At 40.4% G+C, this 121,896-nt stretch overlaps 1 protein-coding gene across 1 annotated transcript; it reads left to right on the top strand.

Annotated features, from left to right (window-relative positions):
- Positions 1-3,243: 3,243 nt before the first annotated feature.
- TMEM200A (transmembrane protein 200A) lies at positions 3,244-59,730 on the top strand. The gene is made up of 2 exons (XM_086632081.1): positions 3,244-3,329; positions 58,239-59,730. Exon 2 carries the CDS (start codon positions 58,255-58,257, stop codon positions 59,728-59,730), a length of 1,476 nt encoding a protein of 491 aa, XP_086488207.1. The 5' UTR covers positions 3,244-3,329; positions 58,239-58,254.
- Positions 59,731-121,896: the final 62,166 nt, after the last annotated feature.

Raw genomic sequence — 121,896 nt, 5'->3', positions numbered from 1 at the left:
TTTCAGCATTTTTCTGTCTTTTTGGGAGATGCATTAGGTAGATTCATGGTAAGTCACAAAAAAGACATTAGCAACGTTGAAGTACCATCAGTTTTTGACAATGAAATAAAATCAGCTACCAACTCAAAACAAGTGCAGATTTTTTTCCCCAAAAAGATACATTCAAGCTCCCATGCAGGCTGGAGTCTCCCTCTCTCCCAAGCCCATCTGCTTGATTACCTCGCCCGACGGGAAGGTGCGAGCACCAGGTAGCTCAATTCTGCCGTCCCTGGCTGGACACGAGGCGTGGGCGGGCGGTCACAAAAAAACACCCAAAAATAATAAAAAAAAAAACCCAAACCCAAAAGAGCTTAATCATAAAAGCGTAATTGGCTCTGAGGTAAAAACTCCCACATTTCGGTGAATGACTCCGCGCTCCCACAGTTCCCATCCGGCTCTCACACGGGAGCGGATGGCCCCCGCCGCCCCTGCCCCGCGGGGAACGGCGGCTCCTCGGTCGCGAAGCCCCCGCCGCGCCCCCGCCCCCGCCCCCGGCGCGCCCCGCGCTGCCCGCCCCCGCCGGCTCCCCCCGGCCGCCCCCGCCGCTGACTCCTCCCTCGCGGCCGCGGCCCCTCAGCCCGCCGGGGCGGAACCGGGCGCCCTACAAATCCGCCGCTCCGGCGGGGCCAGCGGCAGAGCGGCGCGGGGAAGGCGGTGGTTCTCCGCGCTCTTCCCCCGGGGAGAGGGGACACTTCCCCGGCAGGCGGGAGGTAGGGAAGGAGCCGCGCCCCCGTCCTGCGGCTCCGCCTGCTCCTTGCCCCGGCCGCTGTCCTGTCCCGCCGCGGGACGCCTGCTTGGAGCCGCCGGGCTCGTTCCGGCCGCCTCTGCGGGGCTCCGGCTGCCGCTTCCGTAGCTGCCCCGCAGGTGAGGGGCCGCCCCGACTCCTGCCCTCCGCCTCCTCTCGGCCGTGTCCCGTGGGGAGCGGCGGGAAATGGGGGGGTCGTTTCCATGGAGATGGAGCCGCAGCCGGGAGGTTTCGGAGTGAAACTTTGCCGACCGGCGGCACTGAGGGGAGCGGGCGGGCCGGTGGCGCGGCCGTGAGGGAGGGTGTCCCGCCAGGGGCGAGCGGCGCCCGGGCACCTCGCTGAGGAACCGGGAAAGTTTTGCGCCGCAGAGCCGCCCACGCCCCCCCTCAGCGGCCGCCTGACGGCCGTTCCCCCTCCGCAGCTCCCGGCGCCCCGCGGAGCCTGCTGCTATGGCACCCGCCCGTCGCCGCGGGGCGAGCAGGGGGCGGCCGCCTCCGGCTGTCCGTGCGGCGGCAGCGACGGGGGGGCTCGCAGCCCCCGCTCGGCGGGCGTCCTCCTCCGGCCGGCAGTGACCGCCCCGGTCCCGCTCCCTGCCTGCTCGCCATGCCTCCCCCCGCCCGCGTCTCGCCGAGGACGGTGCCGGGGAAGGGCGAGGGGAGCCTCCGCCTCGGCGCTCCCTGAGCCAGCCGCCGCCTCACCGGAGAAGCCCCATGTCCTCCGGGCGCCGCGCAGCCCCGCAGCTCGCTGCGCCGTGAGGGCGGAGGACAGCTCGCACCTCCCGGCAGGTAAGCGGCGGGGCGGGGGTGTGTGTGCGTGTGGCGGGGGTCTCCCCCTCGCCCCCAAACTTCAACCTTCCCGCAGCCGTTTCCCCTCCCCGGGGGCGGCCGGGCCGTGGCCGTTCCTGGCGGCGGGAGGAACGGGGAGGCGCGCCCTTGCCCTCGGCGGCGAGGGGCAGCGTGGGAGCGAGGAGGGGTAGGTGGGTTTTTCCCTGCCAGAAATGGACTTTCCGCTTCCCGAGCGGAGCGGGCTGGCGTGCGGGCGGCTGCCGCGCTCCGTGCAGCTGCTACACACCCTCTTTTGTCTGCTCCCCGGTCCGAAAGACTTTACGTGCTGCCAGCGCCTGCCCCTCCGGTCGGCAGCCGTGTCCTTCCTAGCGGCTGCCCCGGGGGCTGCGGGGCGAAGCCGCTCCCGCCCCCGGCAAGTTTGTCTTTTGCCTTTATTTTCGCAGAAGTTGGGTTTTTCCTTAACCTTTGTTTGAGGGGAAAATGGTGGTGCGCTGGTTATCTGGAAGGATGAGAGGCAGATGGGAGCGACAGGGGGGTTGCCCTGTTCCCTTGCGTGCAAACATAACTCGCTGATAAATAAATCGCTCATCGTGTGGACAGTAAGCTCACTGGTGAGGTAGACGCTTTGAAACAAAAGTACTGCAAGCAGCTTGGGTGCGCGCTGGATACTCCTCATCTTGTGAACGTAACCATTGTTGGTGCTTGCGCTTGGATTCAGTGCATGTGCAGCTGTTCTGCAGATCCGGAATTGCAACAGCGGTGTCTACTTGACACTTAAGATTAATTGTCATTAAGCACTGCTAGTCTATTTTATGGCTATGAAGAATAAAACGGATTTTACCGTTTAAAGGCAAAAGTATTCCTGTAGTGTAGCGTTCTGTGTAACTGGAACTACAAAATAACCTGTAGCAATGTAGAGGACTCGCACTTCATAATGCTTTTAGGACATGAGGATTATATTGTTCAACAAAACTCTGTCAGCAAAGGTCTTGTCTTCTCTGGCTTGCCCTGGTTCTAGACTAATGCTCTAGCAACTATTAAATCATTTTTCTATTAGGAGATGATGCTTCCACTCTGTGATGGAAACCAAGTAATTGTCCAGATAGAAAGAAACAGTGGATTTTTTTCCTGTAGTTGTTTCTGTGCTGCTTTGTAGGAAGTGGTGGGGAAAAAAGCCCATTTAAAACAGAAAATTATATTTCCATTGAATGTAATTTAAATTACTTGATAATGAAGTGAAAGAGTCTTTCAAGTTTGGAACATTTTAACGTACTTCTCGTGTTGCCAGTAAATGTACTTCTAGCAAAATACTTGTTAGAAGACAATTATAAGACAATTTTTAGTAATTTGAAGCATGAGTTACAATTAGATTTTTGTTCAGAGCACAGAAAAACACCCTTATGGAAAAAGATACGTGGTAGTTAAATGTAATTTTGAAAATAAAATAATATATAATTTATATTTTGTTGGCATAGAAACGTATTTTATTTGTTGCTCCTCTGTTGGATTGTAACAATGATCCAAATGAAAGTTGGAAAAGGAGTCCTGATGTGAGAGTTCAGCATACTAGAATTATTTTATTCCATGTATAGAAATGGTTTTGCCCAATACAACCTCGCTGGAATTGAAACAGAGCTTCATTTTCATGGAAGCTCTGTAATCAGATTATAAAAGGTGGACTGTCTGAATTCAATCTTGTGAAGTATGGACTAAGCAAGTCCTGCTCTGACAAAGCACTGAAAAGTGTGCTGACCCTCAAGCTGGTGTAGTTCCAACCTCCATACCTAATTATCATCTATAGTGCGAGTTCATTGCATGTAGCAATAGGTCCAGTAACTCCAATGGAACTGTTCAGTGGTGTAACTGCATTGCTGGACCTTTTCCTGGACTAAGCCCTCTTTCAACATGTTCTGCTTCCGTTTCCTTGAATGCTGCTCATATGACAGGAAATAACCAGGGCCACACACAGGTGCTCACATCAGCCACATCTCCCAGGTTGTATATTCTTGATGGACTGTACCTCTCTGGAGGTGAAAGGGGAAAGTGAAAATTGGTTAAGGAGTAAAGTACATGTATGGAACAGCTGGAGGAGACTGCTGCTCCTTGTCTCTTGTTCAGTACATTTTTAGGAGCCAAAAATCTGAAATGCTGAAAATCAGTGAGAACTCCCACTAAAATTACTCAAACCAGGCAAAGTTATGATATAAAAAATATGAAACATAAAAGTTTCTGTCATGAGTAGTTTCTCATTGGTGTGGTTTGTTTTTTTGTTTCCGTACAGTCTTCTCTATGATAGTGGTAGAGAATGTAGTGGAAATAAGATGAACTTGATATCCTTTCTAATGATGATGCCTCCATTTGATTTGGTGCCATTAAGTTTTATAAACAGATCAATTACCTGTAGTCTACATGTGTTTGATCTCGTGATACTGGAACAAAGGGGAAACTGAATAATTTCCTAGTGTGCAAGACTAGAGACTAAAAGTAGGATTAATTTGTGAAAACATGGACATCTTGTGCCGGTTTAGATATACAAAGGGGAATGTGTCTAAGGAGAACCTGAACACTTCCAGAAAGGCAGCTGAAAGCCAGGTATGATATCCTAGGAGACAATGTTTGTGCTACAGTTCTACATCAAAGCCTTTAAGTAGACTTGAATCTATTCTCTGAAAACCTTGTCGTTAAGATTGCTGATGCTGTGGTGTGATTGATGTGGGAAGACATCTCAAATATGATCTTACTAGGAGGATTTAGGGAGGTCCCTTCTCAATGCCCATTTACCATCAGAATCTTTGTATTGCTTCCTGTGCTGCTAACTGGTCACTGCCTTTTACTCAAAGATACTAATCAATAGTTTGAGGATTAGAAATCTTCTCTAAGAAGTTTGATGCATATTTTGAAACAGTAGAAATAAAAAGAAATTGCAGACAGGGCTTGAGTTAGTGCTTTAGTTTTAACATAAAAATTCTGTAAGGAAAAGTTTCTAGTTGTCTTTACTGAGTGACACATCACCCACAATCGCTGGGTAATTAGGTTGCATGGAAAGGTGAGATGCCGACATAAGTCATCAGAATTAACCTAATGAATGGATGTTTTCCACAGCTGTTATCCTACCAGCTAGTTTTACTAGCTACTTGGTGTCAACCTTTTTTGAAGTTTGTAAGAATAAGCACTGTTCTGGACTTCCATACTGGTACCTAAACATCGTAATTTTGCCTGAGTGCCTTTTCTGAAAAAAAATCATATTTTTTTTGCACAGTAGGCAAATGAGATGGATATCCTGTAGCACAGAGCTACTTGAAACATTGTTTATATCAGCAGAACGTGTTTATATCACTCAGTATTCTTATTTTGGTCTTTTAGTGACAGAAATATCACAAAGAGCATTTGGTGGTTTTTGGAAAATAATTCAATGGCTGGAAGACCTGAGAAAGAAGGATGTTTTTCCTTAGTTTTCACCTCTGTTCTTCTGTGTTTCATGTTGGACAAGGTTATTGTTTGTTTTCTCCATGTTTCAGTACCAAAAAAGAGTGACAGGGAGGTGCAGGGTGACTTAACCAAAACAAGGCATCTGAGGAACATTAGGAATGAGCTGTAACGATGTAGCAGAGATTTCAGGAAAGGTAGTACCAAAACAGAATTGTGGAAAATAAAGCAATAAACCACCCTCTTGTGTAAAAAGTCTTATGAGGACTGTAAGACAGTTGTCACTTCACTCTCTTGTGTCCATTTATATCAACTTCTCGTTATTATTTATATCCTCCTGGAATTTTAGTCAATTGTTCCTTTTGTTGGAAGTGGGACCATTTTCCTCCAATTAAAATAAGTAGAAACAAAGGACATATTTGTCTACATTGTTTTTTAATTCTACCCTACTGAGCTAAATGATGAAACTCTTACTGCATGAGAGAAACTAGGATTTTGGATTTTGTTGCTTCAACAAAATACACTTCAGATATGCGCATTGACCAAACAGATTTTTAAAATCATGAGAGATGTAAAATAGTGTAGATTACTTACTATAGCAGCTAGTTTAAAGACAAAGACTAGAGAAGAAGGGAAAAATCTTTTTGTATGAATTTTTTTCGTCTTTGCTGATTCACAAGAACAGTTGGACCAATAATCCCAGTGCTATGGTTTTAAACCCCATCAATAAAAAGTGCTAAAATTTGAGCCTGTTGAAAGTGCATATTTTCGTTATTCACTTGATGTAAAATGAGAAGGACATTTTCAACAAAGTGTTTATACAGTTGGGCACTAATAGCCTGAGTCCTGGCAGTTGGTTAGTGGCACTTAATTCTTTAACTCGAAGTAGTAGAGGTTTGTGCTTTGCCTGTGACCTATGCTGGAATCTGTAGCGTAAGCTCAGAATGGGGATATGAAATCACAGCAAGTGTGTGGTTTTTTTTTAGAGCTTTCCAATGATAGTCACACTAGTTTCTTCCAATAAAGGAGGGAATTCTGGAAGTAATTTAAATTTTTGTCAATTTAAACCACCATCAAGGCAGATTAATTAGGAGGCATTTAAAAAACTTCGCTTTATTGAATTTGATGTGATAGTGGTAATAGTAATAGAAATGATTTTTTTTACATTCTCCATCTGAATATGTCTCAATAAGTGGCTCTGATTATCTGTAATCAGTTACCTATTGTGGAAGAACAAGTTTGTATCTAATTAATTTTATCACTTAAGTTTTGCTATGTATTAAATTAAAAAATGTGCCATTACTTATACCATAATTCGTCCATCCACCTATTTGCATGTGTAAAATTGCAGCTCAGAGCACTGGAGTTTTCCCTCTCCTTTGTGTAATTCAAAGTAACGAAGGCATATCACATACTAAAATACAGAGGAAATATATGGAAAGGTATATTGTAATTAAAAATAGTTGTAGTTACTCAATTTTTGTTTGCTGTTACTGAAAAGCTTCTGCTTATGATTTATTAGGACTCGGTGTGTGAGAAACTATAGATGAATTAATAGCTCTTGGAGTGGTTAGGATATTACACGGTTTTCCTGTGTAGTGGAAAACTCATAATCAAGAATTATATTGTATTGGTAGTGCTTGCCCTTCTTCATATGTGTTGGCAGGATTGTCAAGAAAGCATGCTCTAGCCTAGCAGTTGTTTTGATCCCATTACCTGTGGTTTTAGGATGTTCCTCTCTCTGCATGGGTTTATGTACAGACACTATTTCTCTTGCTCAGATAGGAAATTTGGCATGTATTGACATTATAATGAGATGTATAGTTAACATATTCCTTCATGAAAAGGGATGAGAGCACCACTGTGTCTTGGGGCAGCATTTTGCTGCAGCCAACAAGCTTTCCTAAGGAAGTGTTCCTTGGGGCATGCAAGGTGTACACAGCTGCTACAGCTTCTTTTGCATGATCTTGTGCTAGGCATACTTGGTGTATAAGGTACGAGGCAGCCTGCTGGACACAAAAAAAATGATGCACCGTGGAACTATGATGTTCTGGAGACATGGATGTCACAGAAGGGTTGTTGGAGGTCAGCTAAATAAAACTGATGCAGTATATGAGAGTTGGCAGATGTGTGCTTCTTGCTATAAATTACTGTATATTTAACAGTTGACTTGTTTCACCTGAGGTGTGACTATATTTCTGTAGGAAGGAGTGGTTAAATGACAGATAATAGACAAAAAAGTGCAAGGAAGAAAGCAAGGGAGAAGGGAAGGTGGAAAAAAGAGCAAATGACAAAAGAGATAATGAAGATAAAAAGAAGACAAAGGCAGAAAAAGAATGAGATATAGGAAGTTGCATTTTTAAAGATGAGTGATGCTTCATTCAGTGTTAAAAATGGAAATAAACAGTGAATAGAATAGAAAGACTGAAAGATATGGTGGTGTTTCTTTTTTGAAGCATTCCTGCTTTTTGACTCTGGAAAATGGAGATTAATTCTTGTCTACCTAAGATGCATTTAAAGTGATTTATCTTTGTTGTATATCAAAGTACTATGCTCTGCAGTTAAATACTGCTTACAGAAGCAAATCAGTTCCAACAGGCATCTGAAGGAGAGGGAGCTATGGAGTACAACTTGCTTGCAAAGCTAGATGCTGCGTTTTCAAGTATTTGCAAGTTGGGTGAACTGTTGTTTCCGTTGGCAAACAGACTCATACACTGAACCCAAAGGTTACCACCATGCAGATCCATGTAATTTGTCATTGTGTCACTGAAGACTACTGGGAACAATAAGCACAATGGGGACTTCCTTCAAAATGATGGCTACTCACACAGGTTTTTCTTTCTGATGTTTTTGCTATGTCTGTGTTAGGAAACTTGTGGGGCAAAGGGCGGCTCTCTGGCCGTGAGGCCAGCCGGAGTGGTCTGGCTTTGTGCAGGTGTTAAACTGTCTTTGAGACATCCAGACTGCCTGGTCAGAGGGAGCTTCTGGACTGAACTAGCTCAATGCATGAGTGGGTGCTAGCTGACCTTGGCCACAAATGCTCCCAGCATCCTGCTGGTAATATGAAGGAGACACAGTGGAGTCCCACTGCCTGGGCCTGTGCCTGAGCACAGCAGCTGGTCCTGGGCACTGGATCCATGACTTGTTAAAATCTTTTTCCATCTCGGCCCAGACAATCTTGTTACAACAATCCTAATACACATAATAGATTTGAAATACAAGTAAGATATTAAAAATTATATTTGGAGGCCATTGTCTTCTCTAATTAGAAGAAATCTGATGTCAGCTTGTTATTACAGTAGTAACTTCAGTATTAAGGAAACTGGAATTTGGAACATTATGTTTAGATACATAAAATATGTGGAATTGGTGGAACGCACTGGGACATTGTACTTCCAAATGGATTGCAGGAAACTTACCAAACAAGCACAGACTTGCACACGAAACAATTTTCTAGCTGACAGTTCATAAATGTCACAATTATTAGCCTGGTAATAACAGCCTGGTACAAAAATGGCTAGCAAATATTAGCAATAAACGTCCAGAGGCCTAGCAGACTCTTCTTGGGAAGTAATGGCTTGGCTATTAATACAGTTAATAGATTTTAGAGCAGTAGAATCACTTAGCATTAATTCAGTGCCAATGTGCTTTCCCCAAACCTTCTTATGACCCCTACAAAGTACTTGCTTTGCTCTTTGCTAGGAAGAAATTTCATTTCATTTCAAGTTACTTTGCAGACGCCTATTCTGAGTTGATTGCCATTCTTTTTCTAATTCAATTGTATTCTCCTAGGACATGGCCTCATTAACTGGTGCCTGTGGTGGAATATCTACAAGGTCTTACATATGTTGCTGGAACATAGTCAATAGGCTATGTTATATTAGAAAGACACAAGTCACTGTTTTCCAAACCAAGCTTGCAAACAATGTGCATACCAACAAAATTACACACAGAAGCATTTACTGGTTAGAGACAAACAACGTTGTGTTTTGCAGAACTCTGGTTTGTAATTTTGTGTTGTCCTGTTGGCTGTAGAGTTGAAACGGGAATAGGAAATAGCTTATATAGCTCAGACGGTGTTCTTTCTTTAGTCCTTAATGTTGTAGTTTTTTCATTCAGTTGCTTTTTTTTTTTTTTGCAGTGGAATTTGGAGATTATGACTAGCTGGCATGGTATGCATTATATAATTCCTGTAAAAGAGGTAAGCTTATCACAGAGTCAGAATTGGACTATGAGAGGCTGTGCCCAGATGAAGTAGTATAGGTTTCTGTTAACATTTTCTAGTTAATTTTACTAATGTATTCTTGTACTGCCTTCATAGCATACAAATGCGTTATTGTGCGTTGTGACATGACTTCACGACATAGAATCATAGAATGATTAGGGTTGGAAGGGCTGCTCTCAATCCATTCTCTGCCTAGCCTGTCATGTGAAGTTCATTGTTTTTCCTACTGTCTCCAAAGATTTTTGAGAATACTTAATCCTTGCTTTTACGACTGTTTCTGTCAGTGTGCATGTTACTAGGTATTTACCGTGTGTTGGGGAAGACAAAGTCCAAAGGGAGGACCTGGAACAGAAAATGGTCTGTGGTGTTCTTAGTTTCTCCAGTCCTTCCTTCCAGACTTTAGATCTAGTCCCAGGAAAAACTCTTAATCTCTTGTACAGAATATTCTAGTTATTACTAGACATGGTTTCATTTTGAGTAAGACTTGTCATCTGTGGTTTTCAGGTTTGAGCTTAGGAGGTAATTTTCAGCCCAGAATATTGAGTGCTTTGGAAACAGGTCTAACACATTACTTAATACTCATTGAGAAGCCAATATCAGCATCACCCTCAGGTTAAATATGCTTTTGTTAAACCTTGTGGCTGAAGAGATGGACTTCAGCATTCAGTTCCAAGCTTTCATTCCCAATTTAGCTATTCTAACTTTACCATTGAGGAAGCACCTACTGGGGAAAATGGGAAGGAAAAAGAAAAAAAAGTATGGTGCACTGCAGCATGCTATGAAGTCAGATGGGGAGAGAGAGGCAGGCTGGTTAAACCAGTCTGGAACAGAGATGGCCCTTGGAGACGGTGCTGATGTTATGGAAATTGAGATAGGAAGATTCTTCTGATGAGTTGTTTGCTCTGGAATTAGTTGAGGATTTTGCCCTTCATCAGTGAGACTGTGGCTGGCAGTACCTATATTTTCATGAGCATGTGGCTGAAATTCTTCTAGTACTTAGGGGCTTGGGGCTTCTTAGGTTAGACCTGGTGCTTGGAGGTCTGGGTATTTATTGTGTGGATTCTTCTGTTGCTTTATAGTAGTGATCTTGTTGATGTGTTGTGCCTAACTGCCTGCATTTGATTGAGTTGCACATGTTTGATAGCTCTGTGCTCTATAGAAAACCCACAGAAACCCTAACAGTCTACTACACTTTATTAAAAAATTGTAGACAAACACAGTTCACTCTTGACAACTGCAGGACTGAATATAATGATATTACGAGGCCAAATGTAGATAGAGAGGAAGATGGGTCAGTAGTATAGCAGCAACCACAGGCACCAAATATTCTGTAGGAGCAAGATTGTTTTTCTGAGTAGTGTCTTAGAGGGAGACTCTTACCTGAATAACTGGAAGTATAAGAAGTGGTTCTAATCGTGTAGTGTGACTAGAAGTATAGGTGACATCAATATCCCAACACTATTTTCCTTCTCGTCTTTCAGTAAATCCACAAGGAACGATGAGGCAAGGTGTGGGCATTTGCCATGGTTAGCAAGTCAAAGAAGACATGGTAGGGGTGACACTCAGGTCTTCAGCAGTGATAGCAGAGTCTTTGACATACAGCAGTAAATGGGCCTTCCGCCAGAAGTTTGTGGATTTTGAACTCTTTGCAAACATTCAACTTAAAAGCTTCTCTAGGAACAACTGCATTGCATGGAAAGATTGCCCTTAGCGTGGTCACACGAATGTTTGTACTGCTTCTGTCTGCCTTTTAGACAGTGATGTTCTTGGTGATGTGCTGTGGATAGCATGTCCTGGGAGTATGTTCCAGCCTGGCGGTTCACAACATGGAAGGCAGACAGAGGAAGAAGGGGTATTCATAGAGGTTGCTGAGATGAGCACTAAGTTCAAGTTTTCAAGATTTTTCTTGAAGATCTTGAGGCAGTTTGTTTTCAAAAGCTGAGACTGAGCATGTTAATCACATGGACCTTGACGTTAAGGTGCTGGGCAGATTTCTACAGTTCCTGTGCCTAAGATCGCATCTTGATAGGAAATTATCTTCTCAGACAAACATCAATGAGATGAATGAGACAGGAAATGTCTACAGATCCTACTTTATACATTTCTTACTATTTTAGATGCAGTGAGGTTTTTTTCTGAAAAAAAAACAGAATTTGAGTTTTAGTCAAAACAATTGAAATAGTTTAAAAAGCATTTTCAATCACTTTCACATACATGACATGTAAAACCATGTGGCTGTGATTAAACAAGCTCATTGTGTGCAAAAGCTAGAGGATGACTGTTGCTGAGTATAACTTGCTTTACACAGATTTTTCAGAAGAACATAATGTCATAATGACATAAGTCATAATGATCAAACTGTAAAAACAGAAAATATGAGCCACAGCAGAGATCTGAAAAACAGCCAGAGAAACCATCCTGGGTTTCATAAAAAAAAAAAAAAATTATATGACTTCATGTCATGGCTTTAGGAGAATGATAAAATCGAAGCTGATGAATTGCTTGCGTTAATCATTTTATATTTGGCTTGTGTTTTAGTTTTCAGGATACTTTATTGTCAAACTTTTTTATTGCTCATTCTCAGTATGAATTTTGTTCAGTATGAATTTTGTTTTTTTTTACTGTGACACACTCTGCGTATTTATAGTACAGCAACTCTCTCCATTCTGCCTGGATAGTTCATGAACAAGAAGCATGAAAAAATCATGACTATGTAGCCAAGCTAGTGTTGCATTATTTGAATGTTTATCTGAATCTCCTATGGCATTTCTGGCTAATCTGACAGTAATGTCTGTTTTTCTCAAGAAAACCTGTCTTTTCCGTGTGTGTGTGTATGTAATCTCGGGAGGTGAGTGGGGAATTTGGGGAACTATTTCCCCTCTTCTTGAGGAAAAAAAAAAGCATGTGTGGCAAATCCACTACCTGGAAGCTTATAGGTGTAGAAGCACCTTAATACTGTAGCCCTACTTTATACAGCACAGGGGTGGCTTGAATTCACATCATAGATACAGAGAAAATACCAGAGCGTATTATAACATGTAAGAATCTTGTGGATATATTATGTGAAAGGTTTGATAACAGCTGACTTATTCCATTCTTCTCAAGTAGAGAAGTAAATCCTTCAGGTTTTTTATGTGTCTGCAATGCTCTGCTCTCTTTATTTATGTTGTAGGAGGTCCATCCTCTCCTCCTTTGCTTCGCTTCCCCCTTTTTGCTTTTATCCTACATCAGAGAAGAAAATGCTTCAGAAAGCAGATGGTATTTAGATTTGCTTATATCTAGGGTGCACACAGCCAGGAACTCCATGCCGGACCACTGAATGACTCCTGCAAAGTTCATTTCTAGAGTTGTATAAATTACACAGGTCAGCAAAGACAAGAATTTGGATTTTTCTGCTATCATTGCTGATACTTTACATCAATATAAATCCTTGATTTTAATGGAAGTTTTACTATCTGTCACAAAACAGGTAGAGGGTTAGATCTTATAGACTGAGAATTGGATGTGATACAAGTAAAAAATTATTTTCCTGCTGTGATCTCGAGTGTTGTCAAGAGATCTTGTTTGCTTACTGTTGCTCTGGTAGTGTGATGAGATCCTGACCACGTGAAATTGAAGGCAGAATTCCTGTGTATTTCAACAACGTTAGGATTTCATTCAGTATGTTAGCTAGTCATGGACCTAGTGCTGGCTCTTACATGGCCCAGAAATGTCAAAGATGTTTTCTGTGACTCATACCTTTGTTACACAAGCAAGTCAAAACACTTCTCAGGAACTACAAGGGTTTTAGTTCAAAGTCATGACAATCCATTTCAGCTAATAAGATGCCATCCTGGAAACCCCTAAAGCCTTCCAGAATGTGTTTTCTGCAAGGAAGACTTTCTAGTTTATCTAAGCCATGTTAAGGTGGCATTTTTATTGTTGTTTTAATATCCCTAAACATATGCTTTTATGGGCTGGAAATGCCTGTCTTCTAAATTTCTAAATGATATCTCTAACATGCCTAAGTAGAATGAACTTTGGAAGTAGGAGATAATTTTTTCCATGTAATGTCTTTTATTATAATAGAATATTAGGAAAGCATATCGTAGGTTAATTAAGTTAATCAAGATATGGAATAGACGTTCAGTTTTCATATTAGGGATATTTAAACTGTTAATGGAAATATAATGGGCAAGATGTCCCTTCCAGGCCAGGATAAATACTTTTCAGAGAACTTTTAGAAATGCCTTAACACAGGTACAAATGACTTTGAGGCCAGTAAATCTCAGGCAGATGTTCCTTCTGCAAAAAGCTGGCCATTCATGGAAGCTCACATCCCTCTCTTCAAAAATAGCAGTAAAATCTCAGTAACCTTTATGTCCCAGTGTGCTTGAGCAATAAGCTTGGAGATGTAGAAAAGGTTATATAAATGTGCTGAGATTTTATTTTCTTCCAGTTCTGCAATCCTGTCTGCTGGGATGGGAAACTGTAAATTTCTGCCCCTTACCTGCTGCTTCATTATGACGTAAGGCTGAGTAAGAGCTCCGTGCCTAATAAGGCTCCTCTCACAATACGCTCTGATAGCCATGAGCTGCATTTTGGGGAAAACCTTTTAAGTTCTTTCATCTTTTCAGTAGTGTTCATTGATTCAGAAAAAACCCTTCCTCTTGGGTTCATATGTGAAAAGAAGTAACTGAGTGTGCACACTTCCATTGACACAGCGTCACTGGGGACTGAACTGGGCTGAGACCTTCATCGGCTCTGCCCTAGGTCAGAGTTTCAGCAGCTGTCGGGGCCAATTTGGGCTTGCTGTGGATATTGGTGTTTGTGGTTCGGTAGGCTTAAAGCGTCTTGTTGTATGAAACGGGGTAAGAACAGCCGGTTGCTTAAGCAGTGTAAAAACTGTTGCATTCCTGTGCTGGACAGTTTGTACCATTAATGTAATTGCAACATCAGTATTAAATTAGTGGTGCGTTTGTGAGCTGGTTTAGATGCAGAGTTGTACACCTAAACCTTATACAACAATATCTAGAAATAATGTATTCAAATCTTAATGGTCTTGCTATAGAAGCATAGGCATAGAATCATAGAATGGTTAGGGCTGGAAGGGACCTTCAAAGGTCATCTAGTCCATCCCCCCTGCAAGGAACAGGGATATCTCCAACTAGATCAGGTTGCTCAGGGCCTTGTCCAACCTGGCCTTGAACGTCTCCAGGGATGGAGCATCCACCACCTCTCTGGGCAACCTGTTCCAGTGTTCTACAACTCTCATGGTAAAAAATTTTTTCCTAATATCCAATCTGAATCTACCTCCCTCTATTTTAAAACCATTACCCCTTGTCCTATCACAACAGGCCCTTCTGAACAGCCTCTCCCCATCTTTCTTGTAGGCCCCCTTGAGGTACTGGAAGACTGCTATAAGGTCACCCCGGAGCCTCCTCTTCTCCAGGCTGAACAGTCCCAACTCTTTCAGCCTGTCCTCATAAGAAAGGTGCTCCAGCCCTCTTATCATCTTCGTGGACCCTCTCCAACTGGTCCATGTCCTTCTTATGTTGGGGGCTCCAGAACTGGACGCAGTACTCCAGGTGAGGTCTCATGAGGGCAGAGTAGAGGGGGAGACCTGCTGGCCACGCTCCTCTTGATGCAGCCCAGGACGCGGTTGGCCTTCTGGGCCGCAAGAGCACATTGCCGGCTCATATTGAGCTTCTCGTACACCAGTACTCCCAAGCCCTTCTCCTCAGGGCTGCTCTCGATCCATTCACCACCCAGTCTGTATTTGCACCTGGGATTGCCACGACCCAGATGTAGGACCTTGCACTTGGCCTGGTTAAACTTCATGAGGTTGGTACGGGCCCACCTCTCCAGCCTGTCGAGGTCCCTCTGGATGGCATCCCTCCCTTCCAGCGTGTCGACGGCACCACACAGCTTGGTGTCATCGGCGAACTTGCTGAGGGTGCACTCCATGCCACTGTCCACGTCACTGACAAAGATGTTGAAGAGGGCCAGGCCCAACATGGACCCCTGAGGGACGTCACTTGTGACCGATCTCCACTTGGACATCGAGCCGTTGACCACCACTCTCTGAGTGCGGGCATTGAGCCAACTCCTTATCCACCGAGTGGTCCATCCATCAAACCCATGCCTCTCTAGTTTAGAGAGAAGAATGTCATGCGGGACAGTGTCAAAAGCTTTGCACAAGTCCAGGTAGATTATATATCCGTTGGTCGACCTTTGTCCACCGATGCTGTCACCCCATCATAAAAGGCCACCAAGTTGGTCAGGCACGATCTGCCTTTGGTGAAGCCATGTTGGCTGTCACCCACCACCTCCTTGCTCTCCATGTGCCTTAGCATGGTTCCCAGGAGAATCTGCTCCATGACCTTGCCAGGCATAGGAATCTGGAGATGAGTGTTTTGTTCTTGGCTTTGCCAGGAGTATTTTGTGACTTCAGAGAGCTTGCCTGGCTCTGCCTTCTCAGAAATGCATAGCCACCTTGTTCGCATGTTATCTTCATCCCTTTGGGGAATGTGATCTTTAGTGTCTTTTCCTTCGGTTTGCCTATCTGCAAAATGGGGATATTTCTATAAGAGGCTTAACGCTCATAAATACTCTTGAGGGCTTTTTGAGGTATTTGAATGAAAGGTGCTATGCCAAATCAAATCAGTATTGTGTACTCTGAGTGAAAAGAGCTCTGAATGCTGGTGCTTGAGCACAATCATTAATGGTAGGAGGCATCTTACTGCACCAAAATGTATTGGAAATTAAAATACTGAAACTGAAAATAAAATAACAATAGAAAGTGGAAAGATTTCTAACAGTCAGAAGAATTAATTCTTAAAGTACCTTCTAAGACCTGAGTCGTGTCTCTCAAAATCAAGACTATCTTTCTGAAATATGTAACTCAAGGAGCAGTTACAAGCTTGACATAGAAATCAGAAGTGAATTTCCTTGATTATGTATGTAGCATGCGGATGACAACTATATTGTCTGACCTAAAATGTTCATGCATATATGTATATATTTTGGTGGAACAGTCATATGTTTGTGGCCAAATAATGCTTTTCTCTAGAGGGATTTAAATTCCATCAATGCTATTACTTTGAAATGTATAATGTAATCTTGTTTAGATGAACACAATGGCCTAGATGTTTATTTTGGGCAACTCTCTCCAGCTGTGTTGGTAAATAGATGTGGAAGAGTTTTGATGTGGCTCTTCAGCTCACAGTTCCTTGGATAAAGTTTAGATTGCAGATGCTCAGTGTAGTGAATGGGCCAAACGTGTCTAAGTAAGAGTAAAATTCTGCAGGCACGCTGTGCCTTTAATGCGTTATTTGCGTGTGGCAGAAGTAGGCTGATATTGGTGAGTCTGGCTAACAAAATTCTGCACCTTGTGGTGATGTGTGAGCCAGTATGGCAACCAGACACGGAATGGCTGTTATGTGTGTGCTCCAGATGAGCTGATATGATGTCTACATGTAGAACTGAGTAATTTACACAAACCCTGTGAGTTCAGGAGCAGTTGTCAAGTTATGAATTGTAACGAGCAAGGTTTAAAGTATGATACTGCACGCAAGCAGTTTGGTAATATTTCTGATGGCTTGAACAAAGACTTGAATTGTCTTATACGGCACACAACTAGATCATTTCAGCAATTTCTGAACTGTTTCTCAGTTGAAATAAGTCATTCTTTTTGTCTTCCTTTTGCAGCCTGTAGGAAAATTGTCATGAATTGTGTATATATAGAGATATATATATATAGTTGGAGCCATTCCAGATGTGGAGGAGCCTATAAATACCCTTACTGACTGTGGAGATGAGGTCTGCTGTCTGTATCACACTTCTGTAAAGGTTATGACTTCTGCCATGTGGAATCCCCTCTCTGAGTTCTTGGTTATGTGTTTGCTCAGTCTTTCATGAGGAAAGCCTAAGCCTTACTTCTCCTGGGAACTGAAGGAACAATAGCCCAAAGGTGGGCACTGCTTTTGTGTCTTAAAACCTCTTTTTAGTGGATTTTTTTTTTTAATGCCCTGTGTTACCTAATATTGCAAGAAGTCCATCAGGGCTACCTTTCCCATAGGTTTTTTTTGGTAGATGGAGCATCATGTGTGGTCTTTGTATTAATTTCATATCCTGGCTTGACTTCTGAATATCAAGAGACATCTGCCAGTAAGAGGCAATAGCTAACTGCTTGTCTTGTTTAGAAAACAGTACTGGTCAGAAAAACAGTTGGTTACTGGTGCTGGGGCCATTGCATGACTAACTGCCAGGCTATTTATGAAATAAATCTGTGATTAAATATTTAAGAGTATATTTTATTGTCACAATACCAAGTGTCAGATTTTGGGTGATGAGGTCCTGTATTTTTGTGAAATACTGTGGACAAGTCCGACTGGGGAGACACCTTGTCTGCTCTAGGGCCGGATGGGAAGTTTGCCCCAGTGGGGAGGATAGCATGTGCAGGCCAGTCGGTGAGGAGGCTCTTTCCTTCCCTGGGGAAATGGCCCTCTGAGCTGGCTGGCACCCTTGAGAGCTCTGTGCCTGGAAGGGCACCTGAAAGGAGCCTGGCTTTCCTCCTGCCTGTGCTTCTTACAGACAGCTTCTCTTGGCTGAGTCGCGGTTGGCTTTGTCTCTAGGTAAGCCTGGGATTTGGAGATCCTGTCCAAGGCGCAGATGAGGATGGATCACATTTTTGGAAGAAGGGCATTATGACATTTGTGATTTGTTCTTGGTGAGGTGTTGGACTATTACCATCAGTAGAATTGGGAGAAGGAAGGCTAGATATCCTAGTTTTTCCCAAGCAGAAACAAATTAAATGACGATGTGGTCTGGGTAACTGTGAATGAAGTATTAATTTTAAACATACTTTATCCCTCTAGTATCTCATGCAAATACTATCTCAAATACTTAGTTTAAGGAGAAATATGTACTTTCCTAAGTGAAACAACGCTCTAGCTATTTTAACAAAGAATGTGAAAAGTACAAGCCACAGTGTTTGTGGAGAAAATGGTTTAGCATGTTTATGGGATAAATAAACAGTTGGTAAAGTTTGTGGTGAGTACCTGCTGTTAGTACTAGGGAGGAGAATTTCTGTGTTGCTTGCATGTTTGCAAGGGTAGACCAAAGTGTGGGTAATCTCTCATCATGTCACAAAGCAACACGTGATATGGTGGTCTCAAAGACTCATTGAGAGTTTGCCTGTTAATTCCAGTGGGACCAGAATTTCATATTCATAATTAAATAGCATAAATGATTTCTTCATTCTAAAATTCTCATTTGCTGCCTAAAACTCTCGGACTTCACCAAAGCCTTTGTATTTGCCAAGAATTTGCTGGGCCCTAAGTCTGATTTTTATGATTTAACATGAGAAAACTTTGTTATTGTTCAGATTCATAGCTCAATATGTTTGAACAATTATTCTTCTGACGTATCTTTTTTGGAAGAAAAATCATTTTTATGAGAAAGGTTGACAGAATGTTATGTGAAACATTCAAAATTATCCCTATACTTGTTTAGGTGGGTTGGTTAATAATGTTAGTCTTCAAAATCTGTATTGTATAAACAAAGGTTTTGTCATCTTTTTTCTTTAAAAGGTATTTTACAATTTGGGGCAGAGCAGATCGTTATTCTTTTTTGTATGTGTATCCTGTACTTTCATGTTCTTGCTAAGTCTTAACAAAAATTATCACAGAACTGATATCCCAGTTATATTGTACCAACAGTCTGCATAGAATTTACATGTATGCAAGGAGGTTCAGACTTTCAAATAATCAGGTAAAAATATGAATATCACCATTGCTATATATTTTTCCCTAATCTCATTTAGAAGTCAAGCAACCAGTTTTTGGTGAAGCTTTCACAAAAATATTTGATGCAGGACTGCCCTGTACCATAAAAGCCCTAAGCTAGTAAATTCTGGCAGAACTACAAACAAGAATTTACAAAGAAAATAACCAGGCAGCTGGTTAACTTGGCAGCATTTTAAATGGACTTTGGAAAAGGAAACCATTTCCTTCACAATGATACAAATATATTATATCACAGAAAATCAGACAGGGAGGGCCATTGAGAATGGTCATTTTTTAATTTCTTGTGGTCCATGGCAAAATCATCTGGAACTGCTGGACCAGATACTGTCAAGCCATCATGTTTCATTCTCATATTGGTTGAAAGACCAGTGCGGTTTTAAGCATTATAAATTGCAGGCTCAAGATTATCTTTTAAAGCAAAACACTTGAAAATAATTTAGATCTACAGCTACCTAGTTAGTTCTAAATTTCATCTTTTCTGCAAACCAAAGGTGTCAGTGCAGATTGAGGTACAAGGGAAGCACTGAGGAAGCACAACATCTTTGGTGGATAATATTGCAAAATGTCAGCAGGGAGAAGACAAGAATTGCCAAAGAATGACAGATTTTCATAACTTTCTTCATTCTAATGCTCAGGGAAAGGAAGGCGAGTCATACTCTGTATGCATTTTTCTTCAGTGAACTATGGGAGGTTTCGTTATGCTCAGTTTGACTTTAACTGCAAAGGCTCTCATCTGGAGTATATCTAACTAGGGATCGTTAGCAATGGCAATGTTTTAAGTTGAAATGCTGATAGCAGAGAAAGGAGATTTTACGGAGAGGACATCAAGCAGCCTTAATATGGAGACTTCCAAACTTTTCATAATAATTTAAAATTATGCGTTCGAGGTCTACTTTTATGTAGGTTTCCTGAAAATTTAAGAATTTGTTTAAATATTTAAACAAATTTTTAAATATTTTGACAATTGTATGCTCTAGTCCTTCATTTATCTGTTAGTGAATTACAAGGCTTTGTAGTCAGAGATACTTTGATTTAATGCGCTTGCCCAAAATCTAAGTTAATGTCAAATCATTACAAAATAATTAAGTGGCCTGCAGTGGACCTTGCATAAAGATCTTCCCCTAAAACTGTTAATTTTGTATTCAACTTGATCATATGTGTTTAGAAGGAATTAGCCTCTGTCAATCACACAGAGCCATGCTAAGATAACTCCCTTGGATGAATGTGGAGGAGGAGAAGCTCTGGCTCTCAAAATGCGAGGACAGACGTAAAGACCGATTTTTTTTTCTCTTGCATTTCTTTAGGATGCAAATGGCAAACCTTGATACCAGTGCATGAAGGACAGGGCTATTAGTTTTCATGACAGCCTTTCAGCTAATAGCTAGCTGTTCAAAACAAAGCTGGTTGTGACTACACATTGCAATGTCAGAAACTGTTACCTGCGTAACCAGCATCATGCCATATGGAGAAAGCGGCACCTCTGCAAAAGGAAATAGAAAAGTGATGTTGCATCCATGCAGTAGGATTCACTTCTCTGCTTTCAAGGCCCAGGCTGGCATTGTTGCTTTGGATTTTGTTAGCTGTAGCTCGGAGTTCAGTGTTGCTGCACTTTATTGCATGGTATAAGTATGCCTGGTAGCTGCAATTCTGGCTGATAATGAAAGCAGGAAAGAATTTATGGTCTGTGCAAAAGATCCTGCATCTCTATTCAAAGGCTGGACAGCAATGAGTATCGGATGATTGTTGTAAAATTGCTGTTTATATTGTAAAACCAAACATACTGTAATATGTTAGCTTTATCTGCAAACTTTCTGTGTTTATCTGAAAGTAATAATTTAGTCACTACTTCTTATTTATTGAGATCTTCACATTCACTGAATATTAGTACATTTGTGCTAAGGTACATATACCATAAACTACATTTTATTTATTTCCACTTCTGTAAAAGCTATACCACTGTGCACTTATAGCATGCTTTAATGCAGTATAGCTCCTTTATGATTTAAAGGTACTAATGACTATGATTTATCTTTACTAAAAAAATCTGTCCAGTGCTGTGCTGAGTAAAACTCTTAAGGTCTTGGAACAAATGAGTGAGTCATGAAGTAAAAGACAAAGAGAAGCAGGAAGAGCTAAAGGAGAACAATGAGAATCCAAAGTGAGCTAATATTTTCATGAAGTCCGTGTTCTCCCTGTAATGTAATCTCCTTTTACTTAGTCTTGGTTTTTTTTATGTGGTCTCCTTTAAACTGCACACACACGTAATGGACTTCAGTGGTTGCTTTGTCTTAAGGTTGCTTTGGATGAGGCCTTTATTGTCACTCTGGAACAGAAAGTGTTTCTGAGGGAAGATGAGGCAGTGGTAGGTGTTCACTAGAAATGTCAGAATTTCATTCTAATAGTCAGCATTTTAGAGTGACTTTGATAAAAACTAGCACATGAGTTTTCCTGGTTCCTCTATAGAAACAAGGAGCTAACCAGCCTTATTTCCAGGATCTCAATGTGTATGCTAACACATGACAAGTAATGTACCAAAGAGAGACCAGGCTTTGTTTCAAGAGAAGGCTGGGAGCAAGCCAAAATAAGGCTTTTAGTGCACAGAAGCATATGACAAGCTTAGATTAAAAAGATATTCAGAAAAAAATTTTTTCTCTGTGATCATACTGTACTTAACTGCAGTCACCTTGCAGAGCATGAAAATACACTGCTGAATGCCTCTTTCAATTAATTTTAATATGAGGAAGAACTTAGCAGGATAGCTGATGCGCTGTAAGAGACAGTGAAAATCTAGGGGGAGTTCAGGGGAGCTACAGTAATATCACATTTGGTGGAAGCATATATGCAGATGTGCCTTTAGGAGGGAAGGGGCTTGTTCTCTGTGGTCACCAGTTAGGTGAGGTAAAGGCAATGGGGGAGAGGTTATCATCGTCCCTTTTTTTTTAATTGAACTGATTAGGAAAATAAAGAGTATAAAGAGGTGAGGAAAATGAATGCATTTAAGGTGTCGGAAACAAATACTTCCCTTTGAGATGTGGACTACTGTGTTTTATTTTTGCAGCATGTGGTGCTAAAAGGTGCTAAAAGGTCCTGGTTGGTGAAGGAGCTTGTAGGTGCTGCTGTTACTGTGTATGACCTGCTGCTAATAACTTAAGAGCTGAACTATTTTCATAAGTTAAATATGGAAAAACTTTCCACAGCAGAACTACTTTTAAAAATAGCTTTTCAACTTTTTCGCCATGTGTCTCCTATTAATTCATTCTGACTGGTCAAAGTGTCAATCCTGCAAATAAACCAAAATACAAGCTTAGAAAAATCATATACCTCATGTGTCTCATTGATAAGAAAAAAAGTGTGAAATTACACATATTATTAGCTCTGCAAATTTCTGTGAAATGACAGAATTTTTCCCCACCTGCCAAACAGCAAAATTAAAAGCTGTAGCACTCTGGCCTTAGCTTTACAAATTCTTGCTAGTTCTAGCAGTCGTTAGTCACATGAAAAATTGCATTGATTTTAATGGAGGGAGTTCCAGGATTTAGGTGCACTAAAGGCATTTTCTTTCTGGACAAATTCTGCCTCCAACTTGTAAGATTGCAATGTTGTTTTGCATGCAAAGTGCAATAACTCTGAAGAATTTACTGTGAAAGTTTCGTGACCTTAAAATGAAGAACAAAGTTAGTGCAGGTAAGCAGACATTTACAAATCAGGCTCTCTGTAGAAGTTTATGCTAAATTTTTAAACATAAAGCACAATTTTTCACTACAAAAATAATAATTTAAGCTCCCATAATTCTTGTGAGTACATTAAAATAAGTCTTACTTTCTAGACTTATGAAAAGATCAGTGTTTTTAAGTTCCACAGTAATTATCATCAGACTGTTTATTAAGCCAATATAATGCTGAAGCATGAATGTTTAAGAATGAATAACAAGATCAGATCTCTTAAGATTTGAGATGGACAGCCTCCAAAGACTCCTAAGGATATAAATAATAAACCATAGTAGCAATTATCTTGAAAAGGCTGCAAGGCGCACAGCAAGAATTACTGAGAAGGAAAAAATATAATTCTGAATCACACACAACATTTTGATCCCATTTAAACTGATGGCAACCTCCTGTTGCTTGAACTCAGGATTTAACCTTTTGTCCTGTGATGCACTTTCAAAGCACATATGTGGACTTTCAGATATCTAATTGATAAGACAAAAGACTTGAAAATTATGCAAAGCATGAGGAAACATAGATGAAGGGTAGACAGAAAACCTGGAGAAGAAAGTGAACTCTAGAATTTGCTAGCTTCCATACCTCTTCCACTCTAAACGTTTTTCTCAGCTAAAGATCAATGCATATAAGTCCTGTAACTAGATGGCTAAACAAAGTGTGATCTTATCTTCTTCTTTATGGCATACCTTTACTCACCGCTGTCTTTCTGTTGGGATGGATAAAATGGGTTGCTTTTGTGTTCTATTCCCAAATCCTTAGCAGTCTTTGAGGAGCAGTGAGCTAAGACCTACCAGAATGAATCAATTTTATTTTTTTTTTTAATGGGAGGCTGTAGTATGGGACATGTAAAGAAGACCTTGCTGTTTGTTTAAGAAATGTTGATATGACTGTAGGATTGAAGGCCATTGTTGCCTCCAGCATCTCCAGAGCCTGGCAATTCCTCCTGTGTGGCTGCTGGAGCCTGGCCTGGGTTGCCCTGGAACCTAGAGGTCTCCATCCCAGACGGATGGATGCAGCTGCTGCTTTCCCATTACAGGCTCACCCAGTAGCAAGGCTGAGCGTGCACCCAGAGGCTGATGCACAGAGAGGACATGTGCACAGCTGGCTATGCAGACTGCCATAGGCAAGGCGCTTCTTTCAACAGCACTCACGTATAACGCTTCCAGGAGTGACCTAACAGCCAAGTCCCCTTCCTCCTCTGGCTGGTAAGGATCAACATTCACTAGTGAAAGCACACCGTTCCTGGATTCTCCAAGCACCATGTGGTCCCTCTGTCCACCCAGTACCCTTGCTTGGATCCCAGGCCCCCTTACCCACCCTGTGGGTCCCCCACTTGCCAGCTGGTCCAGCTCTGTCCTTGCTGCAAACAGAAGACACATGCACTCACACACTTGATCCACAGACAATATTGTCCCCTCAAATACCAGCATGAACTCTCTGCCCACCTGGTACACTAGCCAGGTCCTGAAGCCTGTTACTGGCTAGTTCACCCTGAGGACTGTGAGTGAATACACAGGCAAACCCCAGGCATGCCTGGTCAGTTTCTTAATGGCCCATCAATCAGTAACTGGAGGTCTTTGGCATTGTCTCTTTTTATCCCTTGTCTATCAGTTTGTGTCTCTGTGCTTTGATTTATTCCTTCTTTGCTTATTATTCCCTTTTGTATTGAAAAGGTCCTTGACTGGATAAAGTTAATGAGGCAGATGTTCTCACCTTCCACACATCTGTACACAAACAGGCTTTGGCGTTAGTAGGGATGACAACTCAAGCTCTGTAACCTGTACTCAACCTACCCAAGGGCTGTGTGGGCATCTGGCTGGTTAGACAATGCTTCCAGCCTCTGAACCTTGTTCAGTGGCAGGTTTAGCTGCGGTGGCTTAAGATGTTACCCCAGCAACTGTCCATCCCTGTGGTTATCAAAGGCTTCCTCCATTGCTGAGCAGCAGGTGTGAACACATGACAACTCCTTAGTTGCTACAGTTCATATTTTAGCCTATTACCATGAATCATTAATGATGATTAACAAAATGTTCTTATATTCCGTCGCAACTTGCAGTAACTTTGGCCCTGGCACATCGGATTCTGCTGTTCCACAAGGGCACTGCCAGACTGATCTGAGAAGTTCTGGGGTTGCATGCAGCAGGCAAAGCACTTAATCCACTGGACTTTGTGCACCAGGGCGCTTTCCCTTGCAGCAACACCAAACCCTGCTGAGCTGAAGCTGGTCTGGCTTAACTGGTAAGAGCTCCAGTCACTGTTCTAGTAGCCTTGTGAACATACCCTATCGTCATTATAGTTTTATCTTGCTAAATTTGGGGTGGTCTTTAATGTTTTTATTCTGTTTCCTGGATTGCCCCTTGCCTATTGTATGATCAGAGTGTGGGAAACATTACAGTAGGTTGAAGAGCTGGTCGGTGCCAGCTCCTAGCTTTTTTGGCATAACAGATCTCTATCTCGGATCTTACAATCCTTCCAGTAAAATTGATGTCTGGAATGGTTCATCTCCTAAATAGGAAATAAATGAGGAAGATTGAATAAATGAATGAAGAAAGCATTTAGTGCAGATAAGATGAGGAAGAGATAGGGGCACACAGACTGAAGTACAGAGAGTTATGTGGTAAGAGGAGATGCGTAGAGCCCCAGCTCTCCTGCAACGAAGCCTGACCATATGATTTGAGGGATACTTGGTGACCAAGTGTGAGATAGTCAGATCCTGCCTGAGGAAGGAGGGAAGTGTTGGCAGGACCTAATGAGAAACCTGCACATAGGAAAGTTTAGGACTGGGAGTGGAATAGGGAGATGCTGCCTTCTACAGAAGCACCAAAAGGCATCCAAAGGGAACATTGGAAGCATGCTAGTTGTATGACCTGTTCTTAAGCCTTCTCAGGGATTTTATAATCTACATTATACTATGTGTTAGAAAATGCATTTTGCTTAAGAAATGTAAAGGCTCAGCTCTTGCGTCTTAAATAAAGTCTTACTCAAATGAGTAGCCCCAGTCAGTTCCACTTAAACTGTTTGTAATAGAAGTAAGGTGCTACTTGGCATCTTTAAGGGCCCTGGAATGATTTCTGTGAGCTACTGTAATACTCCTACGTTGAACAGACTGTAGATCACAGCAGGATTTCTCCTGTGGCGTGGTGATATCCTGGATGAGTCACAGCAAGAGCATCTAGCCCCAGCCAGCAAAGTACTGACTGTGGCAAGAAAGGCAAATCTCTATCCTGTGTTCAAGAATATGGCCAAACTTCAGCTCTATGTTGATGCCTTGTCTGTATTAACATCTTTATTACAAGGGAAAGTTTTCCTTAGCCCTTCTTCCTTTGTTGGGTTAGGATTCTCCAGGATTCAGCAGGTATCCTGAGAGAATGTATGTCATCTGTAATGCAGCTCTGGATTTTTGTGACAACAGGGCAGCAGATGTTCTGTATTTGAATTCATCTTCAGATGTTACTACTTTGATAAACAGCATTCAGGGACTTTTTACTTTGTTGCTGAAGTGTTTTTCCATTTGTCATTTGTGGAGTGAAATGTTGAGTTCTGAGACTATTGAAAATGGTATATCAGTTATGGCTTAATCACTAACACAGATGAATTGAATAATAAGTGACCAAAGTGAACATTTGTATAAAAGTAATTGTGTATTTGTATATTTTGAAAATTCCTTGAACACCAGGAAACTAATCTTTTTAGAATGAATCAGACATTATTTCATTTTTTTCCTAGTTCTTAGGGCTAACCCAAGGCTAATGTATGGATGCTTTCTTCCTATGAGTAAAAGCTGCATACTAGGCTTCTTGTTTCTTCTGATTTCTTCTAATTCCATCTTTTCATTTCTTCTGATCAGGTAACTTCTTATATTGCAGAGATCTTACTTAATTTGTCGTAGCACTCCCCACATTTACATGTGTATGAAACACCTTCTGGCTGAAGGAAATCAGCTATCTCAGCAACTGCCAAGGGTTTCCTAGCAGGGAGTGTAGGGAGCCCATGATTCAGTCAGTATGGAGGACATGGACCCATCTGTGTGGAAGATCTGCTTTGTAGCACAAGTGTGGCTACTTAAGACATCTGGCTGCTAAAATAACAGTTTGCCCCAAAGATTTAAGGAGCTACTTGGTGGAGACATAACGGGCATGGAGAGAGATTTTATCACTCCCCAGTTCATAGATTTCATGGATTTTCTAGGTTGGAAAAGACCTTAGACATCATCCAGTCCAATCGTCCCTAATATCCCATTAAACCATACCCCTAAGTAGTTCATCCACCCTTTTTTTAAACACATCCAGGGATGGGGACTCAACCACCTCCCTGGGCAGCCTATTCCAGTGGCTGACAACCCTTTCAGAGAAGAAATTCTTTCTAACATCCAACCTGAATCTCCCCTGACTAAGCTTATACCCATTTCCTCTTGTCCTATCACCCATCACTAATGTAAAGAGCCCTTCCCCCACCTCCCCACCATCTCTTCTCAAGTATTTGTAGGCTGTAATCAGGTCTCCCCTCAGCCTCCTCTTCTCCAGGCCAAACAGCCCCAAATCCCTCAGCTGCTCCCCATAAGTTTTATTTTCCAGCCCCTTCACCAGTTTAGTCGCCCTTTTGTGGACTTGCTCCAGGAGCTCAATATCTCTCTTAAAGCGAGGGGCCCAAAACTGGACACAATATTCCAGGTGCAGCCTCACCAGTGCCGAGTACAGGGGCAGGATCACTTCCCTGTTCCTGCTGGTCACACTATTCTTGATACACGCCAGTATCCCATTGGCCTTTTTGGCCACCTGGGCACACTGCTGGCTCATATCAAGCCGGTAGTCAACCAACACCCCCAGGTCCTTCTCCGCCAGGCAGCTCTCCAGCCACTCTTCCCTGAGCCTATAGCGATGCTTGGGGTTTTTTACACCCCAAGTGAAGGACTCTGCACTTGGCCTTATTAAAGCTCATGCCATTGGCCTCAGCCCAACGATCCAGTTCTGCCATCTTGAAGTCTAATCAACATAAGACTTGTCCATTGACTTTCAGTAGCAGTCCATTAAGGTCCTAAGAGATTTGGAGATCTGAATTTACCATGGGATGAGGGCACTAGAGGCCTTGAAGTTAGTTAAGAAGTTTGCTACAATATCCAGACATCTCTATGGAATCTTTGACGTACATAAAATTTCTTGTTTGTCAGAAAGATTCTTTATCCTTCTGACATTAAAAAAAAAAGAAATTTTGTGTATGTGTGTTGGTTTGTTTTGTTTTTTCCCCTTGTAATTTTTCCTCACTAGCTTGTCTTCTAAAATGATGTTTATTTTTCATTTTAAAAGATGATTCTTTTGGCTGCTGAATTTCTAATTGTGGTTTTCAGTGTTTAATCTCTGGACTCCGTGGACAGTGGAAGGGTTGGGTCTGTGAACAACTGAGATGCTTATGGAAAATGACTGAGAAAAAAAAGTTCATATATATTCTACAGGAGGTTGCACTGGAAGTTTTTAGGTGTCTACAAACATCAGAAGTTTGAAAATCACTGAGCTATAATACAAATATTTTACTAGCTATTTTACAGCTAGCTGTTTTACTGGTGCGAAGGCTTGCCCTCTTTTTTGCTTTTAGTCTTTCCTAGGCATTTTGGTTCTGGAAACTGGAATTTGGTATTTGCTTTTTGGCTGGTGGCATCATGCAGTTATCTTGAAGTCTTTTCCAGGAAGACATACACATTTTATTTTCCATTGCCAGTTTTATGGCTGGGTGTTAAGACCAGTGCAAATAATTCTCAAGTACTTATAAGTATGTATTATCTGTGTATAAAAGAATATTAAAGGAGACAAAATGCATTAGAGATCTATACCCAATGTAAGTTTCAGATGCTAGACTTTTGAGTGCTCCTGAAAATGTTAACACTTTTTATTTTCTATATTGCCATGTAAAAAACTCTTACAAACAATGGTCTAAATGACTACATAAATGTCATGGTTTGATGTGGAGGGGGGGGGGGGGGTGGTTCTGGTGGCAGGAGAGGGGTTTTGGTCCCTGTGACCTCCCCGGTCTTGGAACTGGGTTAGGCTTAGTTCTGGCCACCAGATCAGACTGCCATCCCCCTCGGGGTTGAGCCAATAGGGCGCCTCTGCGAATTGCCCTATTTAAGTCAGGACAAGGGAACCGGAAAAGGTGCTTTGCCCAGGATCGAGCAGAGAAGGGAGGAGGGCACTGCCCCCGCTCCCTGGCTCCCGGCCGGGCAGCTGCCTGCGTCGGGCCAGCGCCGCCCACGGAGAATGGCGGCGGCGGAGCCAGCTGGGGAACTCGGGGGCACCCCACTCCCGGGGTGCCCACTGGGCTGAGTTCACCTGGAGAGGACTGAGATCTGAGAGAAACAGCTGCATCGACAGCAGGTCAGTGAGGATGGAGCAGGAGGAGGTGTGCCGGAGCCGAGTTTCCCCTGCGGCTGGTGGTGAGATGGCAGGCGGCCCCCCTGCAACCAGGACGGCCTCGGTGGAGCAGCGACCCACTCGCAGCCCGTGGGGAGAAGATGCCTGAGCCTGAGGATGGTCGTGTTGGGGTGCACGGCAAGGCGGAGAGCCATCTGGAGTCTGAGTGACGACCCACGCCGGAGCGAGTGGCTACAGCTCCCTAAGTACCCGAGACTGTGGTAAAGCCCACACCGGAGCAATCTGTGGGGAAGGATTGTTTCCAGTGGGCTGGACTCACGCTGGAGAAGTTTGTGGATTTTTCCTCGTGGGTAGGGGATCCACTGGAGCAGGGGAAAAGGGTGTAAGGACTCCTCCTCCTTTAAGAAAGAGGCAGCAGTAACAGCACGAAATGAACTGACCTGCACCCCCCAGTCCCTGCCCCCTGTGCTGCTGGGGGGAGGAGGTAGAGCCAGGAGGAAAAGGAAAGGGGGGGGGAAGGTGTTGGTTTTAAGATCTGGTTTTGTTTCTTTCTGTCCTCTCAAGTAATCAGTTTTTGTTTCCCTTTGTCCTTCTAAGTAATCATTAATAAACTGTTTTGCTTTGAGAAAAGCTCTGCCTGTTTTGCCCAGGACCATGGTTGGTGGGTGCTCCCTCTCTTCTTGTCTCAACCCTCAGTCCCTTTGGTTTTTTTTTCTCTCCTCTCTACTTTACTGGAGAAGGAGAGACTGTGTGAGTTTTAGTTGCTGGATCAGCTTAAAACCACTACAATAAAATAGAGAAACTCGCTATGCAAACAATATTGGCAGATACACAAAATTAAGGAAAGGTAAAACATGTCCTTTTTCTAGTTGCTCTCAATTTTTACTGCAAAAGTAAAACAAGCAGCAGAAAATATTTGAAGTTTGTTTTTATTTTAATTAGCTATGTTTAACTTTTAAGTGTGGAGTCAAGGCCTCTTCGAGGCATTGTCCTTGTTCTGAGTTGGAAGGTTGCTGTGCGGGTCTGAGGATGTGGTGTAATTGGCTCCCTCTCCTGATGGTGTGTCTCAGGCTGAACATTTACTTCAGAGAACTTAGAGCCAGAGTGCTCAATGCCATGCAGTTTTGATTCCTTTCAACTTATAGTCTGATCCTGCACCAAAGATTACAGTAATCTTGCTAGTGCATTCTATTGGAGGTCATATAAGGGCCTTACCAGTGAATAATACAATTCTAAATGATATTTTATGTGTTAATATTTATCCAGTGCCAGCTGTATGCAGTTATACACATGATATTTTATGTGAATTGAATACAAGTAATTTTAATGTTGAAGTTAATGATGAAGCTGAACATAGTAACCAGTGTCAAAGCTGGGAAATGGGACTGCGTGGAAGTTAGCAGTTACAGCTGAGGTGGGTACAGAGGACTACTGCCAGTGCCAAAGGGTATTTGTGACAATACGTGGGGCGAGGGGACTGGGGGAAAGATGGGAGTTGTGGGATTGAGAATTTAACGATGGCCTTTCACCTGTTTCGAGAGGTGGCATCTGTTGCCACCATCTGTTCTACTTCTCTGCTTATCTTCCCACCTATGATACCAGGCTGGGAGCCCAAAAAAGGGGATAAAGGGGACACTTAAATGAAAGTTTGATGAATGTTGCTCTGAAATCCCCAGGCAGCAGTCGGAACTTCTGTTGGTACATGAGGTCTCTTGTCTGGCAGAGAGGAAGATGCAACAGGGCTGCCACAAGTGTGATTAATATCCTGCAAGGAAGTTTTTCTGGCTGAGCTTCTATCTAGAATAAGTAGTATATTGTCTAACAAAAAACTGTAGTGAAAATAAAGTTCAGAAAGTCAATCACCCTTAGAGAATATCAATTCGGTGGAGCTTCCTGGTTTAAAGTGGCTCTGCTGCTACTGTTTAAAAGTCCATTCTTCAGAAAACCCAGCAAACAGCAATGTGTGAAAACTTTGGCAACCAAGGGTAGCTTTCAGTGAGAGAACAATGGGATACATTAAGGGAAAATAACTGGTCATTGCCATAAACATCTTCAGCTCTTCTAAAAAATCTACTGTATTTGGGCAGCAACTTTTCAGCTCTTGGCAAGCTTGTAGGATGTTCCATAGCAAAGACAAGAATTTGGAAAACCTCAAGGGGCAAGCCTGGCTGCAATCTGGGACAGCTGGTAATGTATGAATCAGAAAATGGTGTGTGTATTGTATAAAAGTTTCTTATGAGCAGCATGGTTTGTGGAGATCAAAATCACATTTCATAAAAACAGATAATTTTTTTTAACCAGATGAATGTCAGTTGTATGCAAAGTGTTTCTTCTGACAGAAGTTGTGTGATTTATAAAATGACTCATTCTGTACATGCAATATTTCGGTTAAAAAAAAAAGGCTTTTATGTGTGAAACGTTTCACTCCAACTCAGTGTTGACAATAATATGAAAGAGCTGCTGTAAAGTTCTCTTCATCATCTTTTTTATTTAATTGTTGGCAAAACTTTGAAATAGGGTAGAGCTAAAACTGAGGATACACTACATGTATATCAGAGCAGCTTTTTTGCTAATTAATCTGTTTGCCAAAAATGCAGTATAGATTAAAAAACCCAAACCATGTATGGGCATCAATACTACATTCAGCATGTGATTTTGGCTTAAAATAATAACAATTGAAAATAAAAGTTGAAGCAGTCAAAATATTTTTTGAGTGTTTTGAAAGTGAAACCTATTTTTTTCCTCTCAAAAGGATGTTTTTAGTCAAAATTCACTTTAAAAATAACGATATTTTTAAACTGATGATGACACACAGAAAAAACTGTTGTTTGACCCAGAAATAGTTTTGCTTGGTTAAGATTTTGCTAAGAAAGCTAAAAGCTATTTATGTTCCCGTCCAAACAGTTTTCCATATCATTCCATTTTTAGTATCACTGCAGGGGTACTGGGCCTAAGATTTCCCAGCATATGGGCAACTAAAAATTCAGAATGCTGTGTTGGTGCATATGTTACTGAACATCCTCTAGAAATAATTATATTATGTTTTTGAAAAACTAGCCCTGTTACAAAATATTCATTCTTGCATGCTATGTTTTTTCATTTCCTGTGTGGTGTTGCCCACATTTGTGTAGCTTCCAAATTATGCTAGTGTGTGTGAATGGAATGCTTCGGAATATCTACAGAATAAACTTCTAATTCACAAGTGAAGGTCTATCCTTAAGTTTAAGTCAATGCAAATTTTGCAGCTGATGATGATAATTAGGATTTCACCAAGTAGTGTCATGGCCATCTTGGATCTTGGGACTCAGTCATTGTATCTGATTTATTATTTTTAAATATATCTCGGAATTCAAGGCTTCATTCTGCAAATGGCAATGATGTGAGAAGTTTCTGAATGCTGTTTAAAACACTTAGAAATTGAACTAAAACACCTACATTTGCTCTACATTGAGAGGGCAGATTAGTAAATTTGTGTCCTCAAAATTTAAGAGATCTCATCACCAGTGGCTTTTGATCACAGTGTATTTATTTTGTATTCATCATACTATTTGGTGTTAGAGGAACGACTTAGTATCCTTGAATATTATTTTTTTATTCCTTGCACTTTCCAAGCTTCCATAAATGCCAACCATAATTTTATATGTGCTTACAAAAGTAGGACCAGGCCTCTAATTGTAGATGATTTTTTTCTAATTTAGTTTAAATTATACTAAGCGTAATCATAGAATCATAGAATGGTTAGGGTTGGAAGGGACCTCAAAGATCATCTAGTTCCAACCCCCCTGCCATGGGCAGGGAAACCCTCCACTACACCAGGTTGCCCAAAGCCTCATCTAACCTGGCCTTCAACACCTCCAGGGATATGGGGCATCCACAACTTCTCTGGGCAACCTGTTTCACTGCCTCACCACCCTCTGAGTGAAAAATTCCTTCCTTATATCTAATCTAAATCTCCCCTCTTTCAATTGAAAGCCATTTCCCCCTGTCCTATCACTACACACCCTTGTAAAAAGTCCCTCTCCAGCTTTCCTGTAGGCTCCCTTTAGGTACTGGAAAGCTGCAATAAGATCACCCCGGAGCCTTCTCTTCTCCAGGCTGAACAGCCCCAACTCTCACAGCCTGTCTTCATAGCAGAGGTGTTCCAGTCCTTGGATCATTTTTGTGGCCCTCCTCTGGACCTGCTCCAGCAGCTCCATGTCCTTCTTGTGCTGGGGACTCCAGAGCTGAACACAGTATTCCAGGTGGGGTCTCACGAGAGCAGAGTAGAGGGGCAGAATCACTTCCTTGACCTGCTGGCCACACTTCTTTGAATGCAGCCCAGGATACGGTTGGTTTTCTGGGCTGTCAGCGCACATTGCTGGCTCATGTTGAGCTTCTAATCCTAAGAGACATTTCCAGATCAAATTTTACTTGCCTTACCAATGCGAAGTTCCTGTTGAGAATTGGGTACCAATAAGAGTAGCATTTGCTTAACCATAAATCTTTGAAGAAGTCTTATGATACACAGCAGGTAATTTCAGAGATAGAGAAAAAGAGAGAGAAAAATTGTATCTATTACTTTGCCTTCTACTTGGAGATAATTAAGTTCAAAGGTTCTGAAGCAACATTGGCTGTGTTACAGGATGTCCCCCACACCAGAAAATGAAATTAATCAGTCATTGCCATATTAACTGGAAACGAGTTAGTTATAGACAAAACACTGTACTTTCATTAGTCATGTCAAGATGCAAATGCAGATATATATCTTCACATAAATGTTCACAGATAAACATAATAATTAAATTCACTGTTGAAACAAAATAATTAAATCCACTGTTATGCAGCATGTATTCTCTTAAGTATATGATATTTGGTTTATGAGAGTACACAGTAGGTTCTTTATCTGTATTTTGTCTATGATGATAGGAGAATTTAATTTGTGTTAATCTGGGGTGCCTGGGTTCAGGCAGTGACTCAAGAAAACATCTGTGTTTATGCTTCGTACAAACAGTCCATCCAAATCTCACTGGCTGCAAGTTTATCTTTGTTTTAATAACGTTCCCCTGAGCAGTATAGTACACAATCTGATCTCACGATTTTGCCAGTGTCTGTCAGGATGGTTCCAAAGAGATCACTTTTGTCCAGTGACTAGAACTGAAACAAAAGTTTTACTTCATGTATTTTCAAAGGATTTAACTAATTAGTGGCAAAGCAAACTTCATTCTGAGCATTTGCTTTAATTTCTGGAATGTTTCTGGCAACACAAAACCACCTCAAAATCACCTGTTAATTCAAAATGGTTCAAAATTTAATTGACTTAGGTTTTTTGCTGTTGACTTGAGGAAATGCAAAGTGAGAAGGAATGCCCTGCCACATATGAGTGGTAGTGATGTACACAGCCTGCTGTGCATAGTTATGAACTCCTGCACAGTGTGGAAAATAACAAATAATTATGTTCAGTGTGTCTACCCTGTAGAGTTTACAGTCTACTATGTACATGTTCAGCTGCTCTTCATTCATGCTGATGGATGGCAGCTGGGAGTGAAAGACTGTAGAAGACCATGAGAAAGGATTTAGAATAGCAGTGGGAGTGTTTTCATAAGACCTGTTCTCATAAACGGCAAAATTCTTTGAAGAAAATAGGCTTAAAGGATTGGACCTCAGATCAGGGACATATAATGGAAGACAAGGTGAAGGTGTACAAATCAATGAGTACAACAAATGGAGGTGTTTCCTCTTCACCCTTGTGAGAACTGGGCTGCGTTCAAAAAAATAACAAAACTAATGAAAGGAAACAAGACATCACACTTCATATTTGAAATCAAAAGCTCTGTAAGCTTTCAAAGATTAAATACTTACTGAGAATATGTCTGACAATAATGATAATTAAAACAAAGTCACTTTTTGTTATAAGAAAAGTAATTAGGGAGGCATTTGTTTTCTGTGGTTGGCACGCCTTGCAACTGGCAATGCAGGGCTGCTTACATGTGTTACCAGACACAGAGAAGCTGCCAAGTTAGGTGCTCCAGTGCTGCAATTCACCTGTATGGTTTTTACAAATAAAGTTTAGGGAAATGATAAAGATTCTGTCTGCCTTGTAGCAAAGTTGGGTAGTTACTACTGGCTTCATTGTTATAACTGGATACTTGTTCTGATGTTGGATTTTGAAAGTCTTTTCATACAGTGAATATATATGCTTTCATCATGTTGTAATCCACTGGTAGACTGGAATATAAAATGTTGCGTATTCTTTGTTACTAAGAAATAGATCTTTTTATAGTTAGAAAAAGACTTGAAGCCCTTCAGTGTTTGCTGAAGACATCAGTATATTTTCCCCCCAACTTATGTTAGCTGTGTCTTCAGGCTTTGGAAGCAACAATCTAAATTATTATGTTTTTATATTTTCTTCACAGTTGTCAAACATGTTAGTTTTGAACAGTTCAAGAAAATCAATAGAGGTGACAGTGAAGAAAACAGAGCAGCATGGAAAAAAAATATAATCCAACTCTCAAACAACCCAGAAGCAAGCAAAGAGAAAAAAAAGTATGAAAAACATAACCCCTCTTCAACTGTATGTTGCAGGATCAATAACTGTAATGTGCACAAATGTCTTTATATGGATTAAAGTCACCTGTGAGTAAAAAAGTAAATTTCAGATCCTTCTGAAACAGATAATGAGTCAAAAGACAATAACAGTGCTTAACCTGCAGAAATTTTAGAGCCTACAGTCCAGTTGAAAGGACCACTCTGATTCAGCAGCACTTGTGTGAGCTCCTCAGCATCTCTGTGTGAATCTTTTACGTAAAGATTTCAGTAGGATTACAGCTCAGGAAAAAACTACAGGAACAGGAAGTTGTTGGGACCTAACTGTGCAACTGGAAAACATCCACCATTTTGTAACACTGAGTGTTTGATCCTGCGTTTGTCAGAACTTCAGTTCAGTTTCCATGTTTCCTTGCAGCGGTTGATGGCACCGAAGGCTACATCCCACCTCCCTCGCTCTGATTATTTCAGAAAGAGGGAAGCCTACGGTTAGGATGTGGGAAAGCCCGAGAAGGAAGAGAGCGCGTGATACTTGAATGTTTGTGTTGCGTTGCATGAGAGTGCAAATAGTTTAATACTTAAGGTCTGTGCTGTAGAATAGGGCATTTTTCAGTATGTAATGTATGATAATATATCACAAATAATATTTTTATGTTTATTGCTTGTAATAAACAAGCTTAAAAATTGCTTGATTTGAAACATTTTAGCTACTTTATGGAGAGAAACTCTTGATATCAGGTGAAGTACTTTTTTCTTTTATAATTTCTGTTTCATCAAATATATGTGAGTATGATATAGATTGTTAGAGTAGTCTTAATAGGTATGATTTTACAGAATTAATATATGTTAAAAGTGAACAACAAACCCCCAAAATATTTTACCTTAAGTTATTCTTTCTTGATGCACAAGCTTGTCCTCGCTGCATCTGCTCTTGTGCCTGTTCTGTGTATTGGCTACCTCAGGTCCTGATCTGCTCCCTTGGCCCCAGGGTGCAACTTGGAGCCTGTTGCTTCAACCCACCAATTCATAGAGCATTTTAGCTTAAATATGAAGCACGCTTGTAATGCTGTCAAGGTCAGCTGCAATATTCATATTCTTGAATTTAAATGTATTGAGTAAAACAAGTGCTGAGAATCTAAAAGGTGGTGAACCTGTCCTGCTTAATACTACTGGGAATTCTGAAGTTACTGTAGCAAATTATTTAATCAGAGAGAGAAATAGCAATGGGTTGTGTCAACAGCAGAGATGCAGGTTAACTTGAAAATATGGTTGACTTCAACTGTCTCAAAGTGTGGCACAAAAACAAATGAGTGTAAAACGAGCATAATCCAGGAATAAAATGGAGCTGGAAGTGAGAAGAATAATGCTAGACATTGGGATAAAGTGATCCCAGTGGGAGAGTGGGCACAAATACTTCACTATTAAATTGGAGGGTTATAACCTTGAAAGAGATTATAAATGGGTTTTGATTGTACAGTAATGAACCAGACATGTTTTCCAGTCTTGTATTTTTAAAACAATACCTAGTGCTATCTTTGCCATTGGTAAAGAGTCAAACAGTTTTTCTTCCTAGAATTTAGTTTGGCTTTAAGAGCGGCATCGAAGAGACAGTATTTAGAAATTTATTCAAAGAAACATTTTTACCTAATTGGCAAGAGTTTGTATTTGTAGAAGTCATTCTGAATGTTAAGGTGCTCTAGTTGACATGGTACAAAGCATGGGTTTCTTTTTAATTTTGTGTGGAGAGAGAACATAGAATCATAGAATGGTTAGGGTTGGAAGGGACTGAGTAGCTGAATATTAAATGTAAAATGTAAAGTGATCCTTATGAAGAAGACTGTGTCTAGGGGCCAGCTTCAATGTTTCAGCAAGGCTGCCTGTATAGAGAAGAATAAACAAAGCCTTATATAATTTGTTTATTCTGTTAATATGCTTATTTTCTGTTAGTGTAAACAAATCAAATTTGAATGTGTGATATATTCGGTAATGTAGCCCTTGTGTAATCATTCGTATGACAATAGAAAGATGCACAATCTTGAATTCACACATATTTCAGCATTCTTATTACTAAGCATGTTAATAATCATAGAATCATAGAATGGTTAGGGTTGGAAGGGACCTCAAAGATCATCTAGTTCCAACCCCCCTGCCATGGGCAGGGAAACCCTCCACTACACCAGGTTGCCCAAAGCCTCATCCAACCTGGCCTTGAACACTTCCAGAGATGGGGCATCTACAGCTTCTCTGGGCAACCTGTTCCAGTGCCTCACCACCCTCTGAGTGAAAAATTTCTTCCTTATATCTAATCTAAATCTGCCCTCTTTCAGTTGAAATCATTGCCCCTTGTCCTATCACTACATGCTCTTGTAAAAAGTCCCTCTCCAATAATAATACCGATGCTAAGTCCCTGGGTTAAATACTGAAGTGGCAGAGAGCTTTTGGAGAAACTGTTGCTGCTGCCCATATGTTCTAGTAATATTTTATAATAATGTTTTCCATGTATGTTTATGATATATTATTTTTTTCCCCTTCCCCTGTAACTTTCTACAGGAGAGCTCTTCAGAAGTTCACAGTTGGACTGTGAACAAGAAATCATGTTTTTAAAAAGCCAAATTGCAAGACTTTATAATTAGAAAAATCCTTTTAGCAAGAGAGTGGTAAATCTTTGATAGGAACTTTGCTAACGCCTTCTGTATTGACAAGGGTTTTTTATACATACAAACGCACCTCCTATATTTTGTTGCTATAGAAAGCCTACTATAATTTAAAGGAAGAATTACTAAATTTGGTCATTATTAAAGTATTTTAAATCTGCTTTTTGTGTGCAATTCAAAACGCCAAGCAGACTGGACTGCTGAAATACGAGAGTAAAAAATGCAAATATTTTGTCCCAAAACTATGACAGCCATCACCTTATAAATGCATTAGTAAAGCATACAATATAGCCTGTGTATTCTTGTATAAAATGATTTTCCTCCTTTTCCCTTTAACAGAAACCATTAGACACTACAGCTCTGCAGGTCTACAAACAGCAAGGTGTGAATTCATCAGTTGAAAGCTTCCCTGGAGTCTTAAAACTGAATTCTTTATAAGGTGGACATATGTGGAGAATAGGGCAAGAATGAGGAAGGAATAGCTGTCAAGGGAAACAGTTATAACTTAATTACTTGGTAGGTAGTAAATAGGAATTTGGAGAAGGTGTTTAGGGTCAGGGCAAAAGAGCCATGGCCCAGTTAATAGATGGAAATGGGAAGCTCTAATGTTCAAATGCTTAAAGCTAAACCTTTCCATAATTGCAGGTTCAGATCCTAAGGGTTAAAAGTGTCAAAAACTTGTAAGTACTTTGGGAACTCAATTTCCATTTTGAATGAAGATTCCCAGGTAACTCTGAAAGAGGTTCCCAATTGCTCTTTAAAAGTTTGCCCTAAACTTTCTTATGCATTAGTTCTTCCATGAAGAGGAAAAGGATATTAAAGTTTTTGAAGTGTTTTAAATTCTACTCGTGACAATCTCCTGATGACATAATTTTTATAGCTGTATTCTGGGCATCCTGGGACACGACTTTATTGTGATATTGACTAAGAGTAGGTTCCAGTATGCTGGAGCCTGGTTACGTTTTTAGAGGTAAGAAACATGAATCAGGACTTCTTATCTTGGAACAGCATCTCTTTGTTACCCCTTCCATGAGCCAGGAAACAAGTGTTTGTCATTATTCATGGCTAACATTGGTCCTCAAGAGTTGGCACAGGGTCGGTGTAATCTACTTACATTATCAGTGAGATAAAGGTTCTTAAATATTGAGCTGTCGTACAACCACATATGCTGTCAAAAGGAAAGGATAGGAATAAAGATATAGATTAATAAAGATGTTCTGAATAGTATATGCCTCTTGCAGCCTATACAAATATAAATCTGTGAATCCCTCCCCAAAACACATGTTGAGTTGCTATCTGTCTGTCCTTTGTGCTCTTTCTAGCCTTGTTCTTTTAAAGCAATAGGTTTCTGTGATAACTGTTCCAACGAAGTACAAGAAGCTGATATGGGGCATGTAGTTAATCAGTGCTGAATCAGGGATGCAAATAGTGGACAGCATTCATTGTGAAGGAATGGGAAAGGATAAATGTAGCCTGCACTGCAGAAAAATCAGGACAGGATTGGATTAATCAGCACAATGTGTATTAGGAGGAGGCCAGGGCAAGCCCAATTCGATTGAATTTCAGCATGTCACAGCTCTCCAAGCCAGAGTGTCTGTAATTAAATTCAAAATCAATGTTAATGCTCAGCTAGGTCACATAGCTCAAATCAGAAGATAATCAGGAAGTGCTGGAAAACTGAAGGTTTCATAGAAATATTATGTTGGCTGTACAGCACTTCATTGATGTTCTTCAGTAATGCTTTTTCAGAACAAGTACTACATGGTGGTGTAATGCTATTAGGACTGTATGACACCCACCAAGGACAGGTGTCACTATGCTTATTTATGAGTCTAAGAACAGTAGAATAGAATAGGGGAGGAGTCGAGTGCTGCATCATGCAAGGATTGTGAGTTTCCAAGCTAGAAAAAGATGGCAAGTTGGTATCTCAGCTTTTGGCCACCTCTCAGAGCTCGCAGGACTTGAGGCTTTTAGAGTGACTAAACTTTAGTGACATGAATATCCCAGCAGTTCTGAAAGCAGTTTAGGTGACACTGTGGTCCTGCTTTAGGAATTGTGTGATCTGTATCATACCTCAGATGGAATGAAAATTAGAATCTCCTTACAGATGCCGATCCTCTGTGAGAAGGATCACATGGGATGATATTTATGGCACTAGAGGGTGATGATGTCATTAACACTAGCACTCCTTACTGACATTTCTGTAATGATTTTAGTGTGAGAATATCTCATCAAGAAAGGTTCTGTATGTAGACTGCATGCAAAGGAGTCTTGTTTGACAAGACCTATGAGCTGGAGAAGCAATAATTCCTTCCAGGCTAATTTAGGGATTGTTTAGGAATCTGTCCCACTGGTCCTAAAGCAGGCTGACTCATCTGGGTTTTTCTTGTTTCACAATCCACTAAGGTTCTGCCCTGGCTTCAAATCATGTACACATGCAAGCTTCCTGTAAAATGGGTCGGTTTTTTTCTTCTCAAATGTGGAGTTTTCAGGCAAGATTCGTGTATCTACATGTGGATTATGAACTGAAAAGTTGGGAAAAGAGTGCACAGCTGGGTTTCTGTTTGCAGATTTAAGTCAGCTTAAGTAAAGCAGGCAAATATTGAGCACTGAGATCCTAGTACTGTGTCTCTGGTTTCTGCATGTCTGGCAGTGATAAGCTGACTGTTGTGCTCCTGTTATGGCAAAGGTGTGTGATAACAGCCCTTGGGAAACCATCAGGTTCAGTATTGTCACTGAGTGTTCCTGGGTACGTGGAAGGCTCCTTCTGTCTAAGTGGCACAGAAAGGCTGCCTCATGTTATCAGAAAGCAAGTAATAGAGGACTACTATACAAGCATCTTTCCATGGCTTTCAAAATGTGACTTGAAACTGTATGGAGGTGGACTGTCCAAGTGGAAAATCTAAACACAGCTTTCAGCCAATATGAAATGCTGAGGATATTCATGGTTACAATCTGTAGCTGGCCAGAAGTCCTTCAAAGATCCTGAATAAAACATTGACAACAAATAGAAATTTGCCAACAAGAACAACAACAAAAATACCAACATGTTCTATCCTGTTTTCTGATAATACAGAAATTGCATTTCTAATGATGTAGTAGGCATCCTATCTTTGGATCTTTCTCTACTGAATTTAGCTTTTGAGGGTTGCAGCAGAGATGCTGCAAGTGTCCTCTGTTCTGACCCATTCTTTCACCCACTCAGCAACTCAGCCGTGAAAAATTGCAGGAGGCTTATGTTAAACCTTTTCTCAAGTTCACAGCTATTTGAAAGGCAGAAGCATCAGAGTTGGCTGGAATTTGGAACGCTCTTGGTCAGGATGTGCCTCACTTAGAACCACACCCTGGGATGTCAAGGCAGCGTGAGAAGCCACATGCATGTACCAGGGCAACGCAGGGTCTCTCCAAAGGAGCCAGCTGGCATAAGTGTTTGAAGCTTAGGTGCTTATGAACCGCTCAGAGAACTGAGTACTTCCCTCTGATGGTGACTGTGCTAGGTGGTTATAATAAATCAGCAGAGCAGTCCATGACTTCTGTGAGGACTGTAGCAAGTTTTCATGTTTATTGTTTGTCTTAGCAATGTTCTAGGATGATGAAAACTGAAGAATAAATGAAAAGCCTAAACAAAGCACCTGTGAAGTGGTCATTTCAGCCTCTGGGCAGGTGATGGTTGATCCTTTCTGTAGATGAAAAACAGTAGTGTGATGTGGAAGGAAAAGGACGTTCTTGTTCCGTAAAATCTTGTCCTCCACCTGAACCTGGAGGATGTGATCAGCCTCCAGATCTGCCAGCAGCTGCAAGTGTATCTGACTGGTTAACTCCCACAGACCCTATACCTTTCCTATAAAACAAACAGTTCTCATAACCAGATGCTTCTTTTACCTTCCCTTTTGGTTTCATTCTCATCTGTCATGGTTTTTCATTGCTTTTGTAGGTCTCTGTTGATTTGATTTTTCCTTGCCTCCTAGTCTGTTTTCATTTGTTATCTTTATTTTTTTTTTTTGGCATTTGCATTGGTTAAATTACATTCTATCTCTGACATTCCAGGCTGTTTGCACATAGTTGCATGATCTGGTTCATTTCTCTGTATGCTCCTCTACCTCTTTATTCACTCTGGGTGGTCCTCAATGTTTGCAGCTCTATCAGCCACTATTTCAAATGTCAAGCTCAGTTCATGCTGTACAGAACTTTTTCCTTCTGATATTTGCTCTGCTAATTCTTGGGCACATTTTTAGAAAAAATAACAGTTGTCCTTTTACTTTCTCATGTATCTGACCTACTGTGGCCTCGCAGCAGTACTTTCATTGCCTTGAACAAGCAGTAGTTACTTTCTTCACATGTTCATCCCATAATGAACTGGAACTCGTGTATATGTACTAATTCAACTGCCTAAGCCATTTACTTTACCTGTAGTTTTCTGGGAAGCACCTTTTCTGCAGAATCAAAACCCTCAAGGCTTCCACAAGGAAGTGAAAGAACTAACTTAGTACATGTCTTCGGAAATGACTCGTGTTGGGACAGTATCTCACAAAACTGGAGACTGGTTACACTTCAGACATGCTCTGGTCGTTAACTGCTCTAATCTGGATAGTCCCAACTGTTTCGTTACATCTGTTGTATTTTAATGTTTGTTGCCTCCTACTCTGTACTTACATTGGCATTGCTGCTGTCTTTCCACTGGGAGGAACAAGCATTGAATGGTGACCTTTAAACACAACTGTGAGACAAGAGGAATCATAAATAAATATTTGTTAAAAAGTACTCTGTATATTTTCAGTGAATTTTTGTGAATGCCCTCAATTATGCTTGGGTAATTTTAGTTTTGTTTTTCCTTGTTGCTTTAGCTGTCTAAATAAATTTATTTCAGTTTATTTGGTAACACACTGCTAGCCTTCTATTGAAGAAATAATTACCTGGTGACATTGTATTTCACCCTTTCACCTACACTCTGAACTGAAAACTTCATGGTGATCTGCTGGCAGCTTCCTGCTGCTCAACCTCTAACTACATTTTCAACTTACCTCCCTCTCCCTACTTCTTCATCCTGCTTTTCTTACATAGAGCTGGTAATTTTGCAGTAATTTCTTAAAAGGAAAAAAAGTAACCCATACTGTATCTGTTGGTACTTGGTAGTCTGCTGAGAGAGTTTTACTGACCTTTACTTTCTTCTCTCCTCAGCAATGCACTCAGAAATTGGGCTAAAGATTTAGATATACCAGACTGACTGATATCTACAAATGCTTTGTGATGGGCTGAGAAGACCCTAAAGCAATAAATATTTTACAGTAATGGGAAAAATTTGGCTCTATATTTTCTCTCTCCTTGTCTTTTAACTCCTTATCGAAATAATTTCTTAGTTGTTTATGCTTTCTGTATTTGCATCACAGATCAACCAACAGTTCTTAACAAGGTGCCTCAAACAACTTTGAAGTGCTTGATTCTGAACGTTTTGCTGGCTTTGTGTAAGTCAGGAGGATTTCCACTAAAATGAACTGACAAATTTATCTTTGTAGTTAACAATGACCATATCCAGGCTAAAGAAAAGTAAGTAAAATTTTAATAACATAAGGTGATGCAACAATAGCGATGTAAGTGTGGAGACCTCAAGAGGCTAAAAAAAAAATCATTGCAAGTCATTTGTGAATAAATCGCAGCCTATAATACATGCTAATAAAAGTTGACATCTCCTGCCAAAATGAAAATGTTACACGGTATCAGTCAGTGTCGACATCTGTCCTGATCATACGGGTCAAGGAGATCATGTTTTAAATTCCAGGGAGTAGCTCAAGCATGTGAAAACACAGATGTATGGACTTGATGAAGGAAGGGAGGGCATTGGAATGGAGCAGCACACTAGATAAGCGAGTGTGCTATCGGCAACACATCTGTTCATAGGTCTTTAATTAGGGCACCGTGTCTTTATCATTCCTCATGTATTGGGAATATTCTCATTTGTCTCAGGCCTGGCAGCCTACTGTGCCATAACCTCTCTATTATGGACTCAATCTAACGGGAACAACTGGATGGAGCTGGTGTTTTGCAAAATGGCAGGACGGGCATATGGGGATTCGTAGATGCGAAATGAAGTAACAGCAACTCTGCCATTTTTCGTTGGCCTTGGTCCCATGGAAAAGCTGTGGATATTTGAAATGTAGGGCAGCAGTGCGAAGCATAGATGCCTGAGGTGAGAGAGCCAGACCTTTTAAGGGTCACAGAATAAAGTTTTGTGATGCAACGTCCCCTGCATGAACAACACCCAGGCGTCCTGGAAGCTAGCAGAAGCGAGGAGGTAGCTAGGAAGCAGTTTTTCTGCTCTGTTTATCTGGCCTTACTCTATGTACTACCCAGGAATTGTTTGATTTTAACCTTCAATGGTACAGCATGGCTTGGGTTGTTCATAGTAAAAGAAAAATGATACTTACTAAGCAAATAATGTATCTGTATAAGTGAATTCTGCTGCCGAAGCTTAAGATACAATTCCATAAATGTGACCCACAGTATTTCAGCATGTCTTTCTTTTAGCATCTCACTACTCATAGGTTACTTGGCTCCCTGTGGGTTCTTCCAGTTTGCAGTATTAGTTTTGGACGTTGCAGCACAAAGAGAGTGATTATTATCATGCAAGTGATAATGGAGTTGATTAAAAGTACAGAAGAAATTATTTGTGAGGGCTCATTTACATAATGGCAATTATCTTAAGCCTTCATACTGACATTTCAGTTGTTTTATGCATGCAAAATATTGAAACTGCTGCCCTTATGTGTACTTTGTAACTTCTGTTTACCAGTCAACAAGCTGAGTAGCAGTGTGGATGCTTACAGGTTCTACTGATGCCCTCCTGTGGATGTCTCGCTAGATCACTCTAGTTTGCAGTTGAAGACATGGTTGAGTTTTATTGTTAATTTAATAATAATTTTTTTCTGTGACATCCATTAATGGGCAAAAAAGTTTGACTATGTGGGATACCAAAAGTATTTTTGCTTTCCATTCTCTGTGGAATGGTTCTTGACTATCTCTTTTTTGTATCTAGCATTTGAAACTATTGTTGACGTATTGGGTATAGCATCACACTAACCAGTTTACTTATTTTTGTGGGATTCCTGAGACCCAAGAAAATTTTCATTCCATTATTAATGTCCTAATAATAACTACAATATAACAATGACCTAATTGGTTTGCCAACATAGAGCAACCTAAACATCATACACTGATTTTTCTGCCTCTGTGGATGAAAATAATTATATAGTAACTATCTAAGAGTCCATCTGCACCCCCGAGTCACTGAAAGTTAGTGTAGAGATGCTGGAACTGTGACAGCTCAGATACTGTGACCTGACTAGTTACGGCTACAGAGACCTTAGGAAGGGCTTGATTTGTTTTGCTTCTTGGCAGGGTAAGTTAACTCTCACAAAAGTCTTCATTGTAAAAGACATCCTAATGCTGACCCACATTTTTTTAGATCATAGTTGTCAAAGAAGATTTCAAAAGGCAATGACAGACCAGATAAGTGTAACAATAGCATAGAGCCACAGCGGTGCTGGAGCAACTGTTCCTGTTGGCCATATAAACACTCTCACCTTTTGGCTGGGGCACTCAGAGAACCCAAGTTCCAGGTCTTGTTCCAAAGACCCCTTGCGTGGACTTTTCTAATGACACAGAAAAAGTCTCTTGCTGGTGGAGGGGCCTGGCACCCAGGACAAGTGTCACGGCCACTAATTAAAACTATGCTGCCAGGGTTAATGGACAGGTAGGAGGGTTAAGTTTGTGACTTTCACAGTTACTTTTTTGCCCTAGACCCTTAAGTCCTGCTAAGTTGGGCACTTAACATGTTTTTTGTACCTCTAGCATGCACTGAGATTTTCAAATACAACTACACAGTGTCGAGACCTAAGTACTGTTCAGAGCTAGGCTTTTGCATTATTTGAGTGTGCTTGAAAAATTGGTTCTAGGTCTCTGACGGTAAACAGAGACTAATAACTCCTACTCCTTTGAGTTTGTACGTTTTATAGAAGGGTATGTATTTTCTGGGTCAGAGGGAAAGCTTTGCTCAGACATCTTAGGCGTGGAGCAAACTGATTTCATTTCACATCTAATGTGTATATTATTTAAGACTTCCTTGAAATACCTACTTCATTTTGTTCCTGATATTATTTGATCTTATCATCATTGGACTTGTATACAGTGGGAAATTACAGTTGTTAGAACTCACTAATTAACATGATTAACTAAGCACATAGTGCAGATAAGGACATTTGTTTGGTGTCACGACAGCTGGTCACTGCCTACATTAGGTGTGTGTCTAGGCTGGAGATTTCTCCTCTGACTAAACCAGGTAACAGGTCGCTGGTTGAGCTGGGTGATGTGAGTGTGAACGGTGGGCAAAGCACTCCAGTACTCTTTGTGCTTGTACACCTCCGCACCGAGTGCCTGCCACAGATTTATTCGAAATTTTGCACGTAAGAACTGAAGGACCAGCAGTCCTAGTGCTTGTAAATGAAGATATTTCCTAGCATTTTTCGATCTTGTTTCCTGTTCGGTTTTTATTAGGAAACTGAATTTACCTGGCACACTGAGCCCTGGAGTGTTCAGTCACGCCTTTCCTTTGCAGTAGAGGACAGAAAACATACCTTTTACTCTGCTTTTACAGCTTCAGTCTTTTGGAAATAGCTGATCAATACTCTGATCTGCATTGTGTAAGCTTGCTTCAGAATTCCCATTAGTTCTGTGCATTTTGGATTTTAGTTCTAGGGTTGCTGGGCTATAGTATCATCTCACAGTTTTCACTTTCTTACTACTTCTTTTTATTCTTTGTAATGTCTAAAAGATAAAACCTGAAAAAAATCAGATTAGAATAAATGTTTAAAGATACGCCTCCTTCTTTTACACGTTTGAAATTAGGTTGTGCTTAGAAAGTGATTATTTTCAATAAAATGTTTACTTTCTGTTTATATTGAAAGCGGATAGATTTAAAGATTTAAAATAGTCTACTTATTTCACCTATAAACATAGATAGCTCGGGATCTTTCTGATTGCTGAATATGAATACTAATAATGTGAATGGACTAATGTTTCCGAAATAATTATGAATATTTTGCTAAATAGCCAATATCTGCTTGCAGTTGTACAGATTTTCAGTAGAAAACAGATTTACACAAACTAAAGGGCAAAAATAGCTTGGAAGCAGATTTTGTCACTTTAGTCATGAAAGACCGTTATCACCTTACTCAATTTGGGCTAAAAAAAACCCTACAAAAAGTGGAGAATGCAAGCAAATAAAAGCAAAAGTAAAGCCTAGTATATCCAGCTTTTATTTTTCTGTGCGCATATTCTATTTTTTTCTTCTAGGAAGAAAATGAAAAAAAACTTTATTAGTCAATCACCTTTTAAACACCTTTTCTTCAAATCTTATAAAACTTCTTCCCATTTTTATTTCCCTGGTCTTTTTTAGCTCCGTCTTGCTTTTATTGCAGTTCTGTAATGTATTTTGGAACAGGACATGATGTATCTGCGCATTAGAAGTGAAAATTTCTGTGTATAAGTAAAGAAGTTATTGGGGCACACTTCTGAAAACAACTTACAACTCTCAATTTATTGATAATTTAATACAGTGAACACAGAGATTATGGTAGGCATTCCACAAACAACTACATCCAGTGCCTGAGAGCTTGTGTTTCTTTAGTCTGTTATTTAGGATCTGAGCTAAGCTGGTTCAGCTACAGAGAGCAGGACAGCTGGGAATTCAGGACAGTTGGCAATTTGGGACATCACACGTGACGATGGTGGGTCAGGTGGGTTTGCGCTGCATAAGGCAGGTGTTTTTATGGCCTGAGAACATGTTTGGCTCGGTGTATGATGAAGCTATTCTAGACATGAGACCTGGTGCCAACCTCACGTTACGCAAGTTTTACGTTGGTAAAATGGGTGAACTTTGGTAAACTCACACCTAATTTACTGCAGCGTGCTAGTGGATGTAGTTGAGGAAGGAACAAATTTAAACGGGAGTGCAACTGGGCCAGGCAAAAGCTTGTAGACCAAATCTAGGCCAAGTCATAAAGCAGTGTCTTGAAGGCAAAATATAGAAACTCAGGTTCCTTCTTTGTCTCTTTGATGTGCGCTCTGTGCTTTTGTGAGTGGCTAACGAGCGCTGTGTAGTGCTGCCAATATTGAATGTTGCTGATTTTGCACAGAATTACAATATATGACCCACTGAAAGGATCAGGCTGAAGAAGAAATAATAGCAAAGAGGATAAGCAGCTCAGGCACTTGTCTTTGTGCAGGATTGCTGGGTGTTCACCTTACTTTTGACCTTGGCATAATAGTTGAAATAATTAGTGTATATTGCAGATACTGTGGGTGATGAAGGCATTCAAAAGCAGTTTTTATTTGGTGTGATTTAAAGAATGCAGTCACGGCATTCCCTGAATCTGGGTAGGAGGCATCCTCACTTAGCTTACAATTATATTTCTCAGTATTTCTGGGTTTGTAGTTTTAGTTGAAATTCCATAGTTATTGGTTGATTATTTCAAGTTAGTTCAGAGCCAAATGAAATCCCAGGTGATTTCAAAGAAGGAATTTCACATCAGTAAAATGTGAAGACAGACATTCACAGACAGGGAGGTGGAGGGCTGAAGCTCTTGCCTTGCAAACAGACTGAGCATGTGGGGCTGGTTCAGCCCTGGAGAAGAGATGGCTCTGGGAGGATCAACTACAGCGCCCCAGTACCTACAAGGGGATGATCAAGAAGGCAGAGCCAGGCTCTTCACAGTGCCACATGGTGTGAGGACTTGAGACAACAGACACAAGTTGCAATGAGAGAGGATCAGAGTGGATATAGGGAGGAGCTTTCTCCCCATGGGGCAGTGAGGCAGGCTGCCCGGGGAGGCTGTGCCGGCTCCAATCCGGCACATGTTTCCAGATTAGACTGGACTCAGCCCTGAGCAACCTGGTGTGACCATGCAGTTGGCCCTGCTGTGAGCAGGAGTTTGGACTAGAGACCTCCTGGGCTCCTGCTTAGCTTGGATTGTCCAATGATCATAAGATCCTATATCCACATTGTGTATGTGAACCAGGGCTCTGACCTGCTGTGTGAGCTGTCTTGGACAGTATGTCCCAAAATTTCGTTTGAAAAACAAAATGGGGCTCTTCAAGCTCACTTCCATGGGCTTTCTAAAGGAAGGAGAGGCTTGCATTACTGCGGACACAGACTGATTAGCTGTGAAGGTCAGGGTACTGATCAGTTGTATCTTTGTATTTGAGTTCCATACTTTGTCCAGTTGAGAGGTTCACTTAGGAGTAATGAAGTAGAATTTTATAAGACTACTTTGGGGTTTTTCTTGGACTGGGATTTTATTTTTTTTCTCATTTTCCAAAAAATAGTAGAGGGTTAAAGGTTTGTTATTGTAATTTTTGTGAACTGGAGTAATTTTATAATTTTTCCTCTTGAGTCATCGTGATGCAGACACTTAGTGTAACAGCTTGAGGAAGGCTTGATGAGAAAGTTGAGTTACTCACAATGATACTTGGACTTTCCTAGCTGTGGGAGTCCTGCTTAAAGCGGGACACAAGGTAGTGGACAGTCATAAAGGTCATGATAGGGAATGCCATGGCCCAGGCCTGCTAATGAAATAGGATGGATGTAAGTTCAAATAGAGACGTGGTACATTCAGTGTGGGTTCAGTGTGGCTCCTTCAAGTACTTCCCACACCTGGAAGTTGTATCAAAGTCACTTTGATAAAAGGGAACTGTGCCCCTTTGTTCAATGTAAAGGTACCTCTTTGCATATGTTTTAAATCAGTGTGGCACAGTATAGTTGCAGAAATATATATATAAGAATGGGATCTTATCACTCTCATTAAAGCCTGGATTTTTTTTTTTTAAGTACTCATTTTCCCTTCATTTGTTTCAGTATCTGACTTTTTATAGTAGAGCAATGAGTTGCTTCTCTTTTGTTCCCAATGTGTGTTCAGTCCATCCTCTAGATCCACTCAAATCAGTGGTTTTCTGTCCTTCACTATTTGTGGACCCCCTGGATCTCTTAAAGAAGTAAAAATTTTGGTTTTTTTAGGGAAATTGTGATGTGCCATGCCTAGTTATCTTTCACAGATTCTGCAGAGATAACTGCTGGACCCCTGTTGTCTTGGTTGGACCGGTATGGTGCAGATTTGAAAACTGCCAGATCCAGATTTTTTAAATAAATGAATCACTGTTGGACTTTAAATTTCCCAACATATTTTGATGTGTTCTTAATACCAAGCTTTTATTTTCCACTTATGAGTGCAAGGATTTTACTGTTTAACATAGTAGTATTGTAAAGCAAATGCAGACCATTTGGTACAGCTGCATGGTCTACCAATATCCAGGGAAGAGTTTTTAATCTCTGTGATGGACCTTCTGCCTGCTGCTGCCACTCGGACACCCTGGTGCTATGGCATTGCCTGACCCATGTGCAGCTTGCCTCTTCCTTTTTATGCTGTGTAACTGCTTGCATGATTTGGCCAGCTTCCATAATCTGACTGGCAAGCAGGAGGTTAAAAGGATGTGAGTAGTCCTTAAGCTTATCCCTTTACAGCCTAAAAGAGGCACCATTAAAGGGAATTTGAACCCAAAGGGTTTGTTTCAGCTAGGAATTTCAAAGTTTTAATGTTTGAAATAGGCATCCTGTCCTCCTTTGCTAGCTGAGGTTATGACGATTTTTAATACCGCATTTCACGTGCTTTCTTCTCACCTATTGTCAATTAAAGTACACTTAAAATACTCCACAATAATGAATTCAAAAGATGTCTTTTGCTTGCTTGCTTTTCTTTTTTAATCTATTCAATCAGCTTATTTTTTGAGGAGTGGAGAGATGTATCATAAGGTAGTCTGTTGGTATGATAGGCACTTGGAGGTGGCTGCTTGTTAAACTGCTAAATAAAAATGTAATTTGGGATGATTTTCTGCTTCTTGTGGAACTGCCCTCTGCTTGGCTATTGCTGTATTATCTCTACCAGAATGATTAATCCCTTTTGGCCTATAAAACTGCATATTTTTACCTTTGGAATACAACAGATTGTACCAGATGACAACCTCTATCCATAGATAACATCAATATGTATATCATCAGGAGAAAAGTATAGATGTCTTAAATACAGCTTAATATTGATTTGTTTACTCAGTTATGTTATCAGTTCTCTTATTTATCATTTGCATTCTTGATTATGAGAAATATTTTGTGAGTAAACAGTCTCTCACATACCTCCTTCATTTCTAGGACTCCAGGTTTATCAAAGGTAAAAGAAGCTTTTGGTGATGTTAAGATTTTTCCACTTGTTAAAATTTGAAATTGAGTCACTTAAATGATAATGAATCAAGTACTAATGGGAAATAAATTTCCTCATCAGCTGAAATAGTAAGATAGGTAATGCTATGGTAATATAAACCAGGTTCTGTCACACACTACTTCTTACTGCAGTGATGTTTAATTCTTTGCTGAAACACAGGAGTTGTACTTTTCAGAAAGTTTTACATAAAGCTAAACCACAGGGAAATAGTATGTACAGTTTTGATAATTGAACATAATTAAATTTCAATCAATTTTCAAACAGTAAATGAGAAATATTTATACAAACAACAGATTGTTAAGTGGTAAGGGACAATGAAATGTATCTGGAGTAAAACAAATAAAGAAATACAATTCTAGTATTCTTTAGCTTGCTTCCCAACTTTGCTACTGGTATGCATTTAAAATTAAGTGTAAGATCTCAGTATAGTTCAAAAGACTACATACACATTCAAAAGACTAAGTTGTAGGTAGAAGTAATAACGTTTATAGTACCAAAGTAGTTAAAAAAATCAGATAAGCTTTTATGCACCAAAAATAGAAGCCCCAAGCTTTAAAGCTTACTACAATTTGAGAACAATCGCTGAGAGATTAATTGGATTTTTAATAGTTAGACCATCTCTGAAAAAAAGTTAGTTGACAGAAGTACAGTTGAGGTGATGCTAGTCATTAGGGAGGAAAGAGGGATATTAAGGTGGCAGCCAGTAGTTTGTCTACTATAGTTTGTAGAACCAGGAGAAGTTTGTTGGAGTCACCAGAACATAGTATGAAGTCAGTTCCTTCCATTGAATCTGTGTTCTTGCACACACGGCTTTTGGATTTTCCTAGACTGCCTAGTGTTAGAGCCGTTGTCTAAATAGCAGCTCTTGCCTCAGCTGCTGTTAGAACAGAAATGTAGAGTTTGTAATTGATTCTTGCAGTTGACACATCTCTCATATCTGGGATAATCAATCAGTGAGTCAACTGGGCTCAAATCCTATCCCACCCATTTTGTCATTTGCTTAGCTTCCAGAGGATAACTGGGTATTACTTGTGTAATGTAAAGCTCCTGGCTTTAAAAGGGCTCTGACCTACTCCTCCTCTGCCATTCCTCCCTGTGGAGGAGTCCAGGCTGTTCAACTTGCTCTGTGCTCCGCAGCTACTCCATCGAGCCCCCAGGTCACCTTCCTCCTGCCTCCCTTCCTTTCTGTAGGCTGGCAAAGTCAGATGTGGGTAATGATAGCAGAATAAATGCACCACATTTGTGTCTGATCATCAGTGATAGCCTGATGTACTGGTAGGAGAAAAGGGTCCTTGTCCACCTGTGCTAAATCACAGTTTGTCTGTGATAAGTTACCTGTGCTTTACCTTTGTATCACGAGGTGAATCTACCATTTCTTTGTTGATTTAGGTTGTTTGAGCTCTTGACTTGATTGGAAAAATACTTCATTCTTTGCTTGGCGAATGCAAGTCTAGTGGTTACTCACAGCAAACTGTTTTGTGAAAGCTGTTTTTTCCCTCTTTCTTAGGTTTCCTTTATGACAGCCTTTCCTTGAGCATCTGAGCAACCTTTCCCCGCATGACAAGGCAATAATGGAGAGTCCCTTCCGGCCTCTCTGGCAGCTTCGGCTTGGGTAGCCAGTGTGATGTAAGGAAAAAGCGGATGTCACTCCACATCCCAGACCGATGCTTCTTTTATCATTACCAATTTACATCACGTTTGCAAACTTTTCCTGCGGGAATTTATCCCTCTGACTCTAGTATTCTCTTCTTAGATGGGCTACAGCCCGCTCATGCCTCCTTACCCACTTTTACAGGTGTTGTCCAGGTCTTTCCCTCTAGCTCTTCTCCTCTGTCCTTGCACGTGAGTCTCTGCAGGCCCTGCTGGGGCTAAAGTTGCCTGAGAGATCTATCAGCAGCAGCTGCTGGGGGGTCTGTCCTTTCCTCATGCCAAGGGGCACATGACAACCTGTTATTCCATTTGCTGCTGAGGTTTTTGGGGCATCTCCTAGAGAGCGTGCCAGACGTGGAGGACTGGGCTTAGCCTACAGCCTGGATGAAAGGTGAAGTACATCTTGCCAATGGCCATTGAGGAGGTTAGAACTGAAGTGTCAAGAGCCTGAGTCATTCTCCTCTGTGCGAACAATGCAGAGCGAGAGCTAGAGCAAGCAGGAGCTGCTTTCCGTGATCTATACCAAGACAGGCTTTTCTTGGGTCATCTTTGAGTGGCTGACAGGGCTGATGCCAGGGCCACTCTGTAGCAACAGCACAATACAAAGGGAAGTTAAATGTAGAGATAAATCTGGGCCACTGTTTCTTTCAAGACTAAAACTCTAAGCTCTCCAGGCCTTTGGACCTGATGTTCTTGTGAGGATGAAACAAACAGAGCAGCTATGAGGTTAGAGAGTCACTCAACATTTGTTCTTCAGAAGGAGCATGGCAGCTGTCGTGCTTTTGTATCAGCAAGACAGTTGAATTTTAGAAAATGAACTACAGGTCTGTCCCTTTTTTTTTTTTTTTTTCTTTTTCTGTATTACATATCTATTTTACCATCATCTGATTTGTTTTAGAGCAAGCCTGTCATTCAAGTGCCACCAAAGAGATTCTGTCTGAGCTCTTGGCATAATCTTTCTTTACCTCTGAGTCAAAGTCTTCTTAAGGTCTGCTTGTTCAGAAGTTTGAGTCAGACTTCAGGGTAAAATTGAAGGTAATCACTGTGCTAAGTTAAATAAGAAAAGCAGCATTTGTCACTGGCACTCATTATGGCAGTTATGTGGTGAAACTAAACAGATTTGCAGAATAATTCAAGTGAATCCACGATGTCACTTTATTCTAAACATAGTGTTTTCTAAAAAAAGTTTCCATCTTAAAATGCACTTCATTGTAATAGGTTTCAGAAAAGCTGTCTGTATGAAATGAAATCATCTCATACCAATATGTCTGTTAATACCATTGATTCTTTTGGATGTTAAAGATAAAAATTCATTTGTTGGTATTAAGTAGCATGTAAGCCTTACAACACTGTGGCTTATTTACAAACCTAGTTGTGATTTTTTTCCATGAAAGAAAGGAGATTTAATAATATTGATGTGAACTCAAAAGTAAAGAAGAGACTCTTTCTGTGTATAAAATATGTTTGCATCTTGTTGCAGGCAGACTTTCTCTCCTCTGCATCCAATTTCTGATACAGGTAAAGTGAGTGGAGGAACAACCTGTTCCTCTGAAATACTGGGAGAAGACGAGCCAGGTGGCTTGAGACATCTTGCTTTCATTTTAGGAGATCTCAATTACTCCTTCAAGTTATTGGAGACCAATTAATAATGAAATTGAGATGTAGTTTTCCAGCAATTTTTTGTAAAATTTGCAAATAACTTTCTATAGAAAGACACCCTAAGATGTAGTTTTTAAGAATGTTTTTCTTGGCTCTGCTTTTCAGAGTTAGAGAGAAGCTCTTGCTAGAGGTATGTTTAAAATATTTAGCAAGCAGATGTGAGCTTACTCCATTCATTCTTTGATGCATTCCAGGTGCACAGTACAGTACCCAAAATAACAAATCCCGCCATACCTGGTCAGTTCCTTGGCAGCCCTGAGAATGGACAGAGTGGGTTGATGTGTGCCTGTAAAATGCCACATGAATATGGAAACTCCTTGTCCCCTCCAAAGGTCTGGGATCTGGAAAAAAATAATGGAACAAACTAGATTATAGCTAAATGATCTATTCATTTCAGTGAAGATATGCCATAATTCTCTTAATTTATTTCCTAGAGGAAAGTAATTACATTTAATTTAGTCACGACAAAATACAACAGCTTTTATAACGGATAAGTCCTGTTTATTTCTGTCTAGAGATTCAAAACGTTATTTTACAGAATAGTGATCTTTTGTTTGGGTAGAAACCCTTAAACACATAGGCATATGAGATGAGAAAGTTTTGTTTTCATTTTTAAAGACTATCAATGTTAAATAACTTTCTTAGGGGGATTTTTAAATTGTTGCATTAAAAACTTTTCATGAAGCATTCAAGAAATAAATTGGCATTGAACTATTGAAATTGCTCAGATAGCATAAAAATGGAAGTGAATTGCAAAGGGTGAGAATTTCCAGAGAGATTAAGAACATGAAATCTGACTCTAAATGTAAAATTTCTGAGATTTTTGGAATAATACTATGAATATCTATTTCAGAAATTCAGAAAATGCTGTATACTTAACTTCCTGGGCCTTTTTTCAGGTCTCTCCTTTGTAAAGAAAAGGTTTAGAGAGAGAGAGAGAGAAAGGAAGAGCTCTGTCCTTTAATAATGATGGTGCAGGGAAGGAATTCAGTTTTCTGCTCTTTCTGTCTGTCATCTGAATTGCTGCCGAACAGATAATAATGAACACTGGATACTTTTTGTTTCTGGATTAGTCCTTCCACTTGGCCATCTATCTCAAATTCCCTATTAATTTCATGATGAAGTTCATAACTGGAGGCTTAGACCGATTTCTGTTTGTAGATATGCTTATGTGACACCTGCTTGCTATGTTGGAAATCCATGATTGTGTCCAAATATAGAGTCTGTTGGTTTCTCATACCATGATAGATCTAATCTTTTTTATGCACAAGAGTACTGTTAGGATTTGTTAAAAACATAAATATTTTAAGAGATCTGATAAAAATTATTGCCTGTAAATTGCAAGCAGTCACCAGTTTGCTTTGCCTCTGCTTTTCAGCCTCTCGCTTTATTCACTCAGCCCAACTTTAGCTTTGTCTGCTTGTTAAATCATCTCCAGCTTTGACACAGAACCTTTTCCTCTGCGACAGACTGTCATCCTGTCTTTATCTGTGAGCCTAGTAATGCCACCAAACAGAATGTAATTATTTCATACCTCACTTATAGTATCTTAATTTTACTTTATAATATTGTCTAGTATTCGTTCTAATATTCATTAATTAAAGTCAGAAATGATTTTTGAGTCTGATTATAAGATGCCTTGTAAAATAAAATACAGTTATTCTGAACTGTGTTATTTCATTTGCTACTCTTACTCATAAAAAAGTATCAAACATGGCATTCTCTTTTTAAACGCATGATGGTTAATGTTTCTCATGTAAGAGAAGGCTCCGGGGAGACCCCATAGCAGCCTTCCAGTACCTAAAGGGGGCCTACAGGAAAGCTCGAGAGGGACTTTTTGCAAGGGCGTGTAGTGATAGGACAAGGGGCAATGGATTTAAACTGAAAGAGGGCAGATTTCAATTAGATCTAAGGAAGATAATTTTTCACTCTGAGGGTGGTGAGGCACTGAAACAGGTTGTCCAGAGAAGTTGTGGATGCGCCATGCCTGGAAGTGTTCAAGGCCAGGTTGGATGAGGCTTTGGGCAACCTGATCTAGTGGGAAATGTCCCTGCCCATGGCAGGGGGAGTTAGAACTAGATGATGCCATCTTCACTAGATGATGGCATTCTGGGGTGTATTAGAAGGGGTGTGGTTAGCAGGTTGAGGGAGGTTCTTCTCCCCCTCTACTCTGCCCTGGTGAGGCCGCATCTGGAATATTGTGTCCAGTTCTGGGCCCCTCAGTTCAAGGACAAGGAACTGCTTGAGAGAGTCCAGCACAGGGCCACGAAGATGATGGAGTGGAGCATCTCCCTTATGAGGAAAGGCTGAGGGAGCTAGGTCTCTTTAGCTTGGAGGAGAGAAGACTGAGGGGGAACCTCATTAATGTTTAAGATTGTGGAGTCTTTTTCTCTGGAGATGTTCAAAACTTGCCTGGATGTGTTTTGTGTGATCTGATGTAGGTGGTCCTGCTCCGGCAGGGGGATTGGACTAGATGATCCTTTGAGGTCCCTTCCAATCCCTAACATTCTGTGATTCTGTGATCTTTAAGGTCCCTTCCAACCCAAACCATTCTATGATTCTATGAATAAACAGCTAGGTATGAAAGTAAGTCTAAATTGAAAAGTTTTCCTCATAAAATGATTAAGTTTTGAATTGGTAACCTTAAAACTTATGAAGATTTCTTATCTGGTAAACTAAACTGAGCTTCTTGATTTGTAGTCCTTGAGGAACTAAGAGGGGAAGAAAAAGATCTAGATATTCTTTATTAAGAAAGGCAAAAATGATTCTGTAGTTGAGACTCAGATGATCTGAATAGACTTTGTAAAAGCTTCTTTAAATGATGGAATAAATATATATTAGTGTATGCTGAAATCTGTAAGGCAAGATCTCTTAAAGGGGATATGTAGAATGATCTATATTCAGAATTGTGTGTCACAGTTTAAAAGAACTATTAGCTGAAGTGCTAAAATGATCTAAAATGTGTACAAGATAATAATATATTATTGACTTTCCTGCAGACCAGTCCAGAGATAAATCATCTGTTAAAACTTCTGGATATCTTTGTCTTTAATTCTGATATGTCACCACTAAGAGCTTTCTGCTACTGTCTGTGTCACTGGTGTAAGATTTATTACCTATATTTACAGTGATAAAAGTCTTTTGGAAATTTTTTTTAAGAATCTCAAAACTGCTACTGCCTCATAACTAAAGTAAGATATAGTAGCTTTTTTGAAGTCATGAATATTTTGATTATTAAGAAGTACCTTCAGATTAACAAAGTGCTATTTATACATGCAGACACAACCTTTGCTTGCCTGAATATTTCTGCTTTTTTTTCTTTTTTTTTTTTTTTTCCCCAGGGCACAATATAGAACTATGATAGCAACCGGAGGAGTCATAACAGGACTGGCTGCCTTGAAAAGGCAAGACTCTGCCAGATCTCAGCAACATGTAAATCTTGCCACAGCACCAGCTTCTGAGGAGAAGAAACCAGTTAGACGCCGGCCCAGGGCAGATGTAGTGATTGTCAGGGGCAAAATCCGTCTCTATTCTCCATCGGGATTCTTCCTTGTTTTGGGAGTGCTTATCGCGTTCTTGGGAATTGCAATGGCCATCCTGGGATACTGGCCCCAAAAGGAACAACTTTTAGGATCTGAAGATAATCTGTCTGTAAATGAAACCCAGGTCCTGAGAAGCCAAGGAAGCGTTTTACTGCGTTTCTTTGAACAGCATATGCACTCGGATAAGATGAAGATGCTGGGTCCGTTTACTATGGGCATCGGAATCTTTATTTTTATTTGTGCAAATGCCATTCTGCATGAAAACCGTGACAAGGAAACAAAAATCATACACATGAGAGACATATACTCCACTGTAATAGATATCCACACCCTGAGGATCAAGGAACAAAAGCAGCTGAACGATGCCTTCACTGGCTTGTTGGGGGAGGGAGAACTCAGGCACAGTGGGGGCTCGTGTGCATCACGGCTGGCTGCGAACACGGTTGCGCCTTTCTCTGGCTTCAAGGGTAATTTTAGAATGGACAGTTCTGCTGAAGAAGATGAGATTACCCTAAATGAAGACAGGACCACTGGCAGCCTCATGCCGCCCCTGCTGACTGAGCAATCTGGCTCAGTCTTTGGACTTTACCACCACTCAAGCAAGGCTTCAGATGACAAAAACACTAGCTCTCTAAAGTGTGAAACAAAATCCATTGTGTCATCTTCCATTAGTGCTTTCACACTGCCAGTGATCAAACTGAATAACTGCGTTATTGATGAGCCCAGTATAGACAACATAACTGAGGACTCGGAGATCACTCGGAGTCGGTCTAGAAATCTGTCGATGGATTCTCTGGCCATTCCTCTAACTGATACCAATGAATCCTACAGACCAGCTGCTACCATGCTGCCACGGCACAATTCGTTTGTGGACACTCCGTCTGATCAGTGCAAATCTTCTATGACTCTCGGACCAAGCGCAGGAAAGCTTTTATCACCTGGTGCTGCCAGGAAACAGTTTGGGTCCAACACTTCTTTGCATCTTCTGTCTTCACATTCGAAGTCCCTGGACTTGGACAGGGGTCCGTCTACGCTCACTGTCCAAGCTGAACAAAGGAAACACCCCAGCTGGCCCAGACTGGATCGGAGCAACAGTAAAGGATACATGAAACTAGAAAACAAAGAGGACCCCATGGATAGGTTACTTGTGCCACAAGCGGCAGTCAAGAAAGACTTTACTAATAAGGAAAAGCTTCTTATGATATCAAGATCTCACAATAATTTGAGTTTTGAACATGATGAGTTCTTGAGTAACAACCTGAAGCGAGGAACTTCTGAAACAAGATTTTAATATTTAAACCGCAATTTAGAAGATGTCATACAGTATTTTTTAAAAAACCCACATTTTGACAAGTGTTTCCTTTTCAGTGAGACTAGTACAAGCCTGTTTTTAACCAAATGCTTAATAGCCCATTAAAATTGGCTTGTGTGAACAGAGATCTTCATCTTTGTAACGCCAACAGTTTTTTGTCTTAGTAACATAACGGCTGCAATACTGTACATTATCATTGCTCAGAGAGTTTTGGTACAACTGATTCCTATTTTTCCCCAAGTTGTTATTTCTTTTATTCTATATAAGCATGTTACTTTTTATCAATTCGACTTCAGAAGCCTGCATTAGAAAAAAAGCTCCATTTACCTTTTAGTTCTGTTTATTTAGTGATTGCAAGAGTCTAAAAAACAGTGCTTGCAGTCTAGAATGGGAAGTGAGTGGGAGCACATACTGGAATTGTCAAATCCAGGCCTTTATCCTAGGTGTTGTCTTTCACATACGGTACATCTCAGTAACTGCCGTCTTGCCATTGTCATTGTGAGAATTTGTTTACATATGGGGTGGGTGGATAGAAAAGAGTGGGTATAATTAAAACCATTTTTGTGACTTCATTGTAATTGGTCAAGTTGAATACCAGTGTTGTGAATTATTAACTATGCTTTGTACAATAATATTTCTACACCCATTGTAATTTAATCCTGTAATTCTGGGAAAACATATATAAAAAGATTTATAAAGAAATCTGAAAATTCTTCTGGGATTAGTTCTCTAAACCACTTTGATTGGCAGCAGTTTTAAAATCAAAATATACAGATTCAATTAAAATCACAGGAGCACGATGAATGCCAACAGGATTTTAGAAACATGGTGTATAATAAGATGATATTTTGTCATGCATCTGAAGAAAATAATGGAAAATGAATATATTGCCTCTCATTACAATAGCTGTAAGCTAAATAACTAGATCTCTATGTTCAAAATACTGATACAAAGCATACAATTAATATGTATACTAACATATCATGAAAGACCCTTGCCTAAATTTTGATTTATCTGTTTCACATAATTATTGGTGTGATGGTTCACTGGAGGCTTAGCTGTGGCAGTTTGCATTACAAGATTTTGCAAAATGAAGTGACATTTAAAACAATGTTTTTGTCAGCAAAGCAAGCTTTACAGTTGACGGTTGTAGGCTGTTGCTAAAGAAAATGAGAATTTGAGTGTGCATACCGGAAGGTTTTCATGTATTTCATTAAGGAATTTAGGCTGTGATCCTGCCATGACAGCCGTGATAGAGAATGTCACTTGGAGCTGCAAGGCTCACCTAACAGGATGTTAGTCTTAATTGCTCGGTTTTGATATAGTCGCTTAACCTAAATACTCAGGAATTATTTTTAATGGCTTTTCCCAAAAAGAATCAAACCTGTTGAAATGTCATTGTTCTTCAATTATTTTGATTATGAAAGATCAAAGGTGAAAATACCCTCTTTTTTTTTTTCTTTTTTTTTTTTCAGTATTCAGCTCCGTATTTTGACTGCGTGATGTTAATGTGTCAGGAGCATTACTTGCTCAGTGAATTGAGGCATAGTGTTAACTGTTAGAACCTCAAGCCCATATATTGTAACAGAGTTGGCTAAATATTTTGCTATGAAGCTTTTAATAACTTTCTGGTTTGTGTTCTTAAGACATTTGCTATTTTTTGAAATAAAATAAAATGTCTATCTACATATATCTGGTTTAAGACCTGTTTTTCCTCTATGATCTCAAATCTCCCATATAAAAGTATAATTAGGTATCATAACATTGTATATAACATCATGCTTAATATCTTAGCCTGCCACTAGATATTGGCATTCATTTCAATGACATCCCTACACATGTAAAGGCTGAATTATTTTTTTTTCCATGTAATGTGAGATGTATTCAAAGTGGTTTTGATATAAGGAGATTTTGTATAAAAAGAACATCCAGTTCTTTTTATAGCAAGTATTATTTTTAAGTAAATATTCTTATAAAAATGGAAAACACTATTAAAGACATGAATAATATAAGCTTTTATTTCCTTAATAGTTACATTAAATCATAACTTACAAGACTGGTTTTTGGGTACCATCATATGTGGGAATAGTGGTCCTTTTGTAAGTATAGCAGGGCATGAGCTTTTAATTTTAATGTAGATACCTGGTACCGAAAAATGTACTCAGTTTGGAAAAATTTACCCACTTGGGAGACCAAGGTAAAGCTACTGACTTAAAGCAAGAAATCAAAATAGCACCATACAAAGAAACTCCGTGGTTGACAGACCAACTACAAAAATATTCCCAAATGACCCAAAAATGGAGTATTTCATTCAGATTATCACAGGACGGTTGAGGTTGAAAGGGACCTCTGGAGGTCATCTTGTCCGACCCCTCCGCTCAAGCAGGGACACTGAAAGCTGGTTGCCCAGGGCTGTGTCCGGACAGTTTCTGAATAACCCCAAGGAGGGGGACCCCGCAGCCTCCCTGGGAGACCTGTGCCAGTGCTCGGTCACTCTCACAGTAAAAGAGTCTTATCTGATGTTCAGAGGGACCCTCCTGTGTTTCAGTTTGTGCCCATTGCCTCTTGTCCTGTCACTGTGCACCTGGCTTTTTTCAGAGTCTGGCTCCTTTATTTTTTTGCACCCTCCTTCAGGTATTTAAACACGTTAATAAGATCCTAAGATCCCCCTGAGCCTTCTCTTCTCTAGGCTAAATAGTCCCAACTCAACCATTCCTCATAGGAGAGATGCTCTAGTCCCTTCATCATCTTTGTGGCCATTCACTTGACTGGCTCCGGTATGTCCATGTCCCTCTTGTACTGAGGTGCTGAGAACTGGACCCAGGACTCCAGGTGTGGCCTCACCAGTGCCGTGTAGAGGGGAAGGATCCCCCAGAGTTCAGCAGGAGGGACTGGCAAATGCTCCAGCTGCTCAGTTGCACATGGCTGAATGGATGGAAAGGTGTTGGCATGATTTTTCTCAGCAGCAAAAGGCGTGGTGTTACCCATCTTGATGGCTGCTCTAATGCTTGAGCTCTGTAAAGGATGGAAAGGCGAGCTGGCACCACCAGCCTGGTTTTGAAAGAAGGTTAAATTTAATGTTATAACAACAAAATTTTTGGGGCTGTCAGTTTTGGAGGTAGGCATCTACATCTGTCTCACCTCATATATTAGCAAAATAATTTTTTTGCAACCCTATCGGAGTACCTTTCTCAGACCTGGAGCTGGTTTTACTTATCCTTAAAATACAGCATTACTTTAGTTTCTGCTGAGTGAAAGTTGGGAAATATTTCTAACCTACAGCAGCAATATTCTCTCTGAAAAGCTTTTCAGGCAGCTTGTAAAGTTCCTGGATTGCTTTAGTCTCATGATCTTAAGTTCTTTCTTTCTATGAGTCTTTTTCTGAGCCTTTCCAAGAACTTCTGCCTTCATCGTCCCAGCACTACCTTCTTTTTCATTAATTTTCCTGCCAAATGCGTCCTCAAGACAAACAAGTAGAAATCTTTTAGCAAGACTGTGTGCATGTGCATATGAGAATGCAAATAGAATAAATGGTCTATTATAATATAGGAGTGCTGCAGTTAGTATGACTTAGCTATTCGAGGGCAAGTTCATGCCCTTCGTTTAAACCTTTTCAAGTTAAACTTGGGAGCAAATTAATTGCAGTTATCACATTATCACACGTTAAACTTTCAGGTCACATTTATTAACTCTTTCATCAATTTTCTATGTATGACAATGTTGATTTTTTTCTATTTTAAGACTCAGTATTAACCTCGCTGGAGTATTTTAGGCATTCAGTAAAGTCCAATTTTTAATAGTATTACTTGTCTGAACGACCGTTGGCAGAATTACAACCCTAAGTCTGATAAAGAATGGAAATCTGATAGTTACAATACTTTATTTTATAGTTTGTTGAAATTTAAATATAAGAACTCACTGTATTAAACAAAAAGCACTATGTCTAATCTGTTGTCTGGGTTCTAATTCAGGTAGATCATACTTTAGAGGAGACTAATTTCCAATCACTGTGAATTGTCCCTAGGAAGAATCATAAAACCATTTTTTCCCTTATCAGTTTTTATTCCAGCTAGAGTAATTACTCAGGATGGCATTCAGAGAAACAGCTAATCCATTTCTGAATCCCACTAAGCCCTTCAGTTTACTAATATTGTTTTTCCAAACTACTGCACATTAATTATGAGGTGCCAATAAACACATTTCTCTTATCAGTTTCAAATTCTTATCAGCACTTTAATTTCATTGCAACAGCCAGCTGCTCTCTTATTAAAAAAATATACCAGGAATCGTCTGATATCTTTTGTAAATATATTGATATTTTTGAGGGGTTTGTTTTTCATATTTTTAAAGAAATTAATCACACTAGTTGCTCAGAGTTATCCTGGGACTCACTGTACAATTGGTTTAGCACTTAGATCTTTTTGTTCTCAGAATAGGTTCCTACTTTGTAGGCAGTACTGTATTTGTTTTGGCTTCTAATTACATGTTTTTTGACTTCTAATATTAAATTCCATTTCATACCAGCCCATTAAGACAATTCAGCTTTCCTTCTGATCTCTTTCATATGGATGACACTTACCTACTCAGGCTATATGGGCAGTCAGTGTAGCCCAACAGGAGCAGGTCTGTGCTTGGTACCAAGGACCCATGGTTGCATTTCAGAGGATTTACTTGACTAGCTCCCACCTGGGCAGGTTGGACTGAACATCCATTGGCAACTGGAACATATTATATGCCCCTGGAGGACATGTCCCGGTTTATTTTCCTCTGGAAGGCGTCCAGTGTGTGCTATGAGATTGCTCTTTGACATGAACTAAAGTGTGGCATGCGATGCCAATTTAGAGATTTGTTTCAAAGGAGCACTACTGACCTGGAAAAAACTGCTTGTTTAGCCACACTTAGTGACTTCTGAGAATTGCATCAGCACAAATGGACCTTATTCTTAAATTTGTTAATAAATGCTATTTGGTAAAATCAGTTCCACGTCAGATCCTTGAGAAACGCCACTAATTGCCTCACCGAAGTCTAATACATCCCCTACCAGCCCAGCTTGTCACCTCATTTCATGGTCAATACTCAACATTAGTTTTTCTCCTGATTCTCTTATCCAGCTTAGCTAATCATTTCAGATGTGCTACTGTATCAAATGCACTGCTGAAGTCAGAGCAGATGAGATCTACTGCATATTTTGTCTAGAAAGTTTTTATTTCATAAAGAGATATCAGTTCAGTGTGGAATGATCTGTCTTTGGCACATGTACTCAGCATCTTATCCCATTTCCCATGTTCATTCTTGTCTTCAGTTCCTTGAATTTTTTTTTATCTGAAGCCTTCCATACTGTTGGGATCATATTAGCAGGCTTGAGAGTGGACGGATTACTCCTCCTTTCCTTCTTTCTGGAATTTCATAAGTACAGTTAAAAAGATTACTATTTTGTAATACACAGTGCCTTCCCTCTCTCTGTCACCTCAGTAGATGTACTGAAATTCCTTGCTACGATGTGTTTCATATGCCAATTTTTGCAGCCTACTGTAACGGAGATTATGTGCCCCCACACCGTGAGAGCATTCAGGACTTGCATTTAGCTTTCTTACAGGTGAGGATTTGCACAGCTCACATTTTCACACTTACTTTCTTCAATTTTCCACACTTTTCTCTCTCTCAATTCCACATTCCCACTTCCAGATCATTTTTCCTACTAGTCACCTTACCTTTCCCCTGTTTCTAGTGTTCTAATATAGTTAACCTAGCTGAAGAATGAGGCAAAGTTCGCACTTAGTGTATAGACTTAATCTGGAATGAACCTGTCCGTTTCAGTGGTTTTGGGGAGTTGTTTCCTTTTAAATGGGATTGGATTGTAGCTGGATGTGACACCTCACGTTTCACAACACGTTCGCACACTCACTGCCCGCGCTGTTAACAAATATTTCCCCATTACATTTCCTTGCTTGTGTTTGGTTTTGTTTTTTTTTCATTTGGTGAGGCTGTCATTAATCGAGCTGGGTCTCGAAATATCTCCAGAAGCTTCCTGCAGTCGAGGTACATGTTTGTGTGCTGTTCATTTAAAAAAAAATCTGCCTTACCTGAGTGTCGAATCACCCGCCCTCTTGCCTGGCTGATTTCAGTAACTACTTCTCTTCTGAAATGATCAAAATTTGTTCAGCTGAAATCAACGCTTCACTTGAATTCCCACTGTAGTTTATCTTTTTGTTTAAAGTTAAGTGGATCAGCTCATGAGCACTTGAGTTTCTAGGAGCATCTCAGCTATGGCACACGCAGTGCTTGACAAAAGCTGGTCGGTCGGTATTTGCTACAGCGATTGTTTGTGGTAGACATCTGTTCGCTCTTCTGTCTAGGGATATCGCTGCCCAGTTCTCACAGCCACCATTTGTTCACAGTCTTTTTTTTCTGGGAAATTAGGTTTTCCACAAGGCAAAGGTGAAAATTCAAGGTAAAGACAATATTTAACTTGGTTAGCAATGATCAATATACTTCTGCTTTTCAATTCTGTCATCAGAGGTTAAAATATTCCTGTGCCTTCCAGCTACTTATCTTGACTGTCTGGAGGTCTTAAATATTTGTGCAATTTAATTCTGAAAACAGTGAGTCAAAACTGAGTATTCAAGATGAGACTATAACATTGTTATGTGGACTTAATGGAACAGATTTAAGGGAATATGATATTTTCAGTATTAACCTCTATAGTTTCTTTAGTATAGTAGCAAAATTTCATTTTTTAGTCTGACTGTTGAACGTATATTTCCACTGAGCTGCCTTCAGTGAGATGTGGCTTACTTTTCTGTGTAAGTGCAGTTAGTTTTGAAACGATCATTGTACAGCAGCATTTAACATAACTCTTTCCAGAGTGCATGTCTTAGCATTTTTCAGAATTAATTATTAATTTAGGCATGTTCTATTCTACCTTGAAGTAATTTCGCTCCAATTTGTTGTGATTACTGGCTGATTGCAGTCAATAGTTTTTCAGGGGTCTCAATGGATTCGAATAAAAATATGTGAATGGAGAATATGGAGAAGATCTGCTGCTATCACACAGAGAATAAAATATAGTTAAACTCATCTTGCATCTGTAGAGAATTCATTATCATTTTAACAGACAGGAAGCACTCTGATATACGATGTGAGCATATTGTATTATCTCCAGCAAACAAGTGTTCTTTATTACCTCTTTATGGAGACTAGGAAGAAGATTAATAAAGCAGACATTAAATTCTCATTAAACTAAACTTTCTAAATCTGTATGCCTCGTAACTATTACTGAAATGGAGGACTCTTGCTTGTCACCGAAAACAGTCCTGGTCATTCTTCTAAGGAAGAAAATGCACCTGTTTCTTGTCTGTTGACTTTTTGAAAGAATTTTTTTATTCTTTGTAGCATTGATACCGATCTCACTGTTGTGTAGAATGGCAGATTTGCAAAATTTTCATGCCTTTCCTTAACACTGTATTTTACTCTGCATTTTCCTTTTGCAGGTAGGACAAGTTAGAGCTTTTCTGGAAGTTATTATGAATCCTCTGATGTTTACAGTTGCACCTACACCCCTTGACAGCGATGCTTTAGTCTTTGGTCTCATAATTGATGTAAGACAACTAAATTTTGTCTGTCAACATAAGGGACAGATTCCCACCCCCTTCCTTATTTCCACCCTTTCCTGCATGATCCTGTTCCCTGAGCAGCTGTGGTCAGCCAGGTCAGGGACTGAAAACAAACTCAGCAAAACCAGCTGCAGCAGCAACTACTCATTGCACCAAACAACCAGCAGTAGCAAACAAGTAATTTTCAGCTGGATCAGAGAGCTGATCTGCTTCAAGACTTACCTGTGCAAGTGCAGAGGAGGAACCAGGCTGCCACGGTAGTAGATCGGTTTCAGCTGATCGTGAACCTCACCCTCTCTTAGTATCACAGTGACTCAGATGAATTGGAATTTGAATGGCACTGTGGTCTACTGGTTTCTAGATTTCATAGATTTCATAGATTTCTAGGTTGGAAAAGACCTTAGAGATCATCGAGTCCAACCATCCCTAATCCTCATTAAACCATATCCCTAAGTAGATCATCCACCCTATTCTTCAACACATCCAGGGATGGGGACTCAACCACCTCCCTGGGCAGCCTATTCCAGTGGCTGACAACCCTTTCAGAGAAGAAATACTTCCTAACATCCAACCTGAATCTCCCCTGACTAAGCTTATACCCATTTCCTCTTGTTCTATCACCCAACACTAATGTAAAGAGCCCTTCCCCCACCTCCCCACCATCTTTTCTCAAGTATTTGTAGGCTGTAATCAGGTCTCCCCTCACAACAGAGGAACAATAGAGAAATACAACAGACTATCTTTGGTTTCTAATATCCGTTCCGGTAGTAACTTCCTGTGAATCTGTGGAATACCTGACTGTGCTGCTCTATCTGTATTTACTCTTGTCATCTTTCAAGCATCCAGTTTCTTGGTGATTGTCTCTGAATGAGCACACCATTTGCAGAAATCAAAATCCATTCCTGAAAAGAGAACAAAGTTTACTTGATATGTATTATTGGCAAGTCACTTGGCTCAGCTTCTGTGCTGTTGCTAAAAGTAAGCATGGGTACTTCTTAGTGACTTTGTGTTTATAGTAGTCAGTTACTTTCTCCTCTGAGATCTGTAGATCTTAATTAGTTGATATCATAGGTAGACTTCCAGACCTAAGGCATATGGAAAAAAATGTACCCCTGAGCCCTTCTATGTCTTACTGATTTCGAGAACAGTTTGAAAGGTTTATTTTTTAGATTAAATTATTTCATTTGAATCCTGTGCTAGATCATATATGCATATGAATTTTACACACACACATATGTATATACACACAATATTTTTAATTTGATCTGGAAGCTGATCTACTTTGGAGTGTGCTACTTCAGAGCATTCTGCTTTTGTTGCTCAGCAGAGATAAACAGTATGGTGCAAAGTGAGCAGAGAGAGAAAGATGCCTGTGTCCAAAACATTGGGCTGCCTTTATCCATTCCTGCCTCAGTGGAAGTAAATGCAATATAAATCATTAAAGCAAAGACTTAGAAAAGTGAAAAAATTATTAATGAGATTAAAGAGCCGTAAAAAGGAGGCTAGCATCCCAAGTCATAGCCACAGTCTGGGAGGATGCAGTCTGATTTGTCACCAAATTGAGACAAAGGATTCAGGCTGCCACATTATCAAATTCTCTGATTTTTAAAAAATAAGGGATTGTCTATGATTTTATCACTGTTGCAGAACTCCAGAAAAAATAAAAGGTTAGTGCATCGAATCAGAAAGAGCTCAGTTTCTGGCAGCAGTCTTGGATAGTCCATTACAAACATACTTAGAATAATCATACACAGAATGATTTGAGTTGGAAGGGACTTCAAAGACCATCTAGTTCCAACCCCCCTGCCATGGGCAGGAACAGCTTCTACTACACCAGGTTGCTCAAAGCCTCATCCAACCTGGCCTTGAACACTTCCAGGGATGGAGCATCCACAACTTCATGAGCCGGCAATGTGCTCTTGCGGCCCAGAAGGCCAACCGCGTCCTGGGCTGCATCAAGAGGAGCGTGGCCAGCAGGTCGAGGGAGGTGATTCTCCCCCTCTACTCTGCCCTCGTGAGACCTCACTTGGAGTATTGCGTCCAGTTCTGGAGCCCCCAACATAAGAAGGACATGGACCAGTTGGAGAGGGTCCAGAGGAGGGCCACGAAGATGATAAGAGGGCTGGAGCACCTTTCCTATGAGGACAGGCTGAAAGAGTTGGGGCTGTTCAGCCTGGAGAAGAGGAGGCTCCGGGGTGACCTTATAGCGGTCTTCCAGTACCTCAAGGGGGCCTACAAGAAAGATGGGGAGAGGCTGTTCAGGAGGGCCAGCTGTGATAGGACAAGGGGTAATGGTTTTAAAATAGAGGGAGGTAGGTTCAGGTTGGATATTAGGAAAAAATTTTTTACCATGAGAGTTGTAGAACACTGGAACAGGTTGCCCAGAGAGGTGGTAGATGCTCCATCCCTGGAGACGTTCAAGGCCCGGTTGGATGAGGCCCTGAGCAACCTGATCTAGTTGGAGATATCCCTGTTCCTTACAGGGGGGTTGGACTAGATGACCTTTGAAGGTCCCTTCCAGCCCTAACGATTCTATGATTCTATGATTCTCTGAGCAACCTGTTCCAGTGCCTCACCACCCTCAGAGTGAAGAAATTCTTCCTTATATCTAATCTAAATCTCCCCTCTTTCAGTTTAAAGCCATTTCCCCTTATCACACACTATTAACAAAACCCTAAAAAGTCTTAAGAAGAAATGACCTTAATATGTGGTATAAAGTGCTATTAAGATATATGTTTCCACATGCCTCATGGGAGAAGAAATCATCAATCTTTCCTTTTGACATCCTGGAACTGAAACTTGTGTGCTGACTCAAAACCAGTAAGGGCTACTGGACTCTACGACACACATTTGCAGCCTCTTTGAGGCAGGTCTCTGAGAAGGTCAGGGGCTGAGACTCCTTGCAGATTTAATACTTATTAACGTAAACAGTACATTCTGTGCAATTGCACACCCTTTCTAGTTTCTCTTCTTGCCTTCCCTGATATCAGGAATGAGTATCACGGTAAAGAAACTATATGTTTTCAGATATGCTGATACCAGTCTTTGCCAGCATATTTAGGCTTTGGCAGCTTGGAAGGCATTTAAATGCACCCATATCAGAATAGAACAATGATTTGCAACATCAAATTTTTAATTTATGTAAGAAATAGCCACATAAGCTTCAGGCGTAATCCTTGCTTTCAGATGTGATCTACAGATGAAATGCACCAGGTAAGGACGAGTAGGTGGCCTGCAAAACTCCATGACATACAATATACTAGCCTGTAACATGACTATAAACTTGGTTTGAGGCTTTTCACTGAACTAGACAAATAACTAATTAATCATAGCTAACCTTATTTGCAAGGATATTACTCACATATGCTTTTGATAATATCAGTGCTTAAAATTGCTTTCACCAGAGGTGCCATGGTAAGCAATGCATGACTACTTGTTGCAAACACATACACAGATCATGACCACAGTCCATCTGGCCTTAATTTTCACATTAGTATCTACATAAAATAAAAAATACTTTTCATTCAGTTTAGATTTCTTCATGTTACCTATCTAAGAAACGCTTTTGTATTTCATAAAACAGAGGTTCAGCATAAACAAGCACGTGCAGTGGGAGACAAAAGGATTTGTGTTATTTAAAACCTGAGCACAAGGAGATGCAAAGAGGATACTGGTTTTCTTGAAAGAGGAAATTCCATCTGTTGAAACTGATAGATTCTCTGCAGCTACTTAAAATCATTCAGGTTGAGTGCTATGAGAAGGAAGATGGATCAATTCTAGATGTCCAGAAAGCTCAGCTCAGCTATAACATGCAAAAATGTTTACCTGAATATCCTCCTAAGCAGCCAGAGACTGGTTTAGTGAAGTGTTTTGCTTTTATTATCTATAGATGGATTTCTTCCTGAACGAGTAAAAGTGTCTGCTACTATAAAAATGTAAGTTATAAGTCAATTTAAAACCATAGACACTTGGAGGACAAACACGGTCATATTTTCATTGCCTTCACTTTTTTCTCCCCTTAAGCTAGTGCAGTCTTTTGTCTTACTTTTTCAAGGGTGTAGAAGCAAATGATGTCACACAGGAATAAAAATTAAATAGCTTTCAAAACCAGCTTCTCTGCTATGAAGCTGTGTCACAGAACCTGTAGAAATTGATTGAAAATGGTTTTGAAAGACTCTCGCCTCTTGTAAAAAAATCATAATCCTGAATGAACTCTGAATAGATTTGGTGTAGTGGTAAGACATAAATATCACCAGCTGACAGAAGTACATGCATGCCATTTTAGAGAGTGGATAAATCATGTGGACAAGTTTGAAATAAGAATTTTTCTCCTTTTTCTATTTATAGAACAGAAGCTGTTAAAGAAATGTGTCCTGGCCAACTCTTTGCTGCATACAACTGCCTGAAATATATTTCTTCTTAGGTTTTTGAGCTGGTCAGAAGAGTTAGAATGGCCATATCTCTTCATCAAAGTGTAGGCTTCTCCAAATTTGTTCATCAAAAGGCATCTGCTCTATTTAAAAAAAAAAAGTATCCCCTGAATATAAAGGCAACTGAAGTATTCTTTTTTTTTTAATGCCTCTCTGATAGTAGGAAAGAACTTAATGACCAACCTTAGCTAGAACATCCGTGTGATAAGAAAGAGTCTGAAACAGATTGAAGACCCTTAGTTATTTCATATATGCTACTAAACTGTCAGGGGTAATAACATTTCACTGTTTTAGGAATATTACGTACATTAGGAACTTTGCCAAAGTGAAAGAAGCTTCTATTCAATACCAGGTTTTTTTGATAATAAAGTTTGCATCAGTATGGGGTACAGGTCTTCACGCAGTCAGACATGCCTCCTGCAAATCCAGTAGCTGATACTACAGATGATTCAGCTATTTTAAAATGACTTTTAATGTCTAGTAGAGTTGATGAAAATGTCAGTTTCTGGACTTCTAGCTAATAACATGGGAAAAGATAAACAGAATCAGAAAAAGCAATCAACAACAGGACTTGCAGGATCCAGACCCTGAAATTATCATTAAGTTTCCACTTAAGCTTGTCGCTCTCATTGAACCAGCATAGTTCAATTTACAATAATTTCCTTCAGGACTCTTTCATTACTCAAGCCTGTGGGCATCATCGTAAAGTTCAGAATGTAGTATTTGCCTTTTTCAGTAGGAAGGAACCATCTGTTTTTTCTCCTACACAAGTTATACTGATAAAGGACATATATAACTACTGTAACGTTATCTAAAAGGAAAACAACATTTGCTTTCTCCAAGGAACATAAATAACATATTGAAAAGTATATGAACATCCACAACATGTATGTGGTTGTATATAGCAAAAATTTAACTCGTTATAGTAACACATATTCAATTTTCTGTTCGTAGAAATTGAGGCTTATACAGCCTTTTCTCTTGGCCCCGTCACCACTCCGCGTTTCTTGTCACACTGACTGTTGGCTTTAACTGGCAAGAAAATGAGAGGGAATCATTTTTCCCAGCAGATTGCCTAAATCCTTCCTATTTCAGCCACTTGCCATTCCAATTTCTACTCTTAAATTAACTGACTTTTTCTCCTGACTTTGTCCATCCTTTTCAAACTGAGGTTGTTTTCAGTAGAACAGCAGCATCCTTAGTTTCTCACTAGGAGAAAGGATTTACTGGATACTCAAGAGAATGCAGCAAAATCAAGGTCATGGCATTTCTGCTGCAAGGAATGGCTAAGATAATTTTTTTCTATGTCATTCTACCTCTGTTGTGGTATCTCTACTTATCCTTCATAGCCTGCATCTTACAACAGTGAGATCACAAGCCTCAAGCTCCAGATTTCCTTAGCTCCAAGGTGCCACCAAAGACATCATGTGCTGAAGAACAACATAGTCTCTGTTAAAGATCTCTTTGTAGAATCCCAAATATAAGTCCATTTTGCTCTTAGAGGAGTGAGCAGAGGAAGACATGTGACTTCAGAGCACCCACAGAAAGTTAAACCCAACAGTTTCTGTTGAGTTTGTGGAGCTGTATTACTGTGAGCACTCATAAAACCAAGAACTGATGTTATCAGGAATATTTCTAAAGCAGCCATAAAAAGAAACCTTATGTGCACACAACTACTTGTGAGAATCATCCTTGATGATTGCATGAAACATGTTAATCCTCCCTCACTCCCCTGATGAAGGTAAGACAATAATAAAATATTGAAAGTAAGAAAAATACAAGATGAAATTGCAAAATGGAGTAACTGAAAAGTAGAAGCTTCTGTGAAAATACTTATTTTGAAAGAGAAGAGAATGAGGGTGAATGTCTATTTTTAGTTCCACACAAAGCTATTAAATAAAGAGATATTTAGCATTTTTTTGCTTTTCTTTCCTCTTGTGAAGGGGCACAGGAGATTGACTCCTCTGATCTCTCATGCCCTCTTCTTCACTTCAGCCAACACATTGGCCTGGTTCAATATACATTTTTCTATAAATGTCGTTGCAAGTGACGAACAGAGCTGGCCATGAAGTGCTGTAGCCACCAGCCAAGGAGTGAGGAGCTTGTTGTGTGGGGAGAGTGCCAAGGAAAATGGAGGGAAAATTGCCAGAAAGGATCAGAAGTAACAGAAAAATGAACAGAAAAAATGTGCATTTTTTTCACTTAAAAGTAGGTGGCGTCTCAAGAGAGAAAACAAGTGATTGAGAAAAAAAGAAGAAGGTAAGATAGCCCTCCTGCTGGCCCTGGTATCCCAGGAGCTCAGTGACACACATCAACGCCAACTGCATCTATGCTGTGGACACCAAGAAACGGGCTTTAAGGAAAGAGTGCTTGATAGGCATATTTTTGCAAATAATCAGGGTTTGGTTTGCCCCAAAGTCTTGCATACAGGAAATCGCCCACCACTCAGTTTGACCAATGTTTCCTGAACCCAAGAGGGCTGGAGCTCTGCCTGCTGTTGTTTTGGTTCTGCATCCTAAACCCGAGCTGCAGAGCTGCGGTTCCCGCACCCAGGCAGCAAGGCTGGGGAACCATCAAAGCTACATCAGATTATTACAGAAGCTTAGCCTGAAAAAATCAGCGTCAGCAGGCGATTTCTAGCCTAGAGATAGCAGAAGTGCCTGAGGTCTCGGCTGCCCTAGATTATGAACTGGGTAGGAGTCTGGTGACAATAAACTGGACAGGTTGCTGAGCAGGCAAGAAAGCTGTCAGAGGAGTGGCTCTCCACAGAAGCAGTACAAGCTGGCCCAGAACAGAGCTAAAGGGACTGCCAAAGACAGTGACCCAGTAGAGAGCTGGAAATTATGTATTTTGGGACGTGGAGAGTCGAGGGCCACTGGAAAGAGTGCTGGAAAGTGGTAGGAGCCGAATTAACATCTGCTGTAACTTTTCTTACCAGACTGCCACCACTGTTGTGGTTTGATTGTAAATCTTGCAATATTTGGAGACTAAATTTCTTGCTATTTGTGGGAATATTTGTTCTCACTGGAGGAGAAAACAAACGCTAGACGACCTCTCTATTCTTTACCCTCCATCCTGCAAAAACTCCTGGAAGTGTGGCTTGAGCATATTCCACATACTCAGAAGTCAGAAAATGATGGAAAAAGCTTAAATTTGTACATTTTAAGAAGTGATTTGTAAAATATCTGAAAATTTTTAAAGGCATGCTCGTGATTTGTTTTGACTTAGCTCAGTTTTGAAGACCTGGGCCTGGAGAGAGTTTGGGCTAGCTATAAGAGCTCAGCTTCAGGACGTTAGCTCCTTGCAGAAACGAGGAACTCCTTGTAGAGCTGTGTGCACCTGAAGAAAACATACATGTTCATCTCATGTGGAAAGGGTTACAGGTGTCCCAGCAGTGAGTCTGAATCTGTCTTGTGGCTGCGCATGAGGCTGACAAGTGGGATTTGGAATGTCTAACTGGGTGGATAAGTTTACACCCCCAGAACTAACCACACAACTGCAGGTGTATATGGAGAGATTCCTACTATAATGCCCTTTTCTCTAGTTCTTGCTTTATTTCTTTGGTGTCCTTACAAGAGAACATGGAAGAGGGAGCAGAAAAGAAGGGAAATCTCATTTCAAAGTGTAGTTTCTGTGTTTTTGTGTAGAGATAGGAAAAAACCTGATGTTTCTCACTGCACTATATTTATTTCAGGGCTGGATTTCAGAATGATCTTGTTCTTTACTCTGAAGTGACTGATGACAGGATTTGTCAGGAACGGAGACCTGTACTAAGAACCGTTTAATTCAGTGAGTGCCAGATCAAAACACAGAGCTGGTGAACGGAAGAAAGTGAAAGCTGAGATTTCCTAGATGTGTAAGGTTCTCTCATTCTCTTTCTTTGACTTCTTGATCTCTTGTTTACTGAACCTGTCTTTTGAAACAAAGCGATGTGAAAAGGGATCATTTGACTTGTGAGCTAGGAAAAAGAAAGCATTCACCTCTCAGGTGTAGGTCTGTCTGCATGACTCCAAAGATCAGTAGAGATGTTTAAGTACGTACAGACCCTTGGCCCACCAGATTTTCAAACAAGGTGGCTCAGTGTTTGGTTTGACACCATTCGGTATGCAGGAACCTGCGGGGACCCTATGGACTCGTGCAACTTTAACATTTTGTGGGGTAAATTCTTCCTGGGATCAGACGTGTGACCCTTGGAGGCTGCCATAATGCTTTCCTGATGCACACACCAGACGTACACAAGCACGTCAGCCTGCAAAGAGGCTGCATCCTGAGGAAACACGGGGCTCAGGACGTTCTGCTTCTGTCCTAGCTCACAAGTCAAATGTCTACTTTAGCTGGTGCTGGTGGCTGGAGGCTGATACGAGTGGAATAATCACCCTTAAAGGGATGCATTCACTGTCATTTCTGCCTACACTACCCTGAAACCTGGCCCTCCTTTGCACTTGACAGACAGAGTGGCTCCCAAACAACTGCTGTTTGATGGCTAAATATACATTCTTGCCCACACAGAGTGCCGTCCCGCCTTGCAGGCTGCAGCAGAGCCTTCAGCCCGCCATGGACGGGGAAAACAACACCACACAGAGACATTACACAGATGGTAAAAATATCTGAGAGACCCTGGGCCAGGGAGGATTAAGTATGCGCTGACGCTTGGGGCAATCAACATGGGAAGGGAAGGTTCTTATGTAAGAAGCGTGACTTATAGGATGAGTGAAGTAGTATTTTGATTTCCCCTGCAAATACAGAATGCAAGAAAGCACCACTCACAGAAGGAGTCTGCTGTCATCGTTTGGGGGGGTGTAACAGCAAACACATCCCAAAGCAAGGCACAGAACGTGGGCTGCTCTCCTGGGTGGCAGAGCCCTGCAGGGCTCATTCGCTCTTGCCAGACCCAGAGGCAAACCCTCCCAGGGCAGTGAGTGATCCCTGCCAGCTGTCACCTACATGGGGCTGATTCTCCTGCAGGCTGGAGAAGCAGAAGTCATAAGAATGAGGGCAAAGCATAATTATTATTTTTTAAATTCATGGAAGATTAAAAGGTGAAGACGAAGAACACTTTAACCAGCGAAAACACACAGTTTTCTGTTAAGCGTGAGCATGCCATTGACACCTTGTTCTCATAACAAAGGCAAGTGGAGAATTCTAGCAAGATTCTAAAAACTTCTAGGGAGAATCCAGCTTTAGACTGTCAGTCAATGCAGAAGTCTATTTAAAAGGTCATGTTTGAGATCTGGTAAGGAATGATACGATTAGCTGACTGATGGCACATAGATCAGCCCTTCTTGTGGTGCATTGCTGTTCTGTCTGTTGGGAACAGAGCTGCTGGGTTCCTTTCTCGAAGGCTCCCTCTCACCACTGTTCTTCAGCGTTTGTGTGTGCTTCTCCATCAATGACCTTGTAGCTTAGCTGGATGTACATGCTGATGTGCTATCTAATTGCTGACCCTATTTGCCAATTTTCCTAACTATGACTAGGCAGAATCTATAGCATCCTCCTAACCACTAATCTAAAGCAACAAGAAGCAATGTGTTAGTCCTCTCTTTCTCTGTGTGTTCTCAAACAAAGGAGCATTTTGCACCACTTCTGCAACCTCTGTGAAAGTGAAAATTTTAGTAGCTTAGACACAAAGATTTATACTGGTAAGACAAAAACTTGGGGCTGTATTTTTGTTATTCCCAGCAGAGGCCGAAGATCTGTTCTTAGCTCATGGAAGGATGTTTGATGTGGAAGTGCTACAGCACAACTGCAATGGAATCTTTTCCATTTTATCAGCACTTTTTATCAGAACCCTTTCTACAGTATTGAGCCTCTGGGAATACAGTTGGAAATTACAGACATACCACTGGAAACGTGCCCACAGATCTGATGTCATATAAGTGCAGGAATCAAAATTGCCTGTATATGGGTGAAGCCAAATTTACACTGTTTGCGGTAGATTTTTTAAGGCAGCAATGAGAGACAGGCATCTGAATACCTTTAAAAAATTAGCTCTTTGTCAAATTTTGCTATTTAAACTGTGCTCCAGAATTTGAGCATAAGCTCTGCATGAGTAGGTGGGAAGATTTCCTCTGATTCTTTATCTGGGATGCCTATTTGTAGTAAAGACAGTATTAACACTTCGGCTGTTTTACAATAATTTGGTTTATACCTGACTAATAAGACAGGCTGGTGCAACCACCTAGGCAAGAGTATGGTCTTGTTTCTTTATGTTCACATCAGAGGTAGCGTGAGCTTGATGCTGTTCACACACATCCAAGCATGAAAAGCATAAAATTGTCCCCCACCTTTGCTAGTTGCTACAGTCCCTGTGCTGGGAAGATACATTTCTTTCCTGGCCAGATGGTTGGCATTTCCCAAAGGCAGAAAGCTGTGTTTGCTGGGAAACATTTGCCCTCTTTATTTGTCTTTTACCTGTATGAACTCACAGATTCTTTTACATATGATTAAAGAAAAAGTGGAGGAAACCCAAGTAATGATGGTGTTTGACAATGTCTTTCTGTCCTGTAGGGCTAGACATTTCTTCAGGTAGTTAGAGGAGGCAAAATACAATGTGGAGAAGAGTGCATCAGGAGACACCTCCCCTGCTCCCCACTCCTGCCCATAGAGTGTGAGCTATTCCAGCTTTGGGCATCCTCACTTTGTGTTCTGGATATTTGTTTACTTTTGTTCCATTCTTCTTCCTTTCTTCTGTGTGAAATATTTTGCATTGATGAGTAACACGATATAGTATTTAGCTGTGAACAGCATCAGCTGCCAGTGGCCTCGCAGGCTGTAAGATGTAGAAATAGTAATAAAGTGTTATAGAACACATCGACGATAGTATGAAGAACACTGGAATTCGTTGGCTTGTAGCAGCAATTCCCTGTTGCTTCTGATATTAGTTTATTGTTGATAATGTACTTATTAAAAAAAGAAAAGCACCGTACTGAGGCAGAATTTTAAAGGAAACTGGAAGGATTATACACTACTAGATAGATTTTGCCGCTCAAGCTACATGTGGGTAAGAGTTGGCAGTGGGTAGTATGCAGCAATTGACTTTTACATAGATGACTACGGTACCAGAATGTTGACTGGTGAGAGCTCTACTTCCATTAAGCAGTAGGAACTGTTTCTTGCTGTTTTGGGCAAAAAGGTTTTATATAATTAGAGTTGTAATTAGAAATGCCAGACCTAATGTTCTGTTGCCTACATTGGTTTGAGGACTATGGAAAAATATTCACTTCTGACAGAAGTTTGCACCCACTAATTACTTGTGAAAAGATTTGGATGGAAAACAGAGCCTCAATCTTTCAGTAAAAGGAAAAGCAATTAAAAGAAAAAGCAAGCTGTTACGTTATTCGTGTCTCTGGATGATCTGCGCCATAACTGCATTGTTATCACTCTGACAACATTCCCTTATTCATAGCATTCAGTCTGACTTTTCTTTATTCTAATGTCCCTGAACATAGCTGTGTGATAAGAGTGCTGAAACGTGGGAATAAATTATATTATAATGAAAATAAGACTTGGATCCCAACTGACCAATAGTTCTGTCCATCTTCTCGCAAATGATCCACAGGGGATAGAAAAGACCGATTTGAGGGTTACTCTTCTTGACAAACATTCACAAGTTTGTAATTTCCTCTTGAATCAATAGCTCTTATTGACAGCTACAGAAGTTAGTTAACGTATGCTGTCATGTAAAACTATTTCAACTTATTAGGTATGCAAAGGGGTTTGAAATCTTTTCTTTCCCCTTCCATGTAAACATATACACATGTATCAGCCATACTTGAAAACAACTTGAAAGTGAGGTTGAGTTGCCCAATACCTTCTTTACATTTAATACATAAATGAAAAGAAGTCTCTACAGTAGGTGATCCAGAATATTTAAAATCCAAATAACCTTCTGGAGGAGCCTATTTCTCTCTGCTGGTAGAAAAGGGAACCTTGGGGAATTTATCTCTTTAATTAGGCAGTGCAGGAATTTAAACTTCATTAGAAATCAGAGGATACGTGACGGTTTAACTGTTGAGGATAGCACTCGGGCAAGAGTTCTGTCCATCTAACAGTAATGTCACATTGGCTTTATCCATCTGTCGAGTGTAGTGACATGTATGTAGGTCATAACGCTGCATTTTTCACAAGGATTTAGAGTGACCTACACTGATACAGTTACGGTGGAAGCAGATTTCTTCAGCTGTGACTTGGCTTCTTCCATTGCTGTGTCTGGTTACAGCTTTACTTAAATTATTAGGATACAACCTTAAGCTGTAAGCCAATATACATAACACCAATATTGGCCTTAAACCAATATACTAAATTCAATAACAAAATGAACTGTGATAATTATAATGTATTTGACCAATTCTTTGAGTTCTTGCCTCAAACAGCAGCATATTGCTGTTCTAAAAGTTATTCCTGGAAGGTAAGCCTTGCACAAGACTTTCCATGAGAAATTTTGCCCAGCTCTCTTCTCCTTCCAAAAGGCAAAGATGAGGGTGATAGATACAACTTCATGTTTTGCTTAGGGTCAAATAAATCTTTAAACTTGCTAGTGTTAGAACACGACCTGTTCACCTGCAGAAGTACTTCGCAGGTTGCAATCTTCTGCAGCTTCCTATAGTTACAGGGAGTGCAGGCATCGCTGTCGAGGTGGTTGAATGAAGAACTGGGGCCCTGTTAGGCACCTCCCAGGGTGACAACCTCACGTCGGGTGAAGCAGGCAGTTGTATTCGCCAGCCTGCCTTCCGTTTAGTTTTTCTGCTTCATCAGGTTGACATTCATTGTAATGCACTGCTGGTCTTTGCTGAGAACACTGAATGATGTGTTCCTGTGAAGAAAAGAGATTGGAATGAAAAGACTGATATCTGAGCTGTCTCACTGCACGTGCAGAGTGTTTAATGTTTTTATTTTTATTTCTAGCATGATTGTTTATAAAGGGTGAATTTTCCGTTTGGTACTTTTTCAGCACAGTTCCACTTACAGAGCTGAAATGACATATCCATTTATCTTTTCAGTTCTTGGATGATGAAAATACAATAGGAAAAGCAAACCTTATGTTAATTTTCTGCCATGAACAGCTCTGCTAAAACGTAACGCCTCCTTCCTCTCCCACCAAAAGCCCTGCACGCATACAAACACTTACTACAGGCTTCCTGATAGCATTTAAATAATATTCCACTTTCTTTTCCCAAGTTTTCAGCTTTTATCTTTAAAATCTGCTTCCTACAATGAGGTATGTTAACTGTTTCATAAAATATAATTTTGTTGTAAAACAATTGATTTGGAAAAGAAGTGCCCAGAGAAATACTCAAACTTACGGCAGGCAGATATTCACCTAGTTAGCCGCTACTAATCCAAAACTAGGCTAGTCTCAATTAAATTCTGTTTGTACAGTGTTTAGTCCCAAAGGGGTTTTTGCAGCCTGATTTTGCTTTATGCTGCTGGTTGTTATACAATAGCTGAGACATTTGAATGCTCATCGAAGCTCGTGTCCTTAATAGAGCTCAGGAGAGTTTGTAAATTCCCACATCAGTTGAACGGTTAACTGCTGAGATGCCTTTGGAAACTGCAGCCCTACATTTCATAATATTTCCTTTGTTGTCTGCCTAGGTGACAGAAGCTTTTTAAACAGAAGAGCAATGAAAAGCAGATACTGAATAATCTTGTTTACACACAAGAGTTTTTCTGTATGTGGATATACTGGCATTTATGAAGAACATTAACTCTGGAACATTTATGCATTTATGCAGCCAAAACCTAGTTTTTACAAATATTTGCCTAGGATCAGCGCATTAGCCACCAGAACAGATTTCAAATGTCTGTACTAAGTTTTATAGTTATCTCACAGTCCTAGTTTTGCTATTGAATGCTGCTGTAAGCTGTGGTGTCCTCTGCGTGAGCTGCAGGAAGGCAAGTCGACTATCTCTGTAGATGGCAGAGGAAAGAAAGTGTGGCTGGATGCAGAGGCTGAACTGCCCTGCTCTATCTAAAGATGCTTTTCCTGAGAAGCAAGGCACACTGCCGGATCCCTGCGGGGAAGTTTGGCCATATCTGTGATGTGGGTAGACAGTTCTGAAGACCCTTTCATCTGATAGATTTCACAAGTACTAAATTCATTATGAAAGGATTAAGCAGCTTAACTATCATCCCCTTCTCAGCAGCTTCTTTCCCTGAAGATCTCCCAGGGAAAGGGTGCCTTGCATGAGTGATGCACCGAGTGTGGCCATATCCTGTGGACATCGATTTAAAAGACCAGTGTGGCACCAGGACCACCTTTCATCCATAACTACCTCTGGGCTAGACAGAGCTGGTGCTCCTCTAAGGAACAAAAGCTAATTTCAGTCTCATCGTTATTCATGTAATGTGCTCTTTCATTTTTGATGAGGAAGGATATCCTCTTAAATGAGTTTTGAATCTCTGTGAGTATTTTACTGAACACATGCATAAAATATGGTAGGCTGAGCAGAGAATAACCCAAATTCCTAAATCATATTGTATGGCATCCACTCAGAGAAACTTGAAAATTAGTTTGTTTTTCTTTTTAACTTTTGCTTTGATTTATGGCATGCTCAGTCTGACTAAGGATCTTAATTAATTCTAGCTTGATCATATCTACATGTCTGACTCATGTACTATGTCTATATTTAAAGTAGCTACAACTACTAGATTTTTGACTATGAGGATGCCTTTTCAGATTAAGAATGTAAAAAGTTCTAATTTATTGCCTCTAATGTAAGGTGCAGCATGCCAGAACATTAGATTAATGATTGGACAAGGTCAGGAACCTTGGATTAGGTGCCTGCCTGTATGGCTATTGCTTTTTTTGTCTTTGAAAAGCTCCTTCTCCAAGGAACAAGGCAAATTAAATCAAACTTGTTTTGATAAAAGTCTATTTTAATAGAAAAGAAAAAAAAGGAAGATTACAATTGTGAATGTCTGACAATATAAAATAATCTTCCTGATGAATATTTCATAGGAGTAAAGAACAACCTCCATAATACCTGGCAGAGACAACTGGAGAAGTGTAAATTATGTAATTAGAAGCTCTGTAACATTGTCTACTCCTGGTAGTAAATCTATGGCTTTGATGATAATTTATTTCAGTTCTCTGTGATATGCTAAGAAACAATATCCTCCGAAATCTGATAGTATTTATTGACTTTCCAAATCATGTAAAATTTTCAGTGGCCATTTTTTTTTTGTCAATTAATTCACCAGTTATTTTCCCTGTGTCTTAAAAATTGTAAATGATTTTGTTTTTTTCTGCGATGCTTACTGCATGTCACTTCACATATTTTAGCATTAAAATATTCAGAAAGATGTGGCAGAATGGAAAGACTTTTCATGCTGAATTTTCAATATCTGATGCTTTGACAAATTTTCCTTTGTTAAGAAGCTGGAAAGTTTGTTCTGGATGAAAATTTCTCCTTTTTAATTTCTATTTGATTATTTCTACAAAATAATGATAAAAGTATTCTCAAGTTTTCACAAGAATATTTTTATAGATTCATTTTTGGGTCTGATTTTTGAATGAGATTCTTTATCTTAATTGTTATTGAATATGTCCATTTTAATTATGTTCTATCAAATTATTGTGATAAGGTTTCTACATTGTTGTGGAATAGCGTCATACTTCAGAGAGTTTCTAGCATGATATAGTAACTCACACTTTCTAACACCATATTTCTGGGATTCCTGTAAGTGTTTTTATTCAGGTTAATACAGGTTGTTTAGATTAATTAAACTGCTAGTACAATTTTCAAATGTTAGGACTTCAACATTTTCTTTCAGTCGACTCTAAACACTTGACTGATACTTCCTTAGCATTCTCACATCTTGTGTTCAGATAACATTTTGCAAGACAGCACTGTTTAAAATGGAGATGCAAATTCCTCAGCACAAATCAATGCTGCCAATGAACTTGTTTGGCTAAAACAAACCATCAGCAACAGAGCTGAGATGAAAATTTTCACTTTGCCCAGAAGTGCTCTCTTCTAGAGCAGCTCAGACTCTGCCTTCTAGCCTGTCCTCCCCAGCTCCTATGTGTTGTTCTCTTACTTCTTTTTCCATCCTGTTAGAGGTCCGGACTACTCTCCGGTGTTGTCACTAAAGTCCCATTCCCACAAAAAATCTTCATAGTGAGCTCCCAAGATTTTATTCTTGGCTCAGATGAAATGAAAGGCTGAAGTAAGGCTGAGGTATGGGTGCCGAAACAGGCCTTTTAAAGGAAAAAAAGAAAGAAGAGAAAAAAGAGAAGCGGCAGGGTGGTTGTAACTTCTTCAGGATAAGTATGTCTTTGTACAAAAAAAAAAGTATATGAGCACCAGGTACTGTGATACATCCCTTCCTCACGATTGCAATAAAGGCATATTTGAGAGTTTATATTGCTTCGTAGTGAAGTAAGATCAGATTTTCTGCATGATTCAAGTAAAGCTGACTTTATAAGGGCTGTCTGCTTCCCTCCTGTCAAAATAAAAAGGGAAGCAAAGCATGGCATCGACACAGAAGAAAGATGCCCATTGAAGCAAGAAAACAAAATGCGCTCTAGCTAGCTGTCTGCTTTCCCTTCCTTCTCTCCAATTGTATTTTCAATAATTCGTCCAGCTTTTTGCACAATATCTTTTTTAGCACAGCGTCAAGGATCACAAGATTTATTCCAGGATTATAAATTTCTTTTAGGGGTTACTGGGAATTCTAGGATGTTTCTTCCCTCTCACTTCTGGGACAGTCAGCTCATCTTTTGCTCTTCTGTATCAGGTTTGATGGGATCTAATGAATCTCAGGCACTTTCGCGGTGGTCGAGGCATGATGAACCCTTCTGGAGTCAGCAGGACAACCCAGGGCACTGCTGGGGATTGCCCACTCTGGGTACCCAGTGTGGTGGGGACCTGTGTGGGGTGCAGGACAGCCCATGCCTCCCCCAGTGGGGTGGTGAGGGCAGAGCCAGGTTTCACCCGGCTCTGGGAGAGGACAAGGGTGTTAGAGCTGGTCCAAGCACTCACTTGTACCTTCAGACACTCTTTCATCAATCAGAGAAATTCTCTAGAGCAGCTCAAGAACACAAATTAATTAAACAAGAGGGAACAATCTATCCGAGTCAAGCTTCCATTCAGGATGATCCATCTTTTTTCAATAAATACTTCTAAAAGTCACAGGAAAAAAGGAATGGCGAGGAGTTTACACAGTTTTGAAAGAAGAGCTTAGCGAGTGAAAAAATGATGCTTTCGTTGCTTGACAAAATCCAAAAAGGTTTAAAAAGCTTGGTTACAAAAGGGCAGGTTTAACATAGACAACCTTTCCCATCTGAACACAGAGTAGGATTTATTAATTAGTAATTATTTCTGTAAAGGACAGATTCATGCTGACAGCAGTAATGAAAAATTCATGACAGAGACTTAACATTTCTAATCTGCTGGATTACTATAAGGAGGCGGCCAAACTTGGGCGACCAGCCAGCACTAAGAACACAAACAAATATCATAGTTCCCATAGTAACTGGGATCACCTTGGAGATGATTAATACCAGTCTGACTTACAACGGGTGTTCCAGAGATATCACTCTCTGCTGATTTAATTATGACCCACTGTAACGTAGCTGAGCATCTCTGAAGAAAAACAACTTTATAATTCTCAAGTTTTTTCTCTCACCCCTTGATGGTAGTCCAAGATGGATATTCTTTTGTTTCAGGGTTGTGGGTTTTTTGGCTATTAAAAGCCAACAGAAAACCATATAGCATACATCCCAAAGTCATGCATGACACACTGGAATGTAAATACTGAAGACCATTTAAGAATATTTAGAAATGTCTTTTTTTTTTTTTGGTTGGTTGGTTTTAGTCTTATAAAAGCATATAATGCACATATCTGTGGTACTCTGAGGAAAACTATCAACAGTTTTCATACTTAATCAGCTGGTGCTAGGAGAAGTTTTGCAATCCATTACAAAAATGGAGCTTTATGAGCAGAATTCTCTTCTCAGGTTTGACAGTTTTAGCCAAAGTAAAATGTTAATTTCATAAGAGTTTGTGAATTTTTTTTTGTCATAAACTAAAATAAAAAATAAAACTCCAAATTTTTTAGCAATACCATCAGAAAATTTAGGTATTCTATGAATAAAACACTCTTTGTGCTTCAGTCACTAACACTAACACTTCCGGTGTCATTCAGTTTCTCAGTGAATATTAAATCTTGTACCTTAACATGTTTTTCTAAAACACAGAAATTGCCTGAAAGTGCTAGATCTGTACTAAGAACTTCTACTATTATCATTGAACTAGCATAAAATTCAGTTTTCCTTCAATTTATTCTTAAAGATAAGTTTTTCATTCCTGATACATGAAAATTTTAAAATTTAACTGTGACTTGTAAGAGATATGACATCTTTACCAAAATGAGCTCTTATCTCATGTTTACATAAAATATGGTTATTGACACCAGTAGTCAATTTGATTTGAGGCACGATAAAATTTTCTCCATTACTGAACACAAAAAAAAATAACTTCAATGGTCTTAGGTAAATAGTCACAATGCATTTTATTCTTTTTTAATGTTGAATATGTTTCCATGCTTACCTGGTTTTAGAAAATTGAAAAGAATGAAAACATTTCTCCCTGTTCATGAGTACGATTAGAGAATGTTTCTCTGTCTAGAATCAGAGGCGTAGTAGCCTTGGTTTTCCTCCACCTCTGGATGTGGTCTTAAATGTGTCAAGTGAAAAACAGGATGGAGAAGTATATAAAATACTAGAATAGCTATGAGGACTTTTAGCTTGTATTCTTTATGAGTGAAGCTGCTGGATAGATCAGATTCTGGGAAACTGACATTCCAGAAAGTAGTAACACCAGAACTGTGAATGCTGACTGTCTCAATGAAATGATCAATGGAAAGGTACTAGAAGACTAAGCTAACTATACTAATAAATCTGCAGTGGCCTCACAGGAAAAAAAGAAAAAGTGTAGATAAAGTAGAAATAACATAAGGTTTGAAAGATGCATTTAAAAGATAAATGATTGTAGCATACAAACGGAAAATGGAAGGATATGAAAGGGTATGTGAAGAGAAAGGATAAGAAAAGCTAACAGGATTTAATTTTTGAAGTATTTTAAGAGGGAGACAAAATATTTGCCAGCTATTCAACAATGGATGAATATTAATGGATGAAGGAATGAAGTCTGAAGCAGTTAATGGATGAAGGAATGAAGCCTGAAGCAGTTAATATCTTTTCAAAGACTAATCATAAACAGTCAACTTATATAAATAATATGAAAGTAAAAAGAGTAAAAAACAGGCTAGATTTTGGATGATGCTCAAGTTAGTTTCTATAAGATATTTTCAAATTATTTAGCAGTTCTCAGATGAGTTACACTAGCCTGAGAATGGAGAAAGGCTATTTCAGGACAGAGAGTGGTGATGTGAAAAGCTGTGGATGATGGGTAAGCTTGTGAAAGGATCGAAAAGCCTACATGTAGTAATCCTTAAAAAAGGGGAAAAAGGAGAGCCAGAGGTTTGGCTCTGGTCAAGTAAATGTCTATCTCTTGGAAATGCTGAAATAAATAAGCAAAACATGGGTGAGAATTAGCAGATAGTGAGGAAAAAGATTTTTCAAGAACAAACCATATCAGGCTGCTGTAACCTCTTTCTAGGACAAGATAATATGCTTTGTGAGTGGGAGAAAAGTAGTAGCTGTCTTGTATGTTTTGAAATTGTTTCATTACACACTCATGCAATCCAGCTAAGAAAATTTATTCTCACTTACACTAATAGAAAGCTACATGAAAAAATGAGTACAAGATCATACCTTATATTAATGATTCAAGACCAATTAAAATTAACCCAGCAGTGAAAATGCTCATCAGGAAAGACTGGAGGCATGGATGAAGTAAAAAGTAATAGGTTTAAACTGAAGTAGGTAAGATTTGTATTACGATTGATAGGAAAAGCGATTCAAATAGAAAATAGATATTCAAAGACAGCTTTTCTCCAGCTTTCTGGAAGTATGAGATCTTTCTGGATTATTTGCTCCTATGTGATGCCTTGCATTGAAAACATTTATTCCTCCTAAGGAAGAATTGCCCCATGCCTGTGTTTAATGTTCACTATCAGCTCTCTGCTTCCCTTGAATGGTCACAATCCGTTCTCACTTCCAGGTAAGGAAGAGCTGCTGCTCACTGCTTTGTGGTCTTCTTGACACCTTTGCATAAGTCTCCCACTTTCCTCTCCTCCTTGCCTCTCCATCCGAGGGACACTGCTTGAAAGTTTTCAGCAGATTTTTGTCATGAATTTTGTTGGTACACCTGTTAGTACTACAAAGCAGGGAGACAGATGCCACTGCCTCTGAAAATCCCTTTCACCTCTACTTTTCTGTAGTTCCATGTGAACAAGATGAACTTGGAGATTATCATTCTTCATTAAATTGGAAAGCTCACCTATTAATAAGTAAACACTTATCTTAGGAAAGGCTGTAGGTCCTTGATTTGTATCTTTCTTCTGCCTTTCCGTTTTTGAATTTAATTCTATCCAAATTGATGGATTCTGTGGAGAAGAATGAGAGTGATTTCTTCCTGTACAAAAAAAAGTCTTCTGAGTTCTTATATTCAGTTCTTATCACAGGTACCCCTGCTCCTGTAAAAATTTCCAGCTAGTAAAATGTTTTATGGCAAGAACAAAAATCAGATTTTTTTCAAGAGAATAGAGTATCTATCCTGAATATTTTGGTGAATGTCTACATGCTGTTATGAATTTTAACAGATTGCTTCTACATAAATGTTTTTTGCTAACACAACCATTGATCTAATTTTGCATTTGGGCATGGGAGTAGGGATGGTAGATCACTTCTGATTGACTTCTTATATGCGCTGGTCTTACCTCATTTATTTCAGCGGAGTTGCTCCAATGCAAGCTAGCATGATGAGCCAACTGTGTGCTCCGTATCGGGAGCCATATTTAAATTTGGTTGTGCTAATTTAAGATCTCTAAGCATGCCTTGAGGCTTGCAGTTTATTCTTCTAGTGCCTCACATTTTCTTATGCCTATGTAATAAATGGATAGGATCCCACATCAAGGCATGCATGCACTGCAGTGGTTTGTTGTAGGTGTAGAGTCAGAGGGCAAGAAATTCTACGCAAGAGTCTACTCTTCTTCTTTCAGCTTCCACTGGGACAGGTCACAAATGTCCTACATTTATGAAGGCATAAGCATCTCTTCCTCTCCCCAAAATCAGGGGAAGTGTATCTCCTTGCAAAACCAAGCTTTTACCATTTCATCCTTTAGCACAGAGAATCCTTTAGAAATTGTCTTTCCCTTTTGTGTGGTGGAAAGAGCACTCCTTTCCCTTTCCCCTCTGTGTTTTTGAAAATCATGTCATCTGTCTTCATTATAGTCTTGCTAAATGCTTTCCTTGAGGAAATAGAGGATATAAAAGCAGTATTCAGTGTTGTTGAAAATACATTTTTGAGCTGAAAGTCAGAAATATAATTCAAAAACTATTTCTGACTAGAAAGCATGATAGCTTTTGACGCCTGCGTCCTCAACTCAACTCAAACCCACTTCAGTTCTTGTCTGGCTCTAACTGCAGGCTAGATCACCGATATCACCTCTATTCCTGTGCACGTTTAACTTTGCTGATGGGAATGCATTCATTGGCTTCAGTGTAGCCACTCACAACAGAAAATTAAGCATGTGCATAAACATTTCTAAGCTGGCTACAAATTATGCTCTTCTCAATAGTGCCTGAACAGCAAACCTTGGCTTGGCTAAGAGTCTGATGGTGAAGTGACACACTTTGTCAAAGCAATATATAGCAAAATTTTGGTCATACTTTGCATGGAAAGAGTTTAAACACAAATAGTTTTATACTTTAATCAACAGAGACTAAACTGGACCAAAACTGGAGATCTCCAAACCTTACATCAACAAAATGCCAATCACGACCCTCTGCCATTGATCTCACGCAAAGATTAATTTTTGGAAAGTCACTGTATATATACAGCGTCAATTCTTCAAAGGCTTGTGTTAATATATGTGTACTTTAACACATTACTAAAGAAATGTTTTCTCTAGTTTCTCCCTGCCCCAACTGACATGAATCTATTTGCTTGTCTTCTGTAGTATTTTTGTGAATAATTATGCTAAATTTCGGAAATGCCATAGAAAAATTCAGTAATCTGTTCGTATGTTCCTGACAGCTCCCTTGCTGAGTAATGGGATGATACTATATTGATAGTAATTCAAATTATATAATAAATGCATATTAAAAATAAATCAAGGCTGTTATGTATCTCAGTGCAATGTTCTGTGTTTCCTAATGCCATCCTAGAACTCACATCAATGACAAATATGTAACAGGAAACAATTTGTTGTATTCTATGTATTATTTTGAAAAACAGAAGGAAATCTGTTTAAACAAATACAACCATATGTCAATATGAAAATGTAGCTGAAAGGCTGATAAATTTTTCCTATGGAAGGATGATTTATCGACTGAAGGTTGAATGAATCTTCTCTGTTCCAAGAATACCATCAGCTAATGTTTTGAATGCTTCAAAAAGCAGTCCCCAACTGCTTTCAACAGGGTTTAAATAGGTGCTGTGATCCACTCATGAGAAACCTCAGATTTTAATGAAGATAAGCAGTGCTGAGGCAGATGCCAGTGCTCCAACTGTGTTTTTTTCAGGATGACCTTTTATTTACAGAACACTTGGATGCTGGAAAAATTTGTTCTTATTTTTTTTCTTGATGAAAATTGTTTCCTCACAGTATTTTTCATTCTTTTGTGTCCTGATACTGTCGGCAACAATGATCGTTTATTCGCTGATAGTGCTGATAAGGACTGGAAGCAGTTAGTTGAGCCATGTCTAGATGTAAGGATTCCATTGATTGAAATTTAAACAATATTTTATTCTCCTAGAATACATTTTATCCATGGATTGCAAGCACTGAACTTAAAACGTAAATTTAACTAATCTTCATGAAACCACAGTCCAATAAAGAAAAAATACTATCATGCCCATAACGCCTACCCAGGTACAGAGCAATAGGCATACCTGTAAGAGAGTAAAGACCTGTTTTGCAGACATAATGGCTGCACATGGCACCAGGCATATCTGGCACCATTCTGCTGTGAATAACTAAATGCCACAGCAGAAAGCAGAACCCAATACTCCTCTCTCCAGCTTCCCAATTTGCCCACATTTGACTGCCATTCCAGGACGGTAAATAAAAATAGGCTAGGAATCTTAGTGATATATTTCTATGTAAATACAGTCTAGCTGCAGGCCAGGGTTTTGATCACTCATTCCTTCTTCTGGAGACACATAGTGGTAACTGATTTTTGGCTTTTCTTCTTAAATAGCTGATAACTAGTAACACATACCCAGCACTAGATGTGCCCTAATCATCATATGGACTGACAAATGAATATATGAGTGAAAGCACATTTAGAGGGGAGAAAATGAAGGATGATGGCCATCTTTTGCAACTACAGAGCTGTTAAGATAGGCATTCTCCTAAACCACAGGGAGATTCTTTTCCCTCTAGATGTACAGAGTTCGCTTGTACAAATTTGAGTGATTATTGATTTTAGCAGGGAGGTATGTCTTTCACACTGCATTGTTACTTTTATCACACATGAAACCTCACAGAAACTTTGGTGCTGGTAATAAAAAGCCCCATTACAGGAGGGCTAATAAGATTTCTGAGATGTTAAAGCCATATGCATTATTCATACACTACAAAAGGAAGCACTGGAGCCCTCAACTCACTGTGGAAGCCTTGGAGGCTCTAACAGTGTGGTTGAACTTTTTATGCAGCAGTCACAGGTTAGGAGTGTCAAATGAAATCAGTATATTTTCACAAAATTGTGACACTGACAATCTAAGAAAGGGGTACTACAGCAGGTTTCTTAACAAAGACTGGTTTAGTAGTTGGATTCCTAATTCCTGTACCTGATTATCCAGATCAGCAGTGGCAGTTCTGCATGCATTTGTCTCTCTCTTCACCCATCTGCTGCTCCTCATTGACCTTAATGGTCCTTAGAGAGAAAAATGATCTGAATTTCTGTGCTGGAAGAAGTGATTGATGATCATGAAAACTGACAGTGCTCAGTACTTCACAGGAGACACTTAGAAAACTAAAGATTCCTTTAAGAACTGTTTAAGAAAAATACCTGGTGCAAATGGGGTTTGGTTTGTATCTAAAACATTTTCAGGACAAAATGTGCTTGAAATACCTTTACTTCAGAGATTACCAGTAATTTAAACCACTTTGGTAATCTTGTCCAGGTTCATATTCTCCATCTCAGAATTGCAATGGGTAGAGTATAAATTCCTCGCAGCTCACTCCTTTGTAACTGTTGTTTTTATTTGTAGGGGTTTGACTAAGGAGTGATACTCAAGGAGTAATGGGGGGTACTACATTTTTCCTAAAGGAAGGGTGTTGGAATTTGTCTCACTCTTGACAAAATGTCTCATCCCATGACAAATGTGCTGTTTGCTATGATAGTGTCCTGAGCATAATAAGATAATACACTGCCCCATTAGTTAGTCTATTCTCCTTCCAAGCTATGTATTACACTTCCAGAACACACTTTGTTACTCTTTTCATAGAATCATAGAATCATAGAATGGTTAGGGCTGGAAGGGACCTTAAAGATCATCTAGTTCCAACCCCCCTGCCATGGGCAGGGAAACCCTCCACTACACCAGGTTGCCCAAAGCCTCATCCAACCTGGCCTTGAACACTGCCAGGGATGGGGCATCCACAACTTCTCTGGGCAACCTGTTCCACTGCCTCACCACCCTCAATGCAAAAAATTTCTTCCTTATATCTAATCTAAATCTCCCCTCCTTCAGTTTAAATCCATTGCCCCTTGTCCTATTGCTACACGCCCTTGTAAAAAGTCCCTCTCCAGCTTTCCTGTAGGCCCCCTTTAGGTGCTGGAAAGCTGCAATAAGATCACCCTGGAGCCTTCTCTTCTCCAGGCTGAACAGCCCCAACTCTCTCAGCCTGTCTTCATAGCAGAGGTAATCTATGCTCTTTTAAATCAACGTATGCTCTGATCCTGATTTCTGGTATAAAGGCACATTTTAAAGCTACAAATATTACCTTTGAAGTTCAATTTAAATTATTTGATAATGATTAATCAGTTGTATTTTTCATAACCAGTGGTGTAAGACTTTTGACTGATGACTAATATACAATCCCTCCAGGGAGTGGGATATTATTTTCTGTACTTGAACTAATTTAGGCTGCCATTTTTAGGTGATATCTGAGGCCTTAAGCAGCTCTATTTTAAGGAACTGAGGTCACTAAAGCCAGAAGCTGATAGAAATGAGACATACAACTCCAAATTATGGAGTTGGCAACTCCTTCCTTGTTTGATCTCAGGGTTGTCCAGTTTTGTAGGTATCAGGAGGATCACTGAGGTGAACCTGCTAAGTAAGGCAGTAGGTGAGAGATTCAGAGTCACTGCTTTCCTCCATCGAGAGAGTTTAAATTTCAGAGAAGTTTGAAGGAGAACAAAATTTAGGAAACCACTAAGTGGGAAAAATGAGGGTGTCTGGTGACCATGTCAGGCAGGTGGGAGGTATCGAGATGGTCCCTTGCTGGTGGGACCCAGCTGGCTCTACCCAGCCAGGGAGCAGGGCAGGCTGGGGAGTAGTTGAGGGCAGCCACAGTTTCAGGCATCTTTTTCTAGTGGTAGTCTGCTGTTTTCCTACTATCACTGCATCACTTCTTTTTCGTCCTCTTCTTCTCACTCCACTTCTCCTGCTTCATGGAATCTTGTGGCTTTCCTCAAAGAGAAAGTTGACACAGTACTTGTCCTTCCCCTTATTTAATTCTCTTGATGACTTCCTCTCCTACATCTCTCTTTTCTCACTTTCTGACATAAACAGAGATTTCTTGGCTGCTTTTTTTTCCTTGGCTCTTCTTCACAAGTAATTTTCAGCTCCCCTTTACTACTCATGGTTATTCTTTTGACACTTTTTGCTCACGAGTCAAACCTACCTAAACCTGACCAGTGGATCCTCTTCCCCCTCCAGCCCCTTCTGCCCTTCTCCCATTCATGTATCAGCTCCTTGGCTGTCCTATATGCCACTGTCTGTGTTCTCACACCTCTCCATTTGACTTCCATGTCTTGCTAAAGTTGCTTTCATTAAAGATTATAAAAATCTTCTTAAATAGAGTGGGACATTTAGTACATTGTGGTGGTTACACCTGCACATTGCCATCTTACCCTACATGTTTAAACTGGTCTGCAAGACCAGTTTCCCTTGCCATGTTATTGTCATGGTTGACCCTCCTGCCTAAGAAGCAAAGATCCACAGAATCACCACAAAACCCTGCCTATGGTCTCCATGATGCCTCCAAACCAATCTTGAAAATGTTATGATTGCTGGTGTACTGAATTCACTATCTTCCATGGTAAATAATGTTTTCTCATATGTTCTCTATATTTCCCCCACGGTTGAAGCCTGTTGTCATGGTTGTCATGAGGCAAGGATGGTAATTTTTACACATTTGCAAAGCATATAACACAATGGGACCAACTTCAGTCTTTCAGGAAGGCTCCTGAGTGCTAAGAAAGCACAGTCTGCTCTTAGAATAAGTGACTCATGTTAGCCCTTTGTTTAACATGGCTTGAGAAGGCAGATTTTGTCCTTGAGACTTTGTCCTACCAAAATCTGCTTCTTAAGGGAAGCAGATATTTTTATTATTGAAATCCTTAAACTGATACTAACTACACTACATCCTCAGTAGTCGTAGTTGCTTTCTTTGAACTTTTGCAGATCAACCCAAACTTAAATTGCAGACAAGAAACCTTTCAGGTTACTTGCTCATTAGTGCAGAATTAGTTCCTTTTGAAACTTTGACAATGAGAATTTGAAGTAACTAAACACCACCGTGATTTCTGAAACAGCACTTGCACTTGTATTGATCAAACAATAGAACAAAGACTGTCTAAGCCCTTAGTTCGTTATGAAAGTCTCATTATGAAACTTTGAAATGTATTACTCCCATGTTGGATAATTAGTTTGTATGTCAAATTTCAGCTTTCGTTTCTGTCTTCTTCAGCATCAGTTTGCCTTACCACAAGTGCCAATCTAAGTGGATTTTGTAATGCTTGGCTACAAACAGAGCATTTCCCTGTTCATGCTTCTGTCTCTAAACATTCGCCCAGCACTGACTAGGACAGTGTGATTTTACTACTATTTTTTCTAGAACTTTAGCTAATTCCAGGCCATTATTTGAAGTTGTTTACTTTTTCAGCTGAGAGTAGTGAAAGTATACAAAGAGAAGTGAAGCAGAGATTCAGTCAGAACTCTTTCTAAATGTTTCACAAGGCTTTCAAGGCAGCTGCCTTTTGCAGACTCCCATCTGAAGGGTATCTGAGAAGGTGACAGTTACATACAGCCTTCTTGTATATTTTCTAGCTCAACCTCTTCTTTAGGTTCCTCCTCCTGTTTACGTACCTGACCGGTCCCCGAAAACTCAGAAAACACTTCTGGCAGGCCTGGGTGCCTGCAGCCTCCTCCCAGGCATAGCTGTTATTGAAACAGGCATGCCAGAATAATTCAGCTACCTGCAGGCCCCTTTCTGTAGCATTTGCATTTTCCCCACAATATATCTGCTTCCTCCCACTTCGTAATTATTAAGGCTTGGTCCTGCAGACATTTCATTTTAGAAGTGAAAGGCTTTAATCTAAGCTTTCTCATTATTCTGGGATTTAGTCAGAACCGGGTGTCAGGATCGAATCTACTCCATTACCTCATGGCTATCTGGGAAAAGAAACTATTTTTTTGAGAGCAATGTCTTCAGGCACGCAGGCATTCTGGCTGTAAGTGCCAGCTTCTGCACTCCTGCACTTGCCACTGTGGGCAAATAAGAATATTCATGCTTGTTGGAATGAAATGGAAAGAAATACACAGGTTTTTTGGTCAAAGGAACGGAAAGATTTTACTATCTGAAGTTTTTTGTTTATTTTGTGAATAAGCCGCAACATCGACTTTCCCAAGGATAGTTATGCTTTGATTTTGCTTTTAAACAAACTTACTAACCCAAACTGTAGCAATAGTAGTAGTATTCTAATATTTAAGCAGCTTATTCCTATAGGCAGGATAATATCAAGGAAAGAATGCTGGAAACTAATGATGGAGTTCAGTTAATAATTCTCCTACTAAAACAACCAAGAAATATAGTTAGTAAAAAATGTTAAGTATAAGCCAGCATTAAGTCATTTCTTGTATTAACCTGGTCTAAAGAAAAGATTATCATTAATGGACATTATGAGGTGGTATATCTGGTCTTAGATATTCACCAGCATTAATGTGAGGAAGACTGTTACTGACATATCTTCTGATAATGGTTCAACTCTGACTTCCTAAAAATCAAATTGTTTCTGACTTGAGGAACAGGCTGACTTATAAGAAAGATAGTGTAATTATAACTAAATCTTCGAAGGACTCTGATTTGGAAGATCTTTTAGTGGGGGACAACTATTGCTGTGTGTGTGTTCATAGCATCTGACATAACAAAGCCTTAGTCCTGAATAAGAACCTATAAACACTTCATTAATAGTTAATACTATTAATAACAAAAAAACACCACCAACATCTTTGGAAAGAAGATCTACTCCTATCACTATTAATATGTGTATAATCTAGAGATTAAGACGTGAATTCTTGGCAATTCAAATGTTCCATTACATTACTTGTGTCAAATCATGTCCTGTCTCTCGTGGGACAACGTGGCTTTAGTGACTTGTTCCCTTTCCTGCCTGATGAAAAAATATACATAATGAGTGCAAGGTCTTGTAATAAAATTGTGTCCTACTTTACATACTTTATTTTAGTGGTGAAACCTTTCAGAGTTAATGTCATGTTCAGGGAAGAAACTGTGGAATTCCTGGTCAACCATGTTCTTCATGTAGTTAATTTTGCAAACCAAGACTTCACAATCAGAATCACACTAAGAACAACCTCTGATCAGAATTCTTCAGAATTTTACCTAGGATATTTTGCTTCTGTAAAGTGATATGTGTGCATTTTATTTACAGTAAATGTGATTGGAAGGTGTTATTTTTCATAACTAGTAGAAGTGTTTCACTAACACTGAACTAGAAGTGCTGCAGACTGTGTTATGCCATATACTAAATTATCTATCTTAATTTACACTGAGTTGTCAAATTTGTTTTGTCCAAAAATTTTTCTTTTCTGAAAATGCCCAACTTAATTTTCTTTACATTTTCCCTCACTACTATGAAATGACCAGACACACATAGCTAATTTTTCAGCATAAAGCATCTCCCAGGTAGCCAACTGTGATGAAACATTTATTTTTCAGTCCTGCAGACAATAGATGCAATGCATTTAAAATTTAAAAGGTGTATGTACAGTTGCCTAGCAAAACCTGAAACCTTATGGAGCAAAGCTGAGATCTAAGCTGCTTGCTGCAAGTGTAGCTGTTTCATTTCCGTCCCAATTTAATCTGAGTTAATATTTAATTTTCTATTTCAGAAACTATTACCATAAGCAGCTATTGGTTTTTGTTTTTTGGGATGAAGATGGATGCAAGAGGCTTACAATTTTATTTTTTTTCTTAAATAACACTGTCAAGATTTTCTTAAAACACGTTCATGTTGCATAACACAATTCACTTTGACATCAAGCAAAGTATTGTTTTAGGAAGTGCTACAAACAGTCATTTTGTCCAACTCAGGCAATAATTGGACACAGACAAAACATATCTGTGATCTTGTTGTTTTGTTTTTTTTTTTTTCCACTGATATCGTTGTTGATGCAGCACAATATGTATAGCTGGCTTTTCTATAAATGTGTCTTGCTGTGGGATATACTTTCTCACATGTGGGTGTGCACTTATGTCAAATGGAGAAAAAATACATTTGAATTTAGTCTGTAAAGTCTTCAAAGTTAAATAACTTAAAAAATCCTGTTTGTACAACTGCAATGAAGGAGTACCATATTTCCTTGAACTGAGCATATGGCGGGGCTAAAACAGCAAAATGAGATTCATCCCAACAAAACATACCTTCCCCTTCCTTCTTTTAATATGGTTACCAGAATTCCCTACAAAGCTTACTTTGATAGTCTCCAGACAGATAAACAGATGTGGAGGGAACATACTATAAAGGTTACATAAAACTGGCATGAAATTTTGCTTGGGAAGAATTTTTTCAGACCTCTACCAAAATTCACCATTCCAGCTTTAGGTATAATGTTTCTGATATGTTGCCTTTGGACTTTTCTGAACATTGTTGCTTTGCAGATGTGAGGCAGCTTGACAAAAACACAGATGGCATACGAAGAGATACGTTCAATGGCTTTTTCCCTCAGTTCTCAGTGATAGCAAAGGCAGAAGCTTTTAATTATACATTTCCCGTTCCTCCTCTCTTGGTAGAGAAGTTAAGGTAGGTCAAGATGTGAAAATGAAACACTGCTTTGATTCAGGAAGGAATATTGCAGCTGTGTTCCTGTTTGCTCTACACATCGACATACCTCAAGGCTTCGTAATGCTGCAGAGTTCTTTATAACCTTCCTGGCATCTGAGCAGTGACTGATTTATAACCAAGTACGAAAGCCATTACAGACTCTGAAAGTGTCATTTACATTATATAGTAGACTGTCTGGTTTTAGAAAAGGGGCAAACTAATTCCCAGGATGCTCTCTATGACTTTATTATACCAAAAAAATGTCTTAAAAAAGGAAGAAGTCCTTGGCACTGGGCACAGCTAAAATACAACGTGACCCTTTTTTTGATGTTTGCTGTTCTGTAAGAGCCTGATCCAAAGCTCTCTAAAGTTCCTGAACGTTTTTTTTCTTTATCTTCAGTGCACCCTGACTGGGTTCCAAATGTAGAAAATAACGACATTTTTCCTTAAAATAGATTGTTAGCGTGTATTAAGTATCTGAGACATATGCCTAACACATCCTTTGTCCTAAACATAGTAACATGCCATGTGTCCTTGCATGCTCCAGAGAGCTAATGCTTTTCACTGTTAGAGTTCCAGTATCTTTTATTGTAGGCTGCTTATTTAAGACTTCATTACGCAAGTCACCTCCAACCTTCCTTTTTCGGATATCCGCCTTTCAGAGATGAAGACAAAGCTGTATCTTCACTTTTAATGTTGACAACACTGAAGTACGTCAGCATCTAGACAGCTGGTGGAATTCATAGCCATAGGTTGAGTGGTCAGACTGCTCAACAATTAGAGAGGAAGAGGTATTTGTGACTCAGATCTTCAAAAGCTCCGTAGACAAGGTTCGCCATTGTTGGAGAAATTTCTGGTGTGTTGGAAGAGCCAAACTGCAGTGTATCATTTATCTTCTGGGGCAGAGTACTCATAAGACTGTTATACTGGGGCAGACCAAAGATCCAGTGTCCTGTAAGAAGTAACCAACAGAAAATGCCTCAGGAAGAGAGAAAAAATAGAGCAAATGTATAAAGTTACTTCCCCAGGACACTCTCCTGGCCTCCAACATTTTGCTGCCCAGTCAGAGACAGTGCCTTTGTGTCTAGTAGATATTAGTGGATTTCACTGCTGTACGCTTGTTCAGTGGCATGCTAAACCCAGTTTAGTTCCCTGCAAACCCAGGTAGGCTAAGTAGAGTCTACAAAATGGCCATTTAGAGCACCTCAGAAAGATTTTTTCTGCCTACTGATCAGTAGAGGGATACTAGGCTTAAATTTAGCATGAACCTTAGTTCACAACTTTTTCCAAACATCCTGAACTTGGCTCCATTCCATCAAAACCCACAGCAGAGGACAAATGGCAGCTCTGGCTGCTCATGCTTGTCTGAAGACAGAAGTCTTCAAGCCTGAAGATCGATGAAGTGTACTGGTGGGGACAAGAGCATAAATAATCAGGTGAGGTCACTATGGGATGGGATGGGATGGGATGGGATGGGATGGGATGGGAAGAAATCTCTTCCCGGTTTAGAAGTAACAGCTTGAGTATATCTCTTTGTGAACATCTGGTGTAAGCAGAAGTCCAGGTGTGCTAATGTGTGACAGAATTTTCTCAATGTCCTGGCTGTACCTGGAAGGAAAATATGACCAAAGTCTGCTTGGTAACTAGCTTGATTCAAAGAGATTGGCACAATATACGAAAAGGACTGAACATACATTTCTCTGCCCAAAAGACCAAATTTATATTTTGCTCCAGGCACAGACTGAACTATAAAGCTGATTCTGTGCTCAGAACTGGCCATCCTGGTAGAGCAGAAGTTTGTATTCAATGAATGAAAACAGAAGTTACCATTTCTATGTTAATAGTGCATAAATCCAATTACTTGACCAGTTCATCTAGTGGATATGTGGAAATGTCAGTTTTCTTTTTCTCTGGCAGATGTTAGATTTTCTAAAACAAAGCCAATCATATAACTTTTTTTCAGAACAGCCTACCAGGAAAAAACAAACAAACCATTAAACCAACACAAAGATGCTGAATGAAAATGTTTCAAAAGCTGAAAATATCTGGTATCTCTCAATACTTAAAAAAAAAATAATACAGGGGTCTTTGAATCATCCTTCAGTAGTACAGCTATTCCAGAACAAATGTCTGCTCATCTTTCCCTTTCAGCTGTTACTGTTTTGACTAGTTGCATAGAGAATCTAAAGGATCACCTGAGCCAAATTTAGTTCAAATACACAGGGAGTACATGGTACAAACATGAGAAGACACAATTTCATTAAACTGTTGTGTTTCCAGAGCAATCCCTGTTACAAAAAGTTAGTATGGGAACAAAAAAAGGCTTAGAATTTCTCGCTATGCATTGCCCTAGCTCCTACCTTCCTCCTGCTGTGACTGATGTTCCTACTGGTTCAACAGACAGGACATCCTGATCTGAAGAAATAAGCTAGACTAGGAAAGAGGCATTTTTTTGGCCTAAACATCCAAGTGATGACTGCTCATCAGGATAGCTCCAATTAAGATGAAGTTTGTATTTTACAAGAATAATTTTGCTATGAGGCTTCTGGATTAAGAGGACAAGGGAGATCCAGGGTTGTATTTTTCTTTTGAGAACGATCTTTTAAGAGATGTTACCTCTTGAGCTTGTGCAGCTGAGCCTCCCTGCTGCCTTTCTCAGAACCTCTGGCCAGCTGTTGGTTAGTAATGTGCTAATGATGATTTTGCTCTCATAAAACAAAAAGCCCTCCTTGTCCGCCAAGAATTATCACCTCTCACTCCACGCTTACAGGTCTGAAACTTCAAGGGGGAAGCTCCAAAGCCACTGAAATTTGTTAGCAGCAGTAAAGTTACTTCTATCTGCTCTGATCTGGTCTCTCTCACATGTTGGGCTGCTTACAGGCCATTCAGATTTTCTCTGAGCTGTGTCTCCTCTGCCATCACTTCTGCTTTCTGCATGCTCACACAGATTAGCATGCACGTATGCAGCAGTTTTCTTCCATTCTGTTTCTCTGTTTTCCTTCTATTCAATTTGTATGAGTAAGAATTTACTAATGATGCCAAGCTGAAAACTTCTGAACATCCTCTGAAGATTCCCAGTCCTCTCTAATTGTTACATTTCCCAACAAGTATAATGAATTTTGATGGAGACAAAATTTCATTGACCTCAAGTCATTCTATCTCTATAGACATGCTCATCACTTACATGCCTTAATTTCAGAAGTAACCCAAGTAATACCGCTCAAAGCCTCTTTGAAATGCAAAAAGTTCTTTCAACAATATCTTTGGAGAACTGATTTATTTTAATAATAACAGATAATAATATGCACTAAGAGTCAGGAATGGCTGGTCCAAATGAATTTAGAACATAGACAAATAGTTTAAGTAATACTTTGTGATAGTAGTGGCTATGTAAAATTATATCTCACATTTGCAGCCTGTCACTAATATTAACTGCTCCCTATCACTGCTCTCCTCTGGTTTTTGAAAAGCAATTGCTACTACTGTCTTAAAGAACACAATATATTTTGGTGTTATTATTTATCATTGTTTTCCTCATAATACATTTTTATGAACTTGCTATCTGAAGGATTTTAATACAATTCAAATATACAATATAAACTGCATTCAGAGATGCTACTCTTGGAACTTTTAGATTTGTTTTCCTACAGAGGAATCCTTGTTTGAGAGCTGCAGTGGGATCTCACTCCATTTCCTGGAGCAAAAGCATCCACCTGGTCAAAACCATCACCACAATCGGCACTAATTGGGAGCCCCTGTGAAAGCTAGAGGAGAAACCAAGGTTTTAATAAACAAGGAGTATGAAACACCCACTCAACATCTTGTGCTTGGCTTCTCCATGGCAGTGGTAGATGCATCGTCATGGCAATTGGGAAAGTTTGCACTGCAGTGCTTTAGATAATTAGAAGGCTTGGTTCCTTGGAATTGCTATTCTGGAACCTTGCACCAAAATCTAATTTTTCTTAGCTCTGTTTCTAAGAGGTAAGAGAAAAACAATTTCAACAACAGTTATTTTGTTGGAAATAACTTCAACACAAAATTCAGCAGCTGCAGTGCATTGGAGACTGCTAATTAAATAGTCGATATCATCACTCAGTATTAATTAGTGAGTTTCAACATCTATAGACTAATGAGCCCAATCGAACCTTCAGTCACTTCCTGCTATGTCTCTCTTGTGTCCTCCAAATTGTTCAGTGTTTTCCTGCCTATGATGTCTTTTCTTTTCAATTACTTCCCAGTAAAAGATTTTAAGCTTCAAAGGGCAGCAGATCTTTCGGGAGTGTGGTAGGCCACGCAAGGATGATCTGCACAAAACACACTGCAGGATCCAGTCACAGTGAGCTCTACTGCATTAGGTGTGCAAGTGAATTTATATGGGATGCTGTTGGATCTGAAACCTTCTTTTCCCCTTCCCTTGGCTAGGAGTGTTGCTTCTCATCACATGAAAGAGGAATGCCGTTGCTCCTGTGGAGAGATTAACCCAGCGAAAAGACGGAGCATGACATTTCTAATACTGCCTGAAACAGAGCCAAAGCAGAGTAGAAGGGCAGGAAACTGCAACCAGTGTTCCTCCACTGTGGTGTAGGAGGGCTGACTGGGGAGTAAGGGAGGACTTGGAGTGCATTTTACAAGAAATAGTGAGTGTTACTGACTGGCTGGGGGATATTATTGGCTTTCTTGGCTGTATAAATATACTTTTTTAAGCAGCAATTTAAGTGCAAGCTTTTTAAAAGGCATGTCTAACTGTTCTTGGTTTGTTTGTGCATGTGTGTGGCTAATAGCTGTGAATAGCTCTTGGCAGACAGAAAAGGAAGCAGAAGAGCTATATAAGAAAAGTCCCAGAGTTCCCAGCCACCACACAACCTGCTATTCTCATCTCAGAGATGTGGCATCCTCTCCTCCTGGACAAGACAGGGGCACGTCTTCCTTCAACAACAGCATCTCCAAGTCCCCAATTTTTCCCCACATCCTATTACGCTGCTGTTTGTCCACAGAGACAGTCTGACTTGTAGTTGTTCGGGTATTCACATAGCTTAGACCCAGCCCTTGCCTCCAAAAGGACCTGATCCCAAAAATGCTCCTATAGATGAGCAAACAAAGAGTCTGGGAATAGAAAGATAGCAGTTACTAAATGGGTAATAAAAACTGCTCATATAGTTAGTGTTTTGGTTAGGATATTTTTTAAGGTATTAATAAATAAGTTATTTTTTTTCATTACAATGGTTTTGTCATTTTACTTTCTCTCACCACTGTTTCCATTCTTCCAGGGGTGCATCTGTATACTTTAATGAATGCACTGTAACCAAACACACAACAGAACTTTTTTTCCACTTAACATTATGAAAGATATTGTACGGAATAATATCTGATCATTTTTCTCCCTGCGTCTACGTTCATATCTCCTGCATGATTTGGCTAGAATGGATGCAGGAGATTTAGCTATCATCGGGTACACATTAAACCCAATTAAGACTCACACACTGCCCTTGGGGCGAGACAGGCGGTTTCACCAGCGCTGCACATCAGCTGGTGTCCATCATGTCTAGGCTGGTCTGTGACAGAAATTTGAGGAAGGAAGTGTAGACCAGGCTTTTTTTGAAGGCACTTTTTAATCCATGTGAGTTGTCTTCAGGGTTTTGCTTTTTATTTTTGACCCCATAGCATTGATGTTGGATATTAATAGAAAGACAAGAAAACACCAGCACTTTGCATCAAATCCAATCAACTCTGTTTAGGTTCATGACAAGAGTCATGAAGATCAGCAGGGAGGTTGGAGTGGGTATAGAAGAAGCTACTTTTGCAGCTATTTCTACTTTCTCTTAGTTACCTGTGGTAGCCATGGCAGGTGGTAAGTCTTGTAGCTCTACTTTGTCTTTAACAATAGTAATCGTACATAACATGCCGTGGTCCTTCTACTGCAGTATAACAATCAGTTCCACGAAGTGTAAAACCAACGTTATAAAGCCAAATGATATTCTAAGTAAAGTTAATTGCAAAAGTGCTTTCTCCTGATTAAATCAAATGTTATTAACTCTTGAGCCCTACACATACACAAATAAAGATAATCTTGACACAGTACCAGTAACAGAGCTTAAGAGGTTTACTTCAAAAATTATTTTTCTCTTCCTAAACAGACCTTTGACTATATCTTGTGACTTTGTGTAATGAAATCAGATGGAGAAAAACTAGAGCTTCTTTAAATCGTCCCCTCCTCGTGTGACAGAGATCAGCTAGGAGGTAAAAAGCATCAGGTGGAATGCACCCCTCTGGTTGCGGTGACAGGGCCCTACCAAGCCCAACCTTATGTCTCCAGCATGTTGCAATGTGCAATTCTCAGGCAGCTGGCATAAGTAAGAGTGAGTCTGATACTGCCTTAAAATATGCCAAAAATATCTAAATCTTTCCAGACCATTTTCAAGATCTGCAGGAATTTACATGTACCCTGTAATCATTTTTGTTGTGCCCAGCCCCTCCCGCCTTAAACTATTTATTGTCAGGCCCTGCAGCAAATATGGTTAGGAATTGTCTCAGTGGTGTTTCTCCTGACCAGCTAACGTCAGTGTTGTCAGTATTTTCAGCATCTGGGTTCTAGGTTCTCCACCTGGGCAGCCCTGTCCTGCTGGAGCTCTCCAGGCTGCCTGCTCTCCTGGTAGTGAATATACTGCTGCTCTCATGCAACTTGAGACACTGGATTTGTTACTAAAAATACTGTCTTGACTTTTTCCTAAATAATTCCTCTGTGTGTCCTCTTTTTCTGAAAAAAAAACAACAACTATCACACCAAAATCAAAAAAAAAAAAAGAGACTAAGTAGAAGAGACAATTAAATAGACATAATGCAAACTTTTAGGAGACACAGGGAAATAAAGAAGTTTTTAGATGAGAGGTGCTCAATCCTAAAGTCATTGTACTGTGACCACTGTTTACAGAGGTGTGACTTAGCCCAGGTACTGCAAATAATCATAAATCAAAATTTTGGAAATGAGTGAACAGCAAGAATACAGTACAATACAATGCAATACGGGATCAGTTTTAAACAATGTGAAAGGCAGGAAGCCTGGACTGTTCTGTAGCCCACCATCATCATAGAAAAGTGAACTGGATATTCTAATTTCATCAACAATGTTTCAATTCACAAAATTATCAACACCTCCCAAAATATCTTAAAGAAAATGCATACTACTGGTAGTTATCAATTCACACTACACAGACAGCAGACGGCAATAGCAGGAACACTTGCTGTGCTGGCCACCTCCTGCTCTGCCTTCCTGGCTGTTGCAAACTCCATCCTCCTTCCTCATCCTGTCTGGGCAACTGTTGCAGTTCTCCAACAAATATTTATAAACCCAAGTGAAACAGCAAATCCGGAACCGGTGTCATGAGCACGGCAGCAGGACTGCAGACAAAAAGTGGGTTATTTCCTATTGCATTGTGTGTATGTAGTTGCTTGCCCATATATATTGGATACAAGATGAGAAATTCAGACGATAGGTAAGAGCTGAGTAGCTGTGGTCTTCCAAACAATGGCATGTGAAATGGATTAATGAAAAAATGACAGGCATTGCCAAGCTTAGACATGCAGGATAACGCTTCAAGAGGTTGTTTCTTCCAGGGAAAATCCAGTTTCCCTGTCGTGCTGATAAAACTGGTAACTTCAGATTGTGTCCCCGACCCAGCAAAAATGGTAGACGGTACTTGTGACTGCTCACTGCTGAACTGCAGTAATACCGATTACAAACCTCATATCGTGGTCTGCAGTCCCTCCAAAACAGCAGTTCCTGCATGTAGGCTTCCTAGACTTGCTCTAGACTTGTCAGGTCTGAGATATTTATGAGTGCTTAAGATTTAGCTGTTCTAAGCAAGAACAACCTGTTCTGGCTCTAGCTGTCCCTGCTGCCAGGAGTTGTGATTGTTAGGGGATCTCTTGTATCATTAAATGCTTATTAAGGTTATGGTCACTTGGTAACTCTTTTCTTCTCCCAGTTTTCTTTTCTATGTCCCTCTGGTAGTAGGGCTACAATGAAAGTATTAACAGATATGAAGAAATAGTCTTGTAAGAACAAAACTAAACTAATTTATTGAGACTGTATCTGTGAAATTGCTTTCCAAAGCAGGTTAGCAGCCTTGACAATTCCCAGAGATGCAATGACTGACTTAAATTGGAACTGAAAAGCACATCCTATGAGACACGTTGAGCATTAGGATTCATTTCCCTCCAGTTCTTCCCCCAAGAATATCTGTTAAATTTTCCAAGAATAAACACGTTGTGTTTCTTGCCTTTTGAAGGTGGGAAGTGAAGAAAGGGACTGAGGATTTAGGATTGCTCTAGTACTAGATTTAGGATTGTGATTTCTTCATCTATCAGAAATTTATTTATTCTTTGAAAAGAAAACAGAAAACTCCCAAGACAAAAGAGACATTATTTTATCCTGGAGAGTATTATGCTACTGATGTGATGAGTGCCTGAAGATAGCTGGAAAATATACAGTTATTGAAAGTGTTACAAGCACATAAATAAACCTCCAATCTGCTTGGTGACAAAGCTTGTGCTTGGTTTCGCAGCCATTTTTGGCTGTGGGAATTCCAGAGTGGCTGGCAGGGAAGGAGGCGTTGACGACTCTTTGTAGTTCTCCACTGAGTATCAAATAGACAAGTATAAATATTAAACAGTAAATCAAATGTTGAAAAAATAAATAAATACGGAACAGATGGGCAAAAGATGTGTCCAGCTGGCTCATGACACTCGTTTTCTCTCATGTGAGCAATAGCTGCGCACAAAGTGGGTTGGGTATTGTGCTGAAACCGTATTTTCCGATGTCACACTGCATCCGCTTTCTCCCATGGGCTTTTTAGAAAAATCTCCCACACCACCCTTGCTTATGAGGAAGATAAGTGTCAGGATCCATTGTACCACTGGTGACTTGCACATGTCACCACAATCATCATTTGTGGGCTTCACAACTGTGTGCTCCATATCACGACCCTATTGACAGTTCCTGCATTCTGTAAATCCATGATCATGGCGCACTCTCAGCTTTCAGTAGACATCACATGGACCTTCTCTCGACACATTAGCAGGCAAACACACTAACCAGGCAGTTGCTGGGGCATCTCTTTGAGGACGAACCTCCTTCTCTCTCAACTTTTGGTGGTTTGTGTGTTTTGAGGGCGAGAGAGTTCTGAGAGCAACACCTTCAGAAGAATGCTGTGGCTTTGACAAGGCCTTGCACTAAAACTAGTATTTTGAGTTCTGAAGTACAGATACTGTGAATCATATTGTTTACCCTAACTCTGTGGCAGATGACACAGCATTAAGCAGGACAAAGAACTACTTTTATAAGTCCAGCTACTTCTAGTTTGTGGTACTGTATAGACCACTACCAATTATAATCATTATTTTAAGCTAATTTTCAAAAAGTAAGTTGGTGTGAAAGCTAGATTCTCATTCCAAGTGCAGCTAAGTGAATATGGTGTAACTGATGCTAACATTTGGCCTAGTAGTTTCAGGAATGAATGGGATTGTCCTAGTAAGCATGTGATTCAATTTATTGACCTCAATGACAGTTGCTAAGAAACAGTTTGTTCTCATGAAATCTTTTCCTGTGTATAGAGGAAGGGAAAATAAGCACTCTAATTATTCTTAGTATGTTTGAAAGTGTCACTCTATATTTTTTTCAAAGAGGATACAACATGCTATACCTGCAGAGATCACTTCCAACATAAATTATTTTATGATATCAAGATCTGTACATTAAAAAAGATCCCGGGGAATGAAATCAGAAAAATGTAGGGTCAACAGTAAGAAGACACAACTGCAGTGCAAGTATTGCCCACTGCAGTGCTCTCCCCAGCATGTATATATCCTTCATCTGTCACATTAACATAAAATGTGATTTGTGTTTGGCTTGATCAACAACTGACAAGCATGATCTTTCTCAAAAGCGTTAATTGATTGGTCTTCTATTGCTCTTCTTCTAATTGACACCTGAAGGATGGATATGTTGAATGATAAATGATTGCAGAGAAAGATTCGGAGACAGGCATATGACCTCAGAAAAGCCATAGCAAAGGCACTGAAAATGCAGACGCAAACAGACCACAAGGGATGTGTCCGGTTTGGCTTCCAGCCATGCTCTGCACTGGCGAGGAAGCACTCCTGAAACCACTTCCTCCTTGCCATCTCCGCCAAGTGCAAATACACAGCAGGTGACTCATGCAAAAAACACCAATGCTTTTGACTTCATAAATATCTATTTTGGCCTCTTTCCTGTGAGCTGAAACTGATCCAACCTTCAGTGGTCTGTGGTGAAGTCAAACCAGCACTCCAAGATGAGGAACACTCAGCCGACAGTCTGTGATTCCAATCCAGCCCTTGAGAAAATTCATCATCTGGCCCACCGCTCCTCTTTCCAGCTGCTGCCTTTAGACATTCAGCTTCAGGCAGGATGAACTAATCTGACAGATGAAATGTCTTGCTCCTGATTGCCATTTTTTCTCAGCAGCCTTTCCCGTATCACACTGGGGTGTGTATGTGGGGCAGAGGCTACACAGCACCAGTAAAGCTATGCATCTCTACACTAGGTTCCTAGAGTTTCCTTGCCTGATTTTCTGTTCCTGCATCTCTTGACTTTTTACTGGGAATCCTGTCAATACCTGTCACTAGCCGACCAGCTAACAGACTCATCGGTACAATGGACTATCCCGAGCACAAACCTTTCATCCTTCCTCTAAACATTTGATATAATCCCCACCATAAGAGACATAGATCTGTTGGAGCGTGTTCAGAGGAGGGCCACAAAGATGATCCAGGGACTGGAGCACCTCTGCTACGAGGACAGGTTGCGGGAGCTGGGATTGTTCAGCCTTGAAAAGAGAAGACTTCAGAAGGACCTAATAGCTGCCTTCCAATACCTGAAGGGAACTTACAGGAAGGCTGGGGAGGGACTTTTTACAAGAATGTCCACTGATAGGACAAGGGGAAATGGGTTTAAGTTGAAGGACAACAGATTTAGATTAGATCTTAGGAAGAAATTCTGCAGTACGAGGGTGGTGAGACTTTGGAATAAATTGCCCAGAGAGGTTGTGGATGCCCCCTCCCTGGAGGTGTTCAAGGCCAGGTTGGACGGAGCCTTGAGTAGCCTGGTCTAGTTGAGAGGCGTCCCTGCCCATGACAGGGAGGTTGGATTAGATGATCTCTAAGGTCCCTTCCAGCCTATGCCGTTCTATGATTCTATGATATGTTTTGGTGGCATTTAGAGAATAAATGTAGATAGAGACAATGCTCTAACTCTGTGAAGAGAATATGTGTAGGGGAGAAAAAAAAACCAAAAAACAAAGAAAACAAGATGATGTAGAAATGCACAAAGTCAAAATGAGTAATCACTTATTTTCCTTGCTGATAAAAATTGTGATTTTAAGATTTAGTACTGCACATAGAAAGTGATTTCATGCTTATGGGGTTCCGCCTGCTCCCCGATGTGTACTTAGTAATAAACCCACAACTTCAGCTTTGAGATTTACTTTGTATTCTGAATCAAACTGCTCAGTTTCTCTTTCTGAGTTTACACTTCACAGTCACACCGAGAAACTGATAATTTTAAAAAAAAGGATTGAAAATGTCATTTACTCTGCAAAAGGGGTAGGAAAAAACAGCTAGGCATTATTTAGGAAAAACTATTTCCTGATTGAACTATTTCTAGTTCAAAAGGATATGTAAAAATTACTTTTCTATTATGTTTATGGACATATATTTACTTCTAAACCTGCAGCAACAAATGCTGCTTCACAGAGTGACGTTTATTTTTCTGATTGAGGTATCAACTTTTACACTTCTGTTTTGCTTTGAAACATTTTCACCTGTTTGTTTCATATTTTCTCAGGCTGTTTCCACTACGTTTTTCAAAATATCTACTGCCAGAATGTCTGGAAACAGCTCCGTGCATTGACAGAAGCTTCTTTCTGTTTATAGTCTCATCATCAAAACATATCGGCAAGATAAGTCAAATGTTCCTCTGTACATTTCTTGGAGAATTAAGTTTTCTCGTAGCAGGGTAAGCTCACCTCTGCCTGCAGCAGTGCCCACTGTGCCTCACAGGTCTCTGCTGCCTCCATTAGCCATTGCAGTGGGGAAGATGACATTCTTGCAGGTTCACTGCGCTGGTTGTACTTTGTCATACATTCTGTATCAGAACTCTGGGTTGTGTGGTCTCCCTCATATTTCCCATTGAGGTTTTGTTGGCAAAGGTGGATGACTCCTGGAGGAACGCTCCCTGTGAGGGGCTTGTCAGGTAACTGGGATCCCTACAGGGAAGAGCTGTAGTCCTCTCATGCCTTTGTAGCTGGGCAACTCTGCACTTCCTTGTGAATCTGTTCAGAGACTCATCAAAAGGAAATGGTGTAGCCTCAGTGAGAGCAGTAATAACAGTGTAAGCATGGTGATCCAGAGCAGTTTCAGGCACAGAGACAGGGCTGCCTTCTGAAAGACAGTAGATGATAGAAAGAGAAATGAGTGCAAAGAGCAGGACAGCTTCCCTGTGTAGGTAGCCATTGATATCCATAGGCTGCAGTAAGTCCATAATGAGATGAACGCTAAACAGGTGTCTAATCTGAGCTTGAATTATTGCATGTCACAGATAGCCTTCTCCATGGATTTCTCAGTTCTTTGAATTATGAGATACTAGCAGTGCTGCAAGGATGTCCTTTGTATCCCCGCTAGAAAGTCCCCTGGCTGAGAGGATGCCCAGGTTTCACATGGATCAGGCAGTGCTCAGGCACCAAAAGCTTTTAGGCTTAGATTATGTTTTGCTGGACTCAGTCCCATTGCCATAGCCTGGCACTTGGGGGCACTTGGAAGTGGAAGAGGTCACCATCTGAACAGCCATTTGTACTGCTCACCTGTGTGTTGTGGAATGGCTACAGTACAGTGTTTCCTGTTGGACAGTATCTTGAGACACAGGCTGCTTATTGGTGAGGTTAGCTTGCCTAATGATAAAAATCCCTATGAGGAACTTCTCACTGATCACTTGCTGGGGTCTCTGTTTCCTGCAGAAGAGTCCACCTAGCAGGACATTCATGCAGTAGGATGTCATGGCACCAGGCTTCACACAAGAATTACAGTAATAACATGGTAGTCATTTCATGAAATGCTCAAAGTTCTTTGGTGTCATCTAATTACAGCGTGGAATGGTCAAATAGTTTAATGCTGTAATTCCAGTCATTTTGCGAGGTGACAGGCATTTGTATTCAATGGGCGACACATAAACACAAGCACATTGCAAACAGGATAATTTTATGAAATTGCTGTTCCACTCTCTCAGTTCAGGAAAGCCTGAGCATTCCCATGGGCTGCAAGCAGACCATTCCTTGTTGTTGTTCCTGTAAATACCACCCATATTGCCACTGAGCAAAATGTGGGCCCACCATAAGAGCCCAGGCTAACTGGTAGTACTATTGGTTTGTTCCAGTTCCAATGACTTAAAACCAGGGTCTTTCCCCAGAGTTCTCATGAGACTAGGACTTACCAATACTGGGTCATCATCCTTCTTCCTAGAAACACAAAGAAAACTCAGTGTCATAACTCACTGTGTTACATGCTATGTAACAAGCGGAGGTCATTGTGGTCACAGCACGTTGCAGATAAACGATATTTCCAGTGACCAGAGAGATATGTCATAACAGAACTGCCTACGTTCAATGACAGTTTTGGGAGCAGAGCGTGTCAGGAGCAGTGGCTCCTAGCTTGAAGACTTCTAGGTTTCTCTCCAGATAAGCTAAAAGGGATTTTGCCACTTGGAAGCACTTGTAGTGAGAATGCGTACATCATCAAATACACACAGAAGAGGTGTTTTGTTCTCTGCCGTTAACATGCTTCAAGATACTCTTCCATCACTGAACCTCCTCTTCTTCTTTGTTGGTGTGCCTATTCCTTGCTGAGTTACTCGTTCAAGATAATGAAGCATCATCATGGGAAAAGATTGAAAATGATCAGCAGAGCAGGTGCTGTGAAAAATAAAGCACTGCCTGGGCTATGCTTTGGAAATCAGTTTAAGTTCCCTGCAGCCACATGCATTAAGTCTTTTTGGGTTTACCGTGACACACAGAATCCTCAGGTACCCAGGAACCTACTCTTTATTCACATAAAACCTGTGAGTCAGGAACTGGATGAAATCCTCACCGATCAGTGTTCCTCAGGACAGAACCAGCTGTGTATGGAGGGATGGGGGCAAGATGCCTCAAGTAGGTTCTTTTTTGCTGTCAGTGATGATTTTACTGTGGTCAGATGCAAATAATTTTAAACACAGGACAACACAATAAGGCACATACATAATTACTACTTTCCTCCTCATTTTGTGAAACAGATGATAAAAATTTAAAATCAGTCTGTCCCAATTTGAGCTACTGTAACTACATTTGAAGAGAATGTTAAATACTGGGAGAATTCCTCAAACTTGGATCTATATTGGTAGTCCTCAACAGGACAGTCATTTAGAAGATTTTAGGAGCCTAACTGAAGATTCATAAAGTTTAACTGACATTAGGACTAAGATAATATAGATACTATGATGCTGGTGGCATATATTTTCTACTTACAGTGCCACAAGTATGCTGGTTAAAGGAAGAAAAAAGAATGTCGGAAGAATAAAACATTCATCGGTATTGCAAACTTCAAAGAATTTTTTTTTTCATAGATTTGAGCAGATCTCATGCAGTGGATAAAGGAGATTTTTCTATACACAAAGTAGTTCACATATGTATATGCTGGAAAGGTCATAACTTGGAATGGTGCCAAGAGGTTTCACATCATTTTACTTCACTATTATAAAATGAAGTACATACAAAAAGCCATGTTGCTATTATACTTCTGATAAGGCTTTACAGCTTTTTGAAATGAAAAGTACTGAGGGAAAATTGTCATTTATATTAGTCATGATATGAAGCATCACAAAAACTGTAACATGAAAAAGCAGTGATTTGTTCACTGTATTAAACACTAACCAGCGTAACCAGCTGCATGTTTTAAATCACAAGGTAATTTTGAGTATTTAAATAAATGGGATCTGATTAAATCTACAAAACGAAGAAATCAGAAGTAATGACTGAAAAGTAATCAGCAACTCATTTTCCCCTGTTTAAACATTAGAGCAACACACTCTAAGAAACTGAATCATCGCTGAAGTGTATTTCATCTCATGGTACTGAGCCTGAGATGTACAATTACCATAAACACCTGAAATAATTGAACATTTAAAGAATACATAGACACTTTGAGAAGGGTCATCTATTCTAAGTGTGCCTTCAGCAAGATGGTATGCATTAAGTGTGTACAATTTCCTTCAATTAATAGAAAACACGACCCCCTGCCCCAAGATTGTGTTATGCAAAGGCAAAGCCTCCCTCATGTCCAGTCATCTATTATACAGCTCAGTTTTTCACAGCTTAGTCGAAGGCAAAATACATTTTTCCATATTTTTTTTTTTAGTTACAGAATCCTGTATCACCAAGTTTATGCCGAATGTAGTAGCTGCTGCTGTGGTTAACAGAAAGAAAGAGACAGGGGGAGGTGGTGAAACCCTTGAGCATGTGCTGGAGCCCCGCACTGCCAGACCATGCAGGCGCTGCGGCACGGACAGCGTGCGCGTTTCAGAAGTTGCTCTAGATTGCAATTCGATGTCTTTTAATTTTACACACTTCACCATTTTTCAGCTGCTTCCTCACCAGCTGCCATCACCTCAGCCAGAATATTTCTGCTTTTGTAAGGAACTGTGTGCTGTCCTGAACAGACTCTTGTGTGACCTCTTGCCAGCACTCCTTATTTCCTTCCCTGGAACAAACCTCCTCCGCATCGTAAAAACTGAGTCATGAGGATGCAGAGAGATCAGATCTGGCCAAATCTTCTGGTCCACTCTCTATTTTTCTTACTGCTGATAGATTGCTATGTACTTATCTCAGGCATTTTTATTCCACCTCATACTTAACGCTTTCAAGCCTCATGCCCTGATGAGTTCGAATGCTTTTAACCCTTCCAGATCCTAGAAGCAAACATGAGGGTGGAACAGAGGCAAAGCCGATGATGGTAAATCCAAAGTTGGCGAAGGAGCCTGGAGTGTTCAAGGATTTGAAAGCAAATGTTTGTAGTCAAAGATTCAACCACAATCTATCTGGAATTTCAGTCATATCAAAAAGGGGAAATATTTACGGGAAATCTTTAAGCCATCTCAAAAACGAATATTTAAGAACACAGAGAGAGCTTACAGGACAGGAGAGAGGACTAATATGAAAACTGGGACACTGGGCCATAGGCTGGGTGAATAAGGGGAATGGGAATGACCCAGCCTGCAGTGGAAAGAAGACCAATTTTAAGTCAGGGATCCCATAAAGGCTACAGTCTGTTGGGTCATGAAAGCATATATCCAGTTGCAAATGCTTTTATTTACTTTGCTGGACTAAGAAATTACGAGGTTTTAGCTGAAGAACCATTTTGGGAGAGTCTCCTAATGCACAGAATATCCAAGTGCATCGAGCTTTAAGACGGCACTTAAACAGTTATTAAACGAGCGTGTGATGCGATTGCCTGAGACTGCAGACAAAGCAGAGGACTGGCTTCAGTGAATCAGGAGGTCTGTTCTGGCCTCGTATTCCCACAGGAATATGAAATACTCTGAAATAAATCTAACATTTTGAAATTATGCGTTTAGAGAAAGCTACAAGGTTGAAACACTCCCTGTAAAACCAGCATTTCCTGCTGTTCCTTCAGAACAGCGAAAGGAGTAACAGAGCCAACTCTGCAGAGCAATATTGTCTGCACCTTGGAGGTGCTTAACCACGTCCTCACTTATCTCTGGGATTTACTAGCCTCTGGTAAAAGATACATGAGTGTACAAATTGCTATCCTATCCTTACAAGCAGAGATCCTGGCAATTTATCCTAGAAACGATGTAACAAACGTAATATCGAACCCTTACTGCAAATTCTAGTCTCTGGCAAGTCTGTGATATGTAGGTGACAATAAAAATCCTTTCTTATTTTCCTTTATTCTCTTTACATAAGCTGAGAAGTGAAAATTGATGCAATTGTGCTGATGAACATTGGTAAAGAATAATAATTAGGGAAGCAAGAGAGATCTGATTGCTAACATTGGTGACATAGCTTAAAAGAATCTTAATGGTTTGTTTCAGTTACTCATGAAGAAGCTGTTTGGCCACAGACAATGTACTTCTACAGGTGTTTGCACAGTTAGTAGAAAAACAAAATAGGTTTAGAGAATCACAGAACTATAGAATCATAGAATGCTTAGAGTTGGAAGGGACCTTAAAGATCATCTAGTTCCAATTCCCCTGCCATGGGCAGGGACACCCTCCACTACACCAGGTTGCCCAAAGCCCCATCCAACGTGTCCTCGAATACCTCCAGGGATGGGGCAGCCACAGCTTCTCTGGGCAACCTGTTCCAGTGCCTCACCACTCTCATAGTGAAGGATTTCTTCCTTAGATCTAATCAATATCTCCCTTCTTTCAGTTTAAATCCATTGCCTCTTGTCCTGTCACGACATGCCCTGGTAAAAAGCCCCTCTCCAGCTTTCTTGCAGGCCCCATTTAGGTACTAAAAATCAGTCAACATAAAACAAGAGTTTTGAAAGAGATAAATCAGACACATCAGAGATCAAATATGATGAGTGTCTGTTTGAATAAATAGCAAAACTACATCTTCTGCATATTTTTGCCTAAGAATTTAGATCCAGATTTTGATTCACAGACGAAATGTGAGTGGTTGGATTTCTATATATAAAAAAATTCAGTCTCCTTGCACAGGTACCTACAGTTATGTTTTGGCATGTTTCAGTTCTGCCTATTCTGGAACCTGGAATGCAGATGATGGAAGCTGAAGGTATCAGGGTCTGTGATAAGAAAGTTTAGTACCTACACACACATAGGCACAAACACACACACACAGACACATTCACACACGTGTGACCCAGTTTTCGTAGGATTCATAGTGGTCGGCAAAGTAGTACTGAATTTCCTCTCAGTTCTTCAGTAATATTTCACAGACCAAAATGTATAGACATACAGAAAACAGTAATTTTGGAAAAAAATTAAGAGATAAGTGAGTGTAACACACTAGCATAGGACTTTTCTCTGTATTTTATAAAAAGCAGAAAAAAGTTTATACATTTCTAATAAAATTTTTAAAGAGAAATAAAAAGCAAGAGAATGTCTGCAAGGTTAGACTTGTCAAAGTTCAACTGATTATCTATGTGATTTAAGTTTAACTGGTGTGCCTCTGGGACTACAGTATACATTATCCAAACTGTAAATCCTATGGATTGGCACAACAAACTTCAAGAGAAAAATCTTTCAACTGGCATTTTCACACTCCTCCCTTTTATCTCACCTCCATCCCTGGAAAGATAATGGAACAACTTATCCTTGGTGCTGTCTCTAGGCATATCAAGGATAAGAGGGTCATTAGGGGCAGTCAACATGGCTTCACTAAGGGGAAGTCATGCTTGACAAACCTGATAGCCTTTTATGAGGACATCACCCAGTGAGTGGATGATGGTAGAGCAGTGGATGTGGTCTAACTTGACTTCAGTAAAGCATTTGACACAGTCTCCCGCGGCATCCTCACAGCTAAACTGAGGAAGTGTGGTCTGGATGATTGGGTAGTGAGGTGGATTGTGAACTGGCTGAAGGATAGAAACCAGAGAGTAGGCTCTGTCAATGGGACAGAGTCCAGTTGGAGGCCTGTGTCCAGTGGAGTCCCTCGAGGGTCGGTACTGGGACCTATATTGTTCAACATATTCATCAATGACTTGGATGAGGGAATAGAGTGCATGGTCAGCAAGTTTGCTGATGACACTAAATTGGGAGGAGTGGCTGACACACCTGAAGGCTGTGCTGCCATTCAGAGAGACCTGGTTAGGCTGGAGAGTTGGGTGGGGAGAAATTTAATGAAATACAACAAGGGCAAGTGTAGAGTCTTGCATTTGGGTAAGAACAACCTCATGTACCAGTACAAGTTGGGGAATGAACTGTTGGGGAACGGCGCAGGAGAAAGGGGCCTCGGGGTCCTGGTGGACAGCAGGATGACCATGAGCCAGCAATGCGCCCTTGTGGCCAAGAAGGCCAATGGCATCCTGGGCTGTGTTAGAAGGGGTGTGGTTAGTAGGTCGAGAGAGGTTCTCCTCCCCCTCTACTCTGCCCTGGTGAGGCCGCATCTGGAATATTGTGTCCAGTTCTGGGCCCCTCAGTTCAAGAAGGACAAGGAACTGCTTGAGAGAGTCCAGCACAGGGCCACAAAGATGATGAAGGGTGTGGAGCATCTCCCTTATGAGGAAAGGCTGAGGGAGCTGGGTCTCTTGAGCTTGGAGAAGAGGAGACTGAGAGGGGACCTCATTAATGTTTATAAATATGTAAAGGGTGACTGTCATGAGGATGGAGCCAGGCTGTTCTCACTGGCATCCAATGATAGGACAAGGGGAAATGGATATAAGCTGGAACATAGGAGGTTCTGCTTAAACATGAGGAAGAACTTCTTCCCAGTAAGGGTAACAGAACACTGGAACAGGCTGCCCAGAGAGGTTCTGGAGTCTCCTTCTCTGGAGATGTTCCAAACCCGCTTGGATGCGTTCTTGTGTGATCTGATGTAGGTGGTCCTGCTCAGGCAGGGGGATTGGACTAGATGATCCTTTGAGGTCCCTTCCAATCCCTAACATTCTGTGATTCTGTGCGATTCTGGGAATCTGTGCATGGCAATCTAAAAAAACGTATAAGAACATGCATGAATTTTGGTTTTTGATATGGGTCAAGCTCTGCTCTTCCAACCAAAGAAGAACAAAGAGAATCATTATGGTTTTGATTGGAGAATGGGGGCGTTCAAGTCAGTTTTATTTTATCTGATATTTTTATGCTTCCATGCTATGACTGATCACGATCACAATTCTGTATTCATTAGTTCATTAACTTTCTGAAAGGTTTCTGTATTATACTTTCTGTTTTCTCACTCTTTAAATCTTAGAGCTTGCTCCATCTCTGCCTGTCCCTAGCTAGGCTAAATACTAAGTAGTGCCACAAAACTTGCACTAGAAGTTTTTGATTAGTGAAAAAGAGAGCACAACCAAATAACAGAATTGAAGATCCAGTTACTTGGGTGCATTTGCTGGGCATAGGAAGCAGCGGTGGCTGTCCTGGCTTTTGTCTGGGTCTTCTCTTCATCAGGTTCACAGCTTGCTCACAGCACCACCTTGACATTTAGCTTTGGGAGTTGCTGCTGAGCTGCATCTGATGGTTAAAAATGTGGTTCAGGGACTGAGACTTTTATTCTAAGTTGCCTGAGATAGCAGAAGTCTACCTGGGCTCATGAAACAGTTTTGTGTAGGCCAGTCTAAAAAAAACAAATGAGGACTGAGTGGACCACCTATGTTAAAAGAGCTGTGTTGAAGGGTCTTCAAGATTGTGAAAAATAATCATAATCTGAAAGAGTCTAGAAATGGGAGAAATCTTGTGGCTGTAATCATCAGACTGCATTCAAAACAGTTAATTTTAACCAGATCATGCTGTTGTGATTGAATGTTATCTGATTGTCACTGAATAGCAGAAGAAGGGAAGGCTGGAAGGAGCAACCTTTCTCTCCACTGCTCTCCAAGGCTACTCCACTACTCATACTAGGGTTTCTAGCAATGTTGTTAGGCTCAATCTTGTGATGCTGTGGCCAGAAAGGCAACCTAAAAGCTAAACATGAACACGGCAGCACTGTTAAAAGGTTTTCCTGTTTCAGAAAAATTTGTAAGAAAATGCAACAGCTGGTGACCTTGCAAATCATCCCATACAATATTTCACGTAGCTCAAATGAAAAGGAAAAGAGAAAGTTATTAGAATGAAAAAAAATCTGTATTTAAATGCAGCGCTTTCTTCCTTCTCCTTCTGTTCTTATTTTCAATGAAAATTAAGGTTTTGACAATGGTCGTTATAAGAAAAGTTGCCATGATATGTTAGTACACAACTTTGATCACCTTTTAATGTTGCAAGTAACAAAGGACCCTTTTCCTCATCTTCTTCTTTGGTGAACAGGATTGCAGAATGTCATGGTTTGATGTGGAGGGGGTGGGGGTTCTGGTGGCAGGAGAGGGGCTTTGGTCCCTGTGACCTCCCTGGTTTTGGAACCAGGTCAGACCTGGTTCTGGCCACCAGATCGGACTCCCGTCCCCCTCGGGGTTGAGCCAATCAGCGCCTCTGCGAATTGCCCTATTTAAGTCGGGACAAAGGGACCGGAAAAGGTGCTTCGCCCAGGATCGAGCAGAGAAGGGAGGAGGGCACTGCCCCCGCTCCCTGGCTCCCGGCCGGGCAGCTGCCTGCGTCGGGCCAGCGCCGCCCACGGAGAATGACGGCGGCGGAGCCAGCTGGGGAACTCGGGGAGCGCCCCACTCCCGGGGTGCCCACTGGGCTGAGTTCACCTGGAGAGGACTGAGATCTGAGAGAAACAGCCGCATCGACAGCAGGTCAGTGAGGATGGAGCGGGAGGAGGTGCCGGAGCCGAGTTTCCCCTGCAGCTGGTGGTGAGATAGCAGGCGGCCCCCCTGCAACCAGGACGGCCTTGGTGGAGCAGAGACCCACTCGCAGCCTGTGGGGAGAAGATGCCTGAGCCTGAGGATGATCATGTTGGGATGCACAACAAGGCAGAGAGGCATCTGGAGTCTGCGTGACGACCCACGCTGGAGCGAGTGGCTACAGCTCCCTAAGAATCCGAGACTGTGGTAAAGCCCACACTGGGGCAATCCGTGGGGAAGGATTGTTTCCAGTGGGCTGGACTCACACTGGAGAAGTTTGTGGATTTTTCCTCGTGAGTAGGGAATCCAGTGGAGCAGGGGAAAAGGGTGTAAGGACTCCTCCTCCTTTAAGAAAGAAGCAGCAGTAACAGCACGGAATGAACTGACCTGCACTCCCCCAGTCCCTGCCCCCTGCACCACTGGGGGAGGAGGTAGAGCCGGGAGGAAAAGGAAAGGCGGGGTGGGTGGAAGGTGTTGGTTTTAAGATCTGGCTTTGTTTCTTTTTATCCTCTCACGTAACCGGTTTTGTTTCCCTTTGTCCTTTTAAGTAATTGTCAATAAATTGTTTTGCTTTTAAGAAAGCCAAGTCTGTCTTGCCCGGGACCATGGTTGGTGGGTGCTCCCTCTGTTCTTGTCTCAACCCTCAGTCCCTTTATTATATTTTTCTTCTCTCCACTTTACTGGAGAAGGAGAGACTGTGAGTTTTAGTTGCTGGATCAGCCTAAAACCCCGACACAGAAACAGGACATTTTTGTTTTCCTTGCTGAACTGTGTGTTGGAACCACGTGATCACTGAGGGATCCAGTTTCTAAATTCTTGTTACAGCTTCTCAGCTGTGCCACAGGCTGTGGACAGGACAAACAGCTGTTACTACAATTATTGGTGCAAAGGTAGCAACAAAAATACAATTCCAAGTGTAACCAAGCATTGTCATATCATGTCAAATTGTAGAGAGTTAAGAAAATAAAGAGGATTTTAAATATGAAAAAAAATCTTTGTATTGCTATAATTGGTACTTGAGAGTGAACAAGTAATATTGACGTTAATCGTGTAAGAAAGATTGAAGAAGTCAAATAGACAGACCTGATGGCTTTTGGCATGAAGTTGTATTTACTGGATGCATCTTCCTGGTTTATCTTAAACAGGAGATTGATGTAATCACAGTAGCTCCTGTTAAAGCGATGCAATTGTAGAACTTCAAATGATATTTTTGAATGTGTATGAGAACTCGCACGCCAGCCTTTTAAAATTTGCTGAGGATCACAACCAGGAAGAAATAATTTAACAATTACAGCCTAGATTAATTCTCCATGAAATTTGCAAAACCATATTTCTTCTTCTGTTTATTAAAAAAGTTCATTCAAAGGCTTACATTTTTCAGCAGCTGGAAAAAACAGTCAAGTATTTCACTCTGGCTATTGCTAATGAAAGAGAAGCATTTTTTTACCTGTACTTTCTCCTCCTACATCCAGTCCAGACTTTTTAAACAGATGTTGAGAGGAAAGAGTAGGAAGGAGAACATTCTCCAGTGGCTTGGGTACCAGCAGAGAAACTGTCAGCTCACTAAACTCCAGTTTGGACGGTTCCAAGCACAGTTATAGCTGTGCTAGAAAAGATGATACGTAGTCTGCCAGTGCTTGTTGTGTCAGAAGGATGCACGAGAAGCTGCTTCAACACAGAACAGCAGGTCCAGCTGAGATGCAGGGGCAGGCACAGGATGCTCTCCCGTGCTAGGAGAGAGCTGGCACAGTGCATGGTTCCTCCCTCCTGCAGCTCCATTTGCTTCGCTTGCAATGTATATATTGCACACACGCATTGCTCTGAAGTTTTAGGCTCTGCTTATTGAACATAGAAGCGCTGTCCCTGTCTGTTGCATTTATCTGTTTAGTAGATAGTTAGGGGGACCATAGAAGATGTGCTGTACGAGTCACACAACCTTCCCCAGCACTCCATGATAAAAAAGCTGGAAAAAGAAATGGGAAGAGAGAAGGGCACATTAAAAGGCATATTGATGGTCTGCATGCCCCAGTACAGAATTACATAGAAATGCCCAGATGACTCCAGAAAATATATTTATTCAAACAGAAACTGAAAATGGAGAGGCCTAAAGACCCTATTATTCTAGACTAAA

The sequence above is a fragment of the Tauraco erythrolophus genome, chromosome 2 (assembly GCF_009769465.1).
Source record: "Tauraco erythrolophus isolate bTauEry1 chromosome 2, bTauEry1.pri, whole genome shotgun sequence".
Lineage (NCBI taxonomy): Eukaryota > Metazoa > Chordata > Aves > Musophagiformes > Musophagidae > Tauraco > Tauraco erythrolophus.
Note: the sequence above shows the minus strand (reverse complement) of the source record. Positions and strands in the feature narration are given on the sequence as shown.

What these genes read in the sequence shown, in the direction of transcription:
- TMEM200A (XM_086632081.1), top strand. Translation starts at nt 58,255, where the DNA reads ATGATAGCAACCGGAGGAGTCATAACAGGACTGGCTGCCTTGAAAAGG.